At 46.8% G+C, this 144,179-nt stretch overlaps 1 protein-coding gene across 1 annotated transcript; it reads right to left on the bottom strand.

Moving 5' to 3' along the window:
- Window positions 1–42,923: 42,923 nt before the first annotated feature.
- Window positions 42,924–132,184, bottom strand: FER1L6 (fer-1 like family member 6). The gene is made up of 40 exons (XM_083186774.1): window positions 132,066–132,184; window positions 121,941–122,070; window positions 121,250–121,304; window positions 120,924–121,055; window positions 118,673–118,735; window positions 112,167–112,245; window positions 110,027–110,183; window positions 108,021–108,207; window positions 107,197–107,389; window positions 106,506–106,849; window positions 105,329–105,437; window positions 103,213–103,396; window positions 101,964–102,084; window positions 98,147–98,247; window positions 97,574–97,664; window positions 96,130–96,246; window positions 95,332–95,484; window positions 93,537–93,720; window positions 85,311–85,435; window positions 83,429–83,563; window positions 80,507–80,656; window positions 79,114–79,224; window positions 76,306–76,467; window positions 75,911–76,100; window positions 74,686–74,990; window positions 72,776–72,901; window positions 70,246–70,291; window positions 69,279–69,421; window positions 66,770–66,901; window positions 66,123–66,251; window positions 59,940–60,067; window positions 58,328–58,498; window positions 57,967–58,121; window positions 57,199–57,341; window positions 55,127–55,215; window positions 53,761–53,859; window positions 52,469–52,710; window positions 50,444–50,607; window positions 48,926–49,026; window positions 42,924–43,597 (listed from the first exon to the last, which is right to left on the bottom strand). The coding sequence occupies exons 2-40, from the start codon at window positions 121,952–121,954 to the stop codon at window positions 43,417–43,419; spliced, it is 5,511 nt and encodes a 1,836-aa protein (XP_083042900.1). The 5' UTR covers window positions 121,955–122,070; window positions 132,066–132,184; the 3' UTR covers window positions 42,924–43,416.
- Between the last annotated feature and the right edge of the window lie 11,995 nt (window positions 132,185–144,179).

Below are 144,179 nucleotides of genomic sequence, written 5' to 3'. Positions count from 1 at the left end.
CACCATTTTTTCGACAGCTCAATAGGTCGACATGGTTTTAGGTCGACATACCATTAGGTCGACATGTCATTATGTCGACAGCTCATTAGGTCGACAGCTCATTAGGTCGACAGCTCATTAGGTCGACATGTTTTTAGGTCGACACTGCCATTAGGTCGACAGAGTCTATGTCGACAGTCAAAAGGTCGACATGGGTTTTTTCACTGTTTTTTGGCCGAAATGTCGACACAGTCGACATGGACACAGTTTGAAGTGTACCGCAGCCGCTCGCTATGCTTCGGGCACGGTGCCTCGCTGCGCTCGGCACACTATTTTATTCTCCCACCACGCCCTAGTGGATAGTAGGGCATGAAATACCGCCTGTCGGCACATGTCGGCTCAATAAACAGTGAAAAAACCCATGTCGACCTTTTGACTGTCGACATAGACTCGCGGGAGGGGGGGTGCGGGGTCCTGCGAATGGCGGGAGGGGGGGTCACGGGGGTTCCGCAAATCGCGGGAGGGGGGGTCGCGGGGGTCCCGCGAATCGCGGGAGGGGGGGTCGCGGGGGTCCCGCGAATCGCGGGATGGGGGGTCGCGGGGGTCCCGCGATTCGCGGGAGGGGGGGTCGCGTGGGTCCCGCGATTCGCGGGAGGGGGGGTCGCGGGGGTCCCGCGATTCGCGGGAGGGGGGGTCACGGGGGTCCTGGCAGAGGGTAGGGATGTGCAGGAGTAATGGTGGATGGTGGCTGTGGAGTAATGGTGGATGGTGGGCGTGTACTGTAGCCCTGGCTGGGCGGGGGAGGTGATGTCAAGGGGGTGGAACGTCAGACACATGAAAGTGAAACTGTTCTACACAGGAACGTTCTCCACAGGGGTTGAGTGACAGATCTGGCTAAATATATATATATTATTATTATTATTATTATTATTTATATACATTTGGTCTATCTATAATACTTTAACTGACCTGGCACATACTGGGTCACCTAAGTGTCCATCTCCGTGCTTTGCTCCACCCCTCTGGAAACCCCCTTCTGAAAATCCTGCGTTTGCCCCTGCCCCCCCCCCCCCCCCCCCCGCCTCCCTTTGACATTATTTTACTAAAAATAGGGTGAGAATTAATAGAGAGATTCAGAAAGTGAGAGATTCGGGAAGAAATCTCCAGGTTTTTTTTAAAGCGGCAATCATTTACACTGCAAAACCAGTTTGATTTGATTGCCGCTTTAAAAAAACCTGGAGATTTCTTCCCAAATCTCTCACTTTCTGAATCTCTCATCCTATAAAATCTCACCCTAATGTAGGGTACACACCAGGACGACCCGCTCACGATGCACATCGTGAGCGGGTCATCAGTGGCTCGTCCGACCCGCTCACGGTGACGCGGGGGGGCACGACCCGCTCACGATGTGCACCGTGAGCGGGTCCGATCCGATGGCGACCCGCACCCGGCTGTATGGTCGTCATTGAGATCCTACCTGCAGCAGGTAGGATCTCAATAACGATCGACCGACCTGAGGGACCGCGCATCGGATCGGTATCGGTCCACACCAGGACAGAAAAGGGCCCAATCAGCACACAATCTACATCCAATTGGTCGGAATTGGATCTAGATTGAGGGGATCGGGCCCTAGTCGTCCTGGTGTGTACCCAGCAATAGTGTTAATAAAAGGACCCCTTAGTGAAAAGGTTTAATGTCATATACAGACATTGGTTACTTTGCTCTGCTCTATAAGATAAAAGCTAAATTCTGGCACACATATTTTCCTACATTAATCTCATACAGCGTCTCTAGCAGCTCTACAGAATCTTATTCTGGCTAATGAACTATAGACATCATGATTTGGGTGTAATTAGTGCAATGCTTTTATTTATTAATACAAACTCATTTTAAATAATCTGATTATCCTTTTGGAAACATCTGTAGAACATTATTCCCAGGTTTTACTATGCAAATAATGGAATAACTGCATTTAATATGAGTGAGAGCCAACTGACAGCGAAAACTGATTCCAAACTTCCTGTATTAGCAACAAATATGTGTCTGTGTCTGACTACTGTAATAACCCGATCTCAATAACTGAAGCTCTCCATTCTGCACTGTTCTATATTATTATTATTATTTTATTTTATGGTAACTTTTTGCCGGTATAAGATCCGTATTTAAAATAGAGAGAAAAACAGCTCTAATAATATATTATGTATTATATAATAATATATAAAACACGTTTGCATGGTGCTTCTCTATCTTTCAGCAGTGTACAACTGTGACTAATTAATAAATATACATTTTATTTTGAAAACTTGTTTACTACATACAAGATACTTTTGTGCTTTGGAGATTTGTTTTTAATTTGCTGAACTTTGGTTATCTACAGATGGACATACAGATCAGAAATGGCAGGAAAGTCCAGTAAGTGCTCCCTGTCCCAATGCCGAAAGGTCTTCCATAAGCAAATTTATAGGCGGTTTCCAGTTGCCCAGAAACCACCTTCCTATCGGCAAGTTGCTCAAATTATGACAATAGCAATGGTAAATAATATGATTACATCATGCAGTGTAAGGGACAGATCTGCTGCACATGCCTATTGTACCAGCTTCTTCTACCTAGTTTACTGTGTGTGTGTGTGTGTGTGTGTGTGTGTGTGTGTGTGTGTGTGTGTATGTGTGTGTGTGTGTGTGTGTGTGTCAATCAGTGCACTGGATCAGAGAGCAGCTACCAGGAAGAAGAGACAGGTGCCTTACCTTGAGGTGGGAGAATTTAAGCCAGGACCACCATCAGGGGATGCTGTGGGTACCGCTGTCCTGGGCCCGAGTTCTGCACACTGCACCCCCAACTGCCAGATACCATACTGACCTTGACGCCACACTAGCCAGGATAACTAAGGCGTGCCACTCTAAGCCAATCACATAGAGGTGTCTCTGATCTGCGAGTGATGGAGAAATCATGATTTTTCCTCGGCTGTGAATGGATGTTTATGCAGCCATGTGTGGGGTCACGGTGTTCGAGAGGTTGGCGAATGGCCTTTGGTGGACTCACAATGTTGCAACATTCAATGCCTTGTGAAACAACCATAATACGGTGTGGTGTTGTTCCTTCGTTATCTGTTTTCCAGATCATCAATCTTTTTTGGTGTTTTTAAAATTTCCCCAAAACGGCTTCGCACTGCACACCATCGGGTCCAGAGCTTGAACACCCTGCCGCTGCATCGCCATGTCCAGAAAGTTTGTGTGGTTACACTTAAGGTACAAAGGAAAAAGGTATGAACCAGATAAGTGCGCAATTAAAACACAGTGCAGCTATAAGCCAATCAACAGAGTAGAAACACCTAAGACTACTCAAGATACAGGATAGAAAAAAAAAGTGTGGATAGGCAATAATAGCGCTCAGTGATAGCTATGTTACAAGGTGTTAATAGCCTTGCAGGTAATGATACAAAACCAAATATTTGGTTTTGTATCATTACCTGCAAGGCTATTAACACCTTGTAACATAGCTATCACTGAGCGCTATTATTGCTTATCCACACTTTTTTGTTCTATCCTGATTACACTTAAGAAAAAAACTTCTCACACACTAAAAAATTGTGTATTCATAGGAAAAGGGGTTATCCAGATAGTAGGATGACAGTGAAAAGGTCGACCCCATATAATCGACATGCATTAGGTCAACTGGTAAAAACATGGTGGAAAGGTCAGCATGTACAAAGTCAATAGTGCATACGTTTGAGTTTTGACAGGATCAGAAGGCCAATATGACAATGGTCAACTTATTTTTTAATTTTTCCCTTTTCTTCTTTTTCATACATTACCAGCCACAGACCACGACTGGGAATAGTAACCTGCTCTTAGCTTGTCAGCAGCTGAGCTTGGACTAAAGTGTGGCAAGCAAAACAATCCCGTGAGGGTACAGATTTACACTCATTTTGCTTTTATATGGGTTAACATACAAAATGACACCCCAAAAATCCATACTTGTCCACCATTCCCATATTGAACTTTTCAGTGTCAAACTTTTGTATAGTACTTGTCCATACCTCCCAACTTTTGACCTGAAGAAATAGGGACACTCACGCGGCGAAGCCCGAAAAGGGGGCGGGCGTATGTAAATGAGGGCGCGGTTTATGCTAATTAGCCGCAACCTCATTTTCATACGAGAATAGACGCTATTCTACTAGATTGGGGGGTCTCCCAACTGCAACCCCCCGCAGCGGGACAATGCCTGCCGCGGGTGGGACAGCGGGACAGGACCCGAAAATCGGGACTGTCCCTCTAAAATCGTGACAGTTGGGAGGTATGCTTGTCTACCTTTTACATGTCCAACAATTGACCCTGTCAACCTTTTGACCATACTGAACATGAGAATGTCAACAATAATGATCCACAAACAGATATTTTACACTGCAAATTAACTGACATGCTTTGCAAATTGAGTTTTTGTTAATTGAGTGTTAATGGGGGCAGTGGGGGAGGGGGGTTGTTTGTTAAGCTATCACTTCACTATGTAGCAGTGTTGCCGACTTTTTTAATCTTCTCTCCGGGAGAAGTCCGGAGAGGAGACTTTCTGCAGGAGGGTGGGGGGGGGGGGTGCTTGAGCGTGACATCATTAAGCCCCAACCCCACGGTGGAAAAATGACTCGATTTGCAGAGGGGGCGGGGCTAAAATGACACGATTGACACTTTAGCCCCACCTCCTCACCGGAGATCGGCAATTCGGTATATCAGGAGGTTATTTAAATGGCGCGGTCGGGGGGGGGGGGGGGGAGGTGTCCCCCAGAAACCGTGAGGGTTACCCACCTTTCTGGGGGACCGGGAGGGGGACCCGATTTTCGGGACCCTCCCGGCCATTCCGGGAGGGTAGGCAACCCTGCTGTGTAGTCTCTTTCTGTCTCTATCTCTGTAGTGCAAGTGCCCTATATTATTCCTTCTTTCTGTTACTCCTCCATGCTGTGATCCTCCATGTTTTCAATTTACCATAACAATCTCTCCCTAGATGTTGATGCTTGAACCAAAAAGCAAACCGTGCAGACTATAAGCATTATTGCAGTGAATTCTGTAAAGTCTATGTGAGTAAATCAACACCGTATTTAACAAAGAGTAAAGAAGAAGAAAAATCTAACTGTGCTGTTTTGGTCTATCATTGTATTGGTAAATTATATATTAAATAAATGCTAATGTTTATACAACGTGAGTTTGACACGTTTACTAGACTATGTTTATTGTGTGCGGAGGACATATTTATAGCTGTATTTGTGGTTTGCGGAGGACCCAGCCATTCCAGGAGCTTCATAAAGACAATATACTTGCCATGTTCTGTTTTTTATTTGTTTATTGACTAAAGTGCCTTTCTTGCTCATCTCCTTGGGGGGAAAAAGTCCCCCACACACCATCTTTTACCCATTTATAGCCTTGTAGCCTGTCAGTTATTAACCAAACAGAGATTTTGCTTATGATTTATTTGATTTTGTACACTATGACATATGTATCTCAAGATACACATCAGGGTTGCCGACTTTATCAGTCTCCTCTCCGGGAGAAGCCCGGAGAGGAGACTTCCAGCTGCAGTTCCAGGGGCGGGGCTTGAGCGTGACATCATTAAGCCCCACCCCCAGGATGTAAAATACCCCAATTCACGTATATCCGTGGAGGGGGCGGGGCTAAAATGACACAATTGTGGACATTTTAGCTCCGCCCCCTCATCTGAGAGACCCGCAGATTGCTGCAATTAAATCAAGTCAGGGGGAAGACGCTGCAATCGGGGGGGGGGGGGGGGTGTGGTGTGGGGGTCCCCCAGAATCTGGGAGGGTTGCCCACCTTTCCGGGGGGCCGGGAGGAGGACCCAATTTTCACTGCTTACCAAGCGGGAGCAAATGCCCGCCCCTTCGGGGCTGAGCGAATGCCCGCAGCAGCATGCCAATGGATTTGTTCACCGACACATTCATTCACATACGGCCATACGTGCGAAAAATCCTTTGATGGTCCCCGAGTATCGAAGGATTTTCCACAGGCTCACAGATAAAAGTCAGTCTGAGCAGACATTTATCTGAGACGCAGATGGCCGAACAGGGGCTGATGTCCTGTGAGGCTTCGGCACGCCTGTATTCACATGGGGATGCCCAGGGTTTTTCTGGGGTTCCCAATGCTCCAGCCCCCTGTCCGCACCGCTCTGTACAAAAACGCCTCGGTGACTGTGATAGTCGCTGTACACAATCGTACTATGGCCCTGCACATGCCCATATTTGTCTCCAGTGCCTATGTGCTGGAGACAGAGTCAAGCTGAATCGGGCCCTTTATGTGTTTTTTATTTAAAATACATTTATATCTTTAAGCCCAATACACATAGACGATATATCGTTGACCAGTGGCGGAACTCTCGGAGGCAATGGAGTCATCTGCCGCCGGGCGCCAGCCTTAAAGGGGGCACTGGCTCCATTGCCTCCCGATGTTCCGCTCACACTCCTGCACTGTGTGTGTATATATATATATATATATATATATATATATATATATATATATATATATATATATATATATATATATTATATTTTATTTTTTCCCCAATAGTGGTGAGGCGCCAATTAATAAGTGTACAGTCCTTATGAAGACATCCAATTCATCTAATTTGAATAAAATGACAGAGAAATGTTCTCCAAGCGATTGTTTTTATTTTGTTCTTTGATTTGGTACGTGGTCATAAGACGAAAATATGATAGATGTTCCAAGGGACATCTATCATATTTTCGTCTTATGACCACGTACCAAATCAAAGAACAAAATAAAAACAATCGCTTGGAGAATATTTCTCTGTCATTTTATTCAAATTAGATGAATTGGATGTCTTCATAAGGACTGTACACTTATTAATTGGCGCTTTACCACTATTGGGGAAAATATCTTAGCATTTAGTTCCTGTGGCCCTCAGGCAACTTTGTGGTTGGGCAGCCTACATTTATTCAGTTGTTTTATAATATAGTTTTTAGGCTATAGCGCGTGGAGGAATATTGGGGTTTGAGATATATATCTATATATATATATATATATATATATATATATATATATATATATATATATATATATATATATATATATATATATATATATATATATATAATGTGTGTATATATATTTCAGGGTTGCCTATCCTCCCAGAATGTCCGGGAGGGTCCCGAAAATCGGGTCACCCTCCCGGCCCCCCGGAAAGGTGGGCAACCCTCACGGATTCTGGGGGACCCCCGCTCCCCCACCCTGATTGCGGCTTCCCCCACCCCGGCCACAGCGTTTAAATTACATTTTCTGACGATCTCCGGAGAGGGGGGCGGGGCTAAATGACGCCATAATGACACGGAAATCGTCAAATTAAGGCACTTTCCTTCATGGGGGCGGGGCTTAATGATGTCACGTTTAAGCCCTGCCCCCCGAACGCCTGCTGAAAGTCTCCTCTCCGGGCTTCTCCCGGAGAGGAGCTTTCTAAAGTCGGCAACCCTGATATATTTACATCACTCACATTGGCAATAATTTAGGCGGTACTTGTGTACTTTCACGGCTCCCATCGCATGCCATATGTAGTGGAATGCGATGGCATGCAATGCGATGCGATTTTACCGTGGTTTTATGCATTGTTGGTAAAAATCGCATGCGATCGCATCGCATGCGGGCTTCACAGGTATCCGTGTCCCCTCAAGGGGCCTCGCTGCGCTCGCCACGCTTCGGGCTCGGTGGCTCGCTGCGCTCGACACGCTTTCTATTCTCAACTCCACGCCGACGTGGATAGTGGGGGTATGAAAAGGTCGTAGGACGCGTACCGCGCCCCTTGCGGGCTCGCTGCGCTTGCCATGCTTCGGGTTGGCATTGATAGTGAGGGTGGTACAGTGTGAAAAATGACATTTGGGGTGCATTTTACATGATTTCAACTCATGTCCATAATTTCAGTGAAAAATGACATCGCATTGCATCAGATCGCATGCGATCTCATGCGATCGCATGCGATGCAATGCGATGCAATGCGATGCGATTTTTCCGTATACGATGCACATCGTGGGAGCCGTGATTGTACACAAGTACCATTTAGGCTATAGGTATATAGATGTATGTGTCTATATAATATACAAATAATTACACATTACACTTTGGCTAACCACCGATGGATACCCACCTGGTCAATATATTAATGGCTCAGAGGCTGTAGTTCTATCCGTTTCCCATAATGTTTATGCCTACCAGGTTGACCTGATCACAGTGGGGGCTGCCCTGCCTAACACTGCGCTGTAATCCTTGTAAGCCCGGCACTCATTGTTAGCTGTAGAAACAAGTCCTGTGCCTTCCGTGTACATGCAAGGTAACACAGGCATGTCAATCATAGCAGATATTTGGCGGCACTCAGTCAAAAATGAAGCACACACGCCAAGATGACGCCAACGTTTCAATTACAAAAATACGTTAAACATTGAAACAGTGGCATCATCTTGGTGTGTGTGCTTTTAAGACCAAGTGCCACTGAATATCTGCTATATATATATATACATACAATCTATCCCAGGCATACATACAATCTATCCCAGGCATTAGGTGTGTGTGTGTGTGTGTGGGGGGGGGGGGCACCAACATGTGTCTTGCCTCCGGGCAACTGGGATGAACTTACGCCACTGTCGTTGACGATAGGAGCAATGCCATAGTTAATGACCCCCCTGTCATCTGTGCTTCATGTGGGGGCAGCTGATGTCACGAACGATATTGTTCAGTATGTATGTGGTTTATAGTATTCAGCAGGTAGCTTCGGCAATATCGTTAATGGTATCATTCCCACAGTGAATCGGTTAGTGTGCCAGCGTCCGTGAGGGCCATTGTCTATGAGCTGAACTGCTGCTAGCTGAGAGAAGGTGTTTGGGCAATGACATCAGAGGATGACAAAGGCATATTGTGCTCATCTGAAGATCAGTTATACGGTAACTACATGACCAATAATGATCCGGTTGATTTTGATCAGGCATCACATGCACTTGTGGCCAGACCTCTGGCTATAGCGGAAGTAGCATTCCACTACAGTATCCTAGTCATAAAGATCTGCATTCCGCTACAGTATCCTGGACATGAAGATCTGCATTCCACTACAGTACCTTGGGTATAAAGATCTGCATTCCACTACAGTATCCTGGATATGAAGGATCCCTGACATAGCAGCAATCTCCCTCTCTCCCTCATTAGTCTAGCAATCTCCCTCATGTCACCTAGCCCACATTACACTGTTACATTTTTTGTGGAAAAAGGAATGAGAGATAGATACATTTACATTGAATCATCTGCACCATTTCCCAGCACTTTACCAAGTATAATATCTCTTACTAACTTCTTTGGGATCATCTACATTTGGATATACAGTAAGTCATTTTAAAAGATTCCTCTCAGATGAAGCAGTGCACACCCACGCTTCTAGGTGCCATGTTAACAATCTCTCCATATATGGAACTAGGCACGCCCTTTGGGTGGAGCATGACACGACCCTTCAATGGGGTGCTTTGCAAAATTCTATTACCTTCTATAATCTCCCTGAAACTAGTTTTCAAAAGTAGGGAAGTATGAGTATAAAGCTCTTTCTCTCCTGGACCGAATGAATGAACAATTATCTTCCTCCAGTAACTACAGTAAAATAATAATACAAAGTAGCCGGGTAGAACATACTCACTTACTCAAAGGAAACCAATAGATCACAGAGAAGGGACAGGCATGGCCATAAAAGCTGGTATTTATTAATTTACATTGACAAACCAGAATTTTTTTAATGCACTCTGATGAATAATGCAGATGTTCCCGCTTCTTCCTCATGTTGAGTAATTGACCCATTAAAATCGAAGTGGCATTCTATCTGGCTCTGAATGACATAGACCTGCTCTCTGCCTTTCCTACAACACACCCTTTCCTTATTATATCTATGCTAAGGAGTCAGTTCTTGCTTGTTCAGTATATACCCTATCTTGCCCTGTGAGCTGGCATCTATATACATGTATAAAAGGCAAACTACTCCTCACCTCTCAGGTGAAATACTGCCAATGACCACTAGAAGCCATTCAACGAACCAAATTCCTCCTTTAACAGAAAGTGAAACAAATTTTTGTAGGGACTGATGTTTCAAACTTTCTGAACATGGAGAGAGGAGCTGTGAAGACAGAGATTGGAGGTAGGAGGAGATAGGGACTGGATGTGGAGAGTTTTGAGCTAAAAACTGTCACAGTTTAAAATGAAAGTAGAATGCAGAAGCCGTCATTTTGACAGGCTTTTAGCTAGTATCACGTAATAGTATATTGTAGAAAATAAAGAAAGTAGACCTTTGTTTTTGCTATAGCATAGGCAAGCGCAGGGCGGGGGGTGTTCCAGTTGCCCAGAAACCCCCCTCCTCTTTGCAAGTGGCTCAAATTAGGACAATAGCTATGGTAAATACTAGAGCTGCCGCCACATCATGCATTGTATGGGAAAGAGCGCAGCTGTTGCACATGCCCAGTGGTAGCAGCCTTCTTCCCTCAAGTTTGCTGTGTGTGAGGATCTGAGCCCACAATCGGTGCACTGGACTAAAGAGCAGCTACCAGGAAGAAGAGACAGGAGCCTCAACGTGAGGAAATGTTTGCATAGAAAGTAGAACCAATAAAACCAGAATAGCAGTTCTTGTTCTATAGTGTTTGTGAATTTTTTATGGTACGTTTAACCTTTTTCTAACCGCTGATTTATATTCTATTATTCCAATGTTTGATACAGCCTATACTATAGATCATCTATAGGGGGAGGGGGATTCAAATGTTTTATTGCTGCTGATGTCCCGTCTAAACTGACCACGGGGCGATATTCGAATGGTGAATTTTATCACGGAATTCGACAGTCGTTACGGTCGGGGTTTAGGTGCACAAAGTACCCAAACCCCAACCAAACTCATGCTGGGTACACACCAGAACGATTTGGGCTCAATTCCCCCAATTTGGACGTGTATAACGACCAATTGTATGTAAAAAGAGCAGAATTGGGCATGTTTTCAATGAGATTCCGATGCGCTTGCCCATTGGTCATTTGGACGCTTTGGAGATTTTACCTGCTGCAGTAAAGATTTGTCATCTACATTGGATTGGGTACAGATCGTGTGCTCCAATCCAATTGTGAGACCATCGTACGATTTCAGGAAATCATTTCACGATCATCGCACGATCATGATCATTCAGGTGTGTACTCTACATAAAAGGCGCAAGGAGAAAAGTCCAGAGCGTGAGATTAGGGACTGCACTTTGAAACCCCCTCTAGAAATCCTGCATTTGCCACTGAATAGATTGGTTTGGCTAGGACCCCCATTTAGATGAAGCTCTCCTTCGGTAACTGAAGCTCCCTCTGCAGACCAGTCTGCTACCGTTAACAATCTAAAGGTGGCCATACATCTACAGATTGATTGTCAGATTGGGCTGGTTGCAGTGGCGTAAGTTTGGCCATGCAGCCCGGAGGCAAGACAAAAGTTGGTCCCCCCCCCCCCCAATAGCTAGAGAGAGGGGGGGAGAAAGAAAGAGAAAGAGAGAATGAATGAATGAATTATTGAGAAAGAGAGAAACAAGAGTGTAAGAGTGAAAGAAAGGATGTCGGGGAGAGAGAGGCTTTCATAGACTTACCCTCCAGTGCTGCAGCGTCTCCCACCCAGATTCCAGCTCTATTTCGCCAGCTTCAGTAGCAGTGAGGTGGTTTGTCTAATGCCCGATTCCCGGCTCTTTGACACTGTTGGTTCCTAAGCCTCAGGCCGACTTCCACCGAACTGTCAGGCGGCAGGGAGGAGCGGCAAAGCAGCGGCGGTACTACACACAAGTCTACGGGAGAGGGGGCCGCCCACCCACACCACTGTGTATGGGGGAGGGGGGTCGCCTGCGGGGTTGGGGGGGTCGCCCGACCGCGGCACCACACGCCGCACAAACCTATGGGGGAGGGGGCCGCCCACACCTCTGCACACACGGGAACAGGGGAGGGTGGGCTGCCCGCCCACAACACTGCGCACCGCACAAGGCTACGGGGGAGGGGGGCCGCCCGCACCTCTTCACACAAGGGTACCGGGGAGGGGCACACACAGCACCCGCACTGCGCTGCATAACATAGGCATAGGCAGCGGCACTAATGAGCGGAACATCGGAGGCAATGGAGTCAGTGCCCCCTTTAAGCCTGGCGCCCGGCGGCAGATGACTCCATTGCCTCCGGGAGTTCCGCCACTGGCTGGTTGGAACAAAATCCTGGTAATGGATGAGAGCAAATGACAGTTGACCATTTGCTTTGAATTGCTGGAAAACTGCCAAAAACTGTCATTCCGATATTACCAGGTTTTTGTTCCAGTGGCGGAACTCCCGGAGGCAATGGAGTCATCTGCCGCCGGGCGCCAGCCTTAAAGGGGGCACTGGCTCCATTGCCTCCCTATGTTCCGTGCCAGCAGGGTGGCAGACTCTGGAGAATTGCCCCGGCCCCAACACAAGCAGAGGACCCATGCTGCGCTGGGTCCCCGCGAGGTAGTTATGCACGGGGCGTGGACCCGCTAAGCAGTGATGTAACTACAGGGGGTGCAGCTGCAATGGGACCCTTGCTGATCAAGGGTCCGCAGCTCCCCCTGCCCCCAATCACTGGCTGCCTCCATGTCACTCTGCATCTCCCGGCAAGCTACTAGGATTTTAGCTCCACTTCCGTCAGCCGCTTACAGCGTCGCCGTCCAGAGCTGTGTGCGGATGATGTGGCCAGCACTGTGCAGCGTGTGCTGAAGGAAGAGCGTCCGAGGCTGTAATACCTAGCCTGCTGCTGATCCCCGTGAGCTGTAACTCCTAGCGCACTTCCGGGATTCAATGTGGCATTTCTGCAGGTCGGACTGTAGTCTCCTGGGCAAGGCAGATTCTGTTTGCCTGACGCGTCCAGGACTGTGTTGGGGATGCTGCGGTGGGCACTGAGTGCTCTGCACTTATTACAGTAAGTGGCTGTAAAGGAATTGTTCAAAAGCTGTGTACTTAGTGTTAGTGTTGTTCCTGCACAGTAATTTAAAACCCTTATAATGACTCCTGGTTACACATCAATCAGCTAGAGACTACCCTGTTTCCATAACTTTCTCTGTACTATCCTCACTGACACTCTCTCACTCCCATTTACAGCCTTCTCTTGCACCTCCCTACCTCCTGAAACCCTCCCTCTAGTCCAGGGCTGGGCAACACCGGCCCTCCATGATGAACTACACATCCCAGCATGCCTTGCATCAGTTTCAGCATGGCCACATAGCAAAACTAATGCAAAGCATCCTGGGATGTGTAGTTCATCAACATCTGGTGGGCCGGTGTTGCCCAGCCCTGCTCTAGTCCCTCTGATGTCCTTTCTCTCTCATCCCTTTCTCCCTGAAACCCCTCTCTTTCTTTTCCTTCCCTCTTTTTCCATGAAACCCTCTTTCTCTCTAACTCCCATCTGTCTCCTATTCTCCTACAGGGCTTTGTACTGACAAAGTATGGGGTAGGGGTAGAGGGGGGCCATTTTAAAATGTTGCTATGGGTCCCACAAAGTTCTATTTACGCTTAGGGCCGGCTCTGTACATCATATTTAATAAAGTAGTGGTGATGGGGGGCACCAACAAAAATCTTGCCTCCGGGCGCCTGGGACGAACTTACGCCACTGTTTTGTTCCAACCAGCCCAATCTGACAATCGATCTGTAGATGTATGGGCCCCATAACATTTCATTTTAGATCCCCATTTTGACTGTAATGAGCATTCAATTTTAACCCTTTGAGTGCCAACATCTCTGTGGGAGATGCGCAAAATATCCGCAAAAAAAATGCAAACGTCTCTCACGTTTGTTATATAAATTCAAATTAAAATGTTTAAAAAAAAAAAAATTATATATTCTATATAAGGTAACATTACAGGTCATTATGATGAATAAAAATGTTTGCTTGGAAATTTGCACACCTAATTTGCACTCAATAGGTTAAAGCAGCAATTTTGTTTTGGGGAATTGAAATGTAAATCTTAAGACCGTAACTTGATTATTTATGACGCCCGGAAAATAATGAGATCTGGCTGCTGAGCGAAGTGTCTGAAGCCGCCAGATGTTGTTTGGGTCTTTTAATCTCTGTGTGAGCGGCTGTTTCATACTTTAGATGCAATCTGTCATTCTCCAGCTGGGGCCGTGCGAGGAAGATTCCGCCTGTGGCCAGGAGCACACTTGGATGACACTCTCTGACTTCAGTACGAGCACACAGCAGAGATAAGTATAAGAACCCACCTGAGTGTTGCAGCACATTTCCCAGGCACAGACGGGGTTTAATTGCAGTTCTTATGCGATGCTCCATCGGTGTCTGCATAGTAAGTTGCTGCTTTCTCTGAAAAACAAGTCGGAAGAGGTTTATTACAAACCTTTGGTTACTGGAATGACTACTATAACACAGGGTTGCCTTCTTTTGAAAAAGCATTTCAGGGAGAAAGGTAAAAGCAAGGGGGCGTGCCTTGCATTGGCGGGGGGCGGGTCTTGCATAGCCGGGGGCGGGCCTTGCATCACATGGGTGAGCCTCGAGTCGCCAGGCGGCAGACTACATGGTGAGGAGGACTGGACCTGAGTGCAATGCTCTGCAGATAGCATACATGGAGAGGAAGTCTCAGATGTTTTACACATCAGGCAGGCATTCCCCAAACCCTGCAGCAGCACAGGACACCAGGGCCGCCACTAGTAATGTTGGGGCCTGGGAGTGACCTTCAGCCCCCTCGCGCGTGCCGCCCCACCCCCCCCTCGCACGCCGGCACACCCCCCCCCCCCTCTTCCCTCTGGGACTCGGGACTCGGGGCTCGGAGCCAGTGGCGTAACTAGCAATTTTTCTCCCCCCAGCCAAAATAAATTCTGGCGCCCCCCTCCTCCCCCCTCATTTTTTTTAAAATTCCAGCAGCCACCGGGGATCGAGCGGAGTAGGCAACGCCGCCTGGGGAGTGGGGATCAGGGGAAGCTGGACACTGACGTGTGTCACACATTCCCCGGCTAATAGCAAGCGGAGGTGAGCACAATCTCTCTCCCCCTCTCCCCTCCTTACCGCGTCCTGCCAGGTCCTTACCGAGTTTTTACCGAGGTGGAAAAACTGTACAGCATTGTACAATCGCCGTTTCGCTGCACACAGCAGCGCTGCGCGCAAGCTGGAAGGACAGCGGGCATGGTGGAAGGGGGAGCGCTCTCTGGCGAGTCTGGCTGTCTGTGTGAGGACGCTCAGTGAACCTGTCACAAAGACAGCCAGAGAGCGCTCCCCCTTCCACCATGCCCGCTGCCCTTCCAGCTTGCGCGCAGCGCTGCTGTGCATTCCGGGATCCCAGGCGGCAAATGTACAATGCTGTGTACAAGTTAACCTGCGCCCCGGTGGAGCCTGCTCCCCCCGCCATCGCTGGGGCTGCGGACCCCAAGTTACGCCACTGCTCGGAGCACTCACTGCACAGTGCAGCCTGCAGAGCACCGAGCCCCTCCTAGGCTCGGCCCTCTGCAGGCTGCACTGTGTATTGTGCACGCCTGGCTGCTGGCGCCACTGTGGGCAGCTGCCCGGGCCCCTCCAGAGGCCAGGGCCCGGGACAGCTGTACCCCCTAGCATATAAGGGGACATGCTCAGTGTGTGAGCTGATGTGCTAAATACTATGATAGGAGATAGAGGGAAACTGGGAGTGGGTGAGGTTATGCCAGTAGCACCGTGCCTTCCCCACCACTGCTGCCAGGCCCCATACCTATGGACTAAGTTGCAGTAATACAGCAGAGCTGGCGGGCTCACTGTACATTAGGCTGTACCCCTCTCTGCCTTAGCTGTTACCTGTCACAAGACACTCCATGTCTCTGACACCGGACACTGGCTGGGGCGGTGGAGGATGCAGTCTCTGTGTGAGGCGGCCACTCCAGCAAGTCGATACCCAGCACAGAACTACATTTCCCAGCATGCATACATCTCTGCTGCCGAGCTCTCAATCTGCCGTCAGCGGGCAGCGCAGGACACAGAGGACTACAAATCCCGGCAAATCTAACTCTCTCTGCACATGTTACATCTGCCCCACCTGCAGTGCACATGGTTTTGCCCATTTTTACAAACAAATTTGTACTGTGATCAGATCTGAATAAGGGCCATAGCTGTGGTGATCAATAAACCCAGCATCTATCTAATGTAGCTCCAGAGCTGTCAGTATATCAGAATACCTCAGTCATACTTGCCTACATTATGAGTCTCCTCTCCAGGAGAAGAGCGGAGAGGAGACTCTCAGCAACTATTCTGGGGGCAGGGCTTGCTGTCATTAAGCCCCACCCCACTCTGGTAAATGCTGTGATTTGCGGCTCTTCAGGGGCGGGGTCATACTAAGTTATGCGATTTGCGTCATTTTAACCCCGTCCCCTCCCTGAAGAAAATGGCGGTAATTGACCGGCATATAGATCGGTTTTGGGGGCTGATGCGGGGACCCTGTTAATTGCAGGAGGCTTGCCCACCCTTCCGGGGGGCCGGGTGGGAGACCCGATTTTTGGATAATCCTGGCCATGCCAGGAGTGTACAGTAGGTGAGTATGACCCCAGTACAGCATTATATAGAAAAAGAGAAAACTAAATTCTGGGCTATTATATTAATTTGAATGAAACATATATTTGTGCCATTGAGCTAAACCCTGACTGTGTTAAGTGTACTGGTGTAGATTAAATCTTGCCAAGGTTTCTGTAAATCCTAGTCCGTCCGTCCCCACCCCCACCAGCATCCTGCAGGAGGCTTCCATTTCAGTCATAAATCTCCAGCTGCCCTGGATTGCTCTCCTAATCTCCCATATTCTTCCGATTCTGCAAGAGGTGCAGCTACATAGAGAAAGACAGTGATTTGCTGTAGCTTCCAAAATATATTGTTACTAATGATATATAGAAATATCTCACAACAACAAGCATTTAAGCATCGACACACCCAATGGTGCATCCTACTGTAATCTCTCTGATTCTAGTTTTCAAAAGTAGGCAAGTATACTGTAAATGTAATCTTTATGCGGAAGGTGGAAGTTGCCTCATTGTCATCCCTTTGTTATACAGGAAGCATTTATTATACAGGAAGTTCCTCTACAGTTATTTTTCAGCATGTTTGCATAGAGTAAAGACACACTTCTGGAGTTCTCCAGAGTCCTGTGGTGATTTGTGCACTGACCACTTTGCAAGTTTTGCTTTTTTAGCTGTAAGAAGATAACAGTTATTAAAAAAACACACGTTGGCGTATTCTTAGGTGCAATTTGCTTACATTTAATAGGAGTTGAGCAGTAAGACTTGCGATGAGCAGATGTGTGTGCAACCGGACTTTGTTGTGAAATTCCGGCAGTTCCGTGTATGAAATAGAAATATCAGTCTAATGTAAGTTGTACAGAAATTCCACCTCGGTGGAAGTTGGGGAATGGACAGCGCGGTCTTTGATGCTGGTTAGTCACCGTGGGAGACTGACCTATTCCGAATCTGAGAACAGAATTGTCATCTTTGGAAGTGTTGACCTCCGTGTTGTAGAAGCTGCCAGTCCTATCGAACAACTTGTTTCCATTTGAATTATTAATTGGATAAGTCTGATACACGCGAGATGTGACTTTCCTCGGGCAGTGAGCAGACTCTTCTTTGTAAAAGTTTCCAGTACCAGATATGTTTAGTCTAAAAGTCTGTATTTCACTCATGAACACTTACGCTGTATACACATTAAAGGATATTTGAAATAATGGGTTGTGATTCTGATTTAATCGCTCCCATGCGCGAATGCGATCGCAGCTGTGTACATAAGGGATAAACATTCACAATCGCTCACTATCTATTGCTTTCCCGTTAGTCAGCCAGGACTTAGCGGAGCCGCTCCTGCCTAATTTGATGCATCCCAGCTATTTGTTTCTTAACATATACCAGTTTTTAGGGGTAATTTCCTTAATATTAGCATGTTATTAAAATCAGGTATTTCCCAAGAGATTACTGTGAGGATGGGCTGCCAATCACAGGCCATTGCTTTGTGCATGCTCCCCAGCTAACCTTTGTCATTCAGACTTGTCAGTATGGCTAATACCCCTTTTACACCGCCGCAAAACCCCAGGTCAGACCTGGGTCAGCAGCGGTGTAAATGGGACATCCTGGGTAGAACATGGCTAGGACCTGGGTAGAGGGCGGTGTAAATGGGTATGCCGGGTCATCCGACCCGGCTCCCACTTACATCAATGGGGGACGTACATTCTGGTGGGGGGGGGGGGGGGGCACAGACAGCCTGTGCTGCTGTCTGCTGTACTCTGCAGACAGCAGTGGCGGCAGCGGAGGAGGTGAATGGATGCCTGTGTGCGGCATCCATTCACCTCCCGGACAAGGGCTGCCCAGCAGATTACCTTAGTGCTGGGCTTGCCCCCAGCGCAGCGGTCCGGGTCCCGGCAGCGGCGATTGCGCTTGGAGATGATGTAATCTCCTAGCAGCGGCTCAGGAACCGCCTGCGCCGGGAGGGGGGCGCCAGTGTAAAAGGGACCAAGCGCTGGGTCCAAAAACTCGGGTGCAACCCAGCGTTTTGGTATAAAAGGGGTATTTGTTGATATTGATATTTAAATGAGACAGAGGTATGTGAGACCGGAGACACCAACATGGGAGTATGCTATGTGTGGCACTGTACCATGACCGTTTGAGATCTTTAAACATGACGCTAAAGCACCCACAGAAGTAGAAATCAGTCCCGGGCCCCAAAATTCCTAGTGGCAGCCCTGTGTATGCTTATGTGTGTATATCTATATGTGTATACCTATGTGTGGCCCTGTCCCCCGCCTGGAGGCCATGTCCCCACCCAGTGGCCACACCCCCTCTATTTTACCAGGGCCCAGCCAACCTGACGGCGGCCATTTCCATGGAGGGCTGTGGGGGAGCCTATGGAACTACATATGAGGAGAGTAGTCCGTACAATAGAGCAGCCTACTGCCATCTAAAATCAGAGAAATACAGACCTCATACTGGGCCTTATTCTGATCGGTGCGGCCCGATCAGAATATGCGGCCACGACCGTGCAGGCGAATCCCCGCCTTCCATACGGATCGCCACCTGCCGTCCGTACGCGGATATGTGGCGATCCGCATGAAATTGGACGGGGATACGCCTCCTCCGTCTTGGGAGCAGCCCCTGCATTCGATGGTCGCCGAACATCGAATGCAGGGCCGCACGCTCCACCAGCGCCCGCCACCCTAGACCACACGGACACTTGTCCGTGTGAAATCATGTATGGGGGCGGGCAGCTGACATCCGGCGATGTCAGATGCCCGCCCCCTACACACGCGTCACGGCTTCATTACCATGCATACGCCCCGCGTTTGCATGGGAACGCCCATGAAACGCGGGGCGTATGCATAGGGTAATGAGGCTTAGTAGCCCCTCACGCCCCTCTACGCCCCCTGTGCGGCGTGTAAAGAATACGTGCGGCGAAATCGCCTGCACATGCGCAGAGTGACCTCTGCACATGCGCAGACGATAAACATCGGCGGGACGTCCGCATGCGGAGAAATCCGCACCGATCAGAATAAGGCCCACTGTTCCAGCGTCTGCACCCAGAATGCTGGGATATGCTGCAGCAGAGTTGGGTTACGACTGTATAAAGGTGACTTTGGAGGTTGTTTTGCTTAAAGTTAAATTAATCCTGATTTTTTTTTCTTCCTTTCTATTCACCCATTTCTTTTTTATTTTGTTTTGTTTATTCCCAAAATAGTTTCCAGGTACATTGGAGCGTGCAAATAACGAGCCGTGCCTCATCTGCCGGCATACGGCTAATTACTCAGTGAGAGATGTTATGTATACCGCTGCCAGGATCAGGGAACTCGTTTAGGTGTTACATGTAGTTTCTTAAGGCACAGAACCACTTAGCCGGATTCACTTATTTGTTATATAATTGGTTATAGGTTCAGGCCGAGGGCAGCGGGTACAGAGTAAGGCACCTGGCGCAAAACATGGCGAGGGGGTGCGCTACACTAATTGTGGTTTCACGTGCTTAGAAAAAAACGTGAAAAACCCATTTCAACCTTTTCCCGTGTCAACCTTTTGTCAGTGTTGACCTTGTGCGTCAACCTTTTGCTGTCGACCTAATGAGTGTCGACCTAGACATTGTCTGTGAGCTACAACACAACCATTCGCAACCTGTAGGCAAGAACGGGTGACATCGACTGCTCAACTAGGCCTGTTGCTATGCAGACTGGTTGCAGCCATAGCAACGAAGGCGCCATGTTTCTCTGCACACATGATTGCAGCTGATGTGAGAGTCAAGCAGCAAAAGTGGCCCAGACACGCTTGGGATTTTGCTACCACTCCTTGGGGGTGATTCTGTAAGGATCAGAAGGGGACGAATTCAGCCCCCTTCCAATGGTGGGGGTCTGCGCATGGGCAGATCCCCTGTGTGAACGCTTTCGGCGAGGATGGGTAGAGAGCGGCTAGAGGGGAACGCTATGCATTTTATGGGCATCCCTATGAAAATACTGGGAATGCCGGCGGGCCGATGCCTGCCGAGGGCGTGCAGCTGACGTCACATGACCGAAGCTCCAGCCCAGTCTTTAGACTAAACATTCGTTGCTCGGGGACCATCATATTTGAATAGGATTGCGGCTTAAATGATGCAGTTAACAGAGAATATTGTCATTAGGCCTCGTCCCCTCTGCATGGGCCGTGGATTCCCATTAAAGTTCTCCCCTTTTTGCCTACTTCACTAGGAAGCGGGTGGGATGTGGGAGGAGTGGCCAGTCTTTCGGCGGTGCGGTGGACTACCCTAAAACCCTTTCCCTCCCTTAACAACAAAAATTTTATAACTCCAAACGGCGCCAGTGAGTTGGTATGATTATATATCAACAATAAGTGACACAATGAAAGATAATACAAAAGTATACTTCCTCAGTGTTAGATGGATATCTTGTTCTATGATCACATCCCATATGTGGAGTATCCCTGTCAGGTGATGTACTCCGGTATATGTAAAAGATGGAAAGGCTTAGAATAGTGAAGCCAGTTTTTTAATATACATATACAGACATAAACAGAAAAAATACAATAATAAATCCAACAAAGCAATTTGAATAAAAGGTCCAGTTGCCAAGGTACATGGGTACAATTACCAAGAAGTGTATCAGGACTGGGTGTTAATCAGTTCATTCGCATGGTATAATAGTCACCAGTCTGGTCCCGGGTAGCAGTCCTGGGGGTAGTATACCAATAGGTAAAGTCCTGGTGTCTCCTTGGGCTGGTCCAGAAAAAACGGCTGCCAACTTGTTTCGACCCTGTACACAGTGGGTCTTGATTACTGGCGCCGTTTGGAGTTATAAAACTTTTGTTGTTACGCTGTTCTATATTTTTAAGGTATATTTGGATTCACTTCTTTGTAACTTCTGTGGCAGCCTAGCGCAGAACTTAAATAGATACTCTTTGTTTTTTGTCCTTTCCCTCCCTTCTCTACAGGGCATACGATGTAATATTTCATATATCATTATGCACAATTGCTATTGATTTTGCTGAATATCACAGATATAAACAGTGAATGTCGTATGTACAAATATTTGAGCTCCGTTAGTCATAACTTTGGCAGAAATCCCAAACATGATTTATACCCTTCTATGAGTCTTTCTGGAATTGCTTTAGGATTTGTTTGCCACTCTAGGCCCTAATTCAGTATGGGCAGCAAATTGCCGAAAAGCGCAGACCACGATTTTCGTCAATCTGCACATGAGGGAACGTGTGTGTGCGCGAGTACTTACACATTGCAAATGCAGTTTATTTAGCAACAGGGACGGTGACGGTACTTATGTATTATCTGGGCTCCCATGTTAAATGCACCCCATTTTTTCATACCCCTACTATCCAACTACGCGTGGCGAGCGGACGCGGTCTCATAAGAAAAACGGGAGCCCAGATATTACATAAGTACCGGGAATTGCAGTGTTGCGAGTTTTCCCAAAACTGCAACTGTTCCTGAATCAGGCCCAAATTCCCAAGATATTTTACTGTTTACTAAAAAAACCTCTTGGCTGCTTACATACTGGAGCGATCTCAGCCCAAAATGCTGTTACCTACAGAAGCAGCACAAGGCAGGCGGTGGTATGCAGGCAGGGGGTGGTATGCTGGAAGAGGGTAGTAGGCAGGCAGGAGGTGGTGTGCAGGCAGTGGGTGGTTCTATGCAGGCAGGCAGGGGGTGGTATGGTGTGCAGGCATGGGTGATTCTATGCATGCAGGGGGTGGTGTGCAGGCAGGAGGTGGTGTGCAGGCAGGGGGTGTTATGCAGGCAGGAGGTGGTATGCAGGCAGGAGGTGGTATGCAAGGGGTGGTGTGCAGGCAGGGGGTGGTATGCAGGCAGGAGGTGGTATGCAGACAGGATGTGGTATGCAAGGGGTGGTATGCAGGCAGGAGGTGGTATGCAGGCAGGGGGGTGTATGAAGGCAGGGGGTGGTGTGCAGGCAGGGGGTGTTATGCAGGCAGGAGGTGGTGTGCAGGCAGAAGGTGGTGTGCAGGCAGGAGGTGGTAAGGAGGCAGGAGGTGGTGTGCAGGCAGGGGGTGGTGTGCAGGTGCTGAGTGGTGTGCAGGCAGAAGGTGGTATGCAGACAGGATGTGGTATGCAAGGGGTGGTATGCAGGCAGGAGGTGGTATGCAGGCAGGGGGGTGTATGAAGGCAGAGGGTGGTGTGCAGGCAGGAGGTGGTATGCAGGCAGGAGGTGGTATGCAGGCAGGAGGTGGTATGCAAGGGGTGGTATGCAGGCAGGAGGTGGTATGCAAGGGGTGGTATGCAGGCAGGAGGTGGTATGCAGGCAGGAGGTGGTATGCAGGCAGGAGGTGGTATGCAAGAGGTGGTGTGCAGGCAGGGGGTGGTATGCAGGCAGGAGGTGGTATGCAGGCAGTAGGTGGTATGCAGGCAGGAGGTGGTATGCAAGGGGTGGTATGCAGGCAGGAGGTGGTATGCAAGGGGTGGTGTGCAGGCAGGAGGTGGTGTGCAGGCAGGGGGTGTTGTGCAGGCAGGGGGTGGTATGCAGGCAGGGGGTGGTATGCAGGCAGGGGGTGGTATGCAGGCAGGGGATGGTATGCAGACAGGAGGTGGTATGCAGGCCGGAGGCGGTATGCAGGTAGGGGGTGGTATGCAGGCAGGAGGTGGTATACAGGCATGGGGTGGTATACAGGGGAGGTATACAGGCAGGGGGTGGTATACAGGCAGGGGGTGATATACAGGCAGGGGGTGGTATACAGGCAGGGGGTGGTATACACCTCTTCCTGTATTTGCATTGCTAAGGATCATATACAGTATGTTAAGCTGCTGTATGATCTCTGGAATGAATCAGGACCATAGTGTGACATTGCTACAATATATTGGGCATGTGGAAATATCCTTTCAACAAAAATACTATATATTTTTTGTATTCGTTTTTGGATCCTTTAATATGTTCCGGTAGTCACACATATTTTTGGTAGACGTCAGTGTTTTCTGACAGCAGATTTGCATATTGGAACGCGCATTAATCAAAGTTGAACCGGCGGCGGATCCCTTCAGCACAGTGCAGGGTTCCCATAGCAACCATCTATCATCAGTGTGCCTCTCACTGAGACTGAGGCATCTGCTGTCTCCCTGAGTTACTATTAATGCGGAGACAATAACCAGCATCTACTGCAGTATATATTCCGTGACGGCTACAGATAGCTGCCTCGGCCTCCACATCTTACAGTACACGCAGCGTTGCCAATTCACTTACATGAGACATTTAATTGCGCCTATTTGTTTATAGAACTTTTCTTCAGAGCAGTGAAGTGATAAAATTGTGATAGAGTAGAAAGGGAATAAAGCAGCAGCCAATCAGCTCCTAACTGCCATGGTACAGGCTCCCTGAAGCAGAGACGGGCAGGGTAGCCGCTCCCCGCTGCCTTGCTGACCACACGAGATGTAGCTACTGTCCGCCTGGAGGCTGGCTGACAGGCGCGCCATCTGTAGCTGATTGGCTGGTTGTTTATCACTTTCAACTTTATCACTTCACCAGGATTAACATATCTGCCTCGAATATCCCCCAAAAAGTTTGATTCTATGATCAGCCGCCTAATTTGCTGTCATTGATTTTCTGTTTCATTAGTGTTACATTATCCTTATCACCTCTTTACAAGAGACTACACGTTAATTATTTAGATACGGCACATTATTTGCTGTAATTGACTTGTTTTGACCTTGTAACTGAGATGAGCTGTGTATTATGGACGCTGTAGGGGGATTGGCTTATATGAAATACATGACATTTCCTAGGACATAGGCAAGCAGACAAGGATGCTAATAGGGGATACAATCAAGTACGTTTATTACACAATAATTGTAAATAATATTTCAATTGTTAAATTTGATAGATTTAGATAATCATAACGTTGCTGATAATATTATAAAATTCCGAGGACACTTACGTACATGGTGGTGCCTGTCAGTGTCATTTGCTCTGCACTATTTGGGGTATACCTCATTGAGGCACAAGGTTATTTTGGAAGCCAAAACAAATAGAGTTCAAATCAACTGAACCCTAAATGGTGGAACCTACAAAACCACTGTGTATTATATTGGCCCGATCCTAATGCATTGCATACTTCCCAACATCTGTGATCCTGGTTCATATTTATATGGCGCCACCTAGTGTTCGTAACACCGTAAAAAGAGAAAATGGCAAAACTATACACAATCAATACAATACAAAAAGGTTATAATACAGTATAATAAGCAGTAATAGGGGAAAAATCAAACAGGGCGTTATAAAGACAAGTAAAAGAGTGACAGCTAAGAGTCATTAACAGCAACACTCATTGTATTGGGAACACTGGACAGACAGATTAGCATGGCGGACTGTGAGTGGGTGTGGAGGCAGTGGCGTAACAACAAATTTTGCATCCCCCCACCAGAAAATGTTGTCGCCCCCCCCTTCATTAAAGTTAAGAAACACCCAGCCCTGCCTTACTCCTCCACGTCTGTGGCCGGGACCCGCAGATCTACTTGTCTGCAACCCAGTGCTCCTCCTGGTTCCTTTTAAAAATGTCCCTCACAAAATGGCTGCTCCTCACAGCAGACCATTTTAAGGATACTAGAGGAGGTCACTGTATCCTCAAACTGTCTGCTGTAAGGGGGAGGCCATTTTGTAAGGGACATTTTTCATAAGGAGCCAGGAGGATCCCAGCCACAGACATGGCGGCGGGATAAGGCAGGTCCCAGTAGATGGAATCGTAACAATAGCCCCTGCAGACCCCCAGCGCCCACACTTACTCAGCGCCTCCGCGCCACCTCAGGGTCTGCGCTGCTATTGTTACGTCACTGAGTGGAGGGCCCTGCTTGTGAGAGCTTACTACTGTACTTTGGGGGTTTTTGAAAGCTATTCTTACAGTTATTGTAAAATATATTGCATTTGAGCATTTTTACTGTAGAACAAAATAGGCGGTCCCTGTTTTACTGATGAATATGATGTTAAGTATAACAGGGCTAAACATCACGGGACAGAATGGCGCTGGAAGGTAACGTTGGTCATATAGTTGTACATTATTTTGTTCTTCTATAAGAACATCAGCTTACGAGGTTATACAAGCACCCTGCGTATACTGCAGCTCATCCTCTGTTACTTTTCTGGCGGAGGGTGTTGGAGGGTGCCGGAGGGTGAGATAATAGGTGCTGCTCAGACACATACGGTACATAATGCACTTGCCTGCACTCTGGGGAGCACAGCGGAGTCATTACTGTAGGAAATCGCCATGCCCTGCCAATGTTCCCTGATTTACGCACCACACTCACCGCACTCCATTAGGGTTCAATACAATTTGTGCTAAAACACTTTAGATTCAAGCTCAAAAATCCATGTATTTGAATACAAAAGACCACATTAACCCTTTGTGTGCCAACATCTCCGTGAGCGATATGCAAAATATCCGCTAAACAGCATCGCTCACATTTGTTATATAAATTCACATAAAAAGACAATAGGGGAAATTTAATAATGAAAATAAGCATGGATTCAAGGGATGCCAATGTGATAGTGCCTCTTTACAAGGCATCGGTGAGACCACACTAATGTGTTCAGTTGTGGGCACCGCACCTTAAAAAGGACATAAATAAATTGGAACAGGTACAGAGAAGGGCGACTAAGCTAGTAAAAGGTCAGAATCACTAGAATACAAAGATATGTTAACCAGGCTGACTATGTTCTCACTGGAGGAACGGAGGCTGAGAGGTGATATGATTAGTATGTTCAGATACAGGATTGGTAATCATATGGAACTGGGAGATGATTGGTCACTAACAGGCCTATACTTAGGACACGCGGCATGTACTGAAAATAAATTCCGTACTGAATTAAGAAGAGGATTCTTTACCATTAGAGCAGTAACATTCTGGAACTCATTGCCGGTGGGGTGATTACAGCAACTACTGTTAATGAATTTAAATCAAAACTGGCTGAATTTTTGGCCACTAAGGGAATCCTATAGATATGATTTACTCAAGTCAATAGTAACAAGTCAGATAGGTTGAACTCTTTTTTCAAACTTAATATGTTACAATGTTACTCACCCAAATCTAACTCTATCTGCACGTTACATCTGCCTCACCTGCAGTGCAGCATAGTTTTGCCCATTTTGAGAACAAATTTGTCCTGCAATCAGGTCCGAATTAGGCCCGCTGAAATAGTGCCCATTTCAAATAGTAGCCTGTGTGTTCTTTTTTGGAGGGAGGCTCTAGAAAACAAATGCTCATTCTGTCGATAATGGACAGAGCAGCTATAGAACAGTGTGCGTGTATGAATATATATATGTATGTATATATATATATATATATATATATATATATATATATATATATACACAAACTCGAAGGTGCGGCACTCTTAGCAACTGATGAAGAACATGAAGCAGGAACCGGTGGCTTTACAACGTTTCAAATTTTATTTCATTTGTCGTCAGGATACGACGACAAATGAATCCTGACGACAAATGAAATAAAATTTGAAACGTTGTAAAGCCACCGGTTCCTGCTTCATGTTCTTCATCAGTTGCTAAGAGTGCCGCACCTTCGAGTTTGTATATGGCAATTTGTATTGCTGTGAAGGCACCGGCTCACTTCACCGTGGTCAACTGGAGTGCCGTACCCTGGTCTTCATATATATATATATATATATATACTCCTTAATAAAGTCTTAAAGGTAATATTTCTGAGAATTTCCACGGAGGTGTCTCGCTTGCTGCAATACTGAACCACAGACAATTTAATGAACAACAGGAGGGTGACATATACTGTGCACAGAGATGTCAGTGTGATCTATGAATGTCCCTGGTGCACCTGTCATACGCAGAGTGGGTACAAGGAACAGAGACGCTCTGCAATAACTCCTGAGTGACAGCCCTCTGCTCTCTGATCTGCACCCAGCCTGTCCTGTCTCCTTCTCCCACCTACACCCGTCACACTCCGCCTGACATCTGCTGCCTGCTGGTGTCACGTGCACAGTGACAGTCGCTCCTTACAGTCAGCCTGGGTAACACTCAGTGCTAACAAATGAAACAACACATTTACAAAATGTGGGTGGGGGTTGAAGTGGAAACTTTAATCAGTGTGTGTAGGAATTTCTTTAAATATTGAACTACAAGTGCCAGCATGCCCATGGTTGCTGATGCCTGATAGAGCATCCTGGAGCTGGTAGAGCTACGGTACAATATCCAGCATTTACTGACAGCCAGGGCATGCTGGAACATGTGGTACCACAAATGTCATCTGTGCGTTGAGGATTTCCGCCCTTGTTATTGGGACATGGACTGGGAAATTATCTAACAATGCTAGACTAGTTGCTATTCCAAAAGCCACCAATATTTCTATACAGTATCATGTGACTGATCACCTGACCTCTGGTTAATAATTACTATTATAATTATTATTATTTATTCATATTCCTGTTGTTGTTACTATATAAGGTACTGGATTAAATCCAGTGTTTGCCATATTGGTAGACAGATAAATGAATAAGGATCTTCCCCCTGAATTTTCATCCAAAATAAAATGAATCTAGGACATGTTAAAAAGCATTAGAGACCTGTGTAATGTATGTTGTACTTGGCAGTTCTTTGTCATTTGAAACAATTGTGGGTGACACACAAGGTCTATACTTAATGAGCCAAAACTTAAAAAGGAAAAAGTATTCTAAATTGAGAGATTGTGGAGATGATCAGGTACTGTATATAGGATTTCTGTGTGGGCAAAAGTCATGAGACAATATCTGAATCTGAAATATAAGAATGACAAAACATAAGGATTTGGAAGACTGAGTGAGAGCATCGCAGGTTACAGACTTTCTGACAATTTCTAACAAGCAGCAAATTAGAGCAAACCTGGCAAAGAAATCTTATGTATCTCATTATGAATCGCTCTGGATGCTTTCATTAAACCTTCTTAGCTTTGCACTAGAAAGCCTCACACGCGTTTCACAGTACAAGCCTCACACGCGTTTCACAGTACAAGCCTCACACGCGTTTCACAGTACAGGCCTCACACAACGCGTTTCACAGTACAAGCCTCCCACAACGCGTTTCACAGTACAAGCCTCGCACAACGCGTTTCACAGTACAAGCCTCGCACAGCGCGTTTCACAGTACAGGCCTCGTACAACGCGTTTCACAGTACAGGCCTCGCACAACGCGTTTCACAGCACAGGCCTCGCACAACGCGTTTCACAGCACAGGCCTCGCACAACGCGTTTCACAGCACAGGCCTCGCACAACGCGTTTCACAGCACAGGCCTCGCACAACGCGTTTCACAGCACAGGCCTCGCACAACGTGTTTCACAGCACAGGCCTCGCACAACGCGTTTCACAGCACAGGCCTCACACAACGCGTTTTACAGCACAGTCCTCACACAACGCGTTTCACAGCACAGTCCTCACACAACGCGTTTCACAGTACAGGCCTCCATGAATTTAGAGCATTTTAGTATAAAACTTAAATACAAACCTTTATGTATCTATTTAGGATTGCGCTGGATGCTCTGACATAATGTACTTAGCTATGCAGCGGGAATGCCTCACATGACGCGTTTCACCATACAATCCTCAGTGAATCTGATTTGTGTCCAGATTTGTAGGATGCTGAAAATTCTTACTGAAGGGGCAGAAGTAGACACAACATCCACATGCTTGATGGCGTTACATTAATTTGTCTGTTGTAGAGTGGAAAAGGCTCCCTCCCCATTACACCGCGAAATGCTTTTGAAATAAATAAGTGCCCGCTCCATCTTTTCATCCCGTCTAACTCCAGTGCACCTATGCCCAACTCATCCCATTGGCCAGTACAAACCTCTAATCCTCTGCAAATATCAACTTGTACCAAGTGCTGTCGACAATACGATCCACACCCCCCGAAAATATGTCAATTTGTATGTTAATGTTGTTATTTTAAAGTGGCTCACCACTGGATCTGCTACTAGAGCTAGGGCTGTTGAGCCTGACTAGACTTTGGACCTGAAAGGGTTAATGATAGACAGAAACTTATTGCTTGCTATGGGCAACCTCACCTCTTTTCATTTTTAGAAGCTTCAGTAACTTTACAGCAAATTGTCTTTAATATAAGGATTTTTCAAATTTAAATTTTGCATTTAATTGCAATAGTATTTAAAAAAAAAAAAATTGTTTAAGCTAATCATATGATTCAGACCTGTTTGCTAGGCTGCATATGTTCGCAGCCTAGTGAACAAGGAAATGCCTCCCGCCGACCCATCGACCCGCAGCGCTAAACCCTGCATATGCATGCGAGGGGACGTGTACGGGTGGAAAATCACTGCCGACCATTGAGTGTTTTTTTCCCACTCGACAATAAAAGTCAGTGTAGACTGATTTTTATTTCCAACAGAGATGGCCAAAAAGGGGGTGGGGGCTGATGTCATGTGACGTCAGCCACCCGGCACAGAGCAGGCATCCAGCCACCTGCGTTCCCAGGGGAACGCCCATAAAACGCTGGCTGTTCCCCTGCTCCAGCTCCGTGTCTGCCCCCTTTCCACCCCTGACAGTGCAAAAATCTCAGTGAGTGTTATACTCGCCAAATGCGTTCATACAGGGGGTTGGCACATGCGCATATTTGAATTCAGCCCCATCCAATGAAATCTGAATCAGGCTAAAGCTGGCCATACATCTACAGATCGATTGTCAGATCTGGCTGGTTGGGACAAAAACCTGGTGATAACTGAATGACAGTTTGGCAGTTTTCCAGAATTTCAAAGCAAATGGTCAACTGTCATCTGCTCAGATCCATTACCAGGTTTTTGTTCCAACCAGCCCAGTCTGACGTTAAATCTGTAGATGTACGGCCAGCTTTATTCTCCAAAAATGGAACTGTTGGGTTAAAATCATAAATGATTCCAGAATGCTCGAGTGAGAGTCTCTGTCTATACAAGAGACTGGTATTACTGAGTAAGAGGATGCAGGTCCAATGTCAGCCAGACAAAGCTTTTCTGATGGTAATGCCAGAGAGAAATGATTCCAATTGTCATGCTAATCTCATCAGTGGCTGGCAGCGTTCAGTATTCAGATACTTTTATAGACCGAGCGAGAACGAAGCACTTATTATTCTTATTGAAAAATGAGAAGTAAAATACTTTTGTTCAAGGCCTAAATTCGCAGTAACAGTTCTCATGATGAAAAGAGGAGAAATACAGAGACGAAGATCATTCTTTTATTGTATCGCGCCAGGGAGAGAAATTGGGAAGTGGTAGAAGTCAGCATCTAATTGTTCTAGAACGTTGGCATTGTTTCTTGCAGTTATTATGTGGCAGATGGTATTATAAGAGTGGCGCAGAATGGTGATATTAAGAGCAAATGTTCTAAAAAACCGGGTATGGGTCATTGGGTCAACCCTATTTAGGTAGACACAATATTATATTCTCCCACCAGTGGTGGTGGATGGTAGGGTATGAAATACCTCCTATCGGCACAAGTTGGCTCAAACAGAACGTGAAAAAATCATGTCGACCTTTTTACTGTCCACCTTCCCATTGTCGACCAAACGCTTATAGCAACCTTCCAACCCTGTCGACCTTAGCCATGTTGAACTATTTCAGGTGTCGACCTAAGCCTTGTCGACATTCGGTGGTCGACGCAATGCATGTCGACCTAAATAGGGTTGATGCAGCGACCGTATCCCCTAAAGACCAACATTTTTTATTTCAAAGTTAATAAAATAAATTAATAATAAATAAAATAAAATAAGCTGGTCATTTATACCTGCCGCCGTCATCAGCGGTCAGACCTCCGCCTCCATCTCAAGATGACGAGAGATTAGAGAACATTACACACGGCCGAGGTCTTGTTACCTGACTCATGGTAAAACCCTTGTGACTACAACTGTAATATTGCCTGATTATAATTGTCACATTTTAATGGGATGATGCAGATAAGTGACAATGATGACTGACGGGTGTTATGTACCTGGTTTCTGTTGAAATAGAAAAAAAATTGGGTTGACATTGGTTGAGTGATGACTGATGAAGAACAAAGTTAGACTTCAGCACCAGGCATTGAAATTATGTCTCATCTGTAATTAAAAATGTACGCTGACATTTGGCAATGATGATTGACAACGTCAGGTGTCGGCGTCAGGTTTTAGTATTGACCAGTATTAAAACAAATGTGACTCTGGTGATTGACAAGAGAAACCTACGGTATAGTAAGTCAATATTTTAATAATAATAATAATAATAATAATAATAATAATAATAATAATAATAATTATTATTATAGTAATATAATAATAATACTGTACTAGGACTTTTCCACCTGTGTTGTGCAACACACGTAACTGTATGAAAAGAAGACATTTTGTAGTTGTAGCCTTTATCTTCCATACGTCCCCCATACAGCTTCACCAGACAAGGCATAACTGTATCTCAGCTGTATCTCTGCTGATGGAATGTTGACATGAGTATGAGTAGTAATGCAGCGTGTCAACGACTACAGCAACATTCTTGTCGACACTAAAGAATTGTCAAGATGATTAGAATGTTATCCCTGGGAGGTCTATTGGTCACTTACCTGGTATGGTGGGTATAACCGCTCCAGCAGCCTAACCGTAACTCTATCCCTAGTACTTAAACGTATGCCTTCCCTTCTGTAGCATAACCCTAATCTCCTAGTGCCCAACCTAAACCTTTCCCTTACCATAGCCCAACCCTAATCCTCCCCTAGTGCCTATAATTAGCACCCCCCCCCCCCTGTAGTCTAAGCCTCCCCCTGGTGCCTAACCCTAGTCTTACCCTCCTGTAGCATAACCCTAACCCCCCCAGTACCTAACCCTAACCCGCCTGTAGCCTAAACCTAACTCTCTTCTCCCATAGCCTAACCTTAACCCTTCCTAAGTGCCTAACCTTCCCCTCCTGTAGCCTAACGCTCCTGTAGCCTAACCTTCCCACCTGTAGCCTTACCCTCCCTTCCTGTAGCCTAACCCTCCTGTAGCCTTACCCTCCTGTAGCCTTACCCTCCTGTAGCCTAACCTTCCCCTCCTGTAGTCTAACCCTAACCCTCAGCCTAACCTTCCCCTCCTGTAGTCTAACCCTAACCCTCAGCCTAACCTTCCCCTCCTGTAGTCTAACCCTAACCCTCAGCCTAACCTTCCCCTCCTGTAGTCTAACCCTAACCCTCAGCCTAACCTTCCCCTCCTGTAGTCTAACCCACCCCTACTTTAGCCTAACCCTCCCCTACTTTAGCCTAACCCTAAGTATAATCCTAGCCCCCCCCCCCCCCCATCCCATCCCACCCCCACCCCCCTGTAGCCTAACTGTCTGGTCAATATTTTGCTACCAAGCCAGCAGAAGTAACTCAAAGCACTGTATACTCTTCAGCATCTGCAATCTGTCCTGCTTACATAATATTAGCCAACTGTTACATTAATAATAAAAGACACTTTATCTTGTTACTGTTGCTATGCAACAATCCTCCGACAGCAAATATCTGTGGCCTAAATTTATGGAGTGCAGGTAAATTATGGCTGTACCTGCTGTATAGGGGGCCACTCGTACACACACACACACAGCAAGATCCATTTCTCCAGAACAAACCTCCTCTGCACCCTATACAAAGACTCCAGGGTGTATTATCAGAATATACTAAGCAGGGTTCCATTCCGAGATATCACTGGCTCTTCATCCAAATCCCTTCTCTATTACTTTTAATGGGGGAATAAAAGGTTCGTTTTTATCTACGTAGCAACAAAAACCTGAAAAGGTATAAAAATAAACTATAAAGAACACAAGTTATTTATATGATGTCGCTGAATATTGCAGCTTTAGGCAGGCACCGGGCTGACAGCCCTGACGCTAAGGGTGATTGGACAAACTAACACAATATGGCAATATAACCATTATTATTATTTTGTCAGGGAAATCTTGCAGGAGGAGATCTGGGCTGTGATTGATCAGAAGTTACCTTTATTCTGTAACAAGATGGAGACAATAATGCTGACTGTAAGGGATTTCACTGTCATCAAAGGAGACAGGCTTGTTATGGATACAATTAGGGAAGCGAGAAATCCGCCTATGATGATGCACCCGCTGTATATTATCAATGTCACAGGTTCAATATTCCTGGCAGCAAAACAAAAGAAATATTACAAAGCTAGAAACGAGTATGCAGGGAATCAATGCTATAAGTTCCCAGGGAGCGCCTACATATTATACATCCTTCAATGGTGCCACCACCTAAAGTGCCTAATTCAGAACTGGTTGCTGATCTGCAAACATGCAGATGACTGTGAGTAGAGAGCAACCACCCAGACAGAAAGAGAAGACGTACCGCGCAAATCTGCGAATGAATTGCGAAACTATTGCAGATCGATATCTACCTGCACATCCTTACACAATTCCTGAGGGCATGGGTCATTGGGTCAACCCAATTTATGTCGACCACTGAATGCCGACACCTAAAATAGGTCAACATTTCTAAGGTGGACAGGGTCGGAAGGTCAATACAAGCATTAGATCGACAATGGAAAGTTTGACATGAGTTTTTCTTTGTTTTTTGTCTTGAATGTCAACAAAGTTCGGCTTGCACATGTGCGCTATGATCAGTGCGCATGAGCAGTCTTTCCATAATCGATTGATCTGTGAATTTGCTGATCAGTGATCAACCCTGAACCCCAGGCTTGTAGAGCGAATCAGAAAACAACAGGGGTAAACCCTCTCTCGCGCTCAATCAAGACCAATCAGATCGCCCGCTGTCTTCACTTGTGAGGCCCGTATCATGTGAATAACAAAGAGAGGAACATAGTGAATTCCATTTAATCACATAAAAGCGTACTGACATCAAACATAAAATACACATAAAGGTCACTCGAAAGTATCCCAAAAGCCACACAGTGATTCCAATGATTCTATTTCACACGCTCTGTCTGACGCTGGGCAGGGAAACTCCGCCGTACACAGTAGTTAACAATGAACAGGATTGTGTCCTTTCACACGGGACGGTCACAGCCCAGCCGCTGGTTTGCAGCCAGATGTCAACACTGGAAAGAACGGCTGCCGGGCAGTGGCATTCCCATCCATTGCAGACTTGTGGGTACGGCACGGCTTTTGGCCGTACCAGTTTTGCTCACCCGGAGCATGTAATATAGCCCTTAGGGTGACCTCTATTTAAGAATGATGTTCATTCTTCAGTTACATAAACCCTTTAGGGTTACCTCTGAGGTGCTGAAAGTTTGGGACATGCCTAGGGGTGGCAGTGACGTCAGTGGCTTTTTTAGATCTGCTTCTATGTTCCTGTTGGTTTCCAGGTATTTATAGCAGCCCCTAATATTTAAATCCAACAATTAAAAGTAGGGGAGGGGGGCTGAGGAGATACAGAGGATCTCTGGGAAATATAATGGGTCTAGATAGGCTACTGAGTCCACCTGCCGATTGCATTATCCTTGTGTAGTATACGTTAAGCAGAAAATGACTTCTAATAATATATTGTCTTCCGGCTGAGAGATGACGCTATAATATGTAAGTATTGCCGTTCTGCTGAATAATTTACAGGTGGTGAATCAATCACTGTTATGGCAGCACCAATACCTGTACATCAGGTAAGACAGCAACACAGAACCTGCCCAGGAGGCCACAAGTGATAATACTGGAAACAAGGAATTCTGGGTAAAACGGTAGGAGCCATCTACCGTATTTACCCAAGATGCCTCCTGAGGCATTTACATATTGTTGCTCATATGCAGCGTACAAAGATGAAGTAGAGTTGACAATAGTATCACCCCCAAAGTAACATGGAATTATTCACTTTTTTTTTTATAATTGAATAAATTATAATAATAATAAGATGGTAAAATATCATTTAGTCAATATTCTGGTGGCTGAGAGTTACAGATTTATATGACAGAACGCTGGCGTGTCGAAAAATCAAACATTTATTATCTGCCGTACAGTAGATGCTGCGTGGGGGCTCCTGCGGCGCCTCTTTGCTTCTCTCATTGAGATGGGATTTCCCTGCGACGCTCAGAGTCACTGTTAGTTTAGCGATATGCTAATGACGGCCGAGAAGGAGCAGTTGTTTACCTTTGGGCCAGGGATCAAACAGCCGCTTTAAATCAATTCACAAGAAATGGAAGATGACTTCTTCCGAGCCTTTGATGGCTGCGGTTCTGCTCCTACAGATCTACGGTTGCAACTTAGGCTCCGAAGGATTCTGTAATTGGATTTGAAGAATTATTTTTGCTCTCTGTAATGTTGCCTGTTGGCGGAATTCCCATCTCTGTACAGTACAGGAGACACAGTGTAGGCTTTGTGGGCCCACCCCTGCCTGCCCCCCTCCCTTCCCTTGCGATCGCACAGGGGATCTGCACATGTCCAAATACCTGCCACCATCAGAACAGCCCCTTCCGATCACCAGTGAATCACCCCCTGTATCTGATGTCTCATATGGTAAAATAGATAGTTGTGAATACATTCTACAGACACCACAGTCACATCTGTTCTAGGTGCCCCAATGTATGTCAGGTAGAAACAGGGCCGGCTCTACCAATAGGCAGTTTAAATATCTGACCTGGGGCTCCACAATCTGGGGGGGCGCCGCCGACTATTACAAAACTAAGGAAGACTCAGAGAGCGGCCTACTTGTTATACTTAATGCAAACGGCAGGTGCGGAACTTCGAAGGTGCCACCTCTGCACGTTCACCTGAGGTTCTCGAAAGTCGGAATAGGGGCAGTAAGCAGAAGTTTTGCCTAGGCTGCCTTAAAACCTTACACCGACCCTGTTCAGAAACATACCCCCTCATTGCAATTTCTGGACACACACATTTGGAGGGTTTTGGGACTGGAAAACATCCCACTAACCTCCTATGGACAGGGGCATGTCATATCACCATGACCCCTAAACTCCGACTTATCGGAGGATTAATTTTTTATCAAGAGAACAATTTTTATCAAAGTTGTGCTTTTTCTTGGTACTCTTGTAATATACCCCACAAAGTGACATAAAGGAATTCTGGTTTCCAACCCAGACGGTGACTGGTGTCGGATAATGGGGCAGATGTATTAAGCCTGGAGAAGAGATAAACTGGAGATACTGTAAAGTGAAAGGAGATAAAGTTTAGGTTAGATAAAGGTTTATTTCCTTTTCTGTAAACCGAGATTCCATTTTTACAGTATATTTTGGTGTAATCAACTAAAGTCTGTATATTGTGATATTATATTATTATTATCATTATTATTATTTTTATTGTTCAATAATATCCCTATACACTCCATAATGATGCTTTTTCAAGTTTAGTACTCGGTGTCAAAATAAATATTGAAATATTGAAAAATATGAACAGCAATGAAATTATAATAGGGATCAAATCAGTGACATTCAGTTATTTTATTAAACCGTTTCCAGCTGCTTTTCATGGTAGCAAAGCCGCGCTTATCTTGTAGTCAGAGAAAATGTTTTAAAATCTATTAAAAATACACCCGGGCTTTTATTAGTAATGCACCCGGCCTTTCTCGGTGGACAGAAATAATTGGAAAGTGCAGTAACAGGGACTGGATTCTTCGTGCAGAAATATTGCTGCAATAAATCCCACGCACTAAACTTGTTATAGAGAGATTTACACCCCGGAGAACAGCGCGTTTCACCAACTCTAGATATGAGACTGGCGCCATCATATAACACCTGTACTTGCTGCTGTTTGTTGCATCTTGAATCTAATAAAAGGCAAAAGTAACATATACGCAATACCGCAGCAACATAAATTTTAATGAAGTTATCTGTTTGTGGCTATTTAAAAAAACAAAAAGGCACAAAGAATTGTGATGTAATTGGAAAGTGCTACATCCACAACAGATGAAGTAGTCAGTTATGTCGACAAAATGCTGACTACACGGTAAATTCTGATGTCTTGATAATGATGACATGAATTGTGTTAGACTTAGGAGGCCAAAGGTGTGGGCCTATACGCAGGGTGTGAGAATCATAAAGTGAGAGATTTTTGGAGAGTTTTCCCTTTTTTTTTGTTTTTTTAAAGCGGCAAAAAATGACATGGCAAAATCAACCTGTGTTTTTTCAGTGTTATTGGTTGCCGCTTTAAAAAAATAGGGAAACTCTTCCAAAATCTTTCACTTTCTGATTCTCAAACCCTATTACATTTGATCCCGGGGTACTGTTAGTTACTGTGCCTATATTTCCCGACAGTGGAAACATCGGCAGTCGCCTATTCAATGCTGCTATTAATGACAGTATTTAAGGGTGTCAGATCCAACTTTTTTTAAAGTCTGATTGGTTTTGTCAGAAAAGGCTGCGGATTGTCAATTTCATATCCGTTTTCTCACAATTCGTGGCCGTTTTTGCCGATTTCAGGACTTTCTAACACTCGATTGTCAATACTTTGAATACCAATAGTTGAATTACTGTCGGAACCCGTAGAAAACGGATGGGATTCTGACTGTCGGGACATTCCGAATAACCCACTAAGATAGACTTGTAGGTGTTAAAACTAGAAAAATAACTACTTTATAGCAACTAATGGGTCAATAAATTTACTGATGTCAAGTGCAATTCTCACGCGACAGTTAAATAAATAATACGTTCATTAAAAAACACATAGAGCATCTATCTGTCTCTACTGGATGACAATATCTGCGAGGGTCTGAGGGTTGTGAACCAATATTTACAATACAGTATTGATACATGGAGGTATATTTACTAATGCTTCATAAAATGAAAAGAGGTGACGTTGCCGGTAGTAATGGCCCATACACACTGGGTGACTTTCACCTGAATGACGCTCAGTTTTCTCGTTTGAAAGCTGCCCAGTGTGTACGGCCTGGTGATGAGTGGTGATGTGCGCTCCCGCATCATCTCTGGTAAAGCCGTTTATCTGCTGGCTTTGCATAGCGCTGCGCAGGGTGGAAAGCCGCTCAGTGTGTATGCTTTCCCCCAGCGATGACAGTGATCATTGCTGTCTATACACATTGGGCATCATCGCCCAGTGTGTATGGACCTTAACTAATCAGATTCTCTATTGCAGTGGTTTTCAACCTTGGTCCTCAGGACCCCCCCAACATTGCATGTTTTCCAGGGGATATGGTCATTAGGTCTACACCAACTAGGTCGACACCACTAGGTAAACAGGCAGCAAGGTCGACATGGGTCAAGGTGGACATGGGTCTAGGTTGACACATGCATTAGGTCGACCTGGGCAAGGTCGACAGTCAATAGTTCGACATGGGGTTTTCACTGTTTTATGAGCCGACATGTGCCGACAGGTGGTATTTCATGCCCTACCATCCACTAGGGCATGGTGGGAGAATAAAATAGTGTGCCGAGCATAGCGAGGCACTGTGCCCAAAGGGATGCGGAGCACTTCAAACTGTGTCCATGTCGACTGTGTTGACATTCGGGACAAAAAAACTGTGAAAACCCCCATGTCGAACTTTTGACTGTCGACCTAATGCTTGTGTCAACCTAGACACATGTCCACCTAGACACATGTCGACCTAATGCGTGTGTCAACCTAGACCCATGTCCACCTAGACACATGTCGACTTTGACCCATGTCGACCTTGCTGCCTGTTTACCTAGTGGTGTCGACCCAATGCTTGTCAACCTAATTGTTGTAGACCTAACAACCCACACCAGTTTTCCAGGTCTCCACACATAATCTCTTATATATTTAGCCAGATCTGTCACTCAACCCCTGTGGAGAACGTTCCTGTGTAGAACTGTTTCACTTTCATGTGTCTAACGTTCCACCCCCTTGACATCACCTCCCCCCGCCCAGCCAGGGCTACAGTACACGCCCACCATCCACCATTACTCCACAGCCACCATCCACCATTACTCCTGCACATCCCTACCCTCTGCCAGGACCCCCGCAACCCCCCTCCCGCGATTCGCGGGCCCCCCCGCGACCCCCCCCTCCCGCGATTTGCGGGACCCCCCGCGACTCCCGCGATTCGCGGGACCCCCCGTGACCCCCCCTCCCGCGAATCGCGGGACCCCCGCGACCCCCCCTCCCGCGAATCGCGCGACCCCCCTCCCGCGATTCGCGGGACCCCCCGCTACCCCCCCTCCCGCGATTCGCGGGACCCCCCGCTACCCCCCCCTCCCGCGATTTGCAGAACCCCCGTGACCCCCCCTCCCGCCATTCGCAGGACCCTGCACCCCCCCTCCCGCGATTCGCGGGACCCCCGCTTTCCACCCTCCCGCGAGTCGCGGGACCCCCGCGACCCCCCCTCCCGTGATTCGCGGGACCCCCGCAACCCCCCCTCCCGCGATTCGCGGGACCCCCGCTACCCCCCTCCCGCGATTCGCGGGACCCCCGCGACCACCCCGGTATCCGGACTATTGTTAGACAGCACTTACATCGACAGCCATTACATCGACACCATTAGTTCGACACCTCAATAGGTCGACATACCATTAGGTCGACATACCATTAGGTCGACAGCTCATTAGGTCGACAGCTCATTAGGTCGACATGTTTTTAGGTCGACACTGCCATTAGGTCGACAGTGTCTATGTCGACAGTCAAAAGGTCGACATGGGTTTTTTCACTGTTTATTGAGCCGACATGTGCCGACAGGCGGTATTTCATGCCCTACTATCAACTAGGGCGTGGTGGGAGAATAAAATAGTGTGCCGAGCGCAGCGAGGCACCGTGCCCAAAGCATAGCGAGCGGCTGCGGTACACTTCAAACTGTGTCCATGTCGACTGTGTCGACATTTCGGCCAAAAAACAGTGAAAAAACACATGTCGACCTTTTGACTGTCGACATAGACTCTGTCGACCTAATGGCAGTGTCGACTTAAAAACATGTCGACCTAATGAGCTGTCGACCTAATGAGCTGTCGACCTAATGAGCTGCCGACATAATGACATGTCGACCTAATGGTATGTCGACCTAAAACCATGTCGACCTATTGAGCTGTCGAACTAATGGTGTCGATGTAATGGCTGTCGATGTAAGTGCTGTCTAATATCCGTCCCAGACCCGACCACCCCCTCCCGCGATTCGCTGGACCTCCGCGACCACCCCCTCCCGCGAAACGCGGGACCCCCGCGACCCTCCCGCAAATCGCGGGACCCCAGCGACCCCTCCCTCCCGCGAGCCCCCTCCCGCGATTCGCAGGACCCCTGCATCCTCCCCTCCCGCAATTCGCGGGACCCCTGCGACCCCCCCTCCCGGCATTAAAAGGGCCCCCCGCGACCCCCCTTCCGCGATTCACGGCTACCCCCCCCCCTGTGATTTGCGACCCCCCTCCCGCAATTCGCGCCGCCCCCTCCCGCGATTCACGGAACCCCCCGTAGCGCCCCCCTCCCGTGATTTGCGGGCCCCCTCGGCACTTCTCGCGATTTGCGACCGCCCCCTAATTCACACATTCGGGGACCCCACCTCCCGCGATTCATGCCCCCCTCACGCAATTCACGGCACCCCCCACACCCCCCTTCCTGCGATTCGCAACCCCCCACGACCCCCCTCCCGCGATTCACGAAACCCCCCGTAGCGCCCCCCTCCCGCGATTTGCGGGCCCCCTCGGCACCTCTCGCGATTTGCGACCGCCCCGTAATTCACACATTCGGGGACCCCCCCTCCCGCGATTTATGCCCCCCTCACGCAATTCACGGCACCCCCCATACCCCCCTTCCTGCGATTCGGAACCCCCCACGACCCCCCCTCCCGCGATTCATGCCCCCTCCCGCGATTCACGGACCCCTCATGCAATTCACGGCAACCCCCCACACCCCCCCTCCTGCGATTCACAGCCCCCCCACGACCCCCGCCTCCTGCGATTCATGACCCCTCCCGTGATTCACGGACCCCCGCACCACCCCCCCTTGACTCACGGCACCCCACACGCCCCTCCCGCAATTCACGGACCTCCGCAACCCCCCCTCCCGCAATTCACTAACCCCGACAACCCCCCGCCCACGATTTGCGGACCCCCGCCCCCTCCCGCTAACCGCGGATCCCCACACACCACCCCCCCTCCCGCAATTTGCAGACCCCCCAGACCCCCTTCCGGCAATTCCACCCCCCAGCGGACCACCGCGGCCCCCGCTCCCGCATTTCACGTACCCCCGTGACAATGGGGGATCCTGTACCACCACAAGCAGGTACCGCCCCTAGGTGGGAAATCCAGCCCTGGCTGCCGCACTGCAGGTTTCCCCATTGCCCTCTGCACCAGCGCCACAACTTTTATCAATGTCTTGCCCACATACCACTATTATACAGCCTCCTGCTCTCATGCACGCTCACTCCCTCCCAGTGGGAGGAGACGCTCACCCACTGCCGGGAGCTGCATACTGTCCCCCACCCTCCTCCAGTTCTAGGGATGCCCATCGACCATCAATGATTTTCAAATAATCGATGGTTTATGGCCGATGTTGAATACTTTTGCCATCAATGTGGGAGGACACTGCCCTGCCTCCTGTTCTCCTGCCCTGTAACTTCCGCCAGTGGAGACCCGCTCACCCTGTGTTGCCCACATTCCCCTATCATGCTTTACCGCCCAGCCTCCTGCTCTCATGCACCCTAACTCCCACCCAGTCGGAGGAGACACTGACTCCTGTATTTCTGTGCTGCCACGCTGGACCCTCACCCACTGGCAGAAGCTGCACAGTGTCCACCACCCTCTTTAGTCCCCCGTATGCCCACACACCCCTATCACTACCCAGCTTCCTGCTCTCCTGAACCGTAACTTCCACCACTGGGTAATCGCTGACGCTGTGTTGCCCACATACCCCTATCATGCCTCATATCCCAGCATTCTGCTCTCATGCACCCTAACTCCCACCCAGTAGGAGGAGACACTGACTCAGGGCCACCGTCCGGTACTCCTGTGCTGCCACGCTGGACCCTCACCCACTGCCAGAAGCTGCAATACAGGCATCTTTCATACAATTCTAACCATATTTCTCACAATACAAATGTTCACAAATTAAGGGGCGTAGCCCCTTACGCCGGTGTGAAGAGCGCCCGTAGGGCGCGATGAATCACCTAGTCACAGGTGAAATAATTAGCTTCACCTGTGATCTTTTAAAATGTGTCAGAGAATAATGAGTGCACCTACCGGGTGACCTGGAAAACGTGCTCTGTTGGAGGGTCCTGAGGACCGAGGTTGAGAACCACTGCTCTATTGCATCCTAGAAAATGATAGACAGAATCTATCTATGGACAACATCAGTTCATTTGCTTTTTAGAAGCTTTGGTAAATTGACAGATTTGTGTTCCACTAACAATGATGGTTTTATAACTACCGCGAAAAATATATATTTTTTAAAATTGGTGACTGGTTCACTTCCAGCTATTTCTAGGTCTTGTTACACACCATGTATAGCCTACACCTGTCTCTAGGTTGTGATTGTTCCGTGTTTCCGTGTATATATAGATGATGGGAACGCCGGCAGGATTTCCATATAATCCCTAACAAGATGCTCCGCAAGACAGAAGGGACTTTGCAATTTAATGAGAAGAGCCGGAGGGTTTTCCAACATAAATGTACATTGTAGCTGCATTTAATAGATATCCAGCCATTACATAGAATGTGATTTATTAACTGTCAGTGTAAGAATGAATATAAACATGACATGTAATATTTATTGGCTGGGACATGCCATCGTCCTATGGAATGGGCGCTGACGTTGGCACAAATTCATTACACGCTTTCTCCATCTCTTTGGCAGTATTGCTTAAATAAATCAACAATCAAGTACACGTTGACCGTTTTAGCGATTGCAATGTCTGCCTTCGGCCCAATCAATGAAATGTCGGCAGTATAAAATAATAGTCTATATAGAGTCTCTTGATTGAAATATAATATATATACGGTATTCAGGAGCATAGCACTGTAAACTCATTTGTGGATAGGGAAGTGTAATATCCGCTGGTCTGAGACTGATGTAGAATGGCCTAGTGTAGCGTTTCCGGCTGCCATGAATCCAGCGCCACCTGCAGGTTACCGCTGGGAATGACAGGCTTATCCGTTGAGGATTCTGTGACTGATGGCGCCAGGCAATGTGTAGACAAACAACGCAATGAACAGGGCGAGGATGAGCAGCACCAGGGCGATGATGATGTATTTCTTGTAATTTCTCCAGATGAGGTGCACCAGGCATTTAAAGGGATTCACAAACCAATTAAAGGACGTGTCCGGGCGGCTGCAAAACAACAGAACCATCAATAAATTGCATTGATAATCGCATTAGACGCAGGGAACATCGGATTATTAGCGAGTGTTGCAGGACAGAGATAAATGCAGCCTGCTCTGTACTGTTACATGGAAAATGTGCAGAGAACAGAAGGAAAACCATTAGCGTGTCGACCTATTTCAGGAGTCGACCCACCTTCAGTGGTTGATCCAATGTATGTCGACCTAAATTTGGTTGACACAATGACCCATACCCTTTGAGGTTTGAGGAATGTGGTTACCAAGGATGGAACACTAGGTGGGGTGGGGTTTCGGACTGTATTGTCACAACTCTACATGTTGCTATGGCGATTCCATCTGAGGTACTCGGTGGGATTTAACCACCTTTTTATTACGTAGGGATATATTTACTACAGTGCAGGTTTTTTGGACTGGTGGTGTTGCCTATAGCAACCAACCAGATTCCACATAATATTTATCTAGCACCTTCTGGGAGATAATAGTTAGTATTTGATTGGTTGCTATGGCAACATAAACATTTACAAAACCTGCACCCTAGTAAATATTCCCCATAGTGTCTATTCTGCGCTTCACCCACATACAAACAGCATTGTAGTATATTGGGCCTTTTCTTCCAACCGTGGCAGTGTAAAGGACGTGGCGGGATGCATGGCGTGGCTCGGTCATGTGGTTCCCTCGATCTGTCCTCTCTCAGATAAGCAGCATTGTTGCTGTGCTATAGCGCCATGCCCACTAGTGGTGTATAGCAGGGTATACACGTAGCCTGTGCTGTTATCACATTAGTGATATGAGTAAGGATGTAGCCGTATGTCACCTTATACTGTATGTGTTACATTATAACTTGTAATACTGTCATATAATTATCATCCAGATAATGAATAAAACAGGCTGATCAATGTTTTATACTCTACATGGGAAGCTGGAACCAGCGGATCAGTTGTGTGTTCTAATCACATCACACCGTGACTAAGGGGCTGATTCAGTGCTAGTGAGCTCAGCTAGCGGGCCGACAAGAAGCCCATCTACAAGACGCTGCCAGTGGGGGCTCATTTTTCCCTGAGCATCTGAAAGTCAGTTTGTTGTGGCCTTTATTCGCCGTGCAGCTCATTACATGTGGATGGAAGAAGAGAATGACATTTATGATATATAAACTAGCCTATATCTCTGCCTCTCGCCATACCGATGGGAACACCGATATTACGCGCTCGGTGGGCAGCTACAGAAAGAGGGGGAAACAACATTGAAGCTGTGCCAAGTTCTCTAAGGCATTCTGCCTGGGGGGATGGAAGACTCACCGACACTGTCTGGATAGACAGCGAAAAGGTGGACATTGACAAAAGGTCAACACAAGCAAACGATCAATGTGGAAAAGGTCAAAACATGAAAAGGTCGACATGACTTTTTCATCATTCTTTTTCCATTATTTTGGACTTTTTTATGACTTAACCACCCACGTGGACTCTGAATGTGAACAATGGACAAAACAATGCTGCACTGCAGGTGAGGCAGATGTAACACATGCAGAGAGTTACATTTGGGTGTTATTTTGTTTCTGTGCAGGGTAAATACTGGCTGCTTTATTCTTACACTGCAATATAGATTTCTGGGGGGTGATGCTGTCATGAAACCTTCCCAATGACACAGCGGTAGGTCTGTGGGTCTCTATCATTAAAAACCTACAGAAATGTGAATTGGGCCTCATACCATTGTTTGAACAGGGCGCGTTATATTCCGAGATAAAGGCCTTGGTCTGTAGATTTGCAGAAAATATTGGCCTGGAAAACAGTTGATTTGTTTTACAATCGTGTGGCAAAACCTCTGCCTGAACTTTACAATGCATCACCAATGTACTCTGGAAAATGTTACAGTTGGTGAAGTCTTAAGCAGGGATTTAAAAAAAAAAAATTAAATGTTGCGCTCAGCCTGGTTGAAATGTGCGACACCAGCTAGTTACTATTATTTAAATTCAGCTGTTATTGCTCAAGGCTGCACATAGACCCATCCTGCGAAATGATTGCGATGATCTTATTGGCTAATAAAAAGGGCACACAGATGATCATGAGACAGAGAACCTGAGCGGAGATCGTCAAATGCTCCTTTGAAAACTTCCAGCATCACTTTCCCTTTAAACTTAATAATTCTATTCTAATTCTGATTTTCAGGGGAGAGAGAGAAAATTTCATTTAATAAGAATCTTGCAAAGTAAACACAATCACATAGCAGCGTTCCGAGGACTAGGAGAACAATGAATAAATCAGCAGCTGGAAATTGAATTGTGATTTTAGCTGCTCACAACAGGAAAATATCGTTCTACTTAATTACAACTTTACCCCGATGGAAACCATTTAAAAAAGCCAAATTCCTGCTGTTTTTATTTCCGTCATTGATATCACTGCGTCTCGCAGACGTTCCCCGGGGTGAATATTTCACTCGTCTAGATGGATTTTTTAGTTTTTTGTTACTTGCACCTGAACATTATTAGCACCAATGTGTTTATATATTCAGCCGTGATATATAACATATTGCAGTTTAATTTTATTCAACCTGCGGCCAGAAAGACGCTTGTAAAGTAGAACGGGGTAGAGAAGAGGGTACTCTTTACCTAGAACGGCGCCCGCGATCAGAATCGCGGGCGTCGGGGGTAAAAAATCGCGGTAATCGCGGGCATCGCGGGTAAATCGCGGGTACATCAAAATCGGGTACCCGCGATTACCGCGATTTTCCCATAGGGAACAATGTTAAAAAGCCTGATTGACCGCGATTTTACTGTAAAATGCCTCAATGCCCGCGATTTTCCCATAGGAATCAATGTTAAATGGGCTACAGAGCCCAAATAGCCCCAATTAACCCTTAAATGTCCCCCCAAATTTTGTACGCCACCCCACGATCCACGCCAACCCGAAGCGTGGCGAGCGCAGCGAGCCCGCGAGGGGCGGCGGTACGCGTCCTCTGACCTTTTCATGCCCTACTATCCACGTCGGCGTGGAGTTGAGAATAGAATAGTGTGGCGAGCGCAGCGAGCCACCGAGCCCGAAGCGTGGCGAGCGCAGCGAGCCCCGCGAGGGGACGCGGATACCTTCACAGGTAAACGCGTCCCTTCGCGGGCTTCACAGGTGTCCGCGTCGCCACGGACACCTGTGAAGTCCGCGAGGGGACGCGTATAACTGTGAAGGTATCCGCGTCCGCTCGCCACGCTTCGGGCTCGGTGGCTCGCTGCGCTCGCCACACTATTCTATTCTCAACTCCACGCCGACGTGGATAGTAGGGCATGAAAAGGTCGGAGGACGCGTACCGCCGCCCCTCGCGGGCTCGCTGCGCTCGCCACGCTTCGGGTTGGCGTGGATCGTGGGGTGGCGTAAAAAAATTGGGGTGACATTTAAGGGTTAATTGAGCCTATTTGGGCTCTGTAGCCCATTTAACATTGATTCCTATGGTAAAATCGCGGGCATTGAGGCATTGAATGCAAAATCGCGATCAATCTGACTTTTTAACATTGTTCCCTATGGGAAAATCGCGGTGATCGCGGGCATCGCGTCGCGGCCGTTTATGTGCTGCCCGCGATGTCGCGATCACCGCGATGGGCGCCGTTCTAGGTAAAGAGTACCGAGAAGAGAAAGAGTTAAAAAAAGACGATTTACGTAGAACGTGGATTTGTGCAGAACAACAAAATATTTTTTTATTTTTATATTTTTAATCACAGCGGCTTCAGGACTTTTATCTGTTCGCCTTTGATGTATAATTACGGTGAGGGTGGATTACTTTGTTTTGCGCTACCTAGTGGGGGGTTTGTACCAATCCATGGAGAGATAGAAGGGTAAATTTACTAAGATTAGAGTTCTATTGAAGTTGGCATGTTGCTCATAGAAACCAACCTGATTGTATGTATTATTTATTTAGCACCTTATAAAAGATAATAGATAAAATCTAATTGGTTGCTATGGGAAACATCCCATCTTCAACAGATCTTCATCTTAGTAAATTTACCCCGTAAAGTTGAAAAGTTGCCCAAACCAACCAATCAGCTTTCATTTCATAAATTGAGCCAGATAAATTACAGTTAGGAGCTGATTGGTCCACATTACTGCTCTAACCAAGGATGGCTTCATCTCCCTGAATTCAAGCCTCACCCCCAATTATGCACATGTGCAACCCATGGAAGTATACGGGAAGGGAGGGCGGGGGGGCAGGCAGGGGAACGCCCAGCATTCTAGACTGACTTTTATTACCGAAGGGGAGAATAATTATTAGATGGTTTGCGACCATCGAAAGATTTCTCTTCTGATTGGCCACATGTGAGGGGATTGGCGCGTGGGGGGAGTGGGGCGTTCAGCTGGGCGGCGTTTACCTTCTCGCTATGCTGCAAACATACACAGACTAGCAAACAATTCTGAATTAGGCCCTATCTCAAAGGGTTAAAAGTGGAAAAGGTTGTACGAGGGCACTTAGCATTCTCAACTCCCCCCGCGGCCATGCAACCTGTTGTGCCCCTGAAAGGAGGGGTATGCAGACAATAGGCCCATGCGCCCTATGCATATTGCTAATGCAGCACGTAGCCGTGCGGCGGATATGATATATGACCGCAGTGCAGGGTTACTTATTGCTTTTGCCCATCACACAGAACTGTTCAAACTTTAAAAACAAAGCGGAGTTTGCAGCCGCCGTTATCTGCTGGGAGACCGGGTGTCAGACTGATGAAGGGGAGAGATCCGCTAACATTACTGACATTTCATTACATCCGCTACGCCTGGCATTGTATTATGTAGCGTCCTGGTGATCTGTCATGTCAGCACCCAGAATATTCCATTGTAATGAAAAAAACCCGAAGGCAACTGTTCTCTTTTATTGTTGTCATTGTAATCAGTAAAACAAAAAGTCAACATTCTATCACTGTGACGTTGGGGAGGTTGAGGATAACGGGAGAAAAACCGGTAATAGGGCAGTGGCCCAGAAACACAGTAACGCCTCTCATACTGTATATGGGGTTTGAGATTTTAGTTGCACAATTTATTTGATTACCATTCAAACCTTTAGATGATACTTTAGATACTTCTATAATAACGCTTGTGTGCAGCAATGCTCTCCACTCTGCCACCCGACGTACTGTAGTTATTACGTAGTTACTGGATGAGGCTTTATCTGTATTTGCTGTATAATATACATCTCATCCTTCCACCATGACAGAGACACAACTTGGTCGGGGAGGAGACTTTCCTTTAAATCCTCACCTACTACCTGACCAGTGCTCCACTATATACTGGCAGATGAATGTGATCTTCCGCTGGACACACTGAGGACCAGCAAGCTCACAGATACTTACTTTGGCTTATCTAATGGTTCTGGTTCCTTCCTGGCCCGGCCTACGGGATTCTTCTCTGCTTCCTCCGCTGTGACCAGATGGAATTCTGCTTCCACTTTGCCCTATACAGGATAATAGACACGTCACCATCATGTCACTGCATGTACAGTATGTGTATAAAATCATAGCTGCCTACCCTCCTGCATTCTGCAGACGACTCCCTGAAATAACAGCAATCTCCCTCTCTCCCTCATTAGTCTAGCAATCTCCCTCATGTCACCTAGCCCACATTACACTGTTACATCATAGTTACCTCCCCTCCTGCATTCTGCAGGCGACTTCCTGACATAACAGCAATCTCCCTCTCTCCCTCATTAGTCTAGCAATCTCCCTCATGTCACCTAGCCCACATTACACTGTTACATCATAGTTACCTCCCCTCCTGCATTCTGCAGGCGACTCCCTGACATAACAGCAATCTCCCTCTCTCCCTCATTAGTCTAGCAATCTCCCTCATTTCACCTAGCCCACATTATACTGTTACACCATAGTTACCTCCCCTCCTGCATTCTGCAGGAGACTCCCTGACATAGCAGCAATCTCCCTCTCTCCCTCATTAGTCTAGCAATCTCCCTCATGTCACCTAGCCCACATTACACTGTTACGTTTTTGGAGAAAAAAAGAATGAGAGACAGATACATTTACATTGAACCATCAGCACCATTTCCCAGCACGTTACCAAGTACAGTATCTCTTACTAACTGCTTTGGGATCATCTACATTTGGATATAAGTAATCTTAAAAGCTTCCTCTCAGATGTAGCAGTACACAACCACGCTTCTAGGTGCCACGTTCACAATCTCTTTTCACAATCTCTCCATATATGGAAATAGACACGCCCTTTGGGTGGAGCATGACACGCCCCCCTCAATGGGGTGCTGTACAAAATTCTATTTCCAACTATAATCTCCCTGAAACTAGTTTTCAAAAGTAGGCAAGTATGTATAAAATACATGTCACCATAATGTCACCATATGTACGGTATGTGTATAACAGACATGTCACCGTGATGTCATCCTATGTATAGTATGTGTATAACAGACAAATAATTTTCCCTGCCACCTCGCCCATCTGTAATTGATGAGACTATGGGTGTTGTGTGAGTACTAACATTTTGGCAACGTTCTAAAGTTCCAGTACATGTAATATTAATGACACAGCCAAAATATTCTGTAATCTGGGATGAATGGATAATTAAAAAAATGTGTCCTTTTTCTTATGTGTTTTCTTGTTGTGGGTATCTTAATATTTGGTGTAAAGGAACATAACCTAGATCTGTCCTAGTCCTACAGTATAGGTCACATAAAGATACGCCTTCCATATAATGTATCTCTAAGATACGTCTGTAAGGTCATCGTTAACTTTGTTTTTCCAACATTCAGGAGAATATCTCTAAATGCTTGAGGACGCAACAGCGATATCATTGGAGAACATCTCTATATGTTGGCCTATTATGATGGATTATTTATATATTATTACCGTCAGTTCTCCAGACTTCACAAACGGCCACCAGCCTTTAATCCGCTTCTGCTGGAAAATAGAGATCCGGTTCTCATCCTTTAAGGTGGTGGCCATACTGAGGTCGCAGCTCTTGGCCGTCTTCGCCCCTCGGTGGAATCCATTTAGATTCAGTTCCATAGATCCTGTAAATTTGCGACTTGTTCTTATTGCTTTATACTGCATTATAATAGCGTTCCACGTCTTAGTAATATACGCACATTTGTATACGGGAACCGATGGATCGGTTATGCCAAAGGTAATCTATTCGTGATTCCTACAATTTTATCTGCGTCTATTCTTTAGGTAGATGGGACTCATTCTGAGTCGCAGGCAATGCTGATGTCCACGTAAATCAGTGATATTGTCTGAATGCACATGAATCTAAAAAGGTTGTACCGTGAATGTGTCCCACAGTGTCTGCGCACAGAGCTGCATGCCTGGCTCAGCAGTACTAAATAGGGATTGCGCGGGGGCGTTCCTGGAAGGTAGCTAAACAGACCTTGGGGGAAAGATGTGTATTCTACTTCACATGTGATGTTGCTGTGGGCAACCAATCAGAATCTACTTCTTATTTAATTTAGCACCCTCTAGAAGATAGTAGACAGGATCGGATTGGTTGCCCATAGCGACATCACATGTGAAGCAGAATACACATCTTGGTACATTTTCCCCATTGTATATAATGTCTGCCGGGTGTGTAATGGTAGTATTGTGGGCGTGTCACAAGTGTTTATGAACTCAGACGCTTAACCATGTAGGCATCACAGTTCTGGCGCATTCAGTATATATCTGTGTGCGACGGCATCTGTACCTGTATACCATATGGCACGTTACAGCGTTTTCTAGGAAATACTGTAATGTAGCATTTTTTATGCAAATGCAGCTGCGGTCTTACACAGAATATAGACACGCTTCATATTTTAATCAGCAAAAGCTGCTGTGCATCCTATTCACACCATTTTGCGAAAATTAAGCGGTACTTGTGTATTATCTGGGCGCCCAAGATTTCCATTGTAGGGCATTGTACAATCAAAAATCGGTCGCATCGCATGCGATCCGATTTTTAATTGTACAGGCACCCTGATGCCTGATTCCTATGTTAAATGCACCCCCAGTCCCGATTTTTAATTGTACACCCACCCTGATGGGTAATAACTATGTGAAATGCCCCCCCCCCCATTGTTAACGCCACCCCAGTATCAACGCCAACCCGAAGCGTGGCGAGCGGGCGGCGGTACGCATCCTCCGACCTTTTCATACCCCCACTATCCACGTCAGCGTGGAGTTGATTTTAGATAGTGTGGCGAGCGCAGCGAGCCACCGAGCCCGAAGCGTGGCGAGCGGACGCGGATTTCTTCACATTTATTCCGCGTCCCCGCGCGCGGCTTGCTGCGCTCGCCACGCTTCGGGCTCGATGGCTTGCTGCGCTCGCCACACGATATAAAATCAACTCCACGCCGACGTGGATAGTGGGGGTATGAAAAGGTCGGAGGACGCATACCGCCGCCGCTCGCCATGCTTCGGGTTGGCGTTGATAGGGGGGTGGCGTTAACAATGGGGGGGCATTTAACATACTCATCACCCATTAGGGTGGCTGTACAATTTAAAATCGGGTCTGGGGGTGCATTTAACATAGGAATCAGGCATCAGGGTGCCTGTACAATGTAAAATCGGGTATAATCGCGTCGCATCGCATACCATTTTAATGGCATGCGATGCGACGCGATATTAAAATTGTATAGTCGGCCCTGGAAACCCTCAAATCGAGTCCCATCGCATACCTTAATTAGTGGTATGCGATGCGATGGGCGCCAGATAATACACAAGTACCAATTAAGCCTCTTAATGAAAAAAGTTGCCCGAAAACACGTTTGGCGCTGCCGAGTCACATCACAGCATGGCGTCACTACAAGGGCTGTATAAAGAGCCAGGAGACTAGAGGTATGTGGGCATATCTGTATGGGATGTCACTATAGCTGGATGTCCGATAACAACACCACGTACCCAGGAAGTCATCAGAGGAGAGCCTCTCGAAGTCCCACACCTGGAGCAGTAGGACGGCCGGGATCTTGCGCTCCGTCTTCTCCAGAGAGAATATGTTTTCCCGCTTGCTGACCACAACTTGCTTCTCGGCAGGTAAGTAATGGAACGGGAACACAAAGCGCCAGTTGAAGTTCCCCTCACCCGTCAGAGAGTTGTAGTGGACGTCCGTCTCCTGGCCGTCATCCTCCAGTCCCTTCAGCCACCTAGGACAGAGAGCGGGTCACCGGCTGGGCATACAAACACATCTGTGCCTGGCACCAATATTTAATCAGCTTTATAATGGTTCTGGCTGATAAATCTACAGTGTTTAGATAGACAGCCAATAAGTCAACAGGGTCACAAGGTCCATATGAAAAAAGGTTCACATGTGATACGTCTACAGCAGCGGTGGGGAACCTCCGGCCCGTGGGCCGTATGCGGCCCCCCGGAGCCGGTCTTTGTGGCCCGCCCACCCGCCTGACGGCTGTACAGCGAGTCAAGTACAGGCGAAATCTCGCAAGAGCTACCGACCTCTCGCGAGATTTCCCCTGTATGAGACTCCCTGCACAGCCGCCGGACCACACAGACCGGCGACTCGTAACCTGCGTCATCCGCCGGAGCTTGAGACGGCTGCCGCAGGATGATTTGTAAGGTTTTTTTTTGTTTAAATGGCCCCCGAGGCAAAATGCCTCAATGCAAATGGCCCTCGGACCTCAAAAGGTTCCCCACCCCTGGTCTACAGGGACAAAAGCCTGACATGAAAAAAGGTAGACTCATGACAAGGTCGTGAGTTTTTCATGAATTTTTTTTTAACCGGCTTGTTCTATTACTCCATGTTATAGACCAGGCATGACCAAACTGTGGTCCTCCAGCTGTTGTGAAACTACAAGTCCCATCATGCCTTGCCACAGTTTTGCTATTAGGGAATGCTAAAACTGGGGCAAGGCATGCTGGGATGTGTAGTTTCACAACAGCTGGAGGGCCACAGTTTGGTCAAGCCTGTTATAGACATATCAATGTATGAAACCCCTAGTGTTTCCAATTATATGACCCCACTCTTAGCATTTTATCAATACCATTTGCCCATCTGCATGACAAATATATCTGTCCGCTAGTACTCAGCTAGCGACCCCATTTTTGGGTTCTAATGTTTAATTCTAATAGCTAGTCCTGGAAAGTTCTAGGTGTATCTACAATGAGTGCGGGGTCCTAGTTCGCCCACAACGCACACCCTGGTCCTATACATTATCTCTGATGGGAAGTCACAGTCTCACCCTTTCACGTAGATATCACTAGACTTTTGCCCGGTGAATATGTTCTCGTCCTCCAGTATCACGTCTTCTGTGTTCCAGATGATGATTCGCAGTTCATATCTGTACAATAGATTTATTCAGCAGGTTATAGACGGACATTGGTTTCAGCTCTGTAAGAGACACTCAGCGGCAGTCTCACATTGGCAGGTTAGAGAATAACTGTGTGGCCACATCGGGCGAATATACAAGTGAGTTACAGATCATTGGTGCAGAGAGGAGGTGGTGGGGGTACTGATTGCCCGGACATGCCAGGATCCGCATTGGATAGTAGCACAGAGGGCATCTGCACCTTAGTTGGGATGCTGGCAGTTGAAATACTGTCCGGTTAGCAGACCGGTGCTGGGATCCCAACATTGCTCACGATCCTTCCTCCGGAATCCTGACTGTTTGCATCTTTGCATCCCGATCGCATGTATGCCAGGGAGCGTTCTAGTTAGCCCCCCCAACAGTGGCGTAGCGCCATATTTTTCGCCTTCCCCCCACCGGAAAATTTCAGCTCCCCCGTCCAGTATATTTATCCTAGCTCATCCGCCCGCCCTGTCTTACCCGTCCTCCCTGTCCGCGTCACTCTGTGGCCGGGACCCCACAGATCTAATTTGTCTGCGTCCCGGCACTCCTTCTGGCTCCTTATGACAAATTGAGGCAGATGTATTAAGCCTAAGGAAGAGATAAACTGGAGATAAAGTGGAGATAAAGTGAAAGGAGATAAAGCACCAGCCAATCAACTACCAACTGTCATTTTAAAACACAGTTGATTGGCTGGTGCTTTTTCTCCTTTCACTTTATCTCCGCTTTATCTCCAGTTTATCTCTTCCCCAGGCTTAATACATCTGCCCCAATGTTCCTTAAAAATGGCCACCCCCTTACAGCAGACCGTTTTTAAGGATACTAGAGGAGGCCACCACTGCCTCCTCTAGCATCCTCAAAAACTGCTGTAAATAGTAGATCTGCGGGTCCCGACTCCAGGCCACAGATGCGGCGGCGGGATAAGGCAGGTCGTGGCAGCATAACAATAGCCACCGCCAGTCTGATGGGGGCCGAAGCAGACGTCACATGACTTCCTCTAAAACACCTGGGCATGCCTACGTGTTTCCTGACACTCCCAGAAAACAGCTGGGTACCACCCCCAAACGCCGGCTTCCTGTCAATCAACTAACGAACGGCCAGCGATACAAAAATGATAATTAATGATTAAACAGACAACAAATAGCTAAGCATATTTATCACTTACTGTACATTACGAGAAAATCTAAAGTCTCTCTGTATCACTAATAAAATGAATAGAAGTTTCCCAGGGGCGTAGGAAACGCGTCGGTTACATAATTACCCTTTCGGTTTCCGTGGTGCGATATCCACAGGCGGGCCGGGAAGTGGCAGATCTGTCGGGAACATGTCCACCCACATCTGAATCCTGCCCTACAGGAACACAGAACCCAGACTGGATGTTACATTACTGCATAGTACATAAAGGCATTTTCATTATTGGATGCCGACAGGAATTATGTAGACATGAGAAAGCCGGCACTGGGATAATGACGTGGATAAAATTATTGCGGAATATCACAGGTGAGCTTTGTGGAGCTTTATAAAGGGGCATTATCACATTCCAACAGTCAGCCATGGTAACTGCTGCGACTGTGAGGGGGAGGGGGTTAGGAGACGATGCGCTAGATGAGGGGAAATCTCACACTGAATCTCTCTATTAAATTTCCCCCATGGAGTGCTGGCATATTGGATATATGAAGGTTATATAAGGGGGATTTTTTAAAATTCCTTTTTTTTAATCATTTCACCACTTACCGTAATCTCAAAATCCAAGACAACGGGTCAACGTGGTGGATGCATAACTTATCTAACCTCTACACAAAGTTATTACTATACTATAACTTATAACCCTGGTGCGTTTCAGCAAATTAATTATTAAGCTACAGTAAGACTTCTTATGCAAAACATAAATAGACAACTGCAATACCACATCTGACCACTGGAGGCCTTATTTTTTGTTACTGCAATAGTGCCAATTCTTCCATGCAGGGGCGTAACTATAGCACCGCAGCCCCCGCCACCGCGGAGGGGCGCTGTGCATGTGGGGGCGCCGGGGGCTGCGGTGCTATAGTAACCCCCCCCCATCCCCCGCAGACTTATGTATCTCGCTGGTCCCGGCGGCTCCGTTCTTCTGATGAGGACCACCACAAAATGGCCGCCCCCATATAGCAGACTGTTCTCTGAAACTGTCTGCTGTATGGGGGCGGCCATTTTGTGGTGGTCCTCAGCAGAAGAACGGAGCCGCCGGGACCAGCGCAGCGCGATAGGTAAGACTGCGGGGGAGGGGGTTAGCATAGGCGGCGGGGCGACGGGGTGGCGTGCTTGACGGGGTGGCGGCGGGGGGTGGGTATGTGCGCCCCCCCTAACGGCGGGGGGGCGCCCAAAACGTAGCTACGCCACTGCTTCCATGGCACTATTAGGGCATCATTTCATAGTGCCAATTAAAGGCCCCATACAGGGGTAGCAATTGCCCCTGTATGGCTGCTTGATCACTTTCTATAGACCCTGGCAACATGGCTCTACCAAGAAGAGTAATTGTACTTCTAATGGTCACTTTGCTCTGTTTGGATATTGGTTTATACCACCAATAATCAGAATTAGCAGCTACAGTAGTATAGGGGAAAGGAATATACAGTATATAGCTCAGGACGCGGTGTCAGACTGGGGCAAAGGTCATTCCTGCAGGGCATAGGAGTTTCTTTAACCCTTTGAGTGACAAGTGAATTTGTCAAACTAGGTGTGAAAATTGCCGAGCAAACATTTCTATTCATCGTAATGACCGTTAATGTCACCTTATACAGGAAATATAATCTTTATTTACAAAACATTTTTTATTTGAATTTATATAACAAATGTGAGCGACGCTGGCACTTTTAGCGGATATTTTGAGATGTTGGCACTCAAAAGGGTTAAGAAAGTACAGGTTGATTGCAAATTGTTGTACAAAAATACGCTATCTTGGGGCTTCCATTACGGTGTCATATGCGTACTTTCAGGCAGCGCCATCACAATTGCTCCTGTTTCTTCATTCGCGTTATTTCAATAACAATGGCTGAACTAACACATGAGCTGTATAGCTATTTCCAGCCCAGAAATGCCGCGTTACTGGACCCAGCAGCGTGATTTTGCCAGACATCCTGAGTAATCTGGGGATTACTCTGATCACTATGCAAAGGATCCGATGCCCCCATAGACTATGTGGCTTCTGCGAGGGGAGATGTCGCATGCAATCCCCTGAGTGCCTGGCTTCCCGGGCAGCAGAATCGCATACGATACATCACATGCAGTCACAGCAATGGTTACGTGATCCTTACAAATCCAGCCCTGGCGATCTTTTTGATTCACTATTCATACCTGCTCCATTCCTGGCCTATTCCTGTGATACAGAGGCCGGGTCTCAATGTGCTCCGGAACAAGGTTACAGCCAATTCCCGGGATCTCTCGCCAGGTACGCAGGACTTTCAGGGCGAGGTGTTCGTACGATTCCACTTTCTCATCTGTCAGGAGGCAGAAGAAATAGATCAAATGTCAAAGCAGAGGCGCAGGTCGTACACTTACCGGCAGGCTGCTCCCGGGAGCTCCGTATATAAGATGCATTGGTCTCTTCTGCACAGAATTATCCAGCACATATAACCAACAGCTATCAAAGGGGAACTGCAGGGACTCCAGTCCGGGCCCAGACAGAGGTCCAGGACTGGCGTTTATAAAGTATGATTTGTCATAAACAAAGTTCACATTTCCCTTGAAGCTACTGTATGTAGAGGTTGAGTAGTGCGACCGATGCTGCAGACCCCAGAGGTCACACCAGGCCAGGGGACCCGCCGCTCACCTACATCAGTTGGCTGTGGTGTATAAAGGTGGATGGGGGGAGTGTGCTGTAGCCCTGGCTGTGGGCGGGGGGAGGTGTTTTCTAAGGGGGTGGTGGTGTGTATAACGCTGGTCTTTTCCCTAGAGGGGGCGGGTTTGTGTATAACGCTGGGCGGGGGGGGCGTCCTAAGGCAGAAACTATGTCAATCACTCTTGTAACCCCGCCCAGCGTTATACACACAGGGGATGAGTGACAGATCTGGCTAAATATATAAGAGATGTATAGCTTATAACTAGGGTATATCATGTACTCACCATCCTCATCAAACATAGTTTGTCCTGAAAAGATCTTACTCCCGATCTGTATTTGGCCCGGTCGGAATATTGGGGCACTCAGCTTATTGTCTTTGCACAGTTTGGTCAGTATTTCTGTCGGTTTGGTGCTGTCCCGCCACGCGTTGTATCCTTCTCTACAAGGTAAGACATAGGAAAAATGGAAACAGACTTCTGGAATTTTGCTTAGAACCAGGACGTGGACATTGTTGATTTATTTGGTCTGAAACCCTTTCCACTAAGCTCGTAAAACTGCAATTAAACCCTAGCACAAGAATATCTTACTCAGACACATTCATCCTCATTAGGAATTTTGCGAACTGTAACCACGCAGACTCCTTACATTTCATATTGACTTTGCAAGCCGCAGGTTGCCCGGTGTCTGCTGTAGAATCGGTTTTCTAGATCAATTTTTGTCTCGCCGATGAGGTCATCCGTCCCAATCAGATCGTAGTCGTAGATCAAGATATTTAAAAGAGATTCCTTCGGGAAAGTGGCCTGCATTTCAAACGACCTGGTAAAACCGGAGAAGAGAAATGAGTCTTGTGTCCGAGCGTAACAGTAAATAATTCAAAGAACTGTAAAACAACTAATTAGATGACATTACTAAACAAAAACCGCAGCGAGTAAAGTTCACTGTCTTCCTTCCTTTGTTAGGGATTTCGTTTTCACATCTTGTCATGAATAACGTGACATAACCTATGGATTTATATCCAGCGTTCCAGGATGAAACAGGATTGTTTTACATCTTAAAAGAATTTCTGAATATTTGACATATCCGATGGCAATGGTGACAGCTCTGAGGAAATCTCTCTGAGGTCTGAGACTTGGCATTTATAATAATATGAAGTGCGTATAAACTTCCAGATGCCGAAAAATCTACTAGTCTGAAGTTGACCATACACTATGCAATGTATCGCAGCAGTGAATGGTCTTCTGATCCCCCTGAGCCACTCGATTTAGGTTTGATAGGAAAGGCACCACACATCGGACCCGAGGCGGATGTCAAACACATCCAATTTGGGCTGATTTCTCTGGCCGATCTGTCAGGATCGGGTGAAATCAGCCCAAATCGGACTAATGTATGGGCACCTTAAGTCACAAGTATTCATGAAAAGACAGCAGGGCCACAACTGGGGGGGCAAAAGGAACATGTGACACAGGCACCGGATTTGCCCAAGGGTCACGGAGGAGCTTTGTAGATTTCTAGCATCTGGGACACACGGTGCCTGGGACACACAGAATATCCTCCAGTCTGCTACACTCTGTGGTGACTGAGCCGTGGTGAGACGGAAGGCCATTGGTGGATCCCCGCTTCTTCCCCTACCACAGGGCACTGGGCTCTTCCCTGTTTGGAACATGAGCCACTGAAGGTCACAGATAGTTGCCAGGGGAAGGGGAGAGAGAGAGAGAGAGTGTGTGTGTGTGTGTGTGGGGGGGGGGGGGGGGGGGGGTATGTGGGCAATGGAATCTGGCTCTGGGAGACTTGACCATAATCCCAGAAGGCTGGCAGGGCCACTTGATTTTCAGAAGCCTCCCATACTGTATATAGGGGCTTGTATCAAGCAGTGAAAAGAGTGCCAAAGTGGACCAACCACTCCACACTGTTTGATAAATCAACCATAAATGTTCTTATTGCTGCAATAATGTACAGCAATGGATAGGTGCAATAACCAGGATATTCTGTAAACAATTTAGAAATATGCAACTATCAGGCTGCAAATAGGACGCGTCTGCAATAGCCATTAATTACTTTGACCAGAATTTATCTCCCACATTATCCTAGAATTCAGATTTCCTTTGTTCGGTGTGCGGTAATAAATATTCAGTTTTAATTAAAAAAAAAGAAGCTTATATATCAGATACTATTTTATTTTCTTGAAGCAATTAATTTGGAGACGAGCGGGATGAAACATAAACAACATTAATTCCTTCTCTGTACGTGAGCAGCTTACCGTCCGAACACCGGGTTTAACTGTTTGGGGATATAATTGTCCCGATCCTTTATTTCCGTCTTGCCCAGCCGGAGGACGATGTAGGGATCAGATTTGCCATCTGGGTCGGCCGGGCTGAGATTGATTCCCTGCGGAAGACAGTAGCGCTTGCGGTGAACAATTGGACGCAGCAGGTGTTGTAGACAGAATCAGCGGCTGCAGTGACTTATTTTACGCATCATTACAGAATGTGTTCTAGTTAATTCTCTATGTCTTCTTCTGTGATGGCATCTGGACAGGGGGGTAGATAGTAAGTCACATTATGGAAAACACGAGTGGCCAATGAACCTGATTCAGACTCAGTCGCAGATCGGGCAAAATTGGTTTTCGACAGTGAGCGTACAAGAGCACTTAAACTACGATCGACTCATAATCACAGTATAAGTTCTGATGGAGGTGGTGGTGGTGCTGAGGGTTTGGTGAAAAGGGCAACAACTGGGCTGGCAATGGACTGTTGAAGAGCTGTGGCAATGGACCATTGGGGGAGGGGGGGGGGGCGGGCCCAGGCCGCTCCATGGGAGGGGATGTCACATGCTACCGCTCTTACCCGAAACATGGCCGGGCTGTGTCTGGATTCGCAGCTCGGCTACATAGCCAAGTGGCTACCGGTCACGTGCGAGTGCTTCCCTGCCAAACTGTTGCTCTTTAGCAATGTGACCACAAATTTTAGCGGGCACAAAGTGGGGAGTGACCCAGCAAAGGGTTCAGCCGGTTATAGTGACCCTGAATCAGGCCCAATGACTGGTCTGGCAAGGTGGGTAGCATGGCAGCTGTGAGGGACAGTAGATCCTGCTTCCCTTTCCCCATCATGGTCTGCCTGCCACCTGCCGTAGTCAGTGGTATCATCATGAGCTTCCATGTCTCCTCCACTGATCCTATTGCTAATATACTGTAAGCATACTAGAAGTGGCCGCACTGATGATCCTGTAGACCATGAGTGCACCCCTTCAGTATGAAGTCCTGATCCAGTTCTAGGTGGCTGAGGTTAGAGGAGACTTGGCCACCATGGAGGGGAGAGAAAATCACCTGGACATGAAGTCTTAAACAGTGTCAGTGTTCTCTATCTTCACCAAAATGGTGGGAGTTCAAACTATGGGATCCCATCATTCAGGCAGAATGTAAGTCATTTAAAATGGGTTGATCCAATAAGTGAAGGAGTCTCCTTAAACTCCTTCACTGGATCCTGTTCCCCTGCATAATCCAGTTTAAGGCCCTCACCCACACCTCTAAATCACTAAGACACTCAACTCACATCCTCTCCATGTCTTATTTAATCTCCACGCTCTGCTCATCCCCTGAGTGTCACCTTCACTCCGCACTTATTACCTTCTCCTACTACTGCATCTAGCTGTTATCCTGTTCTCAGCGCTACATTACCAGCGTAGCGTGTGCGTGTGCCACTATAGCTGTTCTCATTGCAGCGCTACACTATCAGCGTAGCGTAATGTACACGCTACAATTGAGACGCTTTAGCATCTGAATCCCGAGTCCTTGCAAGCCGCTAAGAAGGGGGTTATCTGGATTCAGACGCTAATGCGTCTGAATTTGGTAGGGTGTAGTGGTACATAGGGGTGCACTGTGCAAAACATCCTAAACCTGTTCACAATGACACTAGTCGACATAACAGCTGTCGACCTTGTTAATTCCACTATCCACGTCAACCCGAAGCGTGGTGAGCGCAGCGGTACGCGTCCTATGACCTTTTCATACCCCCACTATCCATGTCGGCGTGGAGTTGAGAATAGAAAGTGTGGCGAGCGCAGCGAGCCACCGACACCTGTGAAGCCCGCGAGGGGAAGCGGATACCTGTGAAGGTAACCGCGTCCCCTCGCAGGGCTCGCTGCGCTCGCCACGCTTCGGGCTCTATAATCTTTAATTATAAGGATATTTACATAATGGGCGGGGTTTGGATTCCAAGGGCGGGAGCAGCGGCCATTTTATTCAGTGCCATTTCTATTCTTGGGGCCTGATTCAGAATGGATTGCTGGGCTGCGTATATATTTGGAGCCCATCGATCAGGTAAACTAAGCCCCGCCCGGGGCGAAATACCGCCCATGTGCACGGCTACAATTCATTTGCCGCCGTGCATGTAGGGAGAAATCCATTCACCAACGAATGATTTAGCCCTGTTCGCAGCTCAGAGTAAGGCTGGACTACACGTGGGGGGGAAGGGGGGGCGCTGATGACTTCCCAATGGCTGGGGAACACCTGCATTTTCCGGTGAACTCCCAGAAAATGGCGGTGGCATGCCCCAAAATGGCCGCCTTCTGTCAATCAGACCAGCAGATGAGTGGCGGTCAGCAGCAATAATACGGGGGCGAGCAGCAGCGCTCACCACTCATCGCTTCCCCGTACACATGCAAGTCACCCAGTGTGTATGGGGCTTTACTCTGCATAGTGGTCTGGGAGAGTTTGGTGTTCGTAAAGTTAGTTCTAACAGCAAAGGTCATCTATGGTCATTGAAATGCAGGTAAATGTGACCCCTCCCCCTCATTTACATATTGGTGGTAATAAATCACAAAGTAAACGTCTCTAAAGAAATAACTGGGGGGTGGGTATGTAACAGGGAGACCCAAAACTGGGAACACCCTAAAACACACTTCCCGGCGCTAGGCAATACAAGAAAAATTCTAATGTATTTTATAAATTTAGGTTAGTACAGCTGCAGCATATACTCCTGTGAGTCTGTCCCGACTCACACAAAGAGAAGAATAGGGAGGGGGGGTATTGGAGTAAATTGCGCTGCTGTTTTTAAACAAATGAATAAAACAGTAAACACACTAGTGGGTGGTATAAGATGAATGAATGATGGACACACTGTTTATATTTAGATTATTTTATATGAAAAATAGAAAAAAATAGCATGGCATTTACAGACATAAAATTAATAAAACAATTTCATAATTGGGTGTAGTTGTATATATGAACAATACACCAATTGGTGGTATCCGATTGAATATAAAAGATCGTTGGCAGCAGACACTTAATAGTTCACTATGCTACAATCAATTTGTGGGATATTCACTTTTTATAATGAAGAAAATGTCCAGGACTGAGAGTCTTTTTATGGACAGTAGCAACAGTGATAATAAGAACACAGGTAATTTCACATATGCTCACCCTTCGATGTAGAGAATTAGACTTGGAATTTCTCCAGCGCTCAGTTGTCAAGTATTGCTTCACTAGTGTAAAGCTTTAGATGCTCCTCTCGGCATATGCCGGTGTAGCCAGCCAATGGTTAGGTATAGATTGTACCTTCGCTTGCCACGGCGGAAAAGGAGATATTGTATAGTGTGGATGTCCAAGTTCTCTGGTGCAGAGTGAGCGCACTTGGTGGAACAGCTGATGGCCGGCAGCGTGGGGGGATCCGCTGCACTTCAGCTGAGAGATGAGGCTGGGAAGCGATGGTGTGGCGGCAGGTAATTACCTGTGCTAGTGATGAAGCGACTTGTCAGCGCCGCTTACCTGCGGCTGGGGATGAAGCCGGCGTATGGCTGCAGACAGCCTGTAGCGTGTGCAGGCTGTGCGGGTACTGTTATAGCAGCTGGCAGGGTCCGGTGGTAAGCGGGGACGCCGCACTGATGCCGGCCAGATGATGGAGGTGCACGGCAGTAGCGGGTTCCAGGGAGATGTTCAAATCAGCGTGTGGCGGCAATAAACGGCAGCGTGTAGGGAGCTGCGCCTCTGTTGTAGATTGACAAGTGTCTGCTTGCGTGGATCAAGTGGGTATGACGTCAACGCGTTTCGTCCCCTTCAGTCAAGTGGGAACTTTTTCAAGACGGATGGTGTGTGTGTCTTTGGAAGCTTTATTTAAAGGGAGGTAATTGGCTTTAATTGGCAAATTGCAAGCACTCGAAACAGGTGATATTTCACCTCATCGGATATCTGTTTGTACATAATAATTGTTGCGACCATGCTTAAATAACATAGCCATTTATAACATAAAAGCAATAAACAGTGTGTCCTTTAACTTAAGTTCATTAATGCACTATAATAAGGCACTATACCTAACATCAATAAAATAAAAAACATTTACATATATATAAAAAAATCTGATTTTCTGTCGCAATGAGAAGAATGTAGACACAATATATGTAGGATAGACTTATGCTTAATAAATTTGTTTAATCCAAAAAGCGTTGGATAAACATCGATGAATACTCACAATATTACGAATATATATTCCTATACATAGTTTATATAGGAGGAATTTTACTTGTCTAGATTAATCATAAAAGTCCCCCTTTACAATCACCTACAACATCTGTTTCTCATGGGATGGAGTGACAGGGATCTACCCGACATGCTCCCTCTGGGGTGACATGCCGGGTGTGCTAGACCCCACTTACCCCACCCCCTGAGAAACCACTAGTCATCTCTGAATTAAAACCTAAATCGATACATCAATATAATATAAAAGTGTCATCTAAACTGTACAATAAGAAAATATAAATAAAAGAAGTATATATATTCCTGTGAATTATTAAAATTACTTTAGGCTGTTCCCCAATCTATTGTTCTACCAAATTCGAATGTCTATATCTTAAAATATTACTCTAAATAAATTGTTGTATATGTGAAGTAATTAGATGATTACTCCTCCCCTCAATGGATTTGAGGACTATTTTTTCTCTGCATTAATACCTCTCAGTGCAAATATGCACTTATTGATTATTATAGAATTACTGCTGTACTCTCTAACTAATTTATTTTTATTGTTATTTTTTACTTTTGTTTGAAAAGTTTTCTTTATATACATTTAAAATTTCCCTTTTGATATACATATCGACAACATATAATGATCTCTCTTCCATCTAGATTATTTATATTAATTTCTTCTCCATAGATGATACAATAATTCCTCCTATATAAACTATGTATAGGAATATATATTCGTAATATTGTGAGTATTCATCGATGTTTATCCAACGCTTTTTGGATTAAACAAATTTATTAAGCATAAGTCTATCCTACATATATTGTGTCTACATTCTTCTCATTGCGACAGAAAATCAGATTTTTTTATATATATGTAAATGTTTTTTATTTTATTGATGTTAGGTATAGTGCCTTATTATAGTGCATTAATGAACTTAAGTTAAAGGACACACTGTTTATTGCTTTTATGTTATAAATGGCTATGTTATTTAAGCATGGTCGCAACAATTATTATGTACAAACAGATATCCGATGAGGTGAAATATCGCCTGTTTCGAGTGCTTGCAATTTGCCAATTAAAGCCAATTACCTCCCTTTAAATAAAGCTTCCAAAGACACACACACCATCCGTCTTGAAAAAGTTCCCACTTGACTGAAGGGGACGAAACGCGTTGACGTCATACCCACTTGATCCACGCAAGCAGACACTTGTCAATCTACAACAGAGGCGCAGCTCCCTACACGCTGCCGTTTATTGCCGCCACACGCTGATTTGAACATCTCCCTGGAACCCGCTACTGCCGTGCACCTCCATCATCTGGCCGGCATCAGTGCGGCGTCCCCGCTTACCACCGGACCCTGCCAGCTGCTATAACAGTACCCGCACAGCCTGCACACGCTACAGGCTGTCTGCAGCCATACGCCGGCTTCATCCCCAGCCGCAGGTAAGCGGCGCTGACAAGTCGCTTTATCACTAGCACAGGTAATTACCTGCCGCCACACCATCGCTTCCCAGCCTCATCTCTCAGCTGAAGTGCAGCGGATCCCCCCACGCTGCCGGCCATCAGCTGTTCCACCAAGTGCGCTCACTCTGCACCAGAGAACTTGGACATCCACACTATACAATATCTCCTTTTCCGCCGTGGCAAGCGAAGGTACAATCTATACCTAACCATTGGCTGGCTACACCGGCATATGCCGAGAGGAGCATCTAAAGCTTTACACTAGTGAAGCAATACTTGACAACTGAGCGCTGGAGAAATTCCAAGTCTAATTCTCTACATCGAAGGGTGAGCATATGTGAAATTACCTGTGTTCTTATTATCACTGTTGCTACTGTCCATAAAAAGACTCTCAGTCTCTAAAGAAATGACAAGAAAAGGAAATACTGTACATACTGTTAAATATATAGGGACATTTACTCATTCTATCGCAGCAATAGCCAAATGATAAATGTATCGGTCAGAATAAACTGGGAATACTTACAGAAACAATATAGACACGGATGAGGACCTTAACAGAGTGGTTTTGGGGGATCCCCTGCAGGATTTTCAGCTGTCGGGTGTCCATAGAGCTCGATAAATCATCCATACTCTTAGAAATGCTGAAACAGCCCTTTAAAGAGAAAATATTACCTGTGTTATTAGTATTATTAAAATTATTATCCCCTTCAGTGGTGGAGTTTTTTGGGGGGAGCACTTCCTTTAAAAAAAACACCACTGCTTACCTGGGTCTGGGCAGCTCCGCTGAACTGTCGATCAGCCGCTGCCTGAACCTGCGCCCCGGCAGCTGGCTTGTCATAAGCCGGCGCCGGAGACTTCAATAGAAAAGCCGGAGGGGAGAAGGGAAGAGGAGAGAGGAGGAGGCGCGACAGAGGGGAGGGAAGTGGGCAGCGCTGAAGCTGCCTGAGTTCAGTGATTGAACTCAGCAGCGCTTTAAACAGTGGCAATCCCGAGAATTTTCTGGGCTTGCCAGACTGGGCACTGAGGCACAGCCTGGTAAATTCTCGGGATTGCCACTGAAGGGGTTATTATTGTTAGTGTTACAGAGGCCCCTAAACCGTAGCACCCAAGGTGACTTTGTGTATTTATATACTGGCGACATTAGTACATGATTTTAGTAGATTACCGTACCTTGAATTTGCCGACAATCCTGTCGTCATGGACGCTGTGGTCTTCATCGTTGGCTTTGCCTCTCAGCAGCTCAAACGTCCTGACCCAGTCTTCAAAGTTGTGAAATTCGCTCTCCAGTTCCCCATCATATATCTGAGACACAAAGACATGGTGGGCAGTATATTATAACAAGGGGAACGGGGTCAGTAATGGTTATCAGTGATGATGGTATTGTATACTAGTCATCAGAGAAGGTCTGCCGTGTACACTTTCCAACATAGATTGCAGCACACGTGTACAGGTCACCAGATAATGGGGTTTGTATAGTGCACTAAGCATCGGGGGATGGGGTCAATGATATGTGCAAGCCCCTCCCCATATGCTCCGAAGTGGGTGGAACAGCATGGCCAGGCACTGATATGTGCAAGCCCCTCCCAGTGGGTGGAACAGCATGGCCAGGCACTGATATGTGCAAGCCCCTCCCCTAATGCTAAGAAGTGGGCAGAGCAGCATGGCCAGGCACTGATATGTACAAGCCCCTCCCAGTGGGCAGAACAGCATGGCCAGGCACTGATGTATTACACACACACAGTACAATATATTGTTATTAGTCAGGATGACAGTTATTTATATAGTGCTCACATATCCTGCACTGCGTTACATAGAGTATGTGGTTACTCACATTCGTCCATGGTCAATGACACTTACTATCTATGAGCCTAATTCAGAGTTGATCGCAAATGCAAAATCTTTCTCAAATGGACAAGACCATGCTGCGCCGCAGGTGGGGCAGATGTAACAGATGCAGTGAGAGTTAAGGCCCCCATACACTACGCCGACTTGTCCAAAGGACAAGTCAGCCTAATGTCGGCCCCGACTTCCCCTGAGCTCCCCCGGCAGCTCCTGATATGATTTGGCACTTGATGTGCCATTTTTTACATGTGATAAATCGGATCGATTTATCACATGTAAATCCGGGGGAGCTGTGGGAGAGCAGGGTCTGGGGGAGCTTGCAGGCAGGGGGGGGCGTCAGGGTCCGTCTGGGGGAGCGGGGACCAGAGACCAGAGAGCAGGGTCCGGTCCGGTCCATGTGTGATGAGAGAGGGTAGTCACCTAGCGGCAGGAGAGGTGGCGGGGAGCGGGGTCCAGTCCAGCTGCAGGAGAGGAGCACGTCCAGCTGAGACTAGGTAGCGGCAGCTGCAGGCGGGGAGCACGGAGCGCACGGCGCATAACAGTCCGGGTAGCGGCGAGCGGGAGAATAGGAAACATCCTATTCAAAAGACTGGGCGGGCAGGGCGGACGCTGATTGGCTGAGCTCTCGGCCAATCAGCGTCCGCCCAGTCTTTTGAATAGGATGTTTCCCATTCTCGCCGCTACCCGGACTCTGTTATTATGCGCCGTGCACTCCATGCTCCCCGCCTGCAGCTGCCGCTACCTAGACTCCAGTCCACACACTAGCTCACTACCCCTCCTGCAGCTGGACCGGACCCCGCTCTCCGCCACCTCTCCTGCCGCTAGGTGACTACACTCTCTCATCACACATGGACCGGACCCTGCTCTCCGGTCCCCACGCCCACAGACCAGCTCAATGCCGGCTGCACATAAGATTTATCTTATGTGCAGACCGTCCGACATCCAGATCTGATCCGATGCGCACGGGACCGCGCATCGGATCAGATTGGATGTCATACCCTACACGATTTGGGCAATTTCACCCGATTTCTCAGCCCGATCCTCCAGAATCTGGTGAAATCGGGCCCAAATCGTGTAGTGTATGGGGGCCTTTAGATTTGTGTGAGTTATATTGTTTCTGTGCAGGGTAAATACTGGCTGCTTTATTCTTACACTGCAATTTAGATTTCACTTTGAACCCACCCCACCCAAATCTAACTCTCTCTGTACATGTTACATCTGCCCATACTTGCCTTCCCTCCTGGAATGGTCAGGAGGCTCCTAAAAATTGGGTCCCCCTCCTGGCCCTCCCGGGAAGGTAGGCAAGTCTCCAGCTTTGCCCCCCCTCTTCTGCACCAAGTCCGGGATGTTGCGGGTCCACGGCATAAATTTTGCTGCATTTTCGCCCCTACCCCAATCCAAGGGCCCGTGAATTGCCTCATTTGAGTGGCATGGGGGTGGGACTTTAGGGACATCAGCCTTATCCCGCCCCTCCTATCAGCAGTATCGGATCTGCTCTCTGGGCGAAAGAAAAAGTAGGTAAGTATGCATCTGCCCCACCTACAGTGCAGCATGCATTTACCCTTTGTTAGAAATATTTTACTCCTATAATCAACTCATTGGGAATCCTGCCCAACATTGCCTCCCACATGTACACACTTACAGTAGGGTTCATATGTCAGTAGCCAATTACCTTACCACTAAGGTTTTGGATTGTCAGAGGAAAGTCACACAAACACAGGTAGAACACAAACCCCACTCAGACAGGCCCTGGTGGGAATCAAACCCAGGACCTCAGTGATGTGAGGCAGCCAGCTAATCATTGCCCTCATTGTCACAGGTAATTATGTTTCTGTACCTGCAGCGTTGCCAGTTTCGGTCCCTCCTTTGGCTTCGGTTTAACAATGTCCAGGCCCTTCTTGGCGTCCTTCTTTTTTTTATCCTGCTCTTCATCAACCAGCAAAGTGACGTGTCCTTTTGTCTTCGAAGGCTTAGCAGCTACTGTATAACCACCAAACAAACAGTTATATCCCTCCTTCAATGCAACATACTGTACGCGCACCATACAACAGCCGCAAAACAGAACGCTTTTATTCATGCACCAGATTGTATTCATCTGTTTATTAGTATACGGATAGATGACCTCAGTGACGGCCTGATTCAGACTTGTTCACTAGGAATAAGGGAACCCTACCCCCCACCCCACCGAATAGCATTTTGCAAAACCCCATAGACACCAATGGACACAGAGACTTCTTTTTACCGGTAAAGGGTTTATTTACCAACATGGGAGTTCTACTGAAGACGGACACTACGACGGTCGACACACTGTACATTCCGTCGACCAGACTTAGGATGACACATGAAATAAGTGGACTTGGCTAAGGTCAAAAGGGTCGGAAGGTCAACATAAGCATTAGGTCGACAATGACGGTCAAAAGGTCAACATGAGTAATATTTGTGCCGACAGGCGGTATTTCCTACCCTGCCATTCACTTGGGCATGGAGGGAGAATATTACAGTCTGTCGAGCATAGGGAGGCACCATGCCCGAAACACAGTCAGTGCAGCGCGCCAGGCGAGGGTAGACGGCAACACTGATGCGGTCTCCATGTCAAAATTTGGGACAAAAAAAACGCAAGAAACTCATGTCAACCTTTTTGACTGTCGATCTTCCCATTGTTGACTGAATGCTTGTCGACCTTCCAACCTTCGCAGTGTTGACCCTATGACCCATACCCAGTACTGGGAGGTAATAATGCTAACCAAACCGCCCATGCGGCCTAATTTGAGGTCTTGCAATGTTTATACAATAGACGTACTCACCTTCCTCCACCGGCGGCGGGTCTGTGGGTGTCACACTTGCCTTGGTCTGAAGGACACAATACAGTCATTATCTGTAGATTATAGAGTTGCATGCCGACGCTTATTGTTTGCAGTAAATTAAAAGATAATAGCAGGACTCTATGGAAAGCCGTCCACTCCACCGCTCACCTGCTGGTAATACCTGGTAATAAGCAGATGAGAGCCGGGCAGGGCCGGCGCCACCAGTAGGCAGCCTTAGGCATTTGCAGGGTGGCAGTTAGGAGCAGGTCCCTGTGGATGGAGGTTAGCGGCAACTCTCCCCCCCATCCCCCCCCCCTTCTGGAGCGACTCGGCCACCGCCACTAGCCGCATCACACCCGCCCCCTCCAGTTGAACGTCGCGGTGGGCCATGCCGCATTACCGGGCACCCCCTCGTGGAGCGCTGGAGCGGCCGGAGCAGGTGAGCGTCGAAGTGCCCGGCACCCCCCCCCCCTCCCCAGTGGAGCGCCCCCCCCCCCACCTGGGGCCGGGCCAGAGATGATGAGGGAGCGTGTATCAGCGCTCACTGCTTATAGCTGCCCCGTACACACTGGGGGGCTGTCAGCTGAAAATCGACCAGTGTGTATGGGGCTTGACTGTTTATTCACTACCATCTTGTGGATGCACAAAATAGCACTAAAAACCCCTTATGGAGCATGCGTTCGTTCCCCTTTCGAGTCACTGGCATAAGAACTGGACCCAGAGCTTAAAGTGGTCCTGGAGAGATGGAGGAACTTGTTTCCCTCTGCCATCTAACACCCCCCTCCCACATTAGGCAGAGCCAGGGTCAGTGCAAACTAGTTAACACCCTTTAATTAGAGGTGGTTCCATCCCTCCCTCCACTTTAACCCCTTTGACTGGTGCAAATTGTAGGGTGTTCCTGTACGGTGACTGCCCAAAATTGAATGCAAAGACGTAGTGCTTTATTGCCCGTCTACACAAGCAGACATACCACCAGATCAATCATTGATCCCTACGCCATATAATATACACATTAGCCATTAAGGAAGCCATAATGTCCACCGTCTTAAGTGCCCCCCCAATCGATATATCCTACAAATGCTTCCTCCATTCCTCCCAACCAGACACCTCCTCTCCAGCTCCGAGTCGCAGTGTACACAGTATTGTGCTTTCTTCTTGGTGTAGTCTATTATAGTCATGATTAGATCTTTTGCTTGTATGCCATAAGAAAATATGCAGAAATACAAAATTTATGATAAACATTAATTATGATGAGGCTCGATTTTAATTTGCGTATATTCCAGTGACAGCTTATTATTTCTGAATTACAGACCCAGAGCAGACGCTGATAGTAAATCACTCCCACTATGTGCAATCTCATTACAACATTAGGAGGTAAATAGATTCTCTGTTCTTCCAGCTCTGTGTTTCTCTGCTTCTCGGTTTTATTTAATCACATAATAACTGAGCATTAGCTCCAAGTAATAGATGCCAGGACAAGGCTCTTCTCTATTATTTAGAGTGCCCTGTTGCCGTAGGAGATGACAGGAAGAGATATTTTTTGGGGAAAAGGGACTGTCTTTAAAAACAGCGAGCTCGTAAGCTGCTCGGTTATATGGAGTCCGGATTTTGGGGCACATTTGTTAACAAGTTTTAACTATTTAAAACTCATTGTGTATGATAAAAGTTGCTGCAGCCAATCAGCCCTCTCTGTCATTTTTCAAACACTCAACAGTTAGGACGATTGGCTTGAGGATCATTTATCACTAGTTAAGCCCGCTCGAAGCAAAAGTTTTGAAAGTCTGCTGCCTTCTGTGTTTGTGCATGTGTGAGAGAGAAAGATGAAGTTTTAGTCAATGTAGTTTTACTTCCTGCCAACAGATGGCAGTGTTTCCTAGACACACAAACACTAAAAATATAGATGATACACAAATGTATAATCGCGCATGATCTCACATCTAAAGTGATGGGAGATCACAGAGCGATATTCAAATGGTGAATTTTAGAACGCAATTGAAACCCATTAAGGTCGGCTTTTGGCGCACAAAGCCCCTCAACCTGACCAAGCTAATAAGCGTGATGAGAAAAGTCCCATTTGGGCGCCCAAACGGGTAACTTTTCCAGTCTTTCCCCTGGGGGTAGCGAGCTAGAAAAAAATGTGAGCGCGCCCGTCACCAGAAACATTTGAATACCAGCAGCGGGCGCGCACGGGTTCTGAGACATGCACGCAACAATTGAATTCTCCCTAAGGAGTTTTAACTAGCTAAAGCTACTTTATAAATGGTCGCCTTTATCTGCATTTTACCCAGCAACAAAATCACTTCCTGAAACCAAGAACAACTCTGTGGTTACAAGTTAATATACCGTCATGTTCTGCATTTTTGGAGCACTTTAGGGATTAGGTGGCGCTGTTGTTGCCTATGCACAAGAAAACAATATGGCCAATTACCCCGGGGGTCAGTTGATGACCACAACTGACTTTCTAGTTGTTTAGGAGACACTTGAGCTCATCACACTGACACATGCTCGGTATATGCGTGTATGTACTGACCTTCTGCAGTGCTTCCACAGATGCGTAATATTTTGACCACCAATCGATGACATTCTCCGCAGACTCGTCCGCTATAGTCCTCTTCTTCTTCTTTGTTGAGCGCCTGATGGAACCTCTCACTAATGCCTATGCAGAAATAAAATATCAGTATACATGTGGCGGTAGAAAGAGATACATAGTTACATAGTAGGTAAGGCTGAAAAAAGACTTGCGTCCATCTAGTTCAATCTGGTATAGATATCCATTGCTGATTTGGTAGGTTCTGGTATTTTACAGACAGATTATATTTCTTATTTGTACCCATGGATGTTTTTCTCCAGTAAATGTTTGTCCAACTTTGCCTTGAACGCATTTAATGAGCCAGCCGTTACCACCTCTCTGGGAAGAGAGTTCCAGAGTTTGACTGTTCTGACCGTAAAGAAATTCTTTCTACTAGCTGAATGAAATCTTTTTTCTTCTAATCTATACTCATGCCCTCGCGTCCTAGATTCCTTTCTAGTAGAAAATAGGGTGTGTGACAGTTCCTTATATTGGCCCTTGATATACTTGTACATGTTGAGCATGTCCCCCCTTAAACGTCTCTTTTCTAATGTAAATAGTCCCAAATTGCTTAATCTCTCCCCGTAGCTTAAATTCTCCATTCCCCTAATAAGCTTTGTTGCTCGCCTTTGGACTTTTTCTAATTCTATGATGTCCTTTTTATAGTGTGGGGCCCAGAAATGTACTCCGTACTCTAGGTGAGGTCTCACCAATGCTTTATATAGTGGCATAATTACCCTTGAGTCCCTAGTTTCCATTCCCCTCTTAATACATGGGATGCACAAAGCTGATACAGACGTAACAGACACAACACTAGCGTTGCAATGTTATGGGGTCGGAAGCCATGTTTAGGAAGGGTAAAATGTGCAATTGCTGACTGTCGGTTAGTTCCCGTCAGGCTACCATAGCAGTCAGTAGACAGCTGCCAGAGTAGTAATAGTACTGGTCTGCTTGTTATGCAGATTCCACCAACCGCATTCACACTGCACTGTACACCTGCCACCATACAGTGACTGTGTCTTTCAGCACTCTGATTGCTGGATAGCTCCAGTCAGGCAGAGAAAGAGGCTCCTTGGTCACTTTGATCAGGAATCAGTCAGGCAGTGCACTCTACCTGTCTCCCAAGAAGCTACACAGGCACCAGGCCAGGAGGGACTCCTGCTTGAAGGCCCCTAGAATCGTGGAGCCCTAGGCATATGTCCGAAGAGCCCATATATTATGATTGCCCTGCTTACAATATGGAGAGCTTTCCAGTAGTTGTAGCACTTTCCACTAAATCAGAGAAAGAGGCCTGTCCTGCAGACTTCCCAAAAAAGATTTGTAATGGGGTTCGTATAGTACAGTAGGCATCAGAGCTTGAGGTCTGCATTGAATACCAGCCACAAGACAATGGGGTGCAATACTGTCTGCTAGCCACTAGGTTGTGGATTGTTCATTTGTCAAAAGGAAGCAGATTTGCATTATAAGTGAACCCTCAGAAAAGGGCATCTGTATTGTACGACAGTGATCAGGACAGGGGTTTGCATTGTAAGATGACGTGGCCGTTCGCTAAAGCGCGGTAGCTGCAGGGGGTCCTGGCATGGTGTCACCCCACTGAAGGGTGGCATGGGTGGGAGTCACACAACCCATACCCTGCTAGGCGGCACCTCATGTACGGCTCAACAGCTGAGCCACCAAAGGACATTTAAACTACAATATGTGGGGGGGGCCCTAATGTGTGGGGGCCCGGAACAGCCATGTGGGCACAGTTATGAGCTCACTTCTTACTGCCACTCAACAAGTGCCAACCACATAGACGGTGTTTTTTTAAATGATCTCTAGTAGTAAAATACTGGAAATACCACGAGACGGACACAATAAGCCAATGTCACCTGCTGTTTAGTGTCTTTCTTCAGGGGAGATTTAAATGTTGCCGTTGAGGTCTTAGGTTTCGCCCCATCCAGAGCTACACTCTGATCCTTGGTAGCAGGTAGGGCAGATGCTGGATCAATGGGTGGTGAAGAGTCTGTATCAAGCAGTGAAGCGGACGCTGGATCAGGGGAAGCTCCTGGTGGTGGAACTGGAGAAGGAGATGGCGAGGAACCAGGTGGGGCTGCCTGAGCTTCGGGTTCTCCCACATCCACATAGATATGATCCACTGGCTCTTTTTGATCTGGATTGTCATACTGAGGTGCAGCTGAAAACAAATGCACATTGGCAGATAATATTAGTTATGGGCAGTAAGGGCACAGATCTGCTGAGGAAAGTGAACTGAACAATGACAGAACATGTTCTACAGTTTTTGGGATCAGCCTTCATTACACTTGGTTAGAACGTGTTAAGGCTGGCCAGTCTCTTTTACACAGGTAGTAGTCACTTCCCTAGTGGAGGGACTTTCCATGAGGACCGGTACCATACATGTCTATTGTCTTGTTTGTACAATTCTCCATATGTAAAGTGCTGTAAAATACAGTATATTTGGAAGTGGTGAGATACTGTACAAGTTCTCCATGGGCTGCAATCTCAAACCACTTGGTGATTATCTGGAAATGTTTTCCAAAATATTCTCTATTAAGAAGAGATGTATAATTCATCTTCACCTACACTGTATTAGGGATTATCAATTCAGCTGCCAACACTTCTGTTGCCTCTGTGCGTTACACCACAGATTGTTCAGGATTCCTGCCGCTCATTGATTTTGGAATAAACGGTACACTACATACCGTATACAGTATACTGGTTCATTATCTTATTATCATTATTATTATTATGTTTGAGAAGTATTGATGAAATTAATAATTGAATTGTTTTATATGAGTACATAATATTCAAAATAACTGTCGGTCAGCTTCAGTGGTGATGTAGCGTCTGTAGACAGGTACAAGAAAGTACCAATGTGGCATGGTCACGCCCACACAACATGGCTGCACACCTTATAATTACCAGGAGCCCAACATTTCTAATGGCAGCATTCGTCATGGGGTGCCGGATAACTACCCAACTGTCGGGATTGTGACGGTCACTACACCGACAACAGAATCACAACTCTTTAAATGCCCAAGTCTGCTTTGGCCGCTCATTTTTCACAGTTTAATAGAAAAACCCTACACCTCTTACCACTGTCATCTGAGGGGCCAGGTTCTTCTTCCTCCTTTAGTGCAGCCGTGTCCAGCGGAGAAGGTTTATACAAGAACTGCTTCAAGCAGTTGATCATGTGGGTCCCAACTAGTGTGCTTCGGCCGAAGGCTCTCCAGTCCACCACACAGATACTGAGGGGAGGATGTAACACCTCGTTCTCAGGCAGTTCCTAGGAGAGAACAACGCAAATTACTGTATTGCACACAGCTGCCACAGATCTGATGGGTCACCAACCGAGCCAGATGGCGGGATCTGGCAATAACCACTGCTTAGGTACGGTGATGCTAGTTCAGCCAATGAGAGACCATAGGACCAGCCAATGGCTAGAGGTCGTACAATGTACACCAATGGAAATAAGGCACTGCTGCACTCACCACTTCAAACCAGTCTGCCATAACACTGAAGTTGGGATTGCTCTTGTAGCTCTGAATGACACTGGACTTGACTCCTTTCCCCGCACACTCAATCATCACCTGGGGCCGGTCTACAGTCAGCAACTGTACCTTCTTCAGTTCCCGCAGTCCCCAGAAGAGGACCTGAATACATGGGACATGTTACCATTATTAAAGTTTTCTGCTGAAGAAACACAGTGTAAGGAACACATTTCTAGAGGGTTAATGCATTGCAAATATACATATGGGGCCTGTTTTTAAGGGATAAATTTGCAGAAATTTGGGTTTCACTGTGTGGGCATATCTTGCGCTGGGAGCATACTTAGCACTGTGGGGGTATATGATATCTGGCACTGTGGGGGCATACAGTATATGTGTGGCACTGTGGGGGCATATTAGTAATGGGCATCAGTTGTGTGGCAGCGTCACAATGGGCATTATGGCATGGGTATTATGTACTGGGTGTGTGACGCGTAACAGGCATTACTGTGTAAATTTTGTCGCGCAACATCCCCGTTTGTAGTTTATCTGGCTCCTACATTTTGTGTGCAGGATGCAATGCACAAGCCCAAACAGAAATGTCATTGTGTTCTAAAGTTTTGTCATGTAGTTTTGTCATAACATTCAAGTGTATAAATTAGAATTAATATTGTACCCCGATGTTCCCTGTGGGACCCATGGACCCTGACAAAGAAATTAGAATTAATATTTTTTTACTTGTGGAACTGCAAGCCTTCCACAAATGATGGTACTTGGAGAACCACAAGTATCAGCACGTGGGACTTCAAGGGTTGCTGGTCCATACTTACCTACATCATCTGTAGCTATTCACATCCTCTTCTCCAGTATAAATTAATAGATAGCCCATAAGAAAATAAACAGACTCACCTAATCCAGTGTAGATCGGTCCTCTTTGGTCCATGTAGGCATCCCAGGGGTTGGAAAAAAAAACTAATTGTGATCCAGAAGCATGTATGAGAATCCATGTGGATTCCCTTTCCCAAATTGTGGGATTTCCACATGACATCTGTCACTTGGGGACCTGCCAGCCAGGAATGCTATACAGTAGCCACCCATTACATTTCCAGAATTGCATAGGAAAACTGGTAGCTCAATTGGTACAATCAATCATGATCACTAATTCATGTCATCAAAGGGTGAGGCCATGCTGTTCGTTCGTCCGTCCGACTAGTCCATAGGTCCATACAACACTGTTAATATATATCCTAGGTGCTTACTTTAGGCAGGGCTGGAGTAAAGACCACATGGGCCTTGGATCTAATAATGACAAAAGACCTATTGTGTGAAGTGAAGGAGGTGTGGCCAGTGCTGTGTGGGTGTGGCACGTGTTATATTGGCGTGTACATCCGCTGCAAAATCAGCCCTAATGTCTCCACACCCCAAATTTGTAAAAATAGAAAAACTCCATCATTTTATGAGGTAAATAGAAACACAATTTAAAGATTAGTGATTTATGACCAAGGGCCAGATGCACTAAGCTTCAAAAGTGATAAAATGGAGAGTGATAAACAGCCAGCCAATCAGCTCCTACCTGCCATGGCACAGACTGTGTTTGAAAAATGTCAGGCAGGAGCTGATTGGCTGGCTGTTTATCACTCTCCATTGTATCACTTTTGAAGCTTAGAGAATCTGGCCCAAAGTGTGGTGTCATACCTCCCAACTTCTGTGGGAGGGAGCGGGGCGTATGCAAATGAGGGCGCGGCTTATTCTAATTAGTCGCAACCTCATTTTCATACGAGAATTTTATCACTTTTGAAGCTTAGTGCATCTGGCCCCCAACCGTGTTACCACCGGCATGCTGTCACGATGGTGGGCCTATTTATATGAGCTGGAGCTCCATCCGCCCCATTTTTATACTGGTCCTGACTTCAAGTAAACTTTACTTTAACTGGAGCAAGAATAGAAAAGTCACAGGGACCTGGCATTGACAGTGAATTGTGCTGAGAAAATAAAATGTAAAATGAAATTTTCGTCCCCTGCAGCTTCCCTCAGCTAATTGTGACATGGAGATTGAGAGGTAGATGTATGAAGCAGTGATAAGGGAGGAGAAGTGAGCCAGAGGAGAAGTGGCCCATGGCAACCAATCAGCACTGAAGTAACATAATAATAGTAGTATAATTTGCATAATATAAAATTATACAGAGCAGCTGATTGGTTGCCATGGGCCACTTCTCCCCTCGCTCACTTCTCCCTTATCACTGCTTCATACATCCACCCCTCAGTCTTGTTTCCGAAGCTAGCTGCATGGTCAGACATGCTCAGCCTGGAGTGTCATTTCGCAGCATCTTCAGCCACTCCAGCCAGTTCCCATAGCAATGCATTAGAAAGTCTGATAGCATTATGTGCCTGGCACTGCCAGAGCTGGGGGGCACCAAGGTCATAACGCCATGTTAATAAGAGATGTATTTAATCTTCCAGGTGTTCAATCTTTAATATCCATTTAGATGCCAATTCCCCTGGTTAACAGAAGAGCTACAGGGCTGCTTATTTCATCTAATGCTGACAGGTTCTCAAACTCGGTCCTCCAGACCACACACAGTGCATGTTTTCTATGTCTCCTCACAGAATCACAAGTGAATTAATTAGCTGCACCCGTGGATGTTTAAAAATGTGTCAACGAGTAATAAATGCACCTGTGCACCTGCCGGGTGACCTGGAAAATCTGGGGGCCTGAGGACCGCGTTTGAGAACCCTTGATTTAGGGAAATGGGATGAAACCAACATGTATTGGGATTTTACTCTGATTAATGAATGACAAAGCTGACTTACCTCCACTCTATATTTACTGAGTACCGGGCGTATATCTACAGGGACGGGGTACACCTGGCTGGGATCTGGGGCTTCAATAGGTGGTAGGCTCTGGGCACCAGATTCTGGAATCTGAATAAACAAATTTGTAGACAATAAATCACAGCAGAATCATATATATAATCCTTATTAAAGCATACATTGTTTATAAAATTATACACAGACTAGGTGGCCAGTGTGAAAATTGGAGTAGGATGAAAGAAGAACTCGTTCATTTGTAGCCATTGTTTCTTTGTCACATATCAACGGTGCGTAAGGATAATATAAAACAAATTACAAAACACCGTTGGACACAATATTGGAGATGAAGCATAACACAAAACGGCAAGATGAGATATGTACACATCAAAACACATTTGTAGACAATATAAAAAGGTATAACACAAACTCGAGGACAATGTGATACTTACATTACAAAACCTCTTTGTACATAATATTTGAGGTGAAAATATGTTTATCTGTAACTTTTTGACTAAATGTTTCCAAAAATATCTGAAAAGCACCTTACTCTAGAAAAGGCCAAGTATAACTGTCCGTGCGAGAAGACAGGGGCCGGTAAGTACAATTCGGCCCTCCCAAGAGTCTGGCCCTGTACTTTGTTAATGGTCATCGCAAAAGCAACCTTTATGGGGAATTTTTATCTTTGATTTTTAAGCAAACAATACAATGTGCAATTCTAAATTAACAATTGGATCATCACCGTAAATCCCCTTCTAGGAATAATATATATATGATTCTGCAATATTATCAATATTATTTTTATTATATGGTGGTATAAGTACAAACATGGCAGATTAAGTTCTGTGGGGGCCCTGGGCAACAAAAGGTCTGTGGGCCTCCGCCCCCTCCCCCAGGATGGAGGCAGTACAAACCCTCCGCCATCCGCCGCAGGGACCCTGCCGCTGACTTCCCATCCACCGCAGGGACCCCACTGCTGACTTCACATCTGCTGCATAGACCCCCTGCCCGCCCCACGCTGACTGACCCCGCTGCCTGCCACCCACCTGCCACCGCCACAGCAGTTAGGTGGCAGGTGTGAGGGCCCCAGATGTGTGGGGGCCCCAGGGGTAATCCGCCACTGAAATACAGGGTACCCAAATACATATAGCGCTCATTCTAGCAACTTGCCCACTTTTCACTTTTAGACGTTTTAGTAAATATTCCCGTAGAGGGAATTCTCAATAGTATTCATTAAGGATAATACAATATACTACTTGCATAGTGCGGTACATCACACGCACAGGTTGCACCTCCGTGAATAAAACCTTTTACGTGGGGTTGATCTGTAGCTGATCATTAATGTCATCATTATTATTAGAAGACCCGTTGGAACATCTGGAACTCTTGCACCCACCTGCAGCAACTCAAACGCAGCCAGGAGGTCCCCTCCGGAGAGATTCCCGCAGAACAGGGGGTAATAGGCCAGTTGGGCTGGAGAGTAGGGGCGGTCAGATAGCATGACTGTCGGAGACGCCACTGTAGATCCGATATACTCCGGTTTACCCTACAACAAAAGGATACATTGTAATACATTCCTAAAGATAAGAAGAGGGTGTATCTGTGCTCCCCAGGTATCGGCGTGCTTGACGGTGTCGGGAAAGGAATGGGTGCAGCTCAAAACTGTAGGGGTACCACACTTTTAATGGTCAGATTTGAATATGGATAATACAGAGCGCTGTGGAGTAGGAGTGTGTTGGGGGGGGGGGGAACATTGTGATGTGCAGCATGGACCAGAGGCAACTGGTGTGTAAGCGTGTGATGATGTGTGTGCAAGTGGGTGTGTTCGGCGGTATGGGCTTGATTCAGGCCTAATCGATCGGCTGCAAATTTGTTGCGCAGGCGCGAGACATCCGTGCGATCACAGCCAGCGATGGATATCCATTGCTGGACGTTTGCAAGTTGAGTGACAGGCGCCGGCCATCTGGGTGCATAACGCAGGAATTTTCTGGCCATTGGGAGGGAGGGCCATTGACGTCAGCAGCGGCCTCCTTCATCCCGCGCCCATTGCAGTGCCCAGTAAGTCTTGGCTTACTCAGCGCTGCCAACAGGGGGTGTCAACCATTTGATGGGGAGAGATTGCGAATGGTTTTTCCACCTGTGTGCACGGCTGCAACCATATTTGCAGCTGTGCACAGGGGTGAGGGGACGCTGGCTGGGCGGCGTTTAACTGATCGCTGGGCTCCGAAGAATCGCAGCTCAGCAATCTGGTCTGAATCAGGCCCTCTGTGTGTGGGATGTTGTGTTTCTGTGGTTGTTGTGGGTGTTGTGTGGGCACATGTTGAGGGTCCATACTGTCACTACGGTGTGGGTGTGGTGAATATGGGAGACGGGGTATGGGTGGGAGTAATCACAGTGCTTCACTGTTTAGGATTCGCTGCACATTCGCAGCATTCCGGAGGGCTGGAGCATTCGCTGCCAGTCCTCCTTGTCTCCCTATTCAATGTTGCAGGGGCTCGCTGCCCCTGACAGAGATTTTTAACCCCTGGATGGCGTCGGGGACACAGGCAGCACAAGCTGTACCCCCCCTGGGAGAGCTGGCAGGGGCGCTGTGGAGGGTGCCGCTGCACTGGTCCCACTCATGCATATGTAATGAGCAGGACCAGGGCCGGCAACAGAAATCTTGGGGCCCGGTACACTTAGGGTTACCACCTAGTCCCTTTAATTCCGGACACATGTTAATTACACAGGTTCTGTGGCAGTTTAAAATCAGGTGAAGTGGAGTCTTGAAGTCAGCCAGCCACAGAACCTGTGTGATTAATATGTGTCCGGAATTAAAGGGACTAGGTGGTAACCCTAGGTACACTGATATCACTGGGGCCCCCCCAAAGACACACCCAGATTTGAATAACATTGAATGTGTTTTTATGATTAGAAAAAAATGATTATTAATATTCACTATGCAATATAATAGGGCAGATGGGAGGGCGCAGCATTGGTTTGTCCTATGGTTAGCTGTGTTGTGTGATGTCACTGGTAGACAGGTGACCAGACTGAGGTGGGGTTACTGGATTGGGGTCCATGTAAAAAAATTTCCAGGAAGCCAGGTGGGCAGGCAGCACCTTTATAAATTATTGCTAGGGCAGCAGCCATGCTTACATCCCCTGAGAGCCTTGGGGCCCCTCACAAGCTTGGGGCCCGGTACGAGTGTCCCCTTTGACCCCCCCTGTCGCCTGCCCTGAGCAGGACCAATGTGAAGAGAATATGTAATGCTCGGCTCCCCGCCCCCTGCTGGCGAATGTGTAAAAGAAAAAAAAATTTTTTTAATATATATTCATGTGCTGCAAGCATGCCCCATCACAGAATAAAATTACTGTTTTTTTGCACCAAAAATACCCCCTTTATTTTAAAAGATCACATTCAAGTTCACCTTAAAAAGATTTCGAATGCAAAACGGTGAATCATGGCGAAAATCATGCTGAAAGCAGTTCTCCATCCTAGCATTGAATACACTCTCGGCGAATCCCAGTGAAAACCCCATTGAAATACTCCAGCGAATAGTAGCGAGCATGAAACTGAGAACTGGCCGGCATTCACTGTTCGCTTTCGGCGAACAGTGAACATTGAATAGGGCGAATCAGATTTTCAGTGAAAAAGATTCATCCAAAAGTGCAAACAGCCCGATTCGCCGATAAAAACGGTGAATCGGGAGCATTGAATACTGCCCAATGAAGTCTTTCAACGGTTGCTATGGGTTAGTGCAGATTTTGCAGCTGAGTGTAATGTTTGCACATTAGATGTATCCTAATAGTAAGGGATGAAATATAAACCCTGCCTTAGGCTGTAAAGGTCTGGCACACAAACCCCGGCCATCACAGCCTTGGCCAGTCCCTATTAGGATTACCATACTGTCCCTTTAAACTAGAACACTAATGAATGGCACAGGTTCTGTGGCTGGCTGACACCAAGCTGTCATGTCACCTGGTTTTATTCAGCCACAGAACCTGTATAATCCATGTGTGTCCTGGTTTAAAGGGATAGTATGATAAGTCTACATGGAATACACCAGGACAATTATGTTTGGGGAAAGCCCTATACCAGTGGTTCTCAAACTCGGTCCTCAGGACCCCACACAGTTCACGTTTTCCAGGCCACAGGTGCGCTCATTACTGACTGACACATTTTAAAAGATCCACAGGTGGAACTCATTATTTCACTTGATTCTGTGTAGGGTCCTGAGGATCGACTTTGAGAACCTGTGCCGGCTGCCCTATACTAATGATCCCTCCCTGCCCAGTAGGGGCTATGTGAGCGGCACTGCGGCAGGCCTGTGTCTCACCAGCGCATCGTCATCATACAGCTCTATGACAATGTTCGGGGGGTCGTCCTCAATGTCTTTGGCTTCTCCATGCAGGGTGATGTTGTTGAAGAGAAGCATCTGGTTCCAGGTGGGTGACAGCGTCTGTGGGATGATCTATGGGGAGCACAGAATGATATTAGGAGAACGTCAGTGGGAGATACATGGTTAGATATTAGTCTGTAAATGGTTCCTTGCTGGCTGTATATTATCTTCTACCAGCTGCTGCCCGTCTGTTATATTGCGCTACTTGTCACAGTCAGTGCAGCGGTCTGTGATATTGTGCTACTTGTCACAGTCAGTGCAGCGATCTGTTATATTGTGCTACTTGTCACAGTCAGTGCAGCGGTCTGTTATATTACGCTGTCACAGTCAGTGCAGCAGTCTGTTATATTGTGCTACTTGTCACAGTCAGTGCAGCGGTCTGTTATATTGTGCTACTTGTCACAGACAGTGCAGAGGTCTGTTATATCGCGCTACTTGTCACAGTCAGTGCAGCGGTCTGTTATATTGTGTTACTCGTCACAGTCAGTGCAGCGGTCTGTTATATTGTGCTACTTGTCACAGTCAGTGCAGCGGTCTGTTATATTGTGCTACTTGTCACAGTCAGTGCAGCGGTCTGTTATATTGTGCTACTTGTCACAGTCAGTGCAGCGGTCTGTTATATCGCGTTACTTGTCATAGTCAGTGCAGCGGTCTGTTATATTGCGCTACTTGTCACAGTCAGTGCAGTGGTCTGTTATATTGTGTTACTTGTCACAGTCAGTGCAGTGGTCTGTTATATTGTGTTACTTGTCACAGTCAGTGCAGTGGTCTGTTATATGGTGCTACTTGTCACAGTCAGTGCAGAGGTCTGTTATATTGTGCTACTTGTCACAGTCAGTGCAGCAGTCTGTTATATTGTGCTACTTGTCACAGTCAGTGCAGCGGTCTGTTATATTGTGCTACTTGTCACAGTCAGTGCAGCGGTTTGTTATATTGTGGTACTTGTCACAGTCAGTGCAGCGGTCTGTTATATTGCGCTGTCACAGTCAGTGCAGCGGTCTGTTATATTGCGCTACTTGTCACAGTCAGTGCAGCGGTCTGTTATATTGCGCTACTTGTCACAGTCAGTGCAGCGGTCTGTTATATTGCGCTACTTGTCACAGTAAGTGCAGCGGTCTGTTATATTGCGCTACTTGTCACAGTCAGTGCAGCGGTCTGTTATATTGTGGTACTTGTCACAGTCAGTGCAGCGGTCTGTTATATTGCGCTACTTGTCACAGTCAGTGTAGCGGTCTGTTATATTATGCTACTCCAGCACAGACAGGTTACACATACAGTACACATCATATGATGACAGTGATGTACATATACTTGCTGGACATGTAAGTGGCCCCAGGTTGGCACCAGGGCACGTATACTGTGGAGTGCCAGTTTAATATATGTATCCAGCAAGACTCGGCATATATCCAATCATCCAGTATACTAATGCACAGGTACCTAGATACCAGGTATAACAGCAAACACAGGGATGTCACACACAGGACATTCAACGTTAAATAAGTGAGACACGGGACACCCCTTTGATCGGAGGGGTGTCCCCTGTCTACCCTCCCTCCCCCTCTGGGAATTGGGTGGGGATTCTATTTCACGTGGGATGTTGCTATGGACATGTTAATACGAGGATCCACCTGAGGTACTTGCAGTATGTCACGTTCCCTGCCACGTGCTTACAGGATCACAGTACATTATAGATCTCATGTTAATAAGAGGATCCCCCTGAGGTACTTGCAGTATGTCAAGTTCCCTGCCACGTGCTTACAGGATCACTGTACATTGTAGATCTCATGTAATATGTAACTGTGGAAGTTGAGTGTCTTACCTTTGTTGTCTGGCAGTGGGAGACAAACGTCACTTTTGCGAATGGGTCGGAGAGGCCGGTACTGTCCGCAGCGATCAGCCCTCTGCCCTGGTACATGTGCGCTCGTAACTGGAACATGTGTTTCGCTGCCGGGTACAGATCACTAATTGATTACTGAATAATTTACTGTATTCAGACACAAGTTTAACTTATTTTTTCTATCATGTACGTTATTTTCATACAGTATTTGGTAAAGCCTGACAAAAAAAGAAACAATAATGAAATAAAACATACTGTAATAATAATAATAATAATAAATAATAACAATAATAAAGCATGATACCTATTATCCAGAATGCATGGAGTTTTAAGACACCATGGGGTTTATTTACGAAGATGGGTGTTCTATTGAAGATGGGATGTTGAAAGTTTTCCCTGACGTACATCAGTGCATATGAATATACCAGGACACAAGGGAGCTCCTCCTATTAGAATGTCAATTGCAAAATGGCCGCCACCTTACAGCAGACCGTTATTTAGGATGCAAGAGGAGGTTGCCACCTCCTCTAGCATCCTTAATAACCATCTGCTGTGAGGGGTTCGGCCATTTTGCAAGTGACATTCTAACAGATGCCGAAGGAGCGCCAGGACTGCAGAAAGCTCTGTTGGTTCAGGCGGCCGGCAGCAACACAGGTAATCGGCGGCGGCCCCATTAACAATAGCTTCCGCAGACCCCGCGGTGCCCAAACTTACCTATCACCATCAAGTCACCGCAGGTCTTCAAAGCTGTTGTTACGCCACTGGCCATTGGGAGGGGGGACTGCAGGTACTCCAGTCCTGGACCCAGACAAAAAGGGGGCCCAGGACTGGAGTCTATAAAGTATAATTGTCATAAACAAAGTTCACATTTCACTTCTTGAAGCAATGTAGATGTAGAGTAATGCCGCCAGTGCTGAGGACAACGGAGGTCTTACCAGGTATGCCAGGTGCTTAAGAAAGGTAAAGGGGGCCCTGCTATTTTGTGAGTTCTGGGCCCCACAATTTCTGATCGCACTCCTGATGCTCACTTTCAGCTTCTGTAAATGCTGAAACACCACCTGGTGCATCTCCAACAACTAGGGTGGCCAATCCCGGGATCGGCGGGATCCCGGGATTTGGCCTAAAAAAGTCCGGGATTTCAATCCCAGGATTGGAGATATCCAATCCCGGGATTTCGGGATTAAACTGCGCATGCACATTTCATAAACTGCGCCCATCTCTGGCGCTCTGTACGGACACAATCGGAACGCATGCGCGGTGAAACTCAGATGCATGGTCAATGAAATAGCAAAACTACGCCAGGCATAGACATAAGGTACATCTCTATGCTACATGATATATGGGAGCAGTGTGGTAATATAAAGCCAGCATCCTATAACCCCTGCCGCCCGTGTCGTCACTCTGCCTGTGGTGATGGCCAGCGATGCCGCCAGCTGGCCGCACTTCTGTACAGAAGTAATTTCTGAGCTGTTCTCGGTGAAGGGGGCTTGGAAGCTGCAGCAGTAATGAATTCTCATTCCCTTTAGTTCCCGCGGACTGCCTATTACTATGTGACAGTGGGAGGTCACTGCTGAGAGGCCTGACCTGACCTTTCCTTACTGAGAACTGTGCTGCTCCTTCCATGTCTTATTCAGCAAGGCCTACTTTCTACCATATAGAGACATGAGCCGGAATATCAAGGAAGATCGTCTCGCAGACCCCTCCAAACCAGTTACACAATGAAAGTCATTTTAATGACAGCTACTGTACAGATGTGTCTCTTCTCATCCTTCATACGATGGTCTGCTCTGTACATGCGCATGGCGCCAGCAATTACATGCAGCTTGTCATAGTCCCCAGTCCCATTGCATTTGATGTCATGGATACATTATTTGTGGCAAACCAGTCGCATTTACTGCAGCTCTTTGGATGGGCATTGCTGGGAAGAAGAAGGCGGTATTAGGTCACCCGCAGGTATAATAAATGGGCATGTGATTCTCCTGCACCAAGGATGGCGCTGGTGCAAATGTATGGTGATGAGTGCTGGGAAGGGCTGGGTACGGTGTGGCCACATAAATGCCCCCAACTATAGCGATGGGTGTTTGCATTGGTCTTCACAGTGGTTGGAATTGCATATGCATTACAAGCAACTGAGTGGTAGATGTATGAAGCAGTGATAAGGGAGGAGAAGTAGCCCATGGCAACCAATCAGCTGCTCTGTATAATTTTATATTATGCAAATATTAGACCCGCTTCAGTCAGGATTTCGTCCCCAACACTCCAATTGAGAGAGCACTGACTAAAGTGGTGAATGATCTGGTAACTGCGAAGTCTAAAGGCCATTACTCACTGCTTATTCTTCTAGATCTTTCTGCTGCGTTTGACACTGTGGATCACTCTCTTCTCTTACAAACACTACACTCCCTAGGTCTTAATGATACAGCCCTTTCCTGGTTCTCATCTTACCTATCTGATCGCTCTTTCAGCGTTCGCTTCTCTACCTCCTCCTCACTACCTCTGTCAGTCGGAGTTCCGCAAGGCTCAGTCTCAGGTCCTCTGCTTTTCTCAATCTATACTTCCTCTCTTGGCAAACTAATCAGCTCTTTCGGATTTCAGTATCACTTGTATGCTGATGATACTCAAATCTATCTATCAACCTCAGAGTTGTCACCAGTGGTTTTGGGCCGAGTCTCTGAATGTCTCTCTGCCATCTCATCTTGGATGTCTTCTCGCCACCTCAAACTCAATGTTTCCAAAATGGAATTACTTATATTCCCACCAACTAAGAGCAGTTACCATCCTGACATCTCCATCACTGTTGACAACTCGACGATCTACCCTACCCCACAAGCTTGTTGCTTAGAGGTCACCCTCGACTCTGAACTGTCCTTCCCCACATTCAATCTGTCTCCAAATCATGTTACATGCATCTAAAAAACATATCCAAAATACGACCCTATCTCACACAAAACACTACTAAATCTCTTATCCATGCACTCATTATATCCCACATTGATTATTGCAATAGTCTCCTAACTGGTCTTCCCAAGAACAGATTCTCACCCCTGCAATCCATTGTAAATGCTGCTGCTAGGCTGATCTTCCTTGCAAGACGCTCATCGTCTGCTGATCCGCTCTGCCAGTCCCTCCATTGGTTACCTGTATTTTAAGATCCACCCACAAAGCTGACCCACATGCTTCTGGGACCATTTTATTCAAGCACAATAGGACCTTGTGCCTGATTCAGACTTTCTTACTAGGGAGCGTGTACAGGTTGAGTATCCCGTATCCGAATATCCGTTACCCGAATTATTCCGAAAACCATACATTTCAGAAAGTGAACAAAAATTATTTTTTTTGCTAAAAACTTGCTGGGGACATTTGTAACAGCACTACTGAGGGAATGATATGTAACTGGCACTATATATGTGCAAGACAATGATTGCTTGGCATTCAAATTCAGTGCCTGAGATTGTACACAAACTTTGTTTCATGTTTTGAAACCTTGTTTTATGAACAAATAAAATATATTTGTGTTTATGTCATGTATTTGATGTATACGTACAACATAAATGCAAGATACCTTAAGATACATCATTGAAATATTAAAATATTCCGAAATACGGAATAATCCATTATCCAAAATTCTCCTGGTCCCGAGCATTTTGGATAAGGGATACTCAACCTGTATTTGTGCCTGCCACATGGTGCATTACTTGTAATATACACTGTGTAGGGGCAACAAATGCAGGTAACACGCACACACACACACACACACACAGTAATTCTGCAGCTCATGTTATATACACTGCTATACCTCTTCTGTATCCAGGGAGTGTTTTATCCTCAGGGACTGCTGGGGTAATTGTGCATGATGAATCAGTAATGGGACCTGCTCTTGTTATGATCTCAGGAGCCAGGATCATAAACAGCACTGTAATAAAATGTGACCAGGTAGACAGGACTATTTACTGCCCTTCCTGGCAGCGACAAGCGGTGAAGTAAATGTCTGAGGAGTCCCTGGCTAGTACCAAAGCCAGATTTACGCACAGTATATGAGCTCAAGATTTAATGTTGGCATTATGCACAGGAGCAGTAGTATATACTGCTGGAGATTTGGGGAGTTTTGATAAGATATGTGCAGGAAAGGTAGCTAGGTGAGGCACTGCCTCACCCGCCATAGACTTTTTACTCCAGAGTGTTGACTATAAAAAAATTATTAGAATCATACAAATAAGACATTTTGAACATATTCTTTGTATTTTCCATATCATTTATATATTAAAAACTCCAGCATATATGTGAGTATGCCAGGGAAGGACCACTTCAGAAGGTGGGGTTGAAGTGTCTCATCTCTAGGCCCCACCCCCAACACAGGGAAACACCGATGGGCCTTCGATGTGTGGGACTAATCTATACGATGCCATTTAGTCCCCTCCCGTTCCTTCGACCCCTGTTAAATGACTTAAATTACAACAAATTCCTTCCCGCTTCACTTGGAAGTGGGCAGGATGCAGGAGTGCCGCCTACTCTTTCGGGGCTGCTGGGTATATTATCCCAAAAATCGTGAGCCTCCCACAAAGGGCAGGATGTACTAACAGGAAAATTATTTTAAACCCGTTTTCGGAGTTTTACTGCATGTATGTACTAAGCCCAAGCCACCAGTTTTCCTATAGAAGCCTGTGGACTTTTTTCCGCATTGGTGCTGAAGAGGGATCCGATCAGATCCCTCTCCGCATCCCCTGTGGTCACCGCGTTCTTCATTTTACACCATACTGCCCACCTTTCCAGTTTATTTAGTAGTGAGGCAGATGGAGCCACAGTCCCTATTAGCCTCAATGTCTCCCTAAATATGTAAAAGTAGGAAAATTACAACTTTTTAGTGAAAAAAAAATAGAAATACAATTTTAATACTACAGAATTATGTCCACACTAGTTATCCCGCTCAAAGCAAATGCTTCGAAAGCTAGTCTGCTACCTTTTGATTGCCTCTGTGTTTGTGCATATGTGAGAGAGAAAGAGATGTAGTTTTGCTCGCTGCCAACAGATGGCATGGTTTCGGAGACACATGGACACTAGACATATATAGATGATGTCAGGCCAGCTGGGCAGCTGGTCATCATTATGCTGTCATGGTGATGGGCCCATTTTTTCCAAAAAAATGTAACAGTGTAATGTGGGCTAGGTGAAATGAGGGAGATTGCTAGACTAATGAGGGAGAGAGGGAGATTGCTGCTATTTCAGGCCGTCTCCTGCAGAATGCAGGAGGGGAGGTAACTATGATGTAACAGTGTAATGTGGGCTAGGTGACATGTGGGAGATTGCTAGACTAATGAGGGAGAGAGGGATATTGCTGTTATGTCAGGGAGTCTCCTGCAGAATGCAGGAGGGGAGATAACTATGATATAACAGTGTAATGTGGGCTAGGTGACATGAGGGAGATTGCTAGACTAATGAGGGAGAGAGGGAGATTGCTGCTATGTCAGGGAGTCTCCTGCAGAATGCAGGAGGGGAGGTAACTATGATGTAACAGTGTGATGTGGGCTAGGTGACATGAGGGAGATTGCTAGACTAATGAGGGAGAGAGGGAGAATGCTGTTATTTCAGGGAGTCTCCTGCAGAATGCAGGAGGGGAAGTAACTATGATGTAACAGTGTAATGTGGGCTAGGTGACATGAGGGAGATTGCTAGACTAATGAGGGAGAACGGGAGATTGCTGCTATGTCAGGGAGTCTCCTGCAGAATGCAGGAGGGTAGGTAACTATGATGTAACAGTTTAATGTGGGCTAGGTGACATTAGGGAGATTGCTAGACTAATGAGGGAGAGAGGGAGATTGCTTCTATGTCAGGGAGTCTCCTGCAGAATGCAGGTAACAGTGTAATGTGAGCTAGGGGACATGAGGGAGATTGCTAGACTAATGAGGGAGAGAGGGAGATCGCTGTTATTTCAGGGAGTCTCCTGCAGAATGCAGGAGGGGAGATAACTATGATGTAACAGTGTTATGTGGGCTAGGTGACATGAGGGAGATTGCTAGAATTATGAGGGAGAAAGGGAGATTGCTGCTATGTCAGGGAGTCTCCTGCAGAATGCAGGAGGGGAGATAACTATGATATAACAGTGTAATGTGGGCTAGGTGACATGAGGGAGATTGCCAGACTAATGAGGGAGAGAGGGAGATTGCTTCTGTGTCATGGAGTCTCCTGCAGAATGCAGGAGGGGAAGTAACTATGATGTAACAGTGTAATGTGGGCTAAGTGACATGAGGGAGATTGCTAGAATTATGAGGGAGAAAGGGAGATTGCTGCTATGTCAGGGAGTCTCCTGCAGAATGCAGGAGGGGAGATAACTATGATATAACAGTGTAATGTGGGCTAGGTGACATGAGGGAGATTGCCAGACTAATGAGGGAGAGAGGGAGATTGCTGCTATGTCAGGGAGAGGGGATGTAACTATGATGTAACAGTGTAATGTGGGCTAGGTGACATGAGGGAGATTGCTAGACTAATGAGGCAGAGAGGGAGATTGCTGCTATGTCAGGGAGTCTCCTGCAGAATGCAGGAGGGGAGGTAACTATGTCTTTAAGTGAGCCTAAAAGTTTAGGAGTAAGGAATTACAGTACTGTAAGTTAATATAGTAAGCGTGTACTGCTATGTGCTTATTTATAAGCTCCCTAAACGACATCATGTACGGACCCCGCAGCTGTTACTTACAGTACCGCCTCTGATAAATGTGTTTAATAAACTAAAGTAAAGCACAGGGTCAGTGGGAGCTGTAATACAATGACTGCTGGAATATTAGATTCCTGCTATTTATTGTATTACTCTGCAGCTTCTGCTCAGTTTGAACAATAACAATTTTACATTTTATTAACCATGAGCGGTATTGTATTAATCACATTGAGAGTCAGCGACATGCAGCCAGATCACGCTGGGACTTGTAGTTCTCTGGCATCTGGCATGCCATAGGTAACCCAAGCTATTAAATTACTCACGTGAACGTTTTAAAGAAACTCAACCAGTCCGCTCATTGTGCTAGATGCACAGAGCATTGGGCGGGATGCGAAAATGTGGTAAAAACCCCATAATCTGGGTTTTACGGCATTTTCGTATGCACTAAAGCAGGGCCGTAACTGGGAGCGCTGGACTGGGGGGGGGGGGGGGGCAGCTGCGGCAAAGAGTCTAATTAAATGCGGCCATATTTAGTAGTCCCCGCCGTGGCCCACCCACCCAGCAATATGATTGGTCCTGCTGCAGGCTACCGCTGATTACGTCTGTCACAATGGGCGGGATGTACAGTACCAAGCAGTTGCGGTATATCCCGCCACACGTCGCCATCATACTAATCGCATATGCAGCTATGCAATTAGTATTGCAAAGGGCAAAGTATTGGGATAAGAGCTGCCCTTTGCAAAGCAGCATGCTGGGGGGGGGGTTAGCGGGTCTCTGCGGCTCTCCCCCCTCCTGCATTACCCGGCAGCTAGAGCTGGCGTAACCTCAGCGGCGAAGCCCCAGCGTATGGGGCTTTACTGCATATGAAAATGTGGTAAAAACCCAGGTAACGGGGGTTTTACCGCATTTTCAGTTTAGAACATCCCGTCCACTCACAGGGAACAGCAGAGATGGCAGCATGAAAAACCAGCTGCACGGAACTCCCAATAAGCAGGAGCTGAGCATTAAATATTCTGTGCATGCGCTGTGGGATTGCGCTGATGTAATAGGAGAGTTGCTTCATCAAAAGGGGGCGTGGCTTTGTGGGAGGGGGCTTGGCCTTGTGACCCAACAACCGTTTTCATCACTCCCAGAGTAAGTCCCAGAGAATCTGGGCTGCCCCAAGAATCCATCTGGCTGCACTGCCGGCTCCTCTGTATGCATCGTACACCACATTGAAACAATTTCCCTGTAAAACGCGTCATCTGCCCTGATCATGCAGCGTCCAGCCAGCTGTTCCCAGCCAATAGGAAGTAATTCTACTGCAATATTATAATTGGTGCTATTTGTGCTAGGTGCTGACTTTGATATATATTGGATGGTCACTTTCAATACAGTGAAGTTTTGAGTACAGAATATATTCTACGGAAGAGTGTAACACAGCAGAACGCGTTGGAGCCATACACAGCTTGCAACGGTTTGATGTTCGCCCATTTTTTTATTTTGTCTCACAATAGTACAACATATCTAAGGTCTGGATACCGATTTAGTTATAAAGAAATAGGAGGTGCTCCTTCTTACTCTTATAGAGGAGGCTGCCAGGCGGCGGAGGACCGTGCTGCCCACTGGAAGCTGGATGGGCTTCGATCTCGTGCCCCATTGGCAAATTTTCGAAGATGGCATGTGAGTACTTGCTGGATCCCAGCCACAAGAAGACATCCACCTTCGCTTGGATGTTCCATCCGGGACCTCGCTTTCCGGGGAGCTGTGGACAAAACATGGAACATCTGAGCACCATGACATGTACCATAACTGGCTTAATACAGGTGGCATCTAGACAGCCGTCGGAAGCGCCAGAACATCGCAAGGATCAAGATGCGGGAGACGGTATGCCGACAGCTGGTATCCGATCGGTGAGTATGCAGGACAGGGTAGGGTCAGACCAGGGAAAGGGGGGGGGGGTTAGGATTAGGAACTAGAGGGGGAACTTAAGAATAGGCTGTGGGGAGGGAAAGCTTAAGGTTAGGCTACGGGGAAGGGGGTTAGGTTTAGGTGGTGGGGAGGGAGGGCTAGGGTTAGGCACTAGCAGGAAAGGTTAGAGTAAGGCTGCAGGGCATAGGGTTAGGGTCAAGCTGCAGGGGGAGGTGACTATGTTGACCAATGTCGATATAGTCACCCAAAAAAAAAACTTTCTAAAATGAATGTTGACCTTTTGCTGGTGTCAACCTTTTCACCCTGTCGACCTAATGCAAGCCGACTGTATTCATGTGTCGACCTACTGCCTGTTGACCTAATGACTGTGGACCTAAAAATTGTTGACCTTACGACCACATACCCCTGCAATTCCCTTTTGTTAAATAGCAAAATGTAAAATTAAAATTTAAAAAGTTAAAATCATCCTAAACTGCTGTAAAATGGTCTTAAAGAGATGGCACGCATTGACGGAGGGCCGTAACTAGTGGTGGGTGAGAAATACCAATACTCAGAGCTTGGTGCACCGCGGGGGTGTCACTGTTGCCCCCAGCCTGGAGAGTCCATTGGATGCTTCGGCTGCTCTGTTCCTTCCTGGTTTCAGGAACATCATGAAATCACAAGTTTGTGGGTGGGGCATAACACAATAGATTTTCAGTCTGCTATCGGGATTGGATGCTTCGACTGCTCTGTTCCTTCCTGGTCCCAGGGACATCATGACATCACAAGTTTGTGGGTGGGGCATAACACAATAGATTTTCAGTCTGCTATCGGGATTGGATGCTTTGACTGCTCTGTTCCTTCCTGGTCCCAGGGGCATCATGACATCACAAGTTTGTGGGTGGGGCATAACAATAGATTTTCAGTCTGCTATCGGGATTGGATGCTTCGACTGCTCTGTTCCTTCCTGGTCCCAGGGACATCATGACATCACAAGTTTGTGAGTGGGGCATAACACAATAGATTTTGTCTGTAGGGATGATCCCCCCTCACAAATATAATTCACAATGATTCCTATTGTCTCCCAAAGAGACAACATTATTTTCTCATTAGCTTTCCTGCCACAGCACAGAAAGGAAACAGCGAGCTCAGGTTGTCTTTAATCATCAGAACCTGGCAGATGGGTTCAGAAGGTGACAGAAAGACAGATCACATTTTGGATATTTAAGTCTATTTTAACTTAATATGTCCAGCGCTATGTAAAAATTTTATGGACTGTGTTCTTTTATCTCAGTTAGAAATAAATTTTGGCTACAAATGTGAGACAGCGGCTCCTTCATTATTACCCTCCACATTGCGCAAGGTAATCAGTGTCGCTGTTATTAATGTGCGGAACATTCGGTAAAGGTTGGATCCTTGTTTGTGCGCCTCAAGGGGAGAAGGTTCTACTGATATAAGAACATACCTTGAAGAAGAGGGTTTTAATCTTCGCACAGTGGTGACCTTTCTCTTCGGGCACCGGGGAGTACAGGATGTCTCTGGCCGGAATCCGGGCGTACGCAACTCTTTTGTTGTTACTTAGAAGCCAAATGAAGACGTCGGGTACCGTGTGCTGGGGCTGCAGAACAAAGTATGTCAGGACAACTTCAATACTGTTCTATGAGACAACATTCAGCTTTACTTATGCACTCAGCTCTGTAATAGCAAATGTTGGCCATAACCTGTACAAGGTAGAACCACCTTGAACCCTGAAATCACCTTTGAACCCACAGCAGAAAAGTTACTGAGCCCCATTGGGGTAGGTATGGGACTTCAATGGTGGGAGCAGAAAGGACGACAATGTTTTTCATACTTTACCATCTGTGTGGACTATGATTCAGAACAGTAAAGTGTGCCGGGTGCAGCAGCACCATGCGAGGGGACACGGTATACTAATTTGGGGTCCTTATGTTGAGATCTACAAATTGACACCACAAAAACCCTCATGTCGTCCTTTTCAACCTTTAGTCAGTGTCGACCTTGTGCACTTCGACATTTTGGGGTTGACTCTGTCGATCTTTTCATTGCCCACCTACTATACCTGCACATGGTGGGACACAGTGTGATCCTACATGCCAGTTTGTATAACCTTCATTACATGCACATAAGCAGTATGACTGGTGAGTCCCTGAGCGCCCATACACGCATGTTTAACAGCATTATAAGCAGCGCTACATGTGTATCAGTACATTCGCAAAACAGCTAAAGAGACAATATAACCTACCTCATCCACCAGGAATTTGATCCTGTCCACAAAGTTCTGCATTTCCCTCATCATATCATTAACCAACATCTTCTTCTTCTGTTGTACAATTGATTTTGCTTGACTTGAGATCCCTTCCTGAAACCACAGATATTATGTGTTACAGAACAAAGATCTTATTGAGTGAGACACAGATGAAGAAAGACAGCTGTACTGATGAAGGAATCTCATCTTTGAGGACAAACTGTCCATGTCAACCAACTCAGGAAAACCTGTCTTATATACTTGCTCAACGCATCTTGATATATGGCGGGATGTACTAACGGAAAAATGCGGTAAAACACCCGTTTTACCGCATTTTCCTATGTATCAATACCCGTCCGCCCCGTTTTCGCTAGGCAGGGTATCGCATGGTGATACCCTATAGAAGCCTATGGGCTTCTTTCGCCGCCCACCGTCCGCGTGCCCCCTCGGGTCCTCCTTTGATGAGGAGACGCAGGGGGACGGTGGCAGCCGCCAGGAGGTGACGGAGACCCCCACAGACCACATCACAGGTATCGCGGGGGTCTCCGTCACCGCAACCTGATGCTTGCCGCATATGTTAGTACATATGCGGCAGAATCGCGGCGGTTGTTAGGCGAAGGGCGGCGATGTATATTAATACATCCCGCCCTTAGTGAGGCAGATGTATTAAGCCTGGAGAAGAGATAAACTGGAGATAAAGTGAATACATCTGCCTCAGTGATGGAAATCTTGGTGACTTATAGTACCCATATGATTTTACAATAGCTCACTGTTAAACTTTTGTCTACAGAATATATGATTTCTAGTTGTACATAGAATAGGGATTCTTAGTTCCAGAGCTTGCCCTAGCTAATTTGATGCCTTAGGTAAGATTTTGGCTGGTGCACTTGTTCTGCCCCTGACCCATTATTCTTATACACATTACACCATACCACACAGTATTGCTTCTTATTCACTCAGCACCACACAGTAGTGTCATTCATACACATTATGCCACACAGCAGTGCACCTTATACACATAATACCACACAGTAATAATGACCCTTATACACATAATGCCACACAGTAATTCCCCTTACACATTATACCACACAATAGTAATGCCCTTATATAACTAATGCCACATAGTAATTCTGCTTAAACATTGTATCGCACATTAGTAATGTCCTAATACACATAATAACACAGTAAAGCCACTTACACAAATGCCACAAATTATTACAACTCAAACACCCCAACAAACCCCCCCCCCCCTTTGGCTGTTTATGTTGCTGCCCATCGCTGCCTTCACTGTTTCTGCTCCCCACACTCACACTCACACTCATTTGTATGAGCGGCACGTCCCTAGGCGTTTGCCTAGTTTGCCTATGCCTAGGGTCGCCTCTGCTTAGTCCCTGTGGCCGACTCAGCTTAGACCCTGTGGCAATGACGAGTATCTCACCAGCTCCTGCTTGCACAGCGTCACTCTCTTCTTATCCAGAGCTGTGGTGTTCAACATTTTGTTTTTTTTATCAGCCGCAGAGATGAAATTCCTGAGAATGCAAAATTGCGATTCAATGCAAAGTACAGTACGTGACGGGAAATATTGGGACCGATTGAGAGATGCAGTTTGGGGAACAGGTAGTGGCATATGGTGGAATAATGTTTGGCCTTGAGAGGTACTAGAGTCATTCAGTAACTTCAAAATATTGGGCTTCACCTTAAATTCAATGTAACTAATAATTGAAATGAACAATACGTGTACAGGTGTATTCATTACTCACTGACACATTTTAAAAGAGTTAATTACATCACTAGTCCTGGAAAATGTTAACTGTTGGTAGCTCTCGGGGACTGGAGTTGGCCTTAGACGGAGGACCATTCTGCCTACGCTGGGAATAGGGTAGGTGTTCAGGATGGATGGTGTGGGGAGGGGGCAGGACAGAGTGGGAGGCAGGAAGGGGCGGAGCAGGAAGCTGACCAAGGTGACCCGCTTCCCTTTACAAGTAGATAATAACATTATAATAGATAGTACCTGCTTTGGCTGATAAAATCTGTAAGAACTTCCCTCATCTTTTCTTCGGGAGCGAAATCAGAAACCTTGATGAGCTCTTTCATCTGCTCTAAGCCTTCCACCTAGAACGTAAGGATTGTTAGACTCCGGGAGATGTGATTTACACGACATTTCATTCATAATCTGATTATTTGTTGACCATTTTGTAACAGTGAAGGGAGTATAAACCCTTTTTTGTACTTATAACCCATCCTACTCATTGAAACGTAAGGCTTACACTTGTTGAGGGAATTTCTGCCCTGGTTTACAAATGCCACATGGATTGCAGGCGTGTGAGCACCAAGTGGGTCATGTAGTGTACTGGTTTCACCTTGTAAGGGCAGACCAGGCCTTATGTCATTGCCTTTGGTTCTGCTAGTCTGTGGCTCTACAGTTGATTCCTGGTGCGTTACTGGCTGTCTGTCTTGGCATCTGCTTCATGCCTGATCATTCTCTTGAATTCCCGATGATAGCGTTTTGACTACAAGTTATCTGATGCTGTTGGTGTCTAATTTTATATACACACCACTCAGCCATAACAATAAAACCCCTGACAGATGAAGTGTAGAACATTGCTTATCTTGTTACAATGGCACCTGTCACATGGTGGGATATATTTAGCAGCAGTTCTTACGGTTGATGTGTTGAAAGCAAAAAACATATTCAATCGTAAGGAAGTGAGTGACAAGGGATAAACTATGTTGGCATGATGGCTAGGTCAGAGCTTCTCCAAATTGCAGGTCTTGTTGGGTGTTCATGGTGTTCAGTAATTAGTACCTACCAGTGGCAGCTCCAGAGGAGGGGCTGCAGGACAGTTCAAAATTCACATAGTGGAGCCACACCCATTGCCACCAACTGGCATTCCAAACTGACTGACTGGCAGTTGGTGTTTCTCCCCTATTTAAATTTTGATCTGTGCTGCAGCCCCACCTCTGGAGCCACCACTGGTACCCACCATAAGTAAAGAACTGGCAACAGGACCATGAGCACCCAGGGCTAAAGGTACCACCTACAGTACCTACACATTATTGAAGACCAAGTACACCCCACCATGGCATCAGTATTCCCTGATGGAAGTGGCCTCTCTCAGCAGGGTAATGCACCCTGCCACACTGCAAACATTGTTCCAAAAAGGTTTGAGGAACAGGACAAAGAGTTCAAGGTGTTGACTTGACCTCCAAATTCCCCAGATTCCAATCCTATCGATCATCTGTGGGATGTGCTGGTCCGAGCCCCGGAGGCTCCACCTCACAACATACAAGATCTCCATGCCTCAATGGCAAGAGCTGTTATGGCAACCACAGGAGGACCTACACAATGGCCCTCATTCTGATTGACCCGCAAAGTTGCATAATTCGCAGCTTTACGGGTCAGCTCCCTGTACTTGCGTGGGTTTCCCCCAGGTACTCCGGTTTCCTCACACAATCCCAAAAATATACTGGTAGGTTAATTGGCTCCCAACAACATTAACCCCAGCGTGAATGTGTGTGCATGTACATGTGGTAGGGAATATACATGGTAAATATTCTAGGTACGGCACTGTGGAATATGTGTGCGCTATATAAATAACTGGTAATAAATAAATAATATTCAGTGTGCTCTCCCAGGAAGACACAAAAAGGAAAAGACAATGTTCTTGAATTTTTGTATATGATTATTTAAGTCATTTATTGTCTTCCATTGATGTGTAAATAAATGTGAGACTATCTGTATAACCAGTTTGCACCTAACGAAGCATATTATAATGTGAAACCAATATGGCTGCGGGCTACAGAATTAATCACAACTGCATTTACAGCAGAAATAAAAACCACATTGAAAATTTAAAGGCACTGGAGAATCACATAACGTTCCAATCATGATAATGGATACCCCCCAGTTGTGGTCTTAGAAATGACGGCGGCATTGCGGAACATCTGCTTGTTATTCGTGTTATAGATTACATACTAAAGGTCCTTGGAGTCCCGCGGTACAGAGGTAGTTTATTAAATGGCTTGCTTTTACTCAATTTATGACAGTGGTATTTAAAATTGGATACAAATAAATGAGTTTAATTACTCGTCGTAAGCTATTAATCACATTCAGTTATTATTTAGAATGGAATAAAAACATGAAAATGTTAACGAGCTTTGTTTAATAAAGAACGATTATATTGTCGTGCGGAAACAGAAGAATGGGGTTACTTTATAAAAGAATGGAACCCTGGGGCTCCTGATAACTTCTTAATGGTACATTGTTCCTGAAAATGTAGACTGGCAGCCTTCCGCCCGCTACTAGTGCCTTCATAATACGGGAACAGATTCAGGTTTTTATATAATGAGGGAATACGCAGAATTTGTATAACTCTAATGAGATCCCAGGTCTACTACTGAGGATAGGCTGCGTGTTCTCCGTGCGCTTGCAAAGCGGAATGTTTGTTTTGTACTTAACACCGTTTTTGTTTAGGTCGTCAGTGAATTCACCTTCTCTGTCCTACTTAATGTTCTGCAGCAGAGCTTTGGACCACAGGAGACCATAACCTGGAACAGACTCATTTTTTTTTTTAGATTTTGGTGATATCCTGTTTGATGTTGATATTGCTGAAATGTCAACATTGAAGATGTCTGCATCTGCGGAATGTCCACATGTTCACAATGTCGACATTCTGCAGAGTCCAGAGGATGCAGCAGTGGGGGATTGAGGTTGGGCAGGGTTAGAGCTGTAGGATCTACTGGTGCCACCAAGACATCAACACTGTACATGGAAAAAAACAGTGGACACGTTGGATGGCCTGTCATACCCCACTAGACCACAGGGAGGTTTTGTGGACATTCTAATCATGTTGATATTTCGGTATGACCATATCAACATTTCCATGTCGTATATTACAAACATCAACAAAATATACAACTTCCGCTCAACTAGACCGGTGGCCTATCCTCTGAATTTGTGTGGGCCCTGTTTACATTTATTGGCCCTTTTCGCAGTGGGAGGGAGGGGGGCCACCGGTGACCACAACCTGACCCCATTTTCTGGGGCGCGTGTAAAGTGTATACTCTGCAGGTCACTGACTCACCAGGTGGTCGGCCATTTTCTGTGGCGTGTGTATAGTGTATACTCTGCAGGTCACTGACTCACCAGGTGGTCGGCCATTTTCTGGAGCGTGTGTAAAGTGTATACTCTGCAGGTCACTGACTCACCAGGTGGTCGGACATTTTCTGTGGTGTGTGTAAAGTGTATACTCTGCAGGTCACTGACTCACCAGGTGGTCGGCCATTTTCTGTGGCGTGAGTAAAGTGTATACTCTGCAGGTCACTGACTCACCAGGTGGTCGGCCATTTTCTGTGGCGTGTGTAAAGTGTATACTCTGCAGGTCACTGACTCACCAGGTGGTCGGCCATTTTCTGTGGCGTGTGTAAAGTGTATACTCTGCAGGTCACTGACTCACCAGGTGGTCGGCCATTTTCTGTGGCGTGTGTAAAGTGTATACTCTGCAGGTCACTGACTCACCAGGTGGTCGGCCATTTTCTGTGGCGTGTGTAAAGTGTGTACACTGCAGGTCACTGACTCACCAGGTGGTCGGCCATTTTCTGTGGCGTGTGTAAAGTGTATACTCTGCAGGTCACTGACTCACCAGGTGGTCGGCCATTTTCTGTGGCGTGTGTAAAGTGTATACTCTGCAGGTCACTGACTCACCAGGTGGTCAGCCATTTTCTGTGGCGTGTGTAAAGTGTATACTCTGCAGGTCACTGACTCACCAGGTGGTCGGCCATTTTCTGTGGCGTGTGTAAAGTGTATACTCTGCTGGTCACTGACTCACCAGTTGGTCGGCCATTTTCTGGAGCGTGTTTGACGTGTAGAGTCTAAACGTCTGATCACCCCATGTGCTTTTCACGTAGATGCAGGGCTTTTTCTCATAAAATGGCAAGTAGTGGTAATTCCTACATGAGATAAACAGGTAAGAGAAGGGCATTGATGTGTTAGTGACACAAATCTTAACCTATATAAATTGTTTGTTCTACTATAAAATGTGCTGGTGGTTGTCTAATACCACGTGTAAACCATTTCGACCATGACCATGGACCAAGTCCAAGTTGACCATTTCACTGTCAGCCTTTTGACCCAGTCAACCTATTGACCTATTAACTCTCTGTGGGGTAATTCAGACCTGCTCGCTAGGATGTATATGCTTACACATCTGCTCGCATGTGCCCGTACAGAGGAAAAAAATCATTCGATGGTTACTCACCTTCGAATTATTCTTCCTCTGTTTGTTATGAAGTAAGCCAGGACATACTTTTCATTTAAATGCTGTCCGATTAATTGGGGGCAGGCCCTGATGTCATCCGCCCGCCCCGAGCAGTCAGCGGCACACCTGCATTCTATCGGGCCCGCTTAGCGTTTCTGTGGGTGCTCCCACCGTTTTTGTGGGCACGCCTATAAAAATGCTTGTCGGGGCCTGTCGGAGTGCCCCCTGCCTGTCAATCAGGCAGCATGCGCCCTGGTGAATGAAGAGGGGTCACTGCATTATTGCACATGCACAGACCCCCACCAATGAATTTGAACCTATGTGAACAGGTGTGAATGGGCCCCAATATACTGTTAATCTTTTAATCCTCCCCCGCCTAGTGTATGCAGTGCGGCCATTTTGTATGAGTGCTATCAATGGATATCAGATCCAAAGACAATAAACCAATGTAACAGTAATCTTTGTATATCTTGTTTCTCCACAGTCAATGCAATTTCATCAGAGTAAACAACACTGACCAAGGAAAATGTCACAGGGCCAGATGCACTAAGCAAAAGTGATAAAATGGAGAATGATAAACAACCAGCCAATCAGCTCCTGCCTTGCAATTTACAAACTCAGTCTGTGACATGTCAGGTAGGAGCTGATTGGCTGGTTGCTTATCACTCTCCATTTTATCACTTTTGGCCCATCTGGCCCAGAATCCTTCTCTGCTCACCCGGTCAGCCTGAACTTGGCAGGGAACCACCTGGGAGATCATCAGTATTATCAGCTTGGCATAATCCAGTGACTGCTATGCACCTCAGCCTGATAGTCCTACCTGTTCCCCTCTGTTATTACTGGTTTCTCCGGGGCTGTCACTGATTTAAAGGACATTGAGATCTCAGGAGCAGCTTCGCCCTCCTCGGCATGTAACAGTGGGGCGCTTTCTGGGTCATCAGCGTCCGATGCCTTCTTCTTACTTGTATGGTGAGACACCCCATCAAGAACATTCCCAAAATTGCCTGCAGACATCATAGACGTTGCACATTAGTCTTATACAGTGATATATTATAAATATCAAAGAATGGCCAGATTACCCATGAGGTGAATGTGGTGCACCCCTTGGGCCTTCTGTTGCCTGATTTTTTATTAAATATACTGCTGAGATCCTCACACTGAGTACGGCCTCAGGTTTGCAGTCCTGTCGGGTAAATGTATGAAGTTGGAGAAGTGGTATCTATCCCCCTTACAGAACGTTAGGTGCAAGGTGATAATGCTCCATTCAATCATCTCCTAACTGTCAATTTACTGATTGGCCGGAGCATTATCACCTCGCACATAACGTTCTTTATGGGGATATATAACACTTCACCGAGCTTCATATATTTACCCCTGTGTCCAAGGCTCTGGTTTGGTCATGAATTGTAGCAGGGACCAGACCTGACCTAAAGGGGTTGGTTCTGCTATAATGTTGATTTCTGTTGGATGTTCCCTCCTCTAGAACCGGCCATTGATCAGAGGGTTTCTTCTTACTTCCTTTCCTCCTGTCTCCTGTGGTCCATCTCCTCTCACCACTACTACTTCCTTTCCTCCTGTCTCCTGTGGTCCATCTCCTCTCACCACTACTGCTACTTTCCTTACTCCATGCTTGTGTATGTTACGGTGGGGGAAGGGGCTCCGACGAGAGGGAATGACTCTTCTATAGACCCTCAGAGATCTCCACTGAGGTCCTCTAATTCTACCCACCACCACATTGCTTCCTTGGATGTCCTCACACTGCACCGCTAATGGTGACAGAGGAACACCTGGAAGAGATGTGGTCTGACATATGAGCAAGCGGGGAAGCAGCAGGTTGAGGGAAGGACATGAAGGAGACAGTGTGAAGCATTGGCAGCCAAGGAAGGTGTAAGAGAAGCTCCGCTAACACCTTGTACAATTCAACATTGCATCTTATCTGTAGCTGAAATCTCGGTTTCACTCACAGCCTTTACTGCAGATGTGTAAAAATGATCACCCTAGTTTTTATTTCTTTAGAGTTGAGCATAAATAGTTGGGAATTTGTTAATATACAACAGTTTTGGGAGGTATGCAGTGGTTCCACTTATTTGCGATTTTCTGAAATAAAGGGATTTTACAATTCAACCCGACCATTTTCGCTAGGAAAATGGCCGGGATTTGTAGACCTGGCTCTTTGAAAAGCCGAATCTGTTTTTGTGGAAATGGCCGCTAAATTTACTAATTAGCAGCCGTTTCCGTGGTAAAAAAAAACACATGGATTCACAGATCCGCATCTTTGCCGATTTTCAAATTGTTTCTGAAAATAGAAAAAAAAAAAAAAGGAAAAACTTTGAATAGACGGAATGTGAATTCCATTTATTCTTTGCGGCTAGGTCGACAGTCAACAAATACTGACAGACGGTATTTCATGCTCTACCATCCACTTGGGCGTGGAGGTAGAATATTATAATGTGCCGAAGCTTAGCAAGCGCAGTGAGCCACCTGAGGGGACGTGGTACACTTTGACGGTTTCCACGTTGACTATGTCAACATTCGGGACAAAAAACATTAAAAAACACATGTCAAACTTTTGACTGTGGACCTAGTCATTGTCGACCTAATAGCCATGTTGACCTATTTCATGTGCCAAACTAACCCATGTCGCAATGACACATACCCAGCAATTAAATAAATAAATCATATAAAACATTTATAAGTGTATATAAAAATAAAAACAACATCAACAGAAACATTCTAAAAATTTTACCTACAGTATATAACCAATTTTTTTTTTTTTACTTTTTTCAGAACAGATTTCAGAATCATGGAGCTGATTTTTTGCGTTTGATCTGATCTCAAGACTGACAATCACCCCACTTTTTAGTAGCCCCTAAAGTTGCAAAAATACACAATTACATACTATACAATAAGAAAATAAGTTTACCAGCATTCCTCACCTACGGTGACTTCAAAGCTTATCGGTTTGTCTCCGATCTTCCTGTCAATTAAAGTCGCCTCAAAAAATGACCCGAAGAGAAGAAAGTCTTCAAATTTTTCTTCACGTATCTAAAATAAAGTTAAAAGAAAAAGTCATGGTGGCCTCATGTATCATTGTCTGAGAAATCCACTGACAGAACGTCAGTCAGACAGTTAGGAGCAGATCTATCAAGAGGGCCGGACTGGCCCACAGGTGTGCAGAGAAAACCCTGGAACTTTAAAGGGTTGGAAGGAATGCAGCCTCTGCTGGGCAAAAAATGAGGGGGTTAATGAAAGCTTGCATGCTACATTTACCATGCATACAACAACATACGGCTCACATTTGCACCCCTGGCAGTGTAACATGGTTTGGTCCATCACATACACATAAGCAGAATACTAGAGAATGTACATTTAAAGCTAGAGCGAAAATAATTTTGATCACATACAAATGGTGACAAATATTGAAAGCAACCATTATTTACATTGGATTGCACTATCATTGCTGTACACAGGGGAGTCTACTGTATATAACATATCTGTCCACTCTAAGCCACTGAGCTACATTTAATATATAAAATATTACTTATTATTACTTATAATTAGAATAATATTGTTAGAAAAAAAAAAGTACTGTGTATTTCAAATTGAGCTGTACTAGTTAATAACAAATCCAGCTTTTAATCACAAAGATTTTTATTCAAGTACTTGTCGGTATTCCGGCAGGGGGGGCGAATGCTAAGATGCCCCTTGTAGGCTTGGTTATATTCTCCCTCTATAGGGGCCATGGACTCCTATGAGGAAGAAGAGCCCCTGCCAGTCTGGATCCCGAATGTCGGGCATTTAACAGTCGGGATTCTGACCGTCAGAATCCCGACTGTTGGAGCATCATCCGACGCCCCAGGGGTAAATGCTGTAACTCCAGTTCCGGGCCCAAGCAGTGAGGTGGCGGCGGCGCGTCCCTGAACTGATGCAAGCTCATTGCAGCTTTCCCAGGGGCAGGCAGCCATGGAGAAAGAGCTGGTGGCATTTAAAAAAAATGTCTCAATTAGAGCTTACATACATTAAGAGCTTACATTAGAGCCACTATCATCATTCTCGGACCCACAATTTCTGATTGCATACTAGAACAGTATTATAAAATGGAACAACATTAACCTCAGGAGGAACATCAAACGGCTCCACTTCCACCTGGGTGGAGTTGGTCTTATCTGCAGCAGGTTTAGTCTCCTCTGATCCCTTCTCCCCTTTGTCTTTCCCGGACCCCTTTGAAGATTTAGAATCTTTCATAGGGATTTTGATGTCCTTGATGATCTTGGAAAACTTAGATTCATGTGCACCTCCGGACAGGATCTCCACAGCAATTTCTATTAAGATGCGTCCTCTAAACGAGACTCCTTCTCCGTGACCCTCGTTGAGTTCTTGGTGATCGTCCATCAAAGTCGTATTACGGGGGGAGCCATACAGGTTTATCCAGGCTGGACCAAATGTCGGGAGAAACCCTAACATGAGGAAAAAAACAGTAATATGATGAATATAACAATAAGACAATAATATGAAATGTTTTACAGCTTATATGGGACAGGCATATTTCCGAGAACATAATTTGGTGTTTTCTGTTGACATTCATTTTCTGCAACACCAGATTGGGAGAGGCTGGAAGTGACACCTGCTGCCAGAGTCAGTTAGGCCTCCCGTATTTGAATTTTGAACTACCCTGTAGCCCCTCCCCTGGTGTGCCACTGGCCAGTCCTGGACTATCACATTTTAAACCCGATACACTACATCCAGAGAAACAAACCACCTTTCCTTTCTGCCCTCGGGGATGTAACTAGCAATGTAAGCTTACCCTTGTCCCCATCTTGCTCATCAGAAATCTTCTTCAGGTCTATGAAGTGGGTGGCTAAGGCCACGTCATTCATACTGCCCTCGTCCCACACCTGGATCTTCACCCGCCGGCACAGAGGTGGAAACATCTCCTTGAATATGATCTGCTCGTGCCACACGGGCTCCGCTGTGTTCTTCTGGGCTGTAGTCCGACCCTAGTCCCGGAGCACAAACAATAAACAGGTGGCTATTACTGGCCCATTACTGTCTACGGGTAATGAGTAACGCATTTTATGTTTCAAGACCCAAAGAAGATATTTTAAGAAATGTTTCACTTTCACCAAAACTGTTGAGCTTTCCAACGTGTGTGGCCCAATCCTAAAGGTGAAAAATGTGAACCTACAGGAATGAAGGTATCAGAACTTCTACCCCCCCCTCCCCCCCAGTGACATCATGTGGGGGAGGGGGCGGGAGTTGGGCGCATCAAATAAAAATCATAAAATGCTAACGCTGCTCATCACCTTTATGGGGGGAATTCAACTGTTTTGTACGTCGGTGGCCACTAGACATATAAAGTGACCTTATGTGTTTTTAGCCCCACTTTGGCTCATTGCCCAACTAACCACTTCCGTGCCGCCTGGACCTTACCGAGGGGCAGATTACTCACATTGCTCAGACCGGACATCACAACATATGGAAACCATATTTTACCAGTACAGTTCCCATGGCGACCATCAGAGATGCTATCACTTAGGACATCCTCTTCCACAGGTTTATCACATGAAGGCTACATATGCAGTCACCCATGTTCCCATGACAACGTTCTCCCCGATGTGCGTAAATTACCATCTGTCCAGCGAACATAACGACCACGTACGGGTCCACAAGGTCTTTGCTGTCTCCTATAAAAGCTTTGGTGACGTTGGCCATAATGCTGGAGTTCATTTTCGGCAGCCCCTCCGCCCTGTAGATCCTCACGTAGAACCTGGCCCACGGCCTCTCAGAGGGAAATCCTTTAGGCACCAATAGGTTCCTGGAGAACAGCAACAAGAGGCGCTGAAGCAGCACAGAGCCACCGCACGTTACGTACAGGTCAGGAGGTACATCAGCTTCTCTACTGCGGGGAACACCCCAATGGGAAGCCGGGGGGCGGGGCAAGTACAGAATTACCCCCTCCCAACCCCAGGGCAGCCGAGAGATATGCTGGGCCTGGTAAAATGTTGGGGGCGTGACCTAATCCTGGGTGGTGTGGCCACATACCGTGATTAGGCCAAGCCCCCAAAATGTTTAGAGGGGGTTGAAAAAACACTCTAATTAGTACCCGCCCCCCTGGACGATATTTACTGCATGCACTGAATATCTGAGCCTGCGGTGGCTATGGGCTGTACACATGGGTGATTTCAGGGCATTTTCTAAGCGATCTGACTTAATTTGAGTAGATAGCTTAAATGCCCCAACATCGCTCCGTGTGTAGGGGCTATAGCGATAGCGATGTGCGGTCCCAAGCGTCACTATCGCCCGGCGATTAATATCCAGCATGCAGGATAAATCTAGTCAGATCGCCAGTCAGGGCGCAGTGTTCTCACCGGAGAACACGGGGCCTGACTGATCGCTCCGTGACACATTACTGTGCAGTGCTGTGTGCTAAGCAATCCTGCTGAACGACTGCTCCGCAAAATCTCTACGTGTGTAGGCCCCATAAGCAATCTAGTCAGATCACTTAGAAAATAGGTAGGGGGCCCAAGAGTCACAATTATTTGCAACATTTTAGGCAGTAAAAAAAATATAATAATGGGTCACTTCGGGGGGAAATGTAATAAAGCTTCTAAAAATATAAAGAGGTGACAGAATCTTATTGGTTGCTATCGGTAACATCGCCTCTTTTTAATTTTAGAAGCTTTAGTCATTTATCCCTTATTCCGCACTGACACATTTGTTAAACATATGACAATGTACAGCACTACGGTTACTAGATTTACATAATGGTCCTTATTCTGGTTCACTCGCAAAGGCAAATTCCTTCTCAAATGGACAAAACCATGTGCGCTGCAGGTGGGGCAGATGTAACATGTGCAGAGAGAGTTAGATTTGGGTGGGGTTTTCCTTCAAAGTGAGATCTATATAATATGTAAAAATAAAGCAGCCAGTATTTACCCTGCACAGAAACAAAATAACTCACCCAAATCTAACTCTTTCTGCACGTGTTACATCTGCCCCGACTGCAGTGCAGCATGGTTTTGTCCATTTGAGAAGGAATTTGTTTTTGCGAGTGAACCAGAATAAGGACCAATATGTAATATAACGTTCTACACATTCTTTACGCACATCCCTTGGTGGGTAACACCCGGGTGTGACCTGGGTTCTGGTATAAATGGTAGACAATGCCTAGGTCGACAATCACTAGTTTGACCACTAATGGTCAACAGTTAATAGTTCAACCCCTAAAATGGTCGACGTACTCTAGGTTGACAGTGACTGAAGGTCAACACATGAAATGGTTGACATGAGTTTTCATGTTTTTTTGGTGTCTATGTCAACATATTTCGACATGGACACATATACGTTTACCGCATCACCTCGCATGGCTTGCTGAGTTTGCCAAGTTTTGGGGACACTATTATCTTCCCCCTTCATGTCCACTGGAATGGTAAAGTATGAATGAGTCGGTAAAAAAAAAATGTTAACCATGTTCATGTCACTTGTTTGCTTGTGTCGACCTACTCACTGTCGACCACTATTGGTCGACCTAGTGGTTATTGACCTAGACATTGTAGACCTGTGGACCAATACCATGGCCGGCATCCCCCTAGTGACGACGCCGCATACTGTTGACACACAGCGTAAGATCATACTTCTCTATTTGCTCTTCCGCATCACAGATCTTCTGAGATGACTGCACACTGTCCCCTTTGCCGGCAACACTGATGTCACATTTTAGGTAACCCTTAACTCCAGTCCTGATGTCAGCAGGGTCGGTCAGGACAGCCCACTTGTCACAGAACTGGTGCCCTGCAAAGCAGAAGTTGTCAAAATGATGTGACATGGAATGACATACACTTATTTTGTAGCAGGTAATCAGCATAGGCAAGGATGGTTACAGCATTGCAGCATACAGGTGTCACTGCATAGTACAAACTCCTCAGTATGCTCCAGTGGTCCCTACTGTAGCCCACACCCCCGGCCTATAACCTGGGCAGCTGTTCAACCATCCGGAGCACTGACCAGTGTTCCCTCTAAGCTGTGCGCCCGCACACAACTCGCCAAGCATGCGCACAGACATTACAACAAAGCGCACAAAGCAGCAGTGGTCCCTTTTTGCAGTTGTGGAGTCAATTAATGTCTGTTTCATCCATTAACTACATTGTGTGCTGTGCTTTGAATGTTTATATGTTTTATATCAGTTTAAAGTAAAGTTAACACAAATGCTGAACGACATTTTCCAGTTATATATAATTGACGCACAAAAGTTGCACAGCCAAAATCTTTTGCCGCACACAGTCTTCGTAAAAATAGAGGGAACATTGGCCCCTGACCCTCTGCCCTGGAAACACTTATATCAGGAGAGCACAGGTGCTGATAATCAGCCTAACCCTGATCACATCAGTTTTTCTGCTGCTGCTCTAAAACCTGGACCGGATCCTCCACATGACCTTCATGTGGAAGGATGCTGTCCCTACCACAATGGAAATCTTATAGAGCTGACAGAATTTGCAGAAACTTACAGAAATTTCCTTGTCCTTACTAAACTAACTGGAGACAGAATTACGGAACCAACAGTATGAACTGAGAGAGGCTTTATACCAGGCATGTCCAACGTTGGCCCTCCAGATGCTGTGAAACTACACATCCCAGCATGGTTTGCAATAGTTTTAGCATTCTCTAATAGCAAAACTGTGGCAAAGCATGCTGGGATGTGTAGTTTCACAACATCTGGAGGGCCAACATTGGACATGCCTGCTTTATACATTGTACACAGTCCACAATGACATCACTGCGCATAAGACTAAATCTCGCTAAATCCAGGCTGGTCAGATGCACGGATGGACTGTGCTCTCCCTCAGTTGCACAACACGTGTCTCTTATGCACATACCTGGAAAATATGCACAATTACACATCGACAGATTATGGGGATTATTCTGGTTCACTCGCAAATGCAAATTCACTCTGTAATGGACAAAACCATATGCACTGCAGGCGGGGCTGATGTAACATGTGCAGAGAGAGTTAGATTTGGGTGTTTTATTGTTTCTGTGCAGGGTAAATACTGGCTGCTTTATTTTTACACTGCAATATAGATACCAGTTTGAAGTACACCCCCCACCCAAATATAACTCTCTCTGCACATGTTACATCAGCCCCACCTGCAGTGGTTTTGTCCATTAGAGAGAGAATTTGCCTTTGCGAGTGAACCAGAATAACCCCCTATCTGCGCCATGCAAATCCTGCTCTGAGGCCGCCATCTGTAATCCTCGGTTACTAATGAATTGTATTTTATTTCATTGTGTTTTAATTCTGCAGAACACAAGACTTTATAATCCTTGGAGTTCAGAGAAATCAGAACATCTCTTTCCTAATTGGTTCCGCTACGTTGGGGCGCTTGTCACGCTCTGAGTGGGGATTGGTCACAGCTGAATTCTCTATCAGGCAGTGAACGGAGGATTCGGTAATGAAACAGTGTATCATTGTCTGATGTGTGTCAGGGCTGAGACCAATGAAATTACAAGGAAGATTCACAGTTATTGTTCAACAAAATCACTACAGTGTCCCAGAGTCCTAATATAAGAAGGAAATAAAAACCATCTCAATCCTAAGAAGTAGATAGATAGATAGATAGATAGATAGATAGATAGATAGATAGATAGATAGATAGATAGATAGATGATAGATAGATAGATGGATGGATAGATACAGTAGATAGATAGATAGATAGATAGATAGATAGATAGATAGATAGATAGATAGATAGATAGATAGATAGATAGATAGATTACCTGGTTCATTGTAAACAGTGCCCAAATCAACTCTAAACGATCCAATTAACACACTTCCTATGAGCTTGTTGTGCATAACCTGCATGGAGAATAAAAACAGACATCATCAAAACACATCTAAATGCATAGCTGCCTACCCTCCTGCATTCTGCAGGAGACTCCCTGACATAGCAGCAATCTCACTCTCTCCCTCATTAGTCTAGCAATCTCCCTCATGTCACCTAGCCCACATTACACTGTTACATCATAGTTGCCTACCCTCCTGCATTTTGCACGAGACTCCCTGACATAACAGCAATCTCCATCTCTCCCTCATTAGTCTAGCAATCTCCCTCATGTCACCTAGCCCACATTACACTGTTACACCATAGTTACCTCCCCTCCTGCATTCTGCAGGAGACTCCCTGACATAGCAGCAGTCTCCCTCTCTCCCTCATTAGTCTAGCAATCTCCCTCATGTCACCTAGCCCACATTACACTGTTACATCATAGTTACCTCCACTCCTGCATTCTGCAGGAGACTCCCTGACATAGCAGCAATCTCACTCTCTCCCTCATTAGTCTAGCAATCTCCCTCATGTCACCTAGCCCACATTACACTGTTACATCATAGTTACCTCCACTCCTGCATTCTGCAGGAGACTCCCTGACATAGCAGCAGTCTCCCTCTCTCCCTCATTAGTCTAGCAATCTCCCTCATGTCACCTAGCCCACATTACACTGTAACATCATAGTTACCTCCCCTCCTGCATTCTGCAGGAGACTTCCTGACATAGCAGCAATCTCACTCTCTCCCTCATTAGTCTAGCAATCTCCCTCATGTCACCTAGCCCACATTACACTGTTACATCATAGTTGCCTACCCTCCTGCATTTTGCACGAGACTCCCTGACATAACAGCAATCTCCATCTCTCCCTCATTAGTCTAGCAATCTCCCTCATGTCACCTAGCCCACATTACACTGTTACACCATAGTTACCTCCCCTCCTGCATTCTGCAGGAGACTCCCTGACATAGCAGCAGTCTCCCTCTCTCCCTCATTAGTCTAGCAATCTCCCTCATGTCACCTAGCCCACATTACACTGTTACATCATAGTTACCTCCCCTCCTGCATTCTGCAGGAGACTCCCTGACATAGCAGCAATCTCCCTCTCTCTCTCTCTCCCTCATTAGTCTAGCAATCTCCCTCATGTCACCTAGCCCACATTACACTGTTACATCATAGTTACCTCCCCTCCTGCATTATGCAGGAGGCTCCCTGAAATAACAGCAATCTCCCTCTCTCCCTCATTAGTCTAGCAATCTCCCTCATGTCACCTACAGATGGAGCAGCTCTCATCCTGGCAGGGGATGGCACTGGCGTCGCCAGCACCATGGCGGTGGCGAGAAGGGTGTGCGCGCGTCCCCTTCCGACGTCGCTTCCATCCGTTCCCCCGGGTCCCCGCCGGCTTGCCGGCGGTAACCCGGGGTCCCCACCGCCTGCCCGCACCCCCCCTAACCCCCCCTAACCCTGTCCATCTCCCTGAGGCGGAGATGGACAGGGTTTCCGTCGCACTGGCGACGGAGACTGAGACGCGCGTGCGCGTGAGACGCACGCGCGTCTCAGTATATTCGCTGGCGAGGCTGCTGGCGGGTCGCCAGAGGGGACGTCCTGGCGACCCGCCAGCAAGGATGAGACCTACTCCATCTGTAGCCCACATTACACTGTTACACCATAGTTACCTCCCCTCCTGCATTCTGCAGGAGACTCCCTGAAATAACAGCAATCTCCCTATCTCCCTCATTAGTCTAGCAATCTCCCTCATGTCACCTAGCCCACATTACACTGTTACACCATAGTTACCTCCCCTCCTGCATTCTGCAGGAGACTCCCTGAAATAACAGCAATCTCCCTCTCTCCCTCATTAGTCTAGCAATCTCCCTCATGTCACCTAGCCCACATTACACTGTTACACCATAGTTACCTCCCCTCCTGCATTCTGCAGGAGACTCCCTGAAATAACAGCAATCTCCCTCTCTCCCTCATTAGTCTAGCAATCTCCCTCATGTCACTTAGCCCACAATACACTGTTACATCATAGTTACCTCCCCTCCTGCATTCTGCAGGAGACTCCCTGAAATAACAGCAATCTCCCTCTCTCCCTCATTAGTCTAGCAATCTCCCTCATTTCACCTAGCTCACATTACACTCTTACATCATAGTTACCTCACCTCCTGCATTCTACAGGAGACTCCCTGACATAGCAGCAATCTCCCTCTCTCCCTCATTAGTCTAGCAATCTCCCTCATTTCACCTAGCCCACATTGCACTGTTACATCATAGTTACCTCCCCTCCTGCATTCTGCAGGAGACTCCCTGAAATAACAGCAATCTCCCTCTCTCCCTCATTAGTCTAGCAATCTCCCTCATGTCACCTAGCCCACATTACACTATTACATTTTTTGGTTAAAAAGGAATGAGAGACATATACATTTACCTGGAATCATCAGCACCATTCCCCAGCACTTTACCAGGTATAGTATCTCTTACTAACTGCTTTGGGGCTCATCTACATTTGGATATAAGTCATTTTACAAGATTCCTCTCAGATGTAGCAGTACACACCCACGCTTCTAGGTGCCGCTTTCACAATCTCTTTTCACAATCTCTCCATATATGGAACTAGACACGCCCTTTGGGTGGAGCATGACACGCCCCCTCAATGGGATGCTTTGCAAAATTCTACTACCAACTATAATCTCCCTGAAACTAGTTTTCAAAAGTAGTCAAGTATGATCTAAATTAAATGTATTTATGAAACTTAGGCCCTGATTCTGGTTGACTCAGTAAACTGCCCCTTGCCCCACCGAAAATACGCCCCGCTGCCTTACGAAGACACATCCCCTCGCATGTCTACGCTGCAGAAATCTTTCGATGGTTGCCGACCATCGAATGATTTCTCCTGCCTTCGCAAATATAAGTCAGTGGAGACTGACTTAGATTTGCGGGCAGCGGGACAGGGAGGGCGGCTGGCATCCGCCACACGCCCCCGACACCTCGCCCGGCCTGCAATCCCACGGGAACGTCCAGCGTTTTCATGGGGATGCCCATGAAATGCAGAGCGCTCCCATGTCCGTGCTCCACCACTGCCCCCCCTCCCCGCTGCGAATGGCCCGACGATGTTGTAAATCGCTGAGGCCGTTCGCAGTTGGGGTTTGTGTCTGTGCAGAAATGCGCATGCGAAAACCCCAACCATCGGGCAGGGGACAAATTCGGTTCACTGCGAGTGAACCGGAATCGGACCTTTATAGTAGAACCCATAAAGACCAGAAATATTACAAGACTGATGTCAGACTTCTCCTACAACCAACATGCAGAAGATATGACTGTTCTCACAGCCGACCCCAACACTTTGTTAGGAGAAGGGGGTTTACCCTGTTTGGGTACAATCCTTCTAAAGCGTATACAGTTGCATGAAAAAGTATGTGAACCATTTGGAATTACCTGGATATCTGCATAAATATGGACATAGTATGTGTTCTGATCTTCATAGCTGGGTCCAACCCTGGAAACTCCCGTGTTCAAAGACCAGGGTTGGACCAGGGATTTTGGTGTAAAAGTGGTAGTCACAACAGTCTACTTAAACTAATGAAGCGTGGCGAGCGCAGCGAGCCCCGTGAGGGGACGCGGAATACATGTAAAGTAGTCCGCGTGCGCTCGCCACACTTCGGGCTCGGTGGCTCGCTGCGCTCGCCACACTATATAAAATCAACTCCACGCCGACGTGGATAGTGGGGGTATGAAAAGGTCGGAGGACGCGTACCGCCGCTCGCCACGGGTTGATGGATCTTTTATCTTATGGCATCTTATGGATCTCATGGATCTTATGCATCTTATGGATGCATAAGATCCATGAGATCCATAAGATGAGATCCATAAGATGCGATATTGTACATACAATTAAAAATCTTTTCAATTGTATGTGATCGCATAAGATTGTATGCCTTAATTAAGGCATACAATCTTATGCGATGGGTGCCGTGCTAGGAAACAAGTACCAAAAAAAACACCTTTATTTTAAAAGTTCACATTCCACTTCACCATGAAAAGATAGCGATTGCTACACGGTGACACACGGCAAAAATCACTTAGAAAGCAATTCGCAATCTGCTCATTGAATACACTCACGGCGAATCACACTGAAAAACCCATTGAAAAACCACAGCGAATCGCGGTGACTATCAGACGGCGAATTGTCCGTCATTCACTGTTCGCCGTCGGCTAATAGTGCTCGTTGAATAGGGTGATTCACTTTTTGACACCAAAAAATCACCTTCCAACACGAAAATAGCACACATTCGCCATAGAACATGGCGAATTAGCCTCATTGAATACTGCCCATTGTGTTGTTGATCTACTTCTGTGCTTTGGGTCGTTGTCCTGTTGCATCACCCATCTTCTGTTGAGCTTCAATTGGTGGACAGATGGCCTTAAGTTCTCCTGCAAAATGTCTTCATAAACTTGGAATTAATTTTTCTGTCAATTATAGCAATCTGTCCAGGCCCTGAGGCAGCAAAGCAGCCCCAAACCATGACGCCCCCTCTGGCATACTTCACAGTTGGGATGAGGTTTTGAGGTGTTCTGTGCCTTTTTTTCGGTACTTGTTTCCTAGCAGGGCGCCCGTCGGGGTTGATCGCATGCCTTAAGTTAAGGTACTTAAGGCATGCGATGGACGCGATTTTCTGTCAATTACCAGCTTAATTGACGGTAAAAGTGAAAATCGCGTTGATCGCGTCCATCACGGGCCACCCGCGATGCGACCGACGCGATCAACGCGATTTTCCCATAGAAAACAATGTTAATTGAGTTTTTAAGGTAAAATCGCGTTGATCGCGTCGGTCGTGGGCCACCCGCGATGCGATAGACGTGATCAACCCGATTCTACATAGGAAACAATGGGAAATGGGCCAATATGGCCAATTTCTCATTGTATATGCCCCCGTCATGGGTATTAAGTATGGTTAATGCCCTCCCATTGTTAACGCCACCCCACTATTGACGCCAACCCGAAGCGTGGCTAGCGCAGCGAGCCCGCGAGGGGCGTCGGTACGCGTCCTCCGACCTGTTCATACTTCCACTATCAAGTGTGGCGAGCGCAGCGAGCCACCGAGCCCGAAGCGTGGCCAGCGCAGCGTGCCCCGCGAGGGGAGGACGCGTATACCTGCGCTAGCCATGCAACGCAACTCCACGCTGACGTGGATAGTGGGGGTATGAAAAGGTCGGAGGACACGTACCGCCGCGGTTGGCGTCAATAGTGGGGTGGCGTTAACAATGGGGGGGCATTTCAACCATGAGGGGGGTTTTAATAAAAAATTGGGGCTTTGGGGCTTTTTACATAGAAATCAATGTAAAATTGGGTCTCAGGAACCAATTTACATTGATTCCAATGTAAAAATCGCGTCGATCGCATCGCATGCGATTTGGTTGGCATGCGATGCGATGGACGCGATTTTTGCAGCCGCGATCGATACAATCAAAATCGCGGGCGCCGTGCTAGGAAACAAGTACCTTTTTTTCTCTACACATAGTGTTGTGTGTTCCTTTCAAACAACTCAACTTTGATTTCATATGTCCACTGAATATTTTGCCAGTAGTGCTGTGGAACATCCCGGTGCTCCTTTGCAAACTTCAAACGTGCAGCAATGTTTTTGTGGACAGCAGTGGCTTCCTCTGTGGTCTCCTCCCATGAACTCCATTCTTGTTTAGTGTTTTACGAATCATAGATTCCTCAACAGAGATGTTGGCATGTGCCAGAGATTTCTGTAAGTCTTTAGGACTCTAGGATTCTTCTTCACCTCATTGAGCATTCTGTGCTGTGCTCTTGCGGTCATCTCTACAGGATGGACACTTTTAGGGAGAGCAGCAGCAGTGCTGAACTTTCTCCATTTATAGACAATTTGTCTTACTGTGAACAGATGAAGGCTTTTGGAGACACTTTCCACCTTTATGCAAGTCAACAATTCTTAATCGTAGGTCTTCTGAGAACTCTTTTGTGCGAGGCATAGTTCACATCAGGCAATGCTTCTTGAGAATAGCAACTCAAAACTTGTGTGTAGTTTTTATAGTGTAGGGCAGCTTTAACCAACACCTCCAAGCTCATCTCATTGATTGGACTCGAGGTTGTGTGACCACTAGTGATAAACCTAGGGGTTCACACACTTTGTCCAACCTGCACTGTGAATGTTTACATGGTGTGTTCAATAAAAACATGAGAACATATAATTATTTGGGTGGTATTAGTTTAAGCAGACTGTGGTTGTCTATTGTTGTGACTTAGATGAAGATCAGTACACATTTTATGACCAATTTATGCAGATATCCAGGTAATTCCAAGGGGTTCACATACTTTTTCTTGCAACTGTATAGTGTAGGAGAGAGGGGAGGGGATAACAGCGCCAGCATCACATAGGAACTTGTACAAGAACCTGACTCCTGGCTTTGTTCCCTGAAGTGCTCGTTACTTACAGACAGTCGTATGATCTTGTCAAACAGTTGTTCTTGAGGCCCGACAAAGTCGAAAACAAAGTACTGTCAATGAAACATAGATATACATTACTGAACATGTACACTGCCACAAATCCGCTGTACAATATATTTACTACCTGACTAACATTTATACAATGACAATTACAGAGCTAAAGTATCATTTTAAATATCATTATTTCATTCATACATTTTAGAACCTCTGCTATAACTCCTGCACAATATAGCTGGAATATTATATCACCTAGGGCATAATTCAGACCTGATTGCAGGACAAAACCATGCTGTAACATGTGCAGAGAGAGTTAGATTTGAGAGGGGTGTGTTCAAACTTAAATCAAAATTGCAGTGTAAGAATAAAGCAGTCAGTATTTGCCCTGCTTCGGTATTTACAAGGGAAGAATCTTCAGAAGATCTCGGCTCTTGATTGCTCCCAAACTGTACGTTTGAGTGAGGAAATACTGTAGTCAAAAATAGATTACAGAACCTAAATAGTAACAAATCTCCTGGCCCGGACGAAATACACCCTAGGATACTAAAATAATTAAGTTCAGTACTTGTTTAGTTTCATGGCGGCCAATATATCGGATGCGATATCGGCCAATATATCGGCGATCCGATGCGATTTTTTACCTGTTCATAACCCCACTATCTACTACGCACGGAGTCGATTTTATATAGTGTGGCGAGTGCAGCGAGCCCGAATCGTGGCGAGCGTATGCGGATTACTGCGCTAGCCACACTATATAAAATCAACTACATGCATAGTGGATAGTGGGGTTATGAACAGGTAAAAAACTGCATCGGATCTAATATATCGGCCGCCGTGAAACTAAACAAGTACCTTGAGTTCTGCACTACCATTAGATCTGATATTCGAGGAATGAATAAGCTCGTGGAGGGTACCAAGGGACTGACGCATAGCTAACGTATTACCAATATGCATGGAAGGTAGCAAAACGAACCCTAAAAATTATAGACCGGTCAGCCTTGCATTCATTGTGGGGAAAATATTAGAAGGAATAATAAGAGATAGTATCGAAATTTCTTAGAACAAAAGGAGATAAGTAAGGCTCAGCATGGGTTTGTCAAAAATAGATCATGTCAGACTAATTTAATTAACTTCTATGAGGAAGTCATTAGGGGGCTGGACTTAGGGAAATCTGTTGATTTGATACTGCTTGATTGCGCTAAAGCTTTCAAGTGCATCATAAAAGGTAATTAATGAAACTAGGTAATTTATGGTTAGGATATTTGTAATTGGATTAAAAACTGGTTGCACAATCGGGGACAGAGAGTGGTGGTAAATGGCATACATTCCAGACACTGGCATGCATTAAAAGGGGAATGGATTCAAGGGATGCCAGTGTGATAGTGCGTCTTTACAAGGCATTGGTGAGACCACACTTGGAATATTGTGTTCAGTTCTGGGCATCACACCTTAAAAAGGACATCAATGAATAGGAACAGGTACAGAGAAGGGCGACTAAGCTGGTAAAAGGTCTGGAATCACTATACAAAGATAGGTTAACCAGGCTGAATAAGTTTTCACAGGAGAATCGGAGGTTGAGAGGTGATATGATTAGTATGTTCAAATACAGGATTGGGAATCATATGGAACTGGGAGATGATTGTTCACTAACAGGCCTATACTTAGGACACGCTGGCATGTACAGAGGCTCGTGGAAAATAAATTCTATACTGAATTAAGAAGAGGATTCTTTACCATTAGAGCAGTAACATTCTGGAACTCATTGTCAGTGGGGGTGATTACAGCAACTACTGTTAATGAATTTAAAGCAAAACTGGCCACTGAGGGAATCCTATAGATATGACTTACTCAGGTCAGTAGTTACAAGTCAGATAGGTTGAACTGGATGGACTAACTTCTTTTTTCAGCCTTAATTACTATGTTACTATGCTACTATGTTACTATGTAAAACCACTCTCCCAAATCTAACTCTCTCCGCACATGTTACATCTGCCCCACCTGCAAGCCAGCATGCTTTTTCCCATTTGAGAAAGATTTTGCTTTGAATCAGGCCCTTTGTCTGAGCAGTTTGGCTACATAGAGAGAGGGGGTGTCATTTGGGTTGAATGTGGCCAATGTACCCACACCACAGCAGCATAGTTGTCCGACTATACAGAAAGTCCACTGTCCCACTGCTGCAGTATGCCCAGCACTGTACGTAATAATACAGATCACAGTACCGACTTAGAATATGATCCTCACCTCATTATAGAACGGAGCATTCGTTCCCTCTTTCACTGTTGTTTGCTTCTTCTCATCTCCGATCTCTATGAAGACCACCGGATCAATGTTTTCACCAATCAGTTGCCTGGCTTCCGTGATGGTTATGGCAATCTACAGGGGGTGCCAGGACACACAACCATAATAGGTGACAGATTCCAGAGACAGACGGGTCCAAACTCAGGGGTAAACCTACTCAAGCTTCTAAAATTGCTATGGGCACCCGTCAGCTGAACAGGCATCTGTGTGCTATACCATAACCGTGTTTTTGACAGAAATGAAGGAGAATCATTTTATACAGTACTTACCTGATAGGTTTGAACTTTAGTTTCTCCATCGTGAATCTTTGATTCTAGCTTGGCTCTGACAGATTAAATATAAAATGATTATTACTGGAAAATATTACACAGGTAAATTGATGTTCAGTGTGGATCATTGCATCAGTCTTATTCAAATAGTTGTTTCTGTTATAATACATCAGGGTTGCCGACTTTTGTAGTCTCCTCTCCGGGAGGAGCCTTTCAAGTAGGACTTCGGGGGCGGGGCTTGAGTGTGACATCATTAAGCCCCGCCCCATGATGGGAAATGGCCCGATTTGCCAATCTCCGTGGAGGGGCTAAAATGACACGTTATGACACTTTAGCCCTGCCCCCTCATCGGAGATCAGCAGATAGGGTTATTTAAATGCGGCGGTCAGGCAGAGGAAGCCGCGATCAGGGGGCAGAGCAGGATTTTCGGGACCCTCCCGGGCATTCTGGGAGGGTAGGCAACCCTGCAATACATTTTGGTTTTGTCATTCATATACAGTATCATACAGTAGTTGCCCAGAGAGGGGACACTGCTTTCACCATGTTATTCTCATAACATGGGCTCCTATGGTGGGAACAGCCATAGAACCAAGGGGGATAACCATTAAAATTTAACTAGACCTTCCCTCTTGCACGGTCACTGAAACTTATGACACATGGGAGATATTGGTGGGAACTCGGGCGGTGGTACCTTTTCTTCTGCATGGCTGTAGATAGGGATGTGCTGGAAGTTGAGAGGTCTGTGAGGAGACTGTCATGGCTGCCCCCGAGGTCACCGGCCGGAACATCCCCATGTGTGCTGTCTGTGTCATCATGTTTCCCTAAACCACAGGAAAAACAGAACATATGTTAAAACAAAGATGAGACCACAGTTTTCTGTTACTGGTCCCTAATGGGCCTTACAATGTGGTGTAGGGATGGACATCGCATCGGGATGTTTCATAAACATCGATGTTTTTATTTTGATGGTAGTACTTTTTGCATTCGATGGAGGCATTTCGATGTCTGCCTCCATCGTATGGTAAACATGATAAACCATGATTTGGTGGTCCTACCCTCCGGCAGTGCTTCTGCGCATGCGTGCTGAAGATATTTGCTCATGTGCAAAAAGGGCTTTTTTGCGCATGCACAAATCATGTAAAAAATATATATTTTAAATTGTTTTGATGTGAGGGTCAGTTACCATTGCATCGAAAGATTCGTTGGTGGAAACCCACCCATCATTTGATGGTGGGCTTACGATGTCCAACCCTACAGTGGGGATGAACACACTGCTCCTCCCACTATATTACTCTCTAGGCGGGATGTATTAAAATACATCGCCGCCCCCTCGCCGCGCCACCGCAGCTATGCTAGCGCATATGTACTATCATCGCAATGCGGTGACGTCCCCCGCGCCTCCTCCTCCCCCTGCAGCCAGAAGAACCTCCAGCTGTGACCTGTTGCTAGGGGGAGGAGGAGTTTCATGGAGGAAGGTAAGCCAATGGGGAGGGGGTTTGGCGTCTGCGGTCTGCGGCGGGCGGCGATAGAAGCCCATAGGCTTCTAGGGATACGGTCGAATAGTTGACCTAATGATGGTCGACAGTCATTAGGTCAACACTGTTGGGTGTACATACAGCAAGGTCGACAGGTGTCTACATCGACATGTCTCAAGGTTGACAGGTGCCTAGGTGGACACGGGACATGGTCAACAAGTGCATTAGGTCAACATGAGTTAGGTTGACAGACAAAAGGTCAACATGGGGTTTTTCACTGTTTTTTTTGAGCCGACATGTGCCGACAGGCGGTATTTCATGCCCTACCATCCACTAGGGCATGGTTGGAGAATAAAATAGTGTGCCGAGTGCAGCGAGCCATGCGAGGGGACGCGGTGCACTTAATTCTGTGTCCATGTCGACTGTGGCGACATTCCGGTTAAAAAAATAGTAAAAAACCACATGTCGACCTTTTGACTGTCAACCTAATGCATGTGTCAACCTAGACACCTGTTGACCTTGTCCCATGTTGACCTAGACACCTGTTGACCTTGTGCCATGTCGACATAGACACCTGTCGACCTTGCTGTATGTCAACCCAACGGTGTCAACTTAATGACTGTCGACCATCATTTGGTCGACCCAATGATCCCAAACCGGCTTCTATAGGGTTTCGCCACCCACAGGTGGCGATACCCTGCACGGCGATGACAGGTCGTTGTACATTTGAAAAGACTGTAAAACCCCCAAAAATGGGGGTTTTACCACATTTTTACCTTAGTACATCCCGCCTTCTGACTTCCTGCTGCCTCCATTCCCCTCCTCACATCATGTCACTGCCCCTGTCACATGCAGCCCTGTCCTCACTGACACATCACTCATCTCCCGATCTACTCTGTGCTGCTGGGGATCCTGCTCCTCCCACTATATAACTCTCAGTCTGTGGCTTCCTGCTGCCCCCATTCCCCTCCTCACATCATGTCACTGCCCCTGTCACATGCAGCCCTGTCCTCACTGACACATCTCTCATCTCCTGATCTACTCTGTGCTGCTGGGGATCCTGCTCCTCCCACTATATAACTCTCAGTCTGTGGCTACCTGCTAACCCCATTCCCCTCCTCACATCCTGTCACTACCCCTGTCACATGCAGCCCTGTCCTCACTGACACATCACTCATCTCCTGATATACTCTGTGCTGCTGGGGACCCTGCTCCTCCCACTATATAACTCTCAGTCTGTGGCTACCTGCTAACCCCATTCCCCTCCTCACATCCTGTCACTGCCCCTGTCACATGCAGCCCTGTCCTCACTGACACATCACTCATATCCTGATATACTCTGTGCTGCTGTGGGTCCTGCTCCTCCCACTATATAACTCTCAGTCTGTGGCTTCCTGCTGCCTCCATTCCCTCCTCACATCATGTCACTGCCCCTGTCACATACAGCCCTGTCCTCACTGACACATCACTCATCTCCTGATATACTCTGTGCTGCTGGCTGGGGATACTGCTCCTCCCACTGTATAACTCTCAGCCTGTGGCTTCCTGCTGCCTCAATTCCCCTCCTCACATCATATCACTGCCCCTGTCACAAGCAGCCCAGGTCTCACTGACACATCACTCATCTCCTGATATACTCTGTGCTGCTGGGGACCCTGCTCCTCCCACTATATAACTCTCAGTTTGTGGCTTCCTGCTGCCCCAATTCCCCTCCTCACATCATGTCACTGCCCCTGTCACAAGCAGCCCAGGCCTCACTGACACATCCCTCATCTCCTCATATACTCTGTGATGCTGGGGACCCTGCTCCTCCCACTATATAACTCTCAGTCTGTGGCTTCCTGCTGCCTCCATCCCCCTCCTCACATCATGTCACTGCTGTTGTCATATGCAGCCCAGTAGTCACTGACTCATCACTCATATAAATGTAATAATTTATTACTCCACAGGGAGCAGAAGTGGATTTTTGCAATTCTCCATCCTTCCTGCATGCTGGGAATCACCTAAATAGGAGCGAAAGCTTAATTAAGCTTGAGTGGAGATAAGCACCCTGTTTTGTATGAAGTAATTGTTAGCCTCTTGGGGATTGGTGTTTTAGTCAGGGATGGTAATTGGGTGCAGTTATTTGAGCTAGCCAGTAGGAGTCGAGTGAGGGGGAGGAGTTAGGAGTTAATATAAGGACTGGCTGAGGTAAATTATTCCTCTTGCCATTTTTGGATTCCCTGGAGACTGCGGTCCTGCGGTGTCTGACGAGGCTAAGTGCTTTTCATTATCTTCTTTAGCTATCCTGTGTAGCTTATTCATACCCCTCTTTTCCCTTCTTATTCTATCCATTCCATTTGCTATATCTTTATCATCCGTTTTTTGTAGCTTTTCACAAATTAATTAAAAGCTGTGCCTGCACCTCATATACAGTCACAGCTTCAAGTGACAGGTATTTCTGTGGCTAGGGGAGAATGTCCCGTCCGCGTCGCAGCGCTCCCCCGCCCCAGAGGCTGGCTGAGGCAGCCAGGCCTCTTCAGTCAGCAGCCGCATCCAGGGTCACGCGGGGAGCGCGGCTCGCGGCCGCAGCAGCTATGGGGGGTTCGCGCAGTGTCCCTACTCCCGCGGCTGACGCGGCGGGAGCCAGGGGGAGGGCGCGAGGGCGCAGTAGTTCAGCAGGGCGGGCGGCTGCCCGTCCTGCTGCGCAGGATCACGGCGTAATGGCGGCCGCCATTACAAGAACGCCGCGACCAGCCCCCTCACCGTCAGGCCTGCGGGCTTGGTTGTCCAGGGGGTCACAGGGCAGCGGGGCGCACAGCGTTAGGGGCAGCCCTGTCCCGGGGAATCTGCTATCAGATGCAGGGGGCTCAGAGGTGGCTGCCAGCCCGCCCACTGTGTCTCCGGGGGCCATTTTGTATGCAGGGGATCTAGCTGCAGGGAGCAATCCCACAGCCTCAGGGGCTGGGGATACCAGAGTGCACCTGCAGTTAGGTAGCCTGTCTCCTGTGAGAGATCAGGCAAGTGTCAGGGTGGATGACTGGCAGTCTCCGCAATCACTTAGGGGGGCTTTTACACCGGTGGTGAGGGTGAGGGCTTCACCATTAGCCTTGTTTGCACCCCCACCACGGTCGCCTGGGTTCATGTCTAGACCGGTGCTGGTGGCTCCGCCCGCAGCGCAGCAGCAGCTAAGGGGAATTTCTGAGAATTCCTCGGCAATTCAGCAAGCGCAGGCAGGCAGCTGGTCTCCGTATTTGAATACGGGGGTCAGTCAGCCGAGTGTTCAAGGGAACGTAGCAGCAGGGCAGCAGTGGATTAACATGCAGCAGCCAGTGTACCAGGCAGCGGGCCAGCCATGGGGCGGAGTGGGCCAGGGTGGGCAGGGTCAGCAGTTATGGGCTTTTAACCCGGGTTATTTGCAGCCGGCGGCAGGGTTTTATACCATGGGTATGCCCCAGGGCGTACCTAATGTAGGGCAGCAAAACATTTTGCAATTCCCTCCACCTCCGCCACCACCGCCTCCGATGGCCAGGCCCAATAGCGCCCAGGGGGTGGGGCAGCAAGGGGCGCAGGGAGGTGACGTTTTTGTGAGCGCAGGAGCTGGGGGGGGGGCCTTAGTGTCTGACGTAGGGGTTGAGAATGTTGTTAATGCAGCTTCTGCAAGTATTCCTTTGCAGGCAGTAGCAGCAAGTGCGGAACCAGGAAGCGTGTCGGAGATACTAGAGTCGACGAGTCAAGTCGCGGTGGGCGCACTGCGCAACGAGGGACTTGTCGAGCCAGCGGAGGAGCAGGCGGGGCCATCTACAGTTGGAGCAGGTGAGATACAGCAGGCGGCGCAGCGGGGGGCAGCGGGGACAGATTCAGACAGCTCATCAGATTCATCCAGCTCGGATGGTAGGCCGCGTAAGCTCATGAAATACTTTGCGCAGAAGATTAGGGGTAAGAAGAAGGGAGTAGGGAGTTCAAGGAGTGTAGCCAGCAGTGCAGCTAAGGTTGGGCCGGACGCATCAGGGGATGCTGTGCATTGTTCGAATACGGCGATTTTAAGGGGTTTAAGATCTAAGATTAGGGACAAAATAAAAAAGGGGAGATTTGTCGATATGTTTGCCATAACGCACGAAGCGAAAACGGCGCTAGACGCTGCAAGGGCTAAGGGCCCTGCGGCGGAAGAGGCGAGGCGGACGTATTCCAATTGGCTGGCCGGGGCTTATGTTTTTGCGGCTTGCTATACAGAGACAAGACCATCAGAGCATATGAACATGTTCAAGTACTTTCACTTAATACATAATATGTACATGACGGGAAGGTTAAATGCGTGGAGGCAGTATGATGAGATTTTCAGAAAAAAGCAGGATGGTCAAAAGGTCTTTAGTTTGGGGTTCAAAGACGTGGAGGTGTGGTTAGAAGTTACCCAGCAAGCAAGGGGTGTGAGTGAGGTTGGGCTAATGCGGAAGCAGCCATTTCTTGCTAGGTCAGGGTTTACCGGAGGTGTGGCATCAGGGAGGGGAAAGTGCTACGCCTTTAACAACGGGCAGTGTGCAAGAGGAGCTGGGTGTAAGTATAGGCATGTGTGCATGCTCTGCGGTGGGGGGCACACCGCAAAGGAATGCACAAGGGCAGGGGGCCAAGCAGCGGGAAGAGGTGAGGCTAGGCCCAACGTTAGGCAAGGCGGAGTCCCCAATTAGAATTGGCGAGTTAAAAAGATGGTTGAGGCTCTATCCTCTTAGGGAGGAAGCAGCCTTTTTGTTAGAAGGTTTTTTAGAGGGTTTTCGTCTTCCAATAGTTGATAGGGTTATTGCATCGGCAGGTAAAAACTTAAGGTCAGCTAGGGATTTTCCAGAGGTGGTAAGGAAGAAGGTCGAATGTGAGGTGAGGCTGGGTAGGATGGTGGGTCCTTTCAAGGAGCCCCCAATCAAGGACCTGTGTATTTCTCCACTGGGAGTGGTGCCTAAGAGGGAGCCTGGGAAATATAGGCTGATACAACATTTGTCATATCCAGAAGGGGGGTCAGTGAATGATGCATTGGACCGAAAATTTTGTAGTGTATCCTATGAATTGTTTGAACAGGCATTGGGGTTAGTGCAGGGCTTTGGAAAAGGGGCACTGATGGCCAAAGTAGATATAGAGTCAGCATTCAGAATTTTGCCATTGCACCCAGAATCATTCAAATACATGGGTTTTAAATTAGAGGACGGTTTTTATATAGACAAATGTTTGCCGATGGGCTGTTCAGTGTCATGTTCATTTTTTGAGTGTTTTAGTAGTTTTTTGCAGTGGTGCGTTAAGGCGGGTTGTAGGCAGCAAGGCGTTACGCATTATCTGGATGATTTTTTGTTGGTGGGTCCAGCGGATAGTGGGGTTTGTGGTGATTTGCTTTTCTCAGTCAGGGCTCTGTTTAGGGTGTTAGGAGTTCCCATTGCTGAAGAAAAAACGGAGGGCCCAGTTAATAGGCTATCTTATTTGGGTATTGAGGTAGATACTGAATTAGGTATTTGCAGACTTCCAGGGGAAAAAGTAAGGAGGTTGGAGGCATTTTTAGCTGCTAAGAAAGTTACACTGAAGCAGTTGCAATCACTGTTAGGTTTGTTGAATTTTGCTTGTAGGGTCATTCCAATGGGCAGGGTTTTTTGCCGCAGATTGGAAAGGGCAACAGCGGGGGTTAAAAAGCAGCATCATTTTGTGAGGGTTTCGCGAGAGTTAAAGGAGGATCTTAAAGTCTGGCTTTGCTTTATAAGGGATTTCAATGGGGTTAGGATCTGGCAGAAGTCAGTAAAGAATGCAGAATTGCAATTATTTACTGATGCATCAGGGGCTATGGGTTTTGGAGCTTATTTTAGAGGGCAATGGTGTGCCGAGGTTTGGCCGGAGTCATGGAGATCAAGGGGATTCACGAATAGCATGCTGCTTTTGGAATTAGTCCCGATAATAGTTGCAGTGGAGCTTTGGGGATCACAGATTGTGGATAGCAATATTGTGTTTTGGTGTGATAATTTGGGGGTGGTCCACTCAATCAATAATCAGAGGTCGGATTGCCTTAGGTGCATGAGGCTGCTTAGGCATCTAGTTCTTAGGTGTTTACAGGGAAATATTTCTTTTTCGGCAAGGCATGTTCCAGGGGTGGAAAATGAGATAGCTGACGCGTTATCCAGGTTCCAGTGGGATAAGTTTAGGAGATTAGCCCCGGAAGCGGATCCTGTTGGGTTTAAGTGTCCTATTAATTTGTGGCAGATCATCGAGCCGGCATTGAAGGATTAGCTCTGAAGGCATTGGCTCCGAGTACGCTTAGGACTTATACAGCGGCTTGGAACGAGTGGTCGGTTTTTTCAGCAAGGTTGGGAGAGGGTAAGTGTCAAGAGGAGGGTATTTTGGAGTTTGTATGGGCGTGTCACCAGGAGGGTAGGTCCAAGGCGGCGATGTCGGGAGTTTTGGCAGGAATCGCGTATTTTTCAAAGTTGAAGGGTCTGAGGGACCCAACCAAGTCATTTCTCCTTTCAAGGGCTTTGAAAGGATGGGCCAAGGAGCAAAAAAGGGGAGGGGATTTGAGAAGGCCTATAGACTTGGGTTTGCTTCAGGAGTTAGTTACAGCAGTATCAGGAGTGGCAGTGGATGAGTTTGAGGCAGCACTTTTTAGTCTGGCATTTGTATTAGCATTCTTTGGGGCATTTAGGGTGGGGGAGTTAGTGGCAAAAAATAAGGCATGCTTGGTATCAGGGGTATTGAAGGGGAATGTTTTGATAAAGGAGGATATTATTCTAATAAAAATTCAGAGGTCAAAGACGGACCAGTTGGGCAAGGGGCGCTGGATATCGGTAAAGGCGGTTGAGAATAAGGGGATTTGCCCGGTTGAAAGAGCAAAGAGGTTTGAGGCAATTAGGCCGCAAGGGGGGGCTCAGTGGTTAATACATAAGGACATATCACCGCTAACTAAATTTCAGTTCTCCAGTGTTCTTGATAAATGCTTGGTAGCGTTAGGTATTCCAATAGAGGATTACGGCACGCATTCCTTCAGGATTGGAGCAGCTACTTGCGCGGCAGCGTCAGGAGGGTCAGAGGAGGCAATAAAGCGCTTAGGGCGATGGAAATCAGCTGCGTACAAGTCATACATAAGGGGGGATAGGTTGTAGGAAGTGCGCTCCTGGCGAGTTTGTTTTTTGGGTAACCCAGGGTCATAAGCCGCCTGCCTTTTATACAGGGGGATTGGATGGCGTTTCACTTTTTTCCTCTTAAAATCTGAGGTTTTGGTGTTGTTCACATCCATCTGGGTAACCTAAAAAGCTGAGTTTACCTTACCCTGGCTAGTCGCTATTACATGGGAATGTTTAAATAATAATTTTCTAATGTGTTGTGTATAATTCTGTTATAGGTTCATCTGATGTGGTGGGTAGGGTGTGGATTGTCGGACACTCTTATGTATATTGGGCAGGAAAGCATGAGGTCAGGTCAGGAAAGGCTGCAGGGGTAAGATGGATAGGAATTAGGGGTCTTTCCTGGTTTAGGCTTTGGGGGTTCTTGATGGCCTCAGAATCAAAGTGGGGTGCTCCAGATGTGTTGATTATTCATGCCGGAGGCAATGACTTAGGGTCATGCAAGGGCATTGAATTGATTTTGGCAATAAAAAATGACCTCCAATGCATAAAAGAGAGATGGCCTGGGGTAAGGTTGTGTTGGTCGGAGGTGATACCGAGGAGGTGCTGCTATGGATAGGGTCAGGAAGAAGCTTAATGCAGCAGTGTCCAGGTTTGTGGTGAGCATTGGAGGTGTGGTAATAAAGCACCCGGGGATTAAGTATGAGGCAATGGAGCTCTATAGAGCTGATGGGGTACATTTAAACAAGGAGGGTATGAAGCTGTTTGTCACAGCCTTGTTGGAGGTGCTGGGAAAAGAGGGGTGAGGGTATAAGTGGCGGACTTCGGCCGGCAATGCCGACCTTGTTTTGGCGGAGAGCATGGCTCCTCGGTTGGAAAGAGATTAGCGTGACAGAAATTGACTAGCATTTACCCTTTGAGTGCGGCGAGCCGGTCACTACCTTAGGGGAGGACCAGGTCACCATCTGAGGGAGGGATCAGTGCTCTGCCAATTTAGGGAAAATGGAGCTACTCCGTAAGGTCACGCTGGGCGTGGTTATAGCCACGCCCATTTATTTAGTTATGGCATTAGCTAGTACCGAGGGGCCATGCTTCTTGGCCACTTATTGATTAATAGTTCATTCCAGCCATGCTTTTAAATAAATTTTGGCTGTGACCTTAATTTTCCAATTTATACAGTTGTCTGAGTCATTATTTATTGTCTACGAGTCCAGTTATTGTGTCCGAGTCAAATTATTTCTAGGCGTAAGGATTATGAATATTAAAACATATGGGTGACTTAATAGGAGCGAAAGCTTAATTAAGCTTGAGTGGAGATAAGCACCCTGTTTTGTATGAAGTAATTGTTAGCCTCTTGGGGATTGGTGTTTTAGTCAGGGATGGTAATTGGGTGCAGTTATTTGAGCTAGCCAGTAGGAGTCGAGTGAGGGGGAGGAGTTAGGAGTTAATATAAGGACTGGCTGAGGTAAATTATTCCTCTTGCCATTTTTGGATTCCCACCCACCCACCCGAAGTAAGAAAAATGTGTTGTGTAAGTGCATGAAAGATGCTTGAAAAAGGCTGAGCCTTGCAAGTAAGAGGCGAAGAGGAGGAGTGGCAAAGGCTTAGGGCCTTGCAGGTGAGAAGGAGGAGGAGAGGAGAAATTGCAAAGGCTTAGGGCCTTGCAAAGGAGGTGTGGAGGGCGGAGAGCATGGCTCCTCGGTTGGAAAGAGATTAGCGTGACTGAAATTGACTAGCATTTACCCTTTGAGTGCGGCGAGCCGGTCACTACCTTAGGGGAGGACCAGGTCACCATCTGAGGGAGGGATCAGTGCTCTGCCAATTTAGGGAAAATGGAGCTACTCCGTAAGGTCACGCTGGGCGTGGTTATAGCCACGCCCATTTATTTAGTTATGGCATTAGCTAGTACCGAGGGGCCATGCTTCTTGGCCACTTATTGATTAATAGTTCATTCCAGCCATGCTTTTAAATAAATTTTGGCTGTGACCTTAATTTTCCAATTTATACAGTTGTCTGAGTCATTATTTATTGTCTACGAGTCCAGTTATTGTGTCCGAGTCAAATTATTTCTAGGCGTAAGGATTATGAATATTAAAACATATGGGTGACTTATAGCCGATATGGGGAGGTTCCTGGGTGATAAGGTTTCTCACTGACCCCCCTGTGTAATTCTCCTCTCTGATGACAGCATTGATTGAATACAGTAGCTCCAGAGTAAATGGCCTCATAACCTTTCTCCAGCTATTGTGAGCTGCTCTGTTTGATTACTAGGCTTACCTAGTGCACCCTTGTTTGCAAACGTCAATCCCTTGTCACCTTTCTTCTTCTTCTTCAGGTGCAGCCCAGAGAACAGTCCCTTCCTGCAGGGAGACACGAGCTGTTAGACAGGCGGAAAGGGGGTTGTGCCGTCATTGTACACATATAGGAATACACTGCACATATCTTACATTGTAATTCCCGATAGGTTGTAAGCTTGCAAACCCAGTTTGTGTTATCACTGTTTCCTATTGTAAAGTGCAATGGAAAATGCTGCGCTATATAAGAAACTGTAAATAAATACATAATAACTTGTAGCTGCGGTTTTTTATTGCATTTGTACTATAATCAGTGCGTTCCGTGAGGAGCTGATTGACACCTTCTAGCAGATAATAGATAGAATCTTACTGGTTGCTATGGGCAACATTTCATATTTAATAGAACTCCCCTCTGTGCTTGTTTAGTTTTACGGCTGCAGTTACGCCATCAGCATAGCGTACCTGTCAGAATCAGCGTAGTGTTCCCGCGCCCAGCGTAGTCAGTCAGAAGTAGTGTAGCGTCCCTGGCTGCCTTACTAGACAGAGATGCAGTTCCCGGCAACAGTACGGTAGTTACTTGTGTAGTTTCACGGCGGCAGCCTACGCTGATAAGGTAGCTTACGCTGCCGCCGTGAAACTACACAAGTACCCTCCCCTCTTAGTAAATTTACTGCTTAGAGCACAGAGGTGTATGGCCTAAATGTCAGTGTAATATAAAAGGTTTTCCTTATTTGTGGACTACATGCAAAAGCAGGTCAGGTACCTGTGCTGAGCTTTGATTGGAGGAACTGAGCTCATCATGCTGACTGGAAGAGTCCCTGATTGGTGGAGCTGCTCTCTGATGGTCCCAGAAAGGGATTCATCACTGTGTAGACATGCACTTAAGAATAACTAGTTCCGGCGGCAAAGCTCGCACACCTATAGTTACGGGTATTTATACAGTATATATTTGTGTCATTTAATGAATGAGGAGAAGGCATACCTCCCAACACTCGGGAACATGTGCACAGCGTCTATTTAATGTAGGCAGAGGGGGGCATGGCCAGAAGATGACAGAGCACTGGCCATGCCCTTCGCAGCTGTGCTACATTTCGATGTCTACGTCGATTGTGTCAACATTCGTGTAAAAAAGGTGAAAACCACCATTTTTACTGTTGACCTTCCCCATGTTGACCTATGTGTGTGTCAACCTAACCCCATATCCACCTTCAGTCATGTCGACCTTCATGCATGTTGACCTAGTTGTTGTCTATCCAAGGATCCATACCCGTAGAGTGAGAGTGTCCCTTTAAATACGGCTACCCAGCATGACCGCACACAGATAAGTAACTCCCAGCCCCCTGCACATAATGGATGCTAGCACACATGCTGATCTATTACCCAGCATTATGCCTGGTCCCTGAAGAACACAGCGGAGAAGTTTGGACGTATCTGTAAAACATTTGGCCCCCAGTGAAGATAATTCCTGTCTAATTGGTCTCCATCTGCATCCATCACGGGGACTGAAAGTTGCTGCCTGCCAATACATTGATGACTCCATCTCTGCTTATTGATTTAATGACCAAGATGAAGTTGGTGGGGAGCGGAGGCTTCCATTTATCATCATTAACACAAAGCATATGCCACAGCCTTATCCACACACTAAATATTTGCACGGTATCATTTTATTTAATATACTTAAAGCAGACAAGAACATATTGCACATATAAACAAACTGGAGGGAATGCCATTCCTCATTACTCTGAAATATCAGCTGAGAATATAAAACAGTATCAAAAGTAAAGTGTAAGTTACTCCTACTGTATAGGCAGGGTCACCCGAGAGCGGTGCCACGGGTATACTGCTGTCATGCCAGTGCCACCTGTTTCTGGCTTGTGGGGTACTACTGGGATGGATCCCCTGCTGTTTAGAGACACAGCCAGCTTCCTACTCCCTGCCTCCTCTTATGTGATGTCATGACATCACAAGCGTTTGGGGTGGAGGGTTGTGGGGGACAGTCTAGGGTGCAATGCGTCACCACTGTGTATAAGATACTGAAAATTGCACTTTTTATCATCATCAGCAGCGAGTGGCCTAATTAACAAAAGGGATTTCTGTATATCTGTCCACATAGGGGAAAGAAATACTGTCCCAGAATGGCCAGGATGCTCCCGAATATTGGGTGGCTCTCATTGCCCCACAGAAAGGTGGGCAAGTACTCAGCTTTCCCAGGAGGCTCTCCCCTTCCTCATCTGCCCACCACAGAGTACAAGTGGGCGGTCCGAGGGGGACCCTATGACGCGATTAGCATTGAATTGCGTCATCATAGTCCTGTCCCCAGGATACAGTGCCTGGTGGTTTTGGAACTGTCTGGTAGAGGGTGGGGCCTCAATGATGCAATCCCAGTGAAGCCAGAGCAGTCCCAGACTGCAGCTGGCTCACTGGCACTAGGCTTGGTAGTGGATTTTACCTGGGGGGGGGGGGGGCGGTGCAGCTCATAGGTAAAATCCACCACTGGCCACATTTTTAGACTGCACTGGTGCCGGGAAAGGAAGTAAGAACAAATAATACAATGTGCACGCAGTAGGGATGGCCATCGTTGCCATTGCCATCGATGGTTGCCATCGATGGCAATGCTGCAACAGGCCATTGATAGTACTAAACTATGCAATGGATGACCATTGATATTTTTACATATCGATGGTCATCCATTGTGTTTGATTGATTGGCCTGTGGGCCAATCAAAACACAGGGGCGTGGCTTCGCGGGTGTCAGGGGGCGGAGCTATGCTCCGTGTCCCGGCACTTTGAAAAAAAAAAACAGCAAAACATCGTTTTGCTGTTCCATCGATGGAGGGAAACCATTTGGTTCTCCCCCATCGATGGCAAAAGTATTTTGAATCATCGATGGTCGATGGCCATCCCTAGCACGCAGTAACAGGCAGGATCAGAATTCTACATATATACATAATTACCTTTCGCAATTTACATAATTTACGTGGAAAGAATAAAGAGCCTGCTCCCAAGAGCTTACATTCTAAAGGAAGTACCGAGGTAAACAAAGTGGTGGAGCTTTAATCGCAGTACTCATGGCATGTAATGACCTGTAGTGTACAGTACTATCAGTGTATTACTTATCATCATATCAAACACGCCATGGTCACCCACTAATCCCAGCAGCACAGTATTGTATTATATTATATTGTATTGTACGCCGGCTGTCTCTAGCCGTGAACTATTGTTTATACTAAATACTGTATGCGTAAGAATAAAGCACCTTTCTGTATTGCCTCAGTCAATGGCCACAGTTTACCCCTTAAAAAAAGCCAATAAAAGAATATGTTACTGCTCCACGGTAATATACTGTGATCTATACAGCACATGTGGCAGAATTCCGTGCTACTCCCCATATATAAACACAAGTAATGTGGTGCATAAGTCACAATGAGTAACTTAGGGAAACCGCATAGACATCATTAAACCAGTGACATGCTGGAAACACGTGGGCGGATCCGAGGGCAGCAATGTTGCAGTTGTGTCTTACGGCCCATACACACTGGGCGACTTTGAGCTGAAACCACCCCAGTTTTATCTGCTTTCCGCTCAACAGCCCCCAGTGTGTACGCAGCAGCGATGAGCTGTGAGCACTGGTGCGCGCTCCCGTATCATCGCTGGTCCCGCCTCTCATCTGCTGGTATTACCAGCATATGAGCGAGGGGGTGGGCAGCTTTCCATAGCGTCCTGCTATGGAAAGTCATCCACCCCCTGGAATATCGCTAACCTGGGCGAAGATTGCTCAGTGTGAGACTGCACTGGCTTCACTGTGACTGGCAGTGACTTCCTATTGGAAATCCGACCTGCCAGTCACCCAAGGCAGTCCCATTGGGAGGTGTTCCCTGGCTCCAGGATGCCTCTATGGGCTGAAGCTCATAGAATCCGGGGTATGCGCAGTACCGGCACATGCGCCGGTACCGGTGCCTGTCATCTGAAGTTTACAGGCACCAGGACCGTGATTCAGCTGAGATGAGATGTGAGATGAGATGAAATGTGATGTGAGATGAGATATGAGATGCGATCTCAGTAGTTAATATGGTAAAACACCTAAAACAGCACCACTCTCCACGTCACCCCGAAGCGTGGCGAGACCCACGAGGGGACGCGGATTACTTCGCATATATTCCGCGTCCCCTCGCGGGGCTCGTTGCGCTCGCCACGCTTCGGGGCGACTATATAAAATCAACTCCAGGTCGGAGGACGCGTTCCGCTGCGCTCACCCCGCTTCGGGGTGACGTGGAGAGTGGTGGTGTTTTAGGTGTTTTACCATATGAACTACTGAGATCGCATATCTCACATCTCATCTCACATCTCACGCCACAAAAAAGGGCCATGCGATGCGATTTCACCCAGGGTGCAGTGAATAAACTAACTAAATTAACTACTGAGCGTATGTAGGAAATCTGGGCACCCTGCTAGGAAACAAGTACCCAAAATGATGCAAAATGATGCGATTTGTGTCATTTTAGCCCCGTTACTTTGCCGCAGACCTACAACATCCGGTACTTGGTGCAGCGGGGAAGGGGGGTGTGGGGGCTGTGCGGGACACTTGCCCATCTCCTCTGGGAGGACCCGATTTTGGGAGCATCCTGGTCATTCCGTGAGGGTAGGCAAGTATTCCTCAAATAATGCCCCCAGGAATCAGGCAGCAGCCAGCAAAGCATCAGTCACTGCCTCAGTGCGTCCTGCCCACAAGTCTGCTGCTGCTTATATGCATGGGTCAGAGGAGCATGTGGCAGATTCCTCCAATCAGAGCTCAGCACATGCTCCTCTGTCCGCTCAGCACAGCCTCATGGGAGTAATTACCCAGTAGTGCATTGCTTATGTCTAATTCCCCTTCGCCTTAAGGACCAGGATGTGATGTCAGGTGAGGACGGAAGTTGATAGATGCCCTGACAGCATTGTTTATATTGTTTGTAATCTTTGGTGTATGGTATTTTAATTTATATTAGCTGCAGCTCACCACGCTTTGGGCACGCTATAGGTTATTATTCCACCTCTAGGGAGACATGGACTCAGTACATAATAGGAAAGGTCCTGCCAGCAAAGGGGATCTAGCTGCTACCAAACTTGCAGGGGTTCCCTGGATTGGAGGTCAAGGACCAATTCTAATTATTTATGTTCAATGTAATAGACAAAACCAGTGCTATTGGCTGCCATATATATGTGACAGAAGTGTATCTTGTCACTCACCACATAATTGAACTTAAGGATGACATATTGGGATTTATTCAGAGTTAATCACTAATTACAGAATTTACAAATTGACCGATTATCAAATGCCTGCGTATGAGTACCGCACATGTGTGACGGGAGAGAGTGACAGAAAATGCATATGGATCGTTAACTCAATATGGCTGGAGCTTGACTGACAGGAAGCTAGGGATTGGCAGAGCATCGGTGAGACGGAGGGGCTGGAGGCATGACCAGCAGCTCAGAGAGCACTGGCCATGCCACCAGAGTGGGGGGAAATGGGGTCACACTCATAGGCCACTCCCCCTGGCCACTGGGCCATGCCCCCAAAAGCATCCCTCTTCATTGTGTCCCAAAGTTGGGAAGTATGGGTATGTGACGTCAGCGATGACAACTTCCGCCATGTCTCTGATTAGTGTAAGCCTCAGGCCTCACATTTCCACTGATGGCAAAAACTATTCGATGGTCTGGGCATTGCGTATCGATTCTCTAATAATTTAACAAGGGGCGCTTACGCTTTCTGTCTGGGCAGCGGCTTTCTCCACACAGACCACTGCGAATACTAACATTAGCAGCCAAGTCTGAATCAGGCCCATAAACACAATCTACTCTGTTTGATGTTTATTTTTTTTTAATTGTCAGTAAGAAACGTTTGTCCTAGGGCAGGCATGTCCAACCTGTGGCCCTCCAGATGTTGTGAAACTACACATCCCAACATGCCTTGCCATAGTTTTGCTATTAGGAAACAGCTGGAGGGCCGCAGGTTGGACATGCCTGTCCTAGGGGCTTCATGAACAAATTCTGATGCTCTAGATCAGGCCTGGCCAACCTGTGGCTCTCCAGATGTTGTGAAACTACAAATCACATCATGCCTTGCCACAGTTTTGCTATAAGGGAGTGTTAAAACTGTGGCAAGGCATGCTGGGATTCAGGGGCGTAGCTAAGGGTTCATGGGCCCTGGTGCGAAAGGTCAGCTTGGGGCCCCCCTACATACAACAAAATTAAAATCTCGGTCAGTTTATATTTTAATACATCAAGTATATTATGTTAATAATAGAACTAACATTTAAACATAGGATAGTAGTTTATTTAAATAAAATATTGAGTCACAGGGGGTCTGCACACTGGCGGAGCTCCGGGCAGCAGCTGATGATGTGCCTGGAGAGTGATGGAGCGGGCACGGCTGACAGCAGCCAGGACTGCATCCCCGGAGCGGGGGACGGGGGGCTGGAGGCCCTGTCGGGGAGGATTATGAAGTCCCCGGAGATGGAGAGCCCCGGCGGCAAGCCCGCCCTCCCCCAGAAAGCCTGCAATGTGCGGAGAGCCAGGGTGGCAGCGGCGGGCATACTCAGCGTGGGCAACGTGCTCAACTACCTGGACAGGTACACGGTGGCAGGTGAGAATATACCCAACCCCCCCGGTGCCCGCTATGTACCCTGTCACAGCCAGCCGCAGCCCACTATGCGGGACATACCGTGTGTGTGTGTTACATCCGCCTCATGCAGTGCTCGCCTCGTGCTCAGATCAGGAGGATTCACTTCCTTCCTGCCTGACTGAGCAGTGTCTTCTGGGTCCTGTTGCTATGGAGTCGGACCTTCCTCTACCCCCCCCCCCCCCCCAGCATGGCTGCAGGTATCGCCGCCCGCCCCCCCTGCTTCTTGATGCTGTCAGTGAGAGAGGAGCAGAGGTGGCCGGACAGTGGCGGGGGCTGGGCCCCCCTGGCTCAGGGGCCCGGTCGCAGGTGCGACCGCTGCGACCCCTGTAGCTACGCCACTGCTGGGATTTGTAGTTTCACAACATCTGGAGAGCCACAGGTTGGCCTTGATGGCTAACCTTGACACTCCAGCTGTTGTTGAACTACACATCCCAGCATGCTCTGCATCTGATTTAGCATAGCCATATAGCTAAACTGAAGCAGAGCATGCTGGGATGTGTAGTTCAACAACAACTGGAGTGTCAAGATTAGTCATCAAGGCTCTAGGGCAGTGATTTTCAACCTTTTTGCCTTGCGGCACACTAAATAAGATTTAAAAATTGCCAAGGCACCCCATGAGATCCCCACAGGGCAAAACACATTGGCCTCCACAGGAAAAAAAACAAGCCTATTTGCCCCCATATTAAAACAAAAAATCACTCTGGTCCCCACAGGTAACAAAAATAAAATACATTGGCCCTTTACATGAAAAGAGACCAGTGAATAACAGTTGAACTAGTGGTGGCTGTAAACAGGTTTGGGCATCTCTAGATCTGGGGGCACACTTGAGAACAGCTCAAGGGACACTAGTGTGCCACGGCACAGTGGTTGAAAAATGCTGCTCTAGGGCACCATGATTCAAAATATTTTGGGAACCACTGGTTTAGAGAGTGGGCAGTATTCAATGACAAAATTCGGCATGTGCAGCGAATCCTGTTTAGGATTTGCTGCACAGTTGCCGTGTTCCGGAGGGCTGGAGCCTTCGCTGCCAGCCCTCGCTGTCGCAGTATTCAATGACGCAGGGGCTTGCTGCCCCTGAAGGCGATTCTTAACCCCTGTGGAGGACGCCGCAGGGAGCTGGGGGATTGCGGCAGGCAGGGAGATGGAAGTCTCCCTGCCTGCAAGAAAATGTATGTAGGGGGGACTAGGGCTCCCCGGGACCCAGGCAGCACAAGCTGCCCCCCGGGAGACCTAACAGGGGACCGGGTAGGGAGCCGCTAGCACTGCTCCCGATCGTGCATATGTAATGATCAGGAGCAGTGAATCTCTTATATATTTGGCTACATCTGTCACAAAGTGTGTGAGTGTATGTATAACAGGAGGGACACATTGCTCTGTTTCTGGACTTCTCCCTTAATTAATGATTGCCAGCACCTGTGTTGAAGCACCTTTCTAATCAATTAATAACATGTGTGAAACAGGTGATGGCAATCATACATTATGAGGGAAGTCCAGAAACAGAGCAATGTGTCCCTCCTGGAGAGGGTCATGTTGGGAGGTATGTGACTGACTCACATGACAGAGAACCAGCCCAGTGAGCCCACAGTGCCAGACATCCTCTGCCTCCCCATGTTGCCCAGCAAAGACACTGCACCAGGTGAGCGCCCCCCGCTGCCCCACCCACGATTCGCGCCCCCACCCCCCTGTGACCCCCCTCCCGCGATTCGCGGCACCCCCCCCCCCCGTGACACCCCCTCCCGCAATTCGCGGCAAAACACACCCCCCCGGCGACCAACCCCCCTCCCGCCATTCGCGGCACCCCTCCGCGCCCCCCCTCCCGTGGTTCGCGGCAAAACCCCCCCGTAATTCGCGGCAAACACCCCCCCCCGCAATTCATGGCACCCCCGCGACCCCCCCTCCCGCGATTCACGGCAACCCCCCCCCCCCCCTCCCCATGGCTATGGTCGACAATGAAAAAGGTTGACATGAGATTTTGAGATTTATTTTTCATTTTTTGAATGTTCTCATATTCATTCTCATGTGTCGACATGAACACCAATGAAATGCCACACTTATGTCAACATTTACATGTGTTGACCTTTCTGTGTTGATTTTCTCTTGTGGCAATTCGCGGCACCCCCCCCGCGATTCACGGCACCCACCCTGCGACCACCCCCTCCCATGATTCGCGGCACCACCCCACCCTGTGACCCCCCCTCCCGCGATTCGCCGCCAACCCCCCCTCCCACGATTCGTGGCAGCTCCCGCGATTCGGGGCAACTCCCCGCACCCTCCCTCCTGCGATTCGCGGAAACCCCCCTGCACCCGTGACCCCACCCCTCCTGCAATTCGCTGCAACCCCCCACACCCCCCCTCCCGCGATTCGCGGCACCCACCCCCCAACCCCCGCGAACCCCCCTCCCGCTATTCACGGCACCCCCCGCGACCCCCCCTCCTGCAATTCTCAACCCCCCCCTTGCGTGATTCACGCCCCACTCCTGCGCTTTGCGGACCCCCGCCCCCTCCCGAGATTCACCGACACCTGCGCCCCCCCTCCCGCAATTCTGCCCCCTCCCTCGATTCACGGCACCCCCCGCGCCCCTCCCACAATTCACGGCACCCCTGCTCCCCTCTTTAGTCCCCCGTATGCCCACACACCACTATCACTACCCAGCTTCCTGCTCTCCTGAACCATGACTTCCACCACTGGGGATTTGCTGACGCTGTGTTGCCAACATACCCCTATCATGCCTCATAGCCCAGCCTCCTGCTCTCATGCACCCTAACTCCCAACCAGTAGGAGGAGACACTGACTCAGGGCCACCGTCCTGTACTCCTGTACTGCCACGCTGGACCCTCACCCACTGGCAGAAGCTGCACTGTGTCTCCAACCCTCCTCTTTAGTCCCCCTTATGCCCACACACCCCTATCACTACCCAGACTCCTGTTTTCCTGTGTTGTGACCTCCGCCAGTGGGGAGCCGCTGACTCAAAAACACCCTACTATACTATTGCGCACACACCCACAAATGTCACTGTACCATCCACACTATCAATGTACATCTTACTCTGTAACTGCTTTTTAATTAAACAGAACAATACACCCCCTTCCACATCATATGCTCTCTATTTAACACATTTCACCTATAACTCAAGTTGCAATACAGGGCATCTTTGATACAATTCTAACCATATTTCTCACAATACAAACGTTCACAAATTAAGGGGGCGCAGCCCCTTACGACGGTGTGAAGACATCTCATAGACCTGGATGGGCATGTTTGGATTTGCATTTTGAGGCCGACCAGTCCTTATGCTCGGTGGTATAGGATAAGTAGAGGCATATCAGGTGTAGGGATGTGGGAGTTCAGTGATGAAGATTAAGAACTGTTCTGTGTAAAAATAATGTCGTCCCCATGAAAATGCTGGCCATTCCCATGGCAATGGGGGTGGGATGAAGTCGGCTGGGGGTGGGCGGCTTACAGGGGCGGATTAAGATCTGTGGGGGCCTTGGACAACAAAATTGTGGGGGCCAGTATTTACCCTGCACAGAAACAAAATAACACCCAAATCGAATTCTCTCTGCACATTTTACATCTGCCCCCCTGCAGTGCACAGGGTTATGTCCATCTAAAGGTGCGTACACACGTACAGATTTTCTGTCTGATCTATCTGGTGGGAACAAAAACCTGGAAATGTATGGGAGCAACTGACAATTAAACAATTGTTCCCAAACACTTGAAAACAGACTGATCAGTCAGACAAATTGTTTAATCATTCTGATATAACAAATGTATCAAAGCATATATTTTTTTCTGTTTTCCTGCATTTGGGTGGAAATTTTTGATTATCATATGCTCCCATACATTTCCAGGTTTTTGTTCCCACCAGATAGATCAGACAGAAAAATCTGTACGTGTGTACGCACCTTAAGAAGGATTTTGTCAGAAAGAGTGAACTAGAATAAGGCCCAGAGTTACATAGTATTTAAGGCTGAATAAAGACGTGCGTCCATCAAGTTCAACCCTTGTTATTAATGTGCATGATCTATTTGCTTCACCCCTTATGTAACTGAAATCTGATTTAATTACTGTATATACAGATTTTAATTGTTATTTGCACCCCTGGATGTTTTTGCCCAATAGATGATTATCCAACCTTATGTTAAAATAATGTATTGTCTCTGCCGGCACCACTTCTCCGGGAAGAGTGTTTCACAATTTTACTGCCCTGAGCGTAAAAAAAATAATTTATTTTAAGAATAAAAAATCTTCTCTCTTCTAGTCTTAACTCATGGCCTAGAGTTCTAGAGTCCTTCCTCAAAGCAAAGAGGGTGCCTGGCAGTTCCTTATAGTGGCCCCTGATATATTTATACGTTAAGCATATATCCCCTTAAACGTCTCTTTTCTAGTGTAAATAATCTCAAATTGTCCAACCTGTCTTCATGAGGCAGTACGGATGGTGTAATGGATAGCACCATTGCCTCACAGCACTGAGGTCGTGGGTTCGATACCCACCGTGGCCCTAACTGTGCAGAGTTTGTATGTTCTCCCCGTACTTGCGTGGGTTTCCTCCGGGTACTCCGGTTTCCTCCCACAATCCAAAAATATACTGGTAGGCTAATTGGCTCCAAACAAATTAACCCTAGAATGTCTGTGTGTACATGTGGTAGGGAATATAGATTGTAAGCTCCACTGGGGCAGGGACTGATGTGAATGTTCAATTATTCTCTGTAAAGCGCTGCAGAATATGTGTGCACTATATAAGAAACTGGTAATAATAATAATTCAATTTCTCCAACCCTTTTATTAGCTTTGTTGCTCTTCTTTGGACTTTTTCCAGTTCTAGGATATATTTTTTGTAGTGTGCGGCCCAGAATTGTACTCCATATTCTAGGTGCAGTCTGACCAATGCTTTACAAAGCGGCATAATTACCTTTGCGTCCCTAGTCTCCATACCGCTTGTTATACAGGCTAGTATACCATTTGCCTTTTTAGTAGCTATGTGACACTGAGCACTACACCCCAGTTTGTTGTCTATTTGACGCCTAGTTCCTTTTCCAATTCTGATTTACCCAATGCCTCCCCGTTTAGGTTATAACTAGCACATTGGTTATGACTCCCGAGATGCATAACCTCGCATTTATCCACATTGAACCTCATTTTCCACTTTTTTCCCCACTCATCAAGTTTATTTACATCGCTCTGAAGTGTAGATACATCCATGTCTGTTCTAATTATATTACCCTGCTCAGTTTTGTGTCATCAGCAAAGATTGAGACATTAATGCTGCTTTCAGACCACATAACTTTGAGCCTGTATTTGATAACATTTCCAAAAACGGGTCTGCCAGGTAAAACCCCTATCACACCGCATCTCTTAAACGGAATATTACCGTTTGAGTGCCGTTTTTTTGACACTGGCAGACCCATTTTTGGAAACTTTCCAAATACAGGGTCA

Source organism: Crinia signifera, chromosome 5 (genome assembly GCF_055691185.1).
Source record: "Crinia signifera chromosome 5, ASM5569118v1, whole genome shotgun sequence".
Taxonomy (NCBI): domain Eukaryota; kingdom Metazoa; phylum Chordata; class Amphibia; order Anura; family Myobatrachidae; genus Crinia; species Crinia signifera.
Note: the sequence above shows the minus strand (reverse complement) of the source record. Positions and strands in the feature narration are given on the sequence as shown.

Coding starts and splice junctions, on each gene's coding strand:
- FER1L6 (XM_083186774.1), bottom strand. Junction 107,390..108,020: donor TTATGTTCGCTGGACAGATG/GTAATTTACGCA, acceptor CTCCGGGACTAG/GGTCGGACTACAGCCCAGAA. Junction 60,068..66,122: donor TCCGTGTCTATATTGTTTCT/GTAAGTATTCCC, acceptor TGTCTTCCGCAG/GGAATCAATCTCAGCCCGGC.